The 141,737-nt window shown below is 34.3% G+C and overlaps 15 protein-coding genes across 29 annotated transcripts in view; 6 read left to right on the top strand and 9 right to left on the bottom strand.

Moving 5' to 3' along the window:
- LOC104904714 (hypothetical protein) overlaps positions 1-2,189 on the bottom strand; it is a 3,359-nt gene extending 1,170 nt beyond the window's left edge. The window contains exons 1-5 of one of the 4 annotated variants that reach the window (XM_048636493.1): positions 1,966-2,189; positions 1,669-1,782; positions 371-602; positions 155-238; positions 1-49 (exon numbers count right to left, since the gene is read on the bottom strand). The exon at positions 1-49 is cut by the window's left edge and continues 374 nt beyond it. In XM_048636493.1, coding sequence (XP_048492450.1) covers positions 24-49; positions 155-238; positions 371-602; positions 1,669-1,782; positions 1,966-2,013 — 504 coding nt within the window. In that variant the 5' untranslated portion in view covers positions 2,014-2,189 and the 3' untranslated portion in view covers positions 1-23. Of the gene's footprint in view, positions 50-154; positions 272-370; positions 603-1,668; positions 1,783-1,965 lie in introns of all 4 variants that reach the window. The other 3 variants (XM_048636492.2, XM_048636491.2, XM_010693073.4) reach the window with 3 other exon arrangements.
- A 2,497-nt stretch (positions 2,190-4,686) lies between these two features.
- LOC104904713 (transcription factor bHLH68) lies at positions 4,687-12,875 on the bottom strand. 4 transcript variants are annotated; one of them, XM_010693072.4, is made up of 9 exons: positions 12,129-12,872; positions 11,567-11,981; positions 11,390-11,464; positions 11,019-11,084; positions 10,394-10,459; positions 10,092-10,154; positions 8,525-8,569; positions 8,157-8,204; positions 4,687-5,034 (listed from the first exon to the last, which is right to left on the bottom strand). In XM_010693072.4, exons 1-9 carry the CDS (start codon positions 12,407-12,409, stop codon positions 4,906-4,908), a joined length of 1,188 nt encoding a protein of 395 aa, XP_010691374.2. In that variant the 5' UTR covers positions 12,410-12,872; the 3' UTR covers positions 4,687-4,905. The 4 variants fall into 4 exon arrangements, with proteins under 4 accessions (XP_010691374.2, XP_048492158.1, XP_048492156.1 ...); XM_048636201.2 differs by having other exon boundaries at positions 12,125-12,316; XM_048636199.2 differs by lacking the exon at positions 10,092-10,154 and having other exon boundaries at positions 12,129-12,874.
- A 7,710-nt stretch (positions 12,876-20,585) lies between these two features.
- Positions 20,586-33,077, bottom strand: LOC104904712 (peroxisome biogenesis protein 2). Its single transcript, XM_010693071.4, has 8 exons — positions 32,830-33,077; positions 32,510-32,620; positions 32,261-32,414; positions 29,714-29,850; positions 29,496-29,596; positions 29,088-29,205; positions 26,975-27,141; positions 20,586-21,165 (listed from the first exon to the last, which is right to left on the bottom strand). Exons 1-8 carry the CDS (start codon positions 32,950-32,952, stop codon positions 21,036-21,038), a joined length of 1,041 nt encoding a protein of 346 aa, XP_010691373.1. The 5' UTR covers positions 32,953-33,077; the 3' UTR covers positions 20,586-21,035.
- Positions 33,078-47,930: 14,853 nt separating this feature from the next.
- On the top strand, positions 47,931-51,245 carry LOC104904711 (auxin-responsive protein IAA27). Its single transcript, XM_010693070.4, has 5 exons — positions 47,931-48,624; positions 49,244-49,473; positions 50,006-50,144; positions 50,806-50,867; positions 50,981-51,245. The coding sequence occupies exons 1-5, from the start codon at positions 48,149-48,151 to the stop codon at positions 51,016-51,018; spliced, it is 945 nt and encodes a 314-aa protein (XP_010691372.2). The 5' UTR covers positions 47,931-48,148; the 3' UTR covers positions 51,019-51,245.
- A 1,596-nt stretch (positions 51,246-52,841) lies between these two features.
- LOC104904710 (hypothetical protein) lies at positions 52,842-57,360 on the bottom strand. Its single transcript, XM_010693069.4, has 4 exons — positions 56,879-57,360; positions 54,347-54,791; positions 54,089-54,204; positions 52,842-53,545 (listed from the first exon to the last, which is right to left on the bottom strand). The coding sequence occupies exons 1-4, from the start codon at positions 57,225-57,227 to the stop codon at positions 53,124-53,126; spliced, it is 1,332 nt and encodes a 443-aa protein (XP_010691371.1). The 5' UTR covers positions 57,228-57,360; the 3' UTR covers positions 52,842-53,123.
- Positions 57,361-59,535: 2,175 nt separating this feature from the next.
- Positions 59,536-65,075, top strand: LOC104905048 (mechanosensitive ion channel protein 6). Its single transcript, XM_010693493.3, has 5 exons — positions 59,536-62,084; positions 62,291-62,414; positions 63,005-63,298; positions 63,598-63,800; positions 64,643-65,075. The coding sequence occupies exons 1-5, from the start codon at positions 59,887-59,889 to the stop codon at positions 64,965-64,967; spliced, it is 3,144 nt and encodes a 1,047-aa protein (XP_010691795.2). The 5' UTR covers positions 59,536-59,886; the 3' UTR covers positions 64,968-65,075.
- A 4,664-nt stretch (positions 65,076-69,739) lies between these two features.
- On the top strand, positions 69,740-84,669 carry LOC104904709 (uncharacterized). 6 transcript variants are annotated; one of them, XM_010693067.2, is made up of 14 exons: positions 69,740-69,797; positions 69,892-69,952; positions 71,287-71,431; positions 72,188-72,507; positions 73,740-73,777; positions 74,897-74,976; positions 77,053-77,120; positions 80,880-81,195; positions 81,862-81,974; positions 82,053-82,118; positions 82,375-82,465; positions 82,594-82,661; positions 83,679-83,722; positions 83,884-84,669. In XM_010693067.2, the coding sequence occupies exons 1-14, from the start codon at positions 69,763-69,765 to the stop codon at positions 84,086-84,088; spliced, it is 1,650 nt and encodes a 549-aa protein (XP_010691369.2). In that variant the 5' UTR covers positions 69,740-69,762; the 3' UTR covers positions 84,089-84,669. The 6 variants fall into 6 exon arrangements, with proteins under 6 accessions (XP_010691369.2, XP_048492840.2, XP_057248074.1 ...); XM_057392091.1 differs by having other exon boundaries at positions 69,765-69,797; positions 72,275-72,507; XM_048636883.2 differs by lacking the exon at positions 83,679-83,722 and having other exon boundaries at positions 69,763-69,797; positions 83,884-84,063.
- Positions 84,670-87,984: 3,315 nt separating this feature from the next.
- Positions 87,985-91,199, top strand: LOC104904708 (aquaporin TIP2-1). The gene is made up of 3 exons (XM_010693066.4): positions 87,985-88,199; positions 89,270-89,520; positions 90,651-91,199. Exons 1-3 carry the CDS (start codon positions 88,076-88,078, stop codon positions 91,017-91,019), a joined length of 744 nt encoding a protein of 247 aa, XP_010691368.1. The 5' UTR covers positions 87,985-88,075; the 3' UTR covers positions 91,020-91,199.
- A 1,226-nt stretch (positions 91,200-92,425) lies between these two features.
- On the bottom strand, positions 92,426-96,852 carry LOC104904707 (hypothetical protein). The gene is made up of 6 exons (XM_010693065.4): positions 96,491-96,852; positions 95,753-95,863; positions 95,588-95,644; positions 93,507-93,569; positions 92,759-92,821; positions 92,426-92,615 (listed from the first exon to the last, which is right to left on the bottom strand). Exons 1-6 carry the CDS (start codon positions 96,734-96,736, stop codon positions 92,538-92,540), a joined length of 618 nt encoding a protein of 205 aa, XP_010691367.1. The 5' UTR covers positions 96,737-96,852; the 3' UTR covers positions 92,426-92,537.
- Positions 96,853-99,862: 3,010 nt separating this feature from the next.
- On the top strand, positions 99,863-110,950 carry LOC104904706 (tRNase Z TRZ3, mitochondrial). The gene is made up of 12 exons (XM_010693064.4): positions 99,863-100,367; positions 100,740-100,829; positions 104,854-104,898; positions 105,149-105,203; positions 105,289-105,332; positions 105,414-105,836; positions 105,906-106,174; positions 106,328-106,475; positions 106,575-106,613; positions 107,069-107,469; positions 107,561-108,197; positions 110,380-110,950. The coding sequence occupies exons 1-12, from the start codon at positions 99,996-99,998 to the stop codon at positions 110,698-110,700; spliced, it is 2,844 nt and encodes a 947-aa protein (XP_010691366.2). The 5' UTR covers positions 99,863-99,995; the 3' UTR covers positions 110,701-110,950.
- A 387-nt stretch (positions 110,951-111,337) lies between these two features.
- LOC104904705 (hypothetical protein) lies at positions 111,338-112,508 on the bottom strand. The gene is made up of 2 exons (XM_010693063.4): positions 112,023-112,508; positions 111,338-111,523 (listed from the first exon to the last, which is right to left on the bottom strand). Exons 1-2 carry the CDS (start codon positions 112,284-112,286, stop codon positions 111,416-111,418), a joined length of 372 nt encoding a protein of 123 aa, XP_010691365.1. The 5' UTR covers positions 112,287-112,508; the 3' UTR covers positions 111,338-111,415.
- Positions 112,509-113,942: 1,434 nt separating this feature from the next.
- On the bottom strand, positions 113,943-120,383 carry LOC104904704 (uncharacterized). Of its 4 annotated transcripts, XR_008967636.1 has the most exons (8): positions 120,228-120,383; positions 119,424-119,505; positions 119,199-119,323; positions 118,996-119,092; positions 117,567-117,676; positions 115,843-115,917; positions 115,035-115,375; positions 113,943-114,375 (listed from the first exon to the last, which is right to left on the bottom strand). XR_008967636.1 is itself a non-coding variant. In XM_010693062.4 (7 exons), exons 2-7 carry the CDS (start codon positions 119,491-119,493, stop codon positions 114,325-114,327), a joined length of 528 nt encoding a protein of 175 aa, XP_010691364.2. In that variant the 5' UTR covers positions 119,494-119,505; positions 120,228-120,383; the 3' UTR covers positions 113,943-114,324. The 4 variants fall into 4 exon arrangements, 3 of the variants coding, with proteins under 3 accessions (XP_010691364.2, XP_048492430.1, XP_048492431.1); XM_010693062.4 differs by lacking the exon at positions 115,035-115,375; XM_048636473.2 differs by lacking the exon at positions 115,035-115,375 and having other exon boundaries at positions 119,424-119,508; positions 120,228-120,382.
- A 917-nt stretch (positions 120,384-121,300) lies between these two features.
- Positions 121,301-124,498, top strand: LOC104904703 (hypothetical protein). The gene is made up of 4 exons (XM_010693061.4): positions 121,301-121,466; positions 121,588-121,757; positions 123,431-123,938; positions 124,063-124,498. The coding sequence occupies exons 1-4, from the start codon at positions 121,438-121,440 to the stop codon at positions 124,229-124,231; spliced, it is 876 nt and encodes a 291-aa protein (XP_010691363.2). The 5' UTR covers positions 121,301-121,437; the 3' UTR covers positions 124,232-124,498.
- A 2,252-nt stretch (positions 124,499-126,750) lies between these two features.
- LOC104904702 (zinc transporter 1) lies at positions 126,751-130,004 on the bottom strand. The gene is made up of 3 exons (XM_010693060.4): positions 129,358-130,004; positions 128,252-128,401; positions 126,751-127,199 (listed from the first exon to the last, which is right to left on the bottom strand). Exons 1-3 carry the CDS (start codon positions 129,970-129,972, stop codon positions 126,894-126,896), a joined length of 1,071 nt encoding a protein of 356 aa, XP_010691362.2. The 5' UTR covers positions 129,973-130,004; the 3' UTR covers positions 126,751-126,893.
- Positions 130,005-133,979: 3,975 nt separating this feature from the next.
- Positions 133,980-140,828, bottom strand: LOC104904701 (zinc transporter 1). The gene is made up of 3 exons (XM_010693059.3): positions 140,021-140,828; positions 136,137-136,286; positions 133,980-134,676 (listed from the first exon to the last, which is right to left on the bottom strand). The coding sequence occupies exons 1-3, from the start codon at positions 140,645-140,647 to the stop codon at positions 134,371-134,373; spliced, it is 1,083 nt and encodes a 360-aa protein (XP_010691361.2). The 5' UTR covers positions 140,648-140,828; the 3' UTR covers positions 133,980-134,370.
- Positions 140,829-141,737: the final 909 nt, after the last annotated feature.

Here is a 141,737-nt window from a genome sequence, read left to right as displayed (position 1 = left end):
TCGCCTTCTCCATAACCACATTGTTAGCAATAATAGAGAATTGCCAGACCTAGAAGAAATTTCACACAAACAAATGGCACACAAACATACATGACACACAATATCAAGCTGCTCATGGTATTGAACAACAAAATTTGCAATTTAGTTCTCTTACCATCATGAACTTCTGGTGTTTTAGCTGCTGTGGCATCAACAATGACAGAGACTGAAGGGTAATTCAATGCTACTGCGTCAAAAACTGTTTGTCTGATGCAATTAGGAGTTTGAATTCCTGAATATGGAGATTGATGGTCAAAAGCTTCAAAACTTTATGTTCTACAAAGAAAATTTGTTTAAAATCTAAATTAGCTCATCAGGTTCATTCACTTACCAACAATGACCAAGCTATCAATTCCAGCACCTAACAGAGTTGAATGAAGGTGTGTAGCAAAGAATGCACTGAAGCGTGTCTTAACCAACTTATAATCCCCTTCATGTATCTCAAGTCCTTCAACAAGTTCAGCACCTTCATGCCCCTTTACAGTAGGTCCTCCCTTCTCGCTATACAAGTGCCTTCTGAAGAGTTCAACATCTCTCCCTAATTTGTCATGCTCCCGAACAACCTGCAAACAAATGGATTCTCGTGTCACATACCAAAATTTCTTAGTAGGGCACATTCAACTCAATCTTCGATAATGATAAAGCACTCAATCAAGGAGGGGTTGACACTTGACACTAGCATAATACTGCAATCCTTTATCACAAAGCGTAAAGGATGAAGAGCATTCATTGCCTTCAATTCTTCAAACTATAACTAATTGTGTCTGTCATGTCAATGAAAGGCTTATGCATGGGCAGCTGATCAATAAAAATGTTCTTCTATAGCTCTACAAAAACCAATAAAAACCACTCCATGCTTTATCATAATTTTATTAGGAGTTCTTTTTTCAATATACAATGGAACCTGTAATATAGAGGCATATCATATTATCATTCTAATCATCACAAGTCACAACTCATCAACAAACACCAACTCGTAGCTAACCCACATGACCTATGCGTGTAAATTAAATTAAAAAATAATGCTTATAGACTGTTCAGAGATACCCAATGCATCATAACAATCTTTCAACAAAAGCTTGACTGTCGCTGAATCAAACGAATAAAATACTAATCTATGGTGCTCCATCTGTTTTAGAACTTCAAAAGAAACCCAAATAAGGAGCTGTGCTCAGAATACCATATCAACCTCTAAACATCATTTGTTTTTTTTTCTCTTGGAATAACATTCAAAGCAGTAATCATCACTTCTTTGAAGATATACATATAGGATACGACTTACTCCCTAAGTTTCAAAATATTCTTCCTGTTTGGTACACAGTGAGTCAAATTCAACAAGATCTGACCTGAGTATGTTTATTCTAATACATTAATGAGAATTCAATGTCAAAGTTTTGGCTCAAAAATTAATAAATATAACATTCCAAACAGGATGAACACAAAGAAACATAATTCAATTAACAAAACCACCTCAATAACAATATCAAAATTCTCAAGTAAAATTTCATTTTCTTTACCCCTTAATTGCTACTTTCTCTAAGACTCTAACAATAGCAAATCATCTACAATTAGTAAACTCAGCAAAATTGTCAAAAAAATACAGTACAGAAACAAAAAGTTGATTAATACCCAAACTACAAGCATGCCTCGTTCTCTAGCAACTTCAACAGCTTTAATAACATTAGGGATAATAGCTGCACCACCATCTACCAGCAGCGGCCCATCAGGCAAGATGAAATCTTTCTGCAAATTAAATCAAACCCAAGTCATAAAATAAGCAAATTTTCGTTTTGGTATGAGAATTTAAAGCTGTTCATTCATTTAATATCAAAAATTCAATACCCATTTTTGCATATAAGAAAGAACTTAACTTGAATTTAATCAAAGAAGTAAAAAGATTGGAAATTGGTGGAAGAATTAACTTACTTGCATGTCTATGACAAAAAGAGCTGTCTTCTTCCACTTATCAGTCATTCTCGCAGCACAATGTTTCTGCTATTTTTTTTTCTTTCTCTCGAGCAATTTCACAAACAGATAGTGGGCAATAAGACAACAAAGTAGTTAGCAAAGACGAAATCGCATATGATTAACTGATTAGCTCACGAATAGTTGTTTACAAGGCCGTCACCGCATGAAAAATGCCAGTGTACTCGTGTCCCAACTCTATCCGCTATGTTTTTTCGACATATTTTTGCTTATCTGATTTTATTTGAACTTATTAATTTTATTAATCTTTATCAAATCTAATGTTAATTTATCTAAATTTATGAGACTTTATGTTATAAATGCCTTCAATCTTATTTTTGTTGACCTAAACTTACTAGATCTTCTTAGTACTTATTAGAACTTATCTTAATTACTTGACCTTAGTTTTTCTTACAAGTATTGAAGATAAGTTGAACGGATTAAGGCATTTTGGGTCTATAATGAACAATTATGCTATATTTTCTTTACCTGTAATAAGGTGATTCGTCTGAATTAGTCAATTTATTAAGATTTAGTCTGGTTTACTCCGAATCTTTTCGGTCTGGTTGATTGTGTGAACTTTTACTTAAATTTTAACTGTATTTTCAAGCTAATTTATAAGGTAGATTATATTCAAACAGGATTTTATAGGAATCGTATAATCTTGTATTTTTTACTTATAGTTTTTCATTATTAATATTTAATTTGCTTTTCAATGATCTCGTCAAATATTATTTGGTTTATTAATTAAGACTTTAGGGTCCGTTTGGTTGGAAATATTTTAGACTTGGAAACGGATTGAGGTAACACACTCCCTTATTTTATGTTTGGTTGGGTTATCCATTTTTTTCACTCCCTTACTAGCCCAATTTTGATTCCCCCATCTTGAAACCCTCCTCACACCATAGGAAACAAAAAGTAAGGGAGTCATTAGACCAATGATTCCATTCCTACATCAAAACAAACAAGTGTCTAAAGTAACACATTCCATTTCCATTCCATCCTTTTATCCTATTCCATTCCCTTTCCATTCCTTATTTTGAACCAAACGACCCCTTAGTATATATAAGCGTGAAACTATGGGATCAAATCTTATACAATGCATCTACTATTTTTTTCCGTATATGAATCAAGTTTAGTATGACCTAAGGGAGAGGGCCACGCACGTGGGCACTGTTCCTTAGTTAAGAACACTTTTTAATATATCGTTATAGATTTTTATAATTTTCCTAATACAAAATTGAAGATATTTGATATTCAATAAATGAAAATAAGAAGGTTTATTATAAACTAGTCTAATTTAATTTGATTTTTGAGAAGCATTACAATAAGTTCATGGAATAAGGTTGATAAAACCAGCCTAAGGAAAAAGTATTTCAAATAAACGTCAATGTGCCATTGTTATTTTTACACTCTCCGATCCCTTTATAGAGAATATTTATAGTACACCTGGGTGTACCATGCTCATGGTACACCCAAGACTATTTTCTCCAAATGAGCAAAATGAGCGAATGAACAAATGAGCAAAATGAACAAATGAGCAAATGACCAAACATTTCTACTCTTTTGAGAAAATGAGCAAACACTTATATTACAAAATGAACAAAATAAGCAAATGAGTAAATGAGCAAAATGCCCATATGAGCAAATTTGGTGTCAAATGAGCACCTGAAGTTCTAATTTATTACAAAAATACCCCTGGGTGTACCATGCTCATGGTACACCCGGGTGTACCATGAGTGAACTCCCCTTTATACTCTTCTACTTCTCCTTTAGGTTTCTAAAAACTACTTGTCAACATAACTATTTGTACGCTCTCCTTTTATTAGTATCTCGATTTTATCAAACGAACCATTAGGGTAATTTGTAACTTTTGGCTACTAGAAAAAAAATAAATACTCGAATTTTATGCCTAAGGTCACCCTCTTCAATTATAAAATACAGATATATATATGCGCGTGATATATGCATAAGAAATTAACTAAATAAAACATATAAAAAAACTAAGACTACTTCTAGTCTTCTATAACATTTCATAAATTACGTAATGTAAAATATTGTTTTATGTATCTTTTTTCAGTGAGGTATATCAGTTACTTAGCCAAAATATCATGTTATTGTACTATTTCCAATCAATTATATTTTCTATTTTCAGTATGTGTTAAGACTTTACCAACTAAGTTAGATGACATCCACATTAACTATTTCTTGTAACACTAAATATAGATTTACCATCTCTTCTAGTTATAGCACATCTAGAAACTAGTAGAGAATGTGGGAATACTAATCTAAGATAAGTTCGATCGTAATGGACTCACTATCAAGGCCACTAAATGAATTGTGCACATAAAATATCGAGAGATAGTGATGTGAAAAGCTTTATATGCTAGGTTTTATGGAATCTTAAGACCATATACATAGGCAAAAATTATTAAAAGAGACGGTTTAATTTTAATATAAAAGTAGACTTAGTTACTAAATGAGCTAAACTAGTTATCGAAAGAAATTAAACTAGTTACTATTGGGCTAATACTCTTTTTAATATTGGGCTTACCATTACTTAATTTTAATTTAAAAGTAGGCGGTCTCTTACAAGATCAGACAAACTCATAAGTTAAGGAGAAGATTAATATATAAAACATTTCATAATTAACTAGTCATGGTATTTTATATTTTATATAAATATAATATGGACTATATGGTACAAGTACAACCATGCACTTTTCTAAGGCTGGAATGCATAGCATCAAGAGCAATCAACCTTCCAATTAGATTTAAGCAGAGTGAGTGCTCATGATGATATATCATTCCACAAATTAAAATGCTATACATAATTTAAAGCATATAGTTTTGATATTACTTTATATAAGTAATAACTAATTACGTAGAATTTATAAGTGGTTAAAATCCTCCAAGTGATTGTGCCCAATAATCTGCTCCATTGTCACTTCCAACAAGCTGTGTGCAAGATATGGGAACCAAGCATAACCCTCTACTTTTCAAGTCCTTTAATGCGCCTTTTATGTTATCCTAATGACATATCAAACAATTAAAACAATCATATTAGGAATAATAATATAAGATAATATATCAACTTATCTTCACTACTAGAAAAAGTTCAAAGTTAAGAGCGATAATATATCAACTTTATTCTGAGTTGTAATGAATTGTACATATTAGGATTATGAGATTATATTTTATAGTCCGTGTTCAAGTAATAAGGCCCCATTCTTTTGAGCGGAAAGAATCTGAAGTGAAGTGAATTGAATTGAATTAAACTCTAGAGAGAAAATGAAGAAACTGAAATGAACTAAATCGAAATGAAAATAAGTCCAAAAAAACAGGACCTACAAGTATAACATTTGTACCAAAAACGCGGAGCGTAATCTATACAAATATATTAAAAGGTGTGCATAAACAAGAAACTGTGCCACATGGCGCTCTCCCTAGAGAGTTTTAGTTCATGTAATTCATGTACGTATAAAAAAATTTAGAAATTGCTTAGTATAGGGTTTGATCTCAAGACCTCAAGTACATATACTAAAGTCTTGACTACTAGACTAAGTTGTATTTAGTGTTATTATCATAAAGTATTACATTAATAAATGAAATTTTTTCTTACCCGGGACATAGCTCGGACATAATAACTAATACTATATTATATTGTGTAGCTCTCAATTAGTATTAGGTATCATTTGATTTTTATATGTGTAAATTTGTGACTCTACGTAAATTAAAGATGTGATATTATCTCGTTATTTATTTCAACATTGGTGTAATAGTATATTTATAAGACTATAAGGCAATTGTGTACAAAAGCTGATTTTTTATTTACTGTATCTGATTTGGGTGATGTGGGGTGACTAAACCCTATAATATAATAAGAGGTTATTGTATAAAAGTATTTGTGAAAAAATTGACACAAAATCTTTACACTTATATAGTGCTCCACTACGGAAACAGACTATATATGTGTTAACTGCTCCACCTCTAACTGATGCTGAAAATACACTAATGTTTGTACACCCAAAGTTGGAATGTGGAACTAGAAAGTGATAAAATTGTAACGACAAGGATAGCCATTTCATGTATGTATGTAAGCTACCCCCTATACTATAAGATAATAATTGTATCTTCTAAGGTATATGAAAGAAGGCATAGGAGTATCAATCCAAGATTAACAAGCCAACTAAACCAACCAGAGGTCAAACGCCAACAATCGAATGCCAAATAATTCTATATTTTTTGTGTATGGACAAATAATATGATAAAATAATTTGGGTACTGTATATAGTTATACGTGTCACTTCGCAAAATATCACAAAAAGCTACCCAACATTCAAATGTTAAATTGTTTGTGATTCACTCCCGAGTTTCTTTTGGATAAAAAGGGTAGAATAAAATTAGTTGCAACATTTATTTATTTTTATGGTCAAAATTCATTAATTTGCATTGAACCTTAATTTTTCAATAATATATAACAAAGGGTTATTAAGTGGAGTCTTGTCATTGTTTGTTATAATGTATACTTTTATAAAAAATATATCTTACAAAGAATTTAGGACTACAAAGATAAAGAAAATTACCTTAATAACAGTGAAAAAGCAAATATTGTAATAACTGAACCGGGACCGGTAGGATTATTTTATGACTAGTCTTTTGTGCACGCGATGCGTGCGATGATATTTTTAGGCCTAACTATTATTAAGTAGTAAACAAACTGAAAATGCAAGTTAATATTTAAGTTCACCTCCATTCTATGAATAAGGTTCTTTGAAAAACATTCGAAATAGTATTTAAAAACACTTTAATAGATAAGTATAAGTAATGAAATTGCATTTCTTACTATCAAAATCTTATGTTTTTCTCATATTTGTGTTTATAGGTAATTTCTGTAAGTATGTAATTGTGAATGGTTATTGAGAACAATGATTTGTAAGTGAATTTTGTGAATGTTTTTGTATGTATTGACGTCCTAGTATATGTTCTAGTTTGTAAGTTAATTTTTAGTTTTTGTAAAGTTTCCTGATCATTTGAGTGATTTTTACAAGGTGATTTTCTCAATTCTATGAGTGATTTGTAAAGTTTCCTCATATAAGTGATTTCTGAGTGATTGTTGAAAATTAATTTCAAGTGGCTTTGTTTGAACCCCCATTTTGGTATTGATATTCCTTTTGTAATATAGAAAAGGAAGGAGGGCAAAATAGTCAGTTCAAAAAAGGACACCATAGCTCCCCCCTTCCCTTATGTAATAGAGATTATGCATCATACCTTAGAGTTATGCAATGGCCTAATGAATCACATTTTTCGCAAATGCTACACATACACTGAGTGTATGGGACCACACATATACTAGGTGTGTATTACTATTAAAATTTATATCTTGTGTATGTGTTATTACTAAAATATTACTAAAAATATTACAAACTTAAAATGTTTCGACAGATTATTTTGTTTTAATGATTTATTCTTTATCTTTGTTTAGAAAATATGTTTTATGAAAATTTCTTTGTTTAGATTTGTATGAATCCTCTGTTTAAAATTAAAAAAAAGAATTTTAATTTTTTGTTCCAGATTATTCATATATTAGTTTCATCTTATTCATCTTCACCATTTTTCTACTATTGATTTCTACTAAATTTTCCTATCGTTTTCAAGTATTTAATTTATCTAAAATAATAATGTTATATTTTCATCCCTGTCATATAATAAAATTCAATTTGAAATATAATATTACAATCGTTCAGTTCAATAGTAACACATATATTCGGTATATGTGTGACTCACATACACCGAGTGTATGTGTATCATGTCTCCACATTTTTTAAGCATTACAAGTATTTGGGATTAGGAACAATAATGAGTAGAAAGATGGGTAGAATGTCGGAAAGTAAAGTCAATACAATTTATATAAAAATCAAAGGTGAAATGATCATGATGTTGAAGAAGCAAAAGTATGAGTGCTCAAGTGGGTAAATTACTTCAATAATGATGATGATGGCGACCAAGACATTAATGATAATATCAATGATTATATGTTAGTAATGAATGAACCATCATCATACATTCAAACCACAAGAAAAAAGCAACTTAACAGTGATATTATAAGAAGAAAAAGATAAAGAAATTTCATTTACATCAAAATATAGTACCTCTAGGTTTGCAGCTCCTCTTCTTTTTAGACAAGAATCATTTAAAAGCTACAAAAGAGTGAAGAAAAACAAATTTTAGTATTAATATTAAAATAATAAATTTCAACTCCCCTTTTTTTTATATTCCAAAATTAGGCAAAAGATGTCTGTTTTATTTTTATTTTTATTTTTGTAATTCAAAAGGTAACCCTAAAAGCTGAGGACATTGTTCTTTAAGTACATCCCTTTTGTAAATAGAATAGTTCCTTTCAGATGCCTTTCAAAAACTAAATATTATCAACAATATATTTTATGTAATGAATAATTTAATAATGTTTATACCATATGATTATACATACTGGCACAATGAAACATAATATAATTAATACCTGTCCTGGATCATCAGGAAATAGACAATTCCTTTCTCCATGAACCTTTTCATAATATTGGAAAAGAAAAATATTTAGTCCTCTTACTTGGATAATTAAAAAATGTATGTGCTTTGATACATTTATTTATAGAACAAAAAAAAAACATTGTTCATGTAATGTTGTAGTAACAACTAGTATATGTGCATATATGCAAACTCAAAACTGATCTTAATACATATATGTAGTACTTCCTGAATAAATAATGGAAGAGTTAGTCTTGCATGGACCTAGTCCACAATAATATTATTGTAGACCAAAGCCACTTATTTAACCTAATGATCCTTTTTCTTGGTATAGTAACCTTCTCAAAATTTTAAGTTATATTATACGGTGAATATCTACCATAGTGACTGTTTTTTTTTTAAATATAGTCATTCTTTTTTACATTAGTTTATCATGATAAAATTTTCACTTTGTAACATAGTAACCTTTTCTTTCACATAGTCAACCTTTACAATCTATATCTACTCATCTTTTATATTTATTTTGTTTATAAAGTGAACTTTTCTTTCATAAATCACATAAATTAACATTAGGTCCACACTAATTTAGTGTAGACCAAGTCCATATAAGTTTTTTACCTAATGTAAAGAATCACATTCTTTGTACCTACTCAAAAAAGCAAATGTAAAGAATAAAAATCATCATGCCCTAGTAATTAGGAGTATCATAACCTAAAGATGAACAAAGAGATTATTTAAGGTTCGATCTTTACCTGAGTTTTTTTTTTTCCTCTTTTCATCCATTTAGTGATTTTACAACAGTATACTATTTGCTGATCAATTAGACAATTATGTTATGTCACTTATGAGCTGATATACAAGTGAATCTTATTTAAGTGCTGCGTATTTCCATTAGGGTAATTTAACTAGGATCTTTGACAGACCGTGAGGGATAGCTCATCAGTTGGTTAGAGCTCCCTCCTGGTTCCAGGAAATCCTGGGATCGATTCTCATCCCCGCCCTTATGGGTCTCTAAACACCAAAAAAAAAAACTAGGATCTTTAACATTCCTTTGTGTCTAAGTTAAAAGCATACAAGTCCTTCTCATATGCAACTGTTCATAATCCATTGAAGATCAAATTGGTTTACTGCTAGAAGAATGATCAAAAAAATTTATTGCTAGAAGAATGACAAAAAAGATTTACTGCTAGACAATGCCATTTTACATAATTAACAGTTTTGTTGAAACCCCATGTATGTTGTGTACATGTAAGTTGTCCCACATTGGAAAAAGATGAGAGAGAAAGTACTACAATATAAGCTAGATGAGCTACTCCTACTATTGCCAATTGGTTTTATTATGGAGCGAGCCTCCTTTAAGCTTCTCCTCCTCCGAACTGGGTTGTCCAGTCCCATTTTCAATCATATCAAATTTATCAAGTTTCGTACAAGACATAGATATCATTAGCTAGACTTTCAACAATATATTTTGTTTTCCATTTCGAAATCCGAATATGCTACAAGCCTATAACAATACATATGAATGCACAGTTTAAAAAGTTTTTAGGAGAAACATTGCTTACAAAATGTTGGTTGTTGTTCTTAGCTGATGTATTATTATTTCCCAAGTAAGGAGAACTAAGGGCCTGCAAGAATAAAACATGAAAATGAAATAAAAGAAGTTTTGAATAAAAAGAATGTTTAGAAAGCAAGACTACAGCTCAATGTGGGTCTTTAAAAAGTACTGCTTGCAATTGCATGCTTCACTCATATTTTAGTTCTTTAAAGGCAGAAATATATTCATGCACACATGTATACAAAAAAAATGTAGGTGTTTTTGTGAGTTTGTGCAAAAGATAGTACGATATAAAGAATTAAACATCACCTCAATTTGACCTTGAAGGAATCTGATATACCCAATTGCTTCTAGCAACACTGAGGCTGTGTCAGTCTGCAAAAAGAGATTAAACCACACACCACAAAAGACCCATTATTTCTCTTTTTCAGTTCCTCTTTTTTTGTACAGAATAATTGTAATGTAAGTGAAAGAAAACTCAAAGAAAGGTAGTGATCATATGTCTGCAGATTGCATAGTACTTAGTTATATGTATAACATAGAGTAATAAAGTTTTTATAACTAAATGTGCTCAGTTTATGGGCTTAATTATAATTATGGCAAGAAGTAAACAAAGCTATTCACTCCGTTGGTTTCAAATTGCAACATTTTGTCTACCAACGCACAACTTTAAGTATAAATCCGTACATATTTATCTCTTAGTGAAATTGTGAAAATAAATATTGAGAGAAATTCAAGAGTACGTCACATACTAAACATTGTTTTAATATATATATCGATCTAAAAGACGGTGTACATATAAATAATGTAAAAGTCAAAGTGCTGGAATTAAAAAAAAAACTAATGAATGTGTTTTATGATTATATAACTCAAGTTTACTCTTATGAACTAAGATTATACTATATGCTAGGTAGAATGAGTGAGGTGGTCTTACCTTTCCAAATGGAGAAACCAGCTGGTGTAGGGATGTTATTCTATCTCCTAATTTCTCCTTCCTCACCTATATTACCATCATAATAGAAGATCAATAATGCTTTAATTAATTACTTTTTATGAAAGGTGAAAACAAGGATATATATAATATAAAATCAACTCACACCCAAAGAAGAAATTAACAATAATAATAATAAAAAATAATCATAATAATAATAATAATTATTATTTAGTGTTTACAATACAGACCTATGATTAGTAAAAGTCCATTCTATCCTTTACATATAATGTTACTCTAATAATAATCTTATGTGTGAAAATGAAAAAGTGATGAGAGAGTTCAGTTTAGAAGGGTGTGAAATTGTTATTTACCTTGAGAGGTGGAGTGGAGGAAGATTGGAGCCTAGGCTTCTTAGGTGGTACACCTCCAGTAGCTGTGCTATTACACTGGAAACAACAACATCATCATCATCATCAAAAGTTGACACAATTTTCAAAAATAACATCAAAAAAAAAAAAGTAGCTAGAACAGCATATATATGTATATACCTCAGAATTAGTAGTATGGTCTGCATGTTGATGACTTTGATCAGCTAATAGTGACCTTTTATTGGTGGAAAAGTCCAACATATTATTATTATTATTGTTATTATTACTACTTAAGCTGGTAATACAAGATTTAGGGGATAATGAAGCTGGCATGATCTGATGAGTCCAAGCTGCTGATGATGTTGCTACTCCTCTACTACTAATTCCTACTGATACATCTTGTTGATCTTCATGAAACTGATGATTTCCATATAATTGCAAATTGATGTTGTTGTTGTTGTTGTTGTTGTTATTGTTACTTTGATTACTCAATTCTTGCTTTACATCAACTTGCACACCACCATTCATGCCTCTTGTTGCTTCATATTGATCACTTGGACTAAACCTATCCTCTTGTTCACTACCCAATCCTCCCCTACACATACAAAAAAAGGTATGAAATTAAAGTGATTAAGCCTTAAAAATCAACAATTTACTAATACACACATATATGCAATAGAAATGGTACTATGATACTAATGAGTAATGATGAATAATTAGCACTAGTGATTAGCTTACTTACAAAAGGAGTTGGCTCCATGAATGAGGAAAGTCTTGAGCATGCGGTTCGGCCGAATTTATGAAAGGAAGTAATGAAGAAGAAGATGAAGAAGAAGAAGATCCACCATGTAGAAATTGAAGAGGCAATAGGGAATTAGAAGGGTGTGTTTGGGACATGAGAAAATTATTAGTAGGAACAACTTCTCCTTCATGTTGTTGTTGTTGATGCTGATCATTTGTTGAAGTTGGTGACCTCAAATTACTATGCATGCTCCACCAATTATTAGGGTTTCCCTCCATCATAGTTTAATTTATTCCACCTTAACTTCTCTAAACAAAAACACAACAACAATTCAATTCTTCATATATATATCCCTAGCTCAAAAACCAACAATTATTATTACAAGAAGAAAAATTCCCTTTTTTCTTTCTTTCTTTGGATATACTCTCTAATTATATTCTCTCTTCCTAATTAATCTCCTAATTACTTTAGTTAGCTATCTAGGTTTCCTTGTTTTGAAGGTGTTTTGTAGAGGTAGTAGTAGTTTTGTTTCAAAATGTAGTTGAAGAATTCCATATTGTCATCTTAGGAGTAATACTATTAACTTATTAGAAAGAATAATTATTATTTTTCTTGGTGAGAAGGTTGGTTATTTGTGTTTGTGTGGGGCTAATGAGAGAAAGTTTTTGTATTCTTGCTTTCTCTCTCTATCTTTTTTTTAAGGGACTTTCTCACTCTATCTCCAACCTCTCCTTTTAATTAGTTTATCTATTTGCCTAAGTCTTTTTATTCTTACTTTTGCTTTATGGAAAAAAAAAAGTGGGGGCAAAATAAAGGTGGTGGTCTTTGCTTTAAGACAAAATACTAGTGGTGCTTTGGGACTACACTCTACTAATTTAATCTTGAGTTTGAGAATTGTGATTGATTAATTAATTGATTAACTATGCAAATTGTATTCATTTAGGTAATGATATATACTAGAATTAGGGTTACACAGTACACTTTGGGTAGAGAGCTTTCTCTTTCTATACCCTCAATAATTCAGTGAAAACGAACAAAAGTAGAGAATCCAAGTAATCCAACAACTTTGATGTTGATATATAAATCGTTTTTATGAAACATTTTTCCTAGGAATTATTCATGATACAGTCTTTGAGAAAGTTTTATAGTACTAGTGTGTGTGTGAAAGACAAAGTCACATAGTCGTTTATTACTCCTACTCTTCCATCAAAAGCCTATGTGTAGGCCAATAAAGATCTAAGAAGAGGTCCATAATTGAGATAAGTTTCTGCCATTTGATCAATTTGACGTACATATACTTCCTCCGTTCTTTTTTAATTACAACATTTTTCTTATCTGCAAGTTTCATATGAATTGCAATGTTTTTTTATTTGGTAATTTTTTTCTCTTTATCACATGACAAAGACTTTATATGTATCTCTTTATCCTCTTCACATAGGTTTCTTAAGATATGTGTCGAAGGGATACCCCCAATCGCCCCTTCCCCCCTTCTCCGATCCACCACAAACTAACCCACCGCCGCCCCAATGCAAGTAAATATTAATTCTCCGTTTGACATTGGTTCTAGTGATCATTCTGGTGATTTCATCACTCCTACGCACCTCAAACTTGACAATTATGATGATTGGGTCGCTGATATTCAGATGGCGCTAGAAGCTAGTCGAAAGTTTCGGATTTCTTGATGACACAATAACCGAGGCCCTATCTATCTTTACAGTTTATGTCCATCAATATAAAAGAGGAAACCTTTGGCTTTTGCAGTATAGTAATTTTGCCATCATTATTGTTCAAACTTCAAATTGCACTAGTTTAGTCAAGTGATCGATCAGAAACAGTATTCTCATCCTTCCTACGTGAGGATATGTGTTTTAAGAACACACCAACACCTAATAATAGGAAACTAAATTAAAAGAATATAATATGATAAGAAGCATAACTATACAAGTGCGACTTGGTGGCCATACAAATTTGAGAAATTATAAATTTTAAGCTAAGCTAGTTGCATTGCTCAATCTTTATGTTAATTAACTGTCAAAAAGATGAAAATACTAAGAGATTCATATATTTTGAGCCAACATGCTCTCGAATGGAGTTTGAATTGACGTCTCATAGTAAGATGTCAGGCATCTCACATAATTTTTGGTACCAAAATTAAGTCACAGTGGTATTAAAACTAAGTCAAAGTGGTATCAAAATAAAGTCAAACTTACATTTTGATACCAAGTAAGATTACTTTTTGGTACCAAATGACCCTATTTTAATATCACTTTGATTTAATTTAAAGATCATGATGCAAATTTGAGTTTGAATAGCTGTCCACCTATCATAGTTGGGCCGCTTTGACTTAATTTTGATAACAAAAATTTTGTAAGATTTCAAAATGAGTAACCAACACTATCTCAAATTAATGTCTACATTCATAATTCATTTGACTTTGAAGACAAGACTACATAGTTCAAGGGCCATCCTTAGCTTTATTCATATAATTAACTAAAAGAAAGTCATCTCAAATTAAACTTTTGAATTGATTATTGGATTTTGAAATAACATTGAAGCCATTGGTAGTTTGGTACTGTTGGCGGTATGATACATAATACTTTCGTCACACCATATATGTCTTGTTCAGAAAAAAGTACAAATTGGTTGAATGTGAATTGTTTGATAAGTGACAAAGTTCTAGTTAGTGGACTATCCATTATTACTCAATCGAGAATGGTGGTCTGTAGTAGTTTCTTATTATATACTCCTTTACATACTCATATGACCAACTGAGTCTACAATAACAGTCGACTACCCTTGTTAACTACAACTATGATAAAATCTAAAATCTCCGCTAAATGAACACTAGTATGAGATATTGTTCACTTTGGGTCTACTTCACACGGATTTGTTTTTGGACACCTCTTAAAAGATTGTATATAATAGTTATGTGAACGTGTATTTCTTTGGTCTTCCAATGTGGGCATACCAACAATACATGCTTGAAGTTATCTATCCATATAAGGGGTGTAAATAATGCAGGTCGAGTTCGAGTTTGGGCTAGCTCGACTCAACTCAACTCGTTAGCATTTTGTGTTGAGTCGAGCTCACTTGAATCGAGTTTTGACCAAGTCGAGATTTGACCATATAGATCCCTGAGGTAGAATACATGTCTAATTTAGATACTTTGATGTAGATAATTAGATATTCGAGCTTCTCACGAGTTTTTGAATCGATTATCGGGTTGCTCAACTCGACTCTCCAGCATCTTGAGTTGAGCTCGAGTTCGATGCAAGCTTCGACTGGATTTTGACCAAGTGGATCTCGAGTAATTCACGAGTTGTCTCGTCCTATTTATACCCCTAATCAACATAATAAAAACAGAAAAGACAACCACATACGGAATAACATGTACATTAAGTTTTAGGGGATCTAGATGAAAAGTGATAAAATAATAACTCATCTTCTTGACTTTCAATTATATATATATTGAAATTTTAAATTTGACAATATGCTTTGTATGTTAAAATCTAGTTGATCTTCAATATGCAATCATAGTTCAAAACCATGGGATCAATTAAATTAATTTAGAAATCAAACTATATTTATAATAGATTGCAACCTTTGGCCATTATACTTTCTTTTTCTTCAAAAACCACTTCGTCTCTTGACTTCTTTATCACATTCGCACTTTCGGCACTTTGTACTTTGATCCTCGACGCAACAATCACCGCAAAACTTGATTGCAAGATTAGCATGCAACTCATGAGTTCTAGTAGTTTCTAGAAGGTACATATGGTTCCTCTCAACTCTTTTATTTTGTTTTAGAATCCTAGATAAACTTTTTGGTTAACAATACCTTTTGGTATAAACAAAGTACTACACAAACCTTAAACTAACCATTAGTAGTTTAGTACTCCTAATGATCTTAATCTTGCTACGAAAGTAAGAACTTGTTTCTTAGTATGAAGCAACTCAGTCCATGTTGTTCATGTGTCATCATCAAAAAATATTTACGAAATAGTGAGCTACAAAATAACCAATTTGTTTATACAGTCCATGTTATTCGTGTGTGATCATCAAAAATATTTACAAAATAGTGAGTTACAAAATAACCAATTTGTTTATGCGGTTCATGTGGTTCATGTTGTTCGTGTGTGATCATCAAAAATATTTACAAAATAGTGAGCTATAAAATAACCAATTTATTTATGCGGTTCATGTTCGTGTGTGATCATCAAAAATATTTACAAAATAGTGAGCTACAAAATAACCAACTTGTTTATAAGTGCCCTAGGTGATCCATATGCACAAGATCAAAAGCATTCACAATAAGTGAATAAGAGATTAAGAACTATAAAAAAGGATATGTATATAACTTTGTGAAGGAAAAAAAAAATTCAATAGTATGGTATTATATATCCTTCATAATGATTCACAATACTGATAATATCCTTTATAAGATCGGAATCATATTGACGTAGTCAATGTTTGTACTAATTTATGAATTGATGTTCAAGTCTACCATGTAAAAAGTTAAATCGAGAATACGAGAAGCATATGTGAGGGACTCCCATGAATGTTCTCATTTATGGTAAGCTCTTTTTTCCTGTTACATTGTTTTTAATTTTTAGTTTATTTTCTTATTTTGTTTAATAAATTAGAGTATCTATTTATGAGAGTTTCTCAGGCCCTAGTATGGGGATTTTGTCCCTGTTATGAAGGTCTCCTTCCTCATATGGGACTTGTGAGTCTCATTTATTTGTTGGTAGGTGTGAGGAATTGTATGATTGGTTGAAATTCCAGGCTATCAACATGAAGGTATTGAAAACTCGAATGCCAACAACATTGTTAGATAAAAAAATGTTCTTCTCCAAATTATGCCAAAATGACATACGGTCCATTAATAGCTGCAAGATTCAGCAAATACAAGGGGCCTGCGCTACTTTGGTCGATCTGATTCATTATAGTTTCATTGAAGACGAATTTTCAATCCCCAATATATATGCCGTTTGACATTCAATTAATGAAATTTCTCTTTTAAAAAATGAGAATACGAGAAAGCTATTATAATATCTTATGTTGCTTTTGTAATGTTCCACAATCTCGTCCTATTTTTTCTCATTGCTAACTTATAAGTGACTCATTGCTCTCGTAGTAGACTCCAATTATATATCTATAAGCCTTCATTATGATCATAAGTGGACGATGATGATTCTTAATCATCATGGAGTAATCATTGCATTAAAATGATAATTATCTACTATGAGAAAGTAAGAAGTAGAGAGTGGTCCTTGTAGTACTTTCGATCCACCCAAAAAATAAACAATAGAAAAGAGATATAGTGCTTGTAGTATCCTTAAAAAGATGAATATAAGAAGAGAAATTAAAGAATGTCACCATCCAAAATTCAAGGAAAAAGGGTAATTAAACGGGACAACAAATAAAGACGCGAAACGTACGTGAAAACGCATAAAGTTGTGAATTCAAAGTTGCATAGGGATCATTAAACCTAAAAAAGACAGCATACCCACAAAATCCATCGTTAAGAAAGATCAAAAGGATTTCGAATGCAATGGTAAAACATTCATCAAGCTCATGCATGATTGTTTCCACTTGTTTTTGTGTTCTTTTTCTAGATTGTATTATACTAGTATCTCTGCACTCTCCCTCTTAGGGATGATGTATTAAAAAAAAAAAAAAAAACTCATTTCCTACATATTTATAAATAGATACATTAAACTTTAGTAATTATATAATTCTAAAGGCGATAAATATTTGATTTTACCTTTCTAACTTTGATTTAACCTTTAAACTTTTTAACCTGAACTGCAGAAGAAAGGGGAGAGGGAGAACGGAGAGATCTAGAGGAATAGGTAGAGGGAGAAAGGAGTTATGAAGAACGGAAGTATTTTGAGTTTTTTTAAAGAGTCGTGTTTAGTAAAGTAAGAGTAAAGTAAGGTTATGTTTAGCAAACATGCCCAAAAATCATAAACCGAAAAGAAAAAAGAACTCGTACGAACAATAAACAAATAACAATAGTAGAATCCTCACAAGAGTGAGAGTAAGACTCTCTCGTATAAAAGAGAAAATCATTACACTCCCTCAATTCCGAAAGATTTTTCCCTTTAGCACATACTTATTAAAGAGAATAAAATCAAGAACAAAGTTATTAAGCAAAGTAATAATCCTCCCTCTACTTCCAAATCATATGGGCCATATGCTTCTTTCATCTTCTCTTTGGTTCTTTAATTGCAAGTATCTAAAAACGGAGTATATGTTAGAAAATATTCTCATATCAGTTAAGGATAATTCTGATAATACTCTTTGTAGACTAAAGTCACCTTAGAGATGCGTGCATGAAACCACCTTCAGTTTTTTTCGGGGGAAAAAATCAATTACATCATATCAACTGTTCTTCATGTGATTGTACAAGAGTTTGTCATTTCATGTCTTTACTCAATTACTCTCTAGCACATACAGCATTATTGGAGTATGTAGGTTTTTCAAAACTAGTGAATCAATTTCCCTCCTCTTTTCTTATCCTTCGATCTCCTTTGAACTTTATAAGGACATGAATGGATGAAAAGGAACGAAATAATTAGCTTTATGTGAATTCACATGTGATTATGTATGACCTATTCCATATATATAAAAAAAAGGAACTTATGAAAGAATTACAACTTTACTATATGCCTAGTCTAATTATTTGACAAAACGTATATCCAAATTTATATACGATTTGAAACTATTAGGTCGAGAATTATAACCAATTTCAACAAAATCGAATCTATGCCAAAATCTCATAATTGGTTATAAGTTATAGCTTATTTCAACTTTTCATACTCAAACTCGTCTATATATCCAATAGCAAAGTTATTAAAATCGCAATTCAAATCTTAAAATATTATGATTTTACGATTCAAAATATGGTAGACGATTCGATTCACGATTCTAAATGATTCTGTACATTTCTATTAACTAGCGAAAACCTCGCAAATTTAAATCATGCTAACAAAGCAAATAATAAATATATATTGTTAGTAATGGGCACAACTATTTTTTCCAATTTTTAGGTCTTTTAAATTACATTTTTAGCATATTCAATGAAAATTGAGTGCAATATCTTGATTATACTTATTTGTAAAATCTTACAATTCTATGATTCGATTCTAAAGGTGATTTCCGATTCAAACTAGAATCTCGATTTTAACAACTTCGTCCAATAGTTGCAATTCTAATGCAGCAATCCAACATTGATATTAGACACAAGGAAAATCTACCCGTTTAGGGTAACTACTCTCTGTAAATAAACATTATTCATAGTAAATACCAACGTAACAACTAAAACATATTTTTTAAAATCACAATCAAGTAGATCACTCAACGGGTAGTATAGCATTATACAACTACCCATAACGCTCACCTCCCAAGTCCCAACCATCAACATGTTCCCACAATCCCACTTATCCAAGCCCAAAACCATATATTCTTCTCATGCACAAGAAATGGTTCATCCTTCGCACAGTAGCATACAGTCTCTGTTACAGTCCAATCATCGTTGTAATTATGTAGAACCGTTTCCGTTCAATACAATAACAAGCCTCCCTATTCAAATGTTCTTATCTAAAAGACTAAAAGGGTAAAAAAACACTCAAATCATAGTCCTTTATTAAAGAGACTTTTAGACAATACTTATTTTATTTGGTTAGGTAGTACTTGTATTTAAAGTGAACTGTGAACAGTTCTACTTAACTTACCACAGTAGAAACTAATTAACCAAAGCTCTTCCATAACATTTATTTCCTCCGTTTCATAATACTCGCTACATTTTTCATTGTGGGAAGTTTCACATTACTTGCTATGCTTCCTTTTTAGTGATAAATTCTCTATATCTCTCTCTACTCACATGGGTCCCTTTGCTTTTTACTTTCTACCTCTCTCTTCTACAAAAATTATCTAGGAGTCCGTAAATTGAAAAGTGTAGCGAGTAATGTGAAACGGAGGAAGTATCATCTTTAGATAATACTTATCTTTAAGTGAAAATCCTGAAAGGAGACTGCATGACTTTAGACCCAAAAAGAATTAAAAAAAAAAAACAAGGAAAAGACAGCTTTGGATAGTAACCTGACAACTTAATAGTACTCTAAATCAGCTAAGGATGAATTTCAACTTATTGACCTAGATAATCATCATTATGTACAGCGTAGCAATTAAGTAAAGAAAAACTATATCAAATCCTTGACCTAATCTCAATCAAGCATATTACCAAGTCAAAAATTCGTACAAAAAAATCAACAGCAGTCAAGAAGCATCATCATTTTGGTCTTATCTTAACGTGTAAAACGGCAGTTTGTGAAGACATGGAAAGACAACATACTAACTACAACTTTTGGCTTAATCCCCCACAGTGAGAACCTGTGGACAAAGGAGAACTTATTTTCACCTTTTTCAACCAGACAAAGATATCTGAAGACATTGTACAAAGGCAGAGATTATTTAAAACCACCAAATCACCTGAAATCAGATGTGAAATGATGTCAAAGAATGATAGTATAGAGTATAGAATCTAACCATCCGGAATCAATTGTCGCATTATCTCGATCCTTCGTTACTAAGAATATAACATCACCTAAAGGAAAGACATGGTATAATAGTTGGGTCATTTTCATTCTCCCACTATCACTTAATTTAAGTAGTGGTATATTGGGAAACCTAATACTATATTAGAAAGGTAACAATTTTTTCGGACATCCTAAAATAGTATATGTGACTACTAATTTCTGAACGAAGGGAGCAATTGACTGGATTTACAGAAAGACTTGCCTCCTTGTGTAGTTGTGTATCTATACGTATAGAGGTCATGGAGGCTAGTTTCAAGAATGCGATTTCATGATACGTTTGGTCAGATTCCTTGTAATGAACATGTTACGTTTTGGAAGACTTCTCCTCTACAGAGCCACCTAGCCGTTGCATGGCTGTAACTGGCTGGGTGCACCTCGCGCATCTGAAAGATGGTGCAGCAGAACACCGTGTTCGAAGACAGTAATAACAGTATCTGCAAGAACAAATGAGAGCATCAACATCAAATAGAGTGGCCAGATAAGCTCACTGGTACACGTTTGCTGTGTTCCTAAATCCGTTTCTAAACTAATTATGGCAGGATATTATTAATATAATGAGTCATTCTTATTAGGAAAAGTTGATATATACATAACATAACAAAGCCTGAATCGAGGAAGATATTTCTAGTTTTCTACCCTCTTCAACCGGTTCTAAATATAAAAAAATAAACTCTCTTTAATGCCAGTTACACTATGTTCTTCCCCCAAACAAAAAATATGCTCCTCTGTTTCTCTAGCCAAGTCCCACTACTCCAATAGTTAGTAAGAAAATATTTCACTGACAGATATTAGATAATTTTGCTGTCAACAACTTCCAATTGTTGGTATAGGGAGTTCAAATCATGGAAAACCAACACTTAAAACATTCTGCAGCCTCTCTACTCCAAATTGGTGAAATTTTCTGCTTCTCTTTCTACAACAACAAAATCTTACTCCCAAAAAGATTTGAGGTTGGCTAACATGAACCGATCATTTCCCTGGCCAATGAAACAATAAACTTAAAAGAATAATTCAAAGAGAGTAAACAAAGAAATATGGGAAAGTAAAAGTGAGGAAAGTAAGACGAGAAAACATAAGGAACAAAAAACCGAATGAGGTGCAGAGAGCAAACAAAATAATGAGGATATAGACATATAAATGAGAGAGTTCTACAAAAGAGGGTGTACAGAGATAAGCAAAACGCAAGGATAGATTTAAAATCTGAGAAAATATTATAGAAGAGGGGAAAGAGAGAAAAACAAAGGGAAAGGTATCAAACAACCTCAAAAGGAGAATAAATTAAAAACTTCAGGGAGAAAACTTTGCAAAGCACCAGGAGTAGAGTAAACAGAATCGAAAAGTATAAATATAATCAATTCGTGTCATCAATGTAGATTTTCTCCCTCCACACCGCCTAATTCAACGCCGTATTTTTCTCAATCCTAAGTAGGCTCATATCACTATCAATCACCCTCGTCAAGATTTTCTTAGGCCTTCCCCTACCCCTTACAATCCCAACAGTTTGTCACTCTTCAAGCCTCCTACCCGGTGCATCACTTGGTCTTCTTCCTAACTACTTACAATCCCATATTTTCTCCTTCTCACCTATTATTTCTGATTTCATGTTCTTTTGTGCAATAAAACAGGCCCACAAGCTGCAGCTTTAAGGGAGAAATGCACGAGCGCACAGGAGATCCTCATTCTCTTGTGTTCCTTCAGTCGTTTGCTGAATTAAAACGTTACCTATTTACTATGGCACTCCACTTTCGTAAAAAGTTTAGGAATGGACACATGGGAAAGACATGCATCTTTTTCTTTCACCACTGCCCGCCTAAAGAGAGAATTCCTGGATGTCACCAACTGCACAGCGCCACCCTACTGCAACCAATCAATATAAAAGAACCTTCCTGCCCAGTGCCCTTAACATGTCTATAGGGCTACTAAACCTCACTAGCATAGACTCAAAAGACCATAAGCTCCCGACACGTTAACTTCATTTGAATATCCACTGCTCCTGACAGCACTACTAAATACTTCTATAAAGAAAGATAAAGGGATGTTCTAGTTGTTAAATGTCATCTCAAACTAAGAGGGTCAAGTGTTTGATTCTTATATTTCAGGCAAAAGTGCCTCTCCCTTCAATCCGAAAAACCACAGATAACCCTACTTTTGACACAAGCAGCTGTTAGCTAATAAGAAACTTGTCTATTGTCTCCCAAGAGGAAACCAAACCCAGGATCAGAGTTTAACATACCATCAACACTAGACATGAACCCAGGATCAAGGTTATATGCATATAGCATTGCCCATTCATATAGAAGGAAAAGAAAAAGAAATAAAGTACTTCCTCAGTTCATCCCCTAATTATTTTCACACTAAATTTGGGCAGAAAAGTAAGGATAGTTGTTGATAAAAAAACACTTTAGTCACAATGGAAATTGGTTTCTAGATAATGTTATTAACATCATTCCTACCAGAGTTGTCCCATATTCAAATAATTCCTCTTCTCAAACTCTCTCCTCTTGAAGATGGGTTTAGATAGAAAGTTTCCAAAGACTTCTTCTTTTCAATTGCATCTACTTATCACCTTCCAACAACCATTAATACTAAATTTTATTTTCCCAGTGGACCTTCTGTGCCTTGGGCCAAAGTCTGGAAGATTATAACCCCCTTCACATACAAGATGCTAATGTGAATATACCAAAGTCTGTACTCTCTAACTGCCAAATTCATTAACAGTGACTGGGTCTGCACATGTACAACTACAAGTGAAAACTACCTCCACCTCTGTAGAGACTTCCCTTGCACCAGTTTATTCTGGAATTTGAGCTTTGTTTAAAATCAGTTCTCATCATATTGATTCAAGTGGCTTCTTCAATTGCACTTGGGATAATTAAATTCAAGACAAGACAAAACAAGGCTTTGTATTTAACAGTCAATCTTTGGCCCCTTTTAAATTTTAGAAATAAAAATACTTTTGAAGGATCCATAACCCATGCCAGCTTGCTCTTAAACAGATATATTGTTGATTTATACCGCCAGCAACGCTCTAAACTTGATCGCCTTAACAGCCCTCCCCCCCAAAAAAAAAATGGATATCTGAATTCGAAAAATGATGGATGCTGGAAAGGATGGTACTTGGTACATAAGATAATCACTGAAATTTAAAGCTGAGTCTCTCTGCTGCGGAGTTTCTTACGATCAGAGGTCTCTTATTGCAAGAATTAAATAGCTCGCACCTAGAGCCTGAGACTGATGAACGAGCTGATATGTTTCCCCGTCATAAATTGGTGCAATTATTCATGATGTGGCAAAGTAGCTGAAGGAGTGGATGCTCATCTTGCTTCATGCAAGAGGATATGCAGATGTTGCTCATAATTTGCAAAATTTGGGATCCAGATGGAAGAAGAAAGGAAACTTAACTCTCTAACTGCCTCTGTGTGTCAACTGTCAAGGACTAAAGGAGTATGCTTTGGAGCTAAATATTCCCTTACTTAAAAACTTCCTTTCTCACCTCTTTTTGTTTTTGTTTAGTTCTAGATTTGCTGGTTTATTTGCTTTGCTGGACCCTCATATCAGCTTTTTGTCAGGTTGTATGTCCTCTGGCTTTTAAGCAGATGAATTAACGAAATCTTGTTTGTTTTTATTTACAAGAAAAGCCAGTTGTCAAGGACTAAAGGAATACGGGTTGGAACTAAATATCCTTTATTCAGAGCTGAGTTCATGAACATCCAGCTCTCAATCAGTACAAATATGATGCTTTTGTCACTTCTCCACTTGTATAAGAAATCATTTAATAAACGGCTTAATAGATTAATACACCATGTTTAGTACTTTTCCAACTCCAAAGGCATATACTTCTTTGTTAAAATTATAATCCAAAGTCAGTTCGAACTTAGGCTCTAAACTTTTCTATAAAAAAAAGCTTACGGTAGCACATACATATACCCTTTCCTTCCCTGAGGTAACACGAACGAGAGAGTGGTGGTATCAATAAAATTTATAAATCATCAAGTATTTAAAGACATTGGAAAAACAGAGCTGAAACGTTCAAGATGTAGTTACTCAGATTGAAGCAGGAAAGGCAGTGATCGATAAGCATAAATTGCTATATTTTTTCTTCTTCAAGAAACTGAGAGTGGTAGTAAGAACTAAGAAATGAAGTAAACAGACATATGAACACTCAGACGGGTGGACTCCATCTACACGACATCTATTAGCTGACCTTTTTTCTAGAACAGCAACTAGCTATGACATCATCTACAGGTAAAAAAGGCCAAAACAAGAAATGAAAGCAACGCATACTCAAATCAGCGGAAGCTTCTAACTTTTCATTAGTGCAGGGACCATACTACGTTCACAGGAAACATTGGAACCTTACTCCTGGCAAGATTACATTAAAAGAATGGAAATCCTCACTTCTTGACACAGTGCTTCAGAAAACAACAGTCCAGTAGCCATACACATGCAAAAGTATCCCAAGAAAGATCTGCTAGAGACTGGATCAGATTGTTTAATGTAAGAGATGAGGAGGAATTCTGATTGGAAGAAGAAAGCCCGCAGATAGAACAAGAGGTCAGAAAGTATAAGGTGGTTTAATTGATTGGCAGGCAAGTGTCTCCAATTACAAAAGGCATGCTCATACATATATCTGAAGTCCTTTCTCTCTCTATCCTTCCCTATTTATTACAGTTCAATGGAAAAGCGAGCTACTAGTAAGATTCCCTTTTGTTTTAGGACCTAGTCTTCCTAGTCAAGCAAGGAGCCTAACTGACTTCCCATTTCCCAAAGATACTGACAGCTAAGATTGCCCTTCCTTCTAGCATATAGGTAAGATGCACAGGTGGAAATAAGTGGATGCAGAGAAACATCTTCCTCATACAAAAACTTAACACGGTATAATGTAACAACCCCACCTCCCCTCCTATGCTGAGGACCTACCACAGACGTGGCAAAAGGAGCGCACATGAGGGGAACGTTGGGTAACGGTCACCTGGGAGAAAAGCGGAGAATGTCAGGGAATTTTCTGCCATCACAGATTTATATGAGCTGTAGAGTGAGGTGTCCTGACAGGTGTCAGGAGAATGAAAGCTGTAGCAGCTATAAATAGAAGAGAGAAGGACAGGTTAAGGAATTCAGAAATTGAGTGATTATCTAGAGTAATTGGGAGAGATCTGGGCCTCTCGAAAGCCTTGACTTATCTTGTAATTTGCTTATTTTTCATTAATCATAACACCTACAGCTTCCTGTGATTCCATTTCTGTTTTGCCTTAAACATATTTTCTACCATTGTTGTTGAGTTTGTGAGTGTAGGTACCAATCTGTTACATATAAGCAGTACAACTTATAACTTATAAGTGCAAAGAAGTCCTCTTCAGTCAATTAAGCAGCAAACACCTATATATCACCAGTAATTTCACAACTCATCCACACGAAGTTTCTAACCTGTTTCCAATATACCAGATACAAAGTTGGACAATCCACGCAAGCGTATCTAGTCACCAAACATTCTAGTGACAATCATGATTTTGAAAAGGGTCCATCATCTTTGATGCCTTCCGAATGAAGCCAGAGAAACCCATGTATACTAACCTTGATCGTTTTTCCTTCTAATATGCAAAAATAAATGACAGTATGTGTGATGGATTAATGCAGATATATGTTTTCAGAATATCAACTTTACATAATGTTTACAAATAGATGACATGTTGATGGTCAAATTGTGAGTTGGAAAACGTAAAAGTCGAACTGTTGCAAATAAAAAGAAACAGAGGAAGTAAGATAAAATTCCCCCCCCCCCCAAAATAAAAAAGAGCACTTGTTAATCTTCTAATTCTCAACTCAATGAGAGAGAAATTGCAGTTCTGCAGCGCTAAAATTAGTAATAATAAATTCAGAAGTTACTCATTCCCATCAAAGCAAACTCTCAGAAATCTTAATCTGCTTTCAACAATTAACTTCATCAATTATCACCAAAGTCCGATACCACCTCTGTGACCGAACCCCTAATGCAGCTGTATTCTCTCTTTACTTTTCTCTTGGAGAAGCCAAAGATATACTGTTGAAGGATCACATATAGTATATATGTATTTGGCATATGAATTAAGATTATAGAGCAGTCTAGACTCAGTACAATGAATTGTATTTAGTAAGTCTACCATCTGTTCTCTCCTGTATAATACCTTGAGCCAGTATTCTAGTACAATAAACCAAAAAACCAAAAGCGTAAAAGAAAATGATAGGAAAAAAAGAGTAGCCACGCACCTGTGTCTACAAGGTAATGCAATAAATGGAATGCTTGGGCTACCTTGACAAACGGGGCAAGAAGTTTCCTCAGCGGTAGAATCTGAAGATTTGTCCTTGGAGAATGGACGAAATAAGCTTTTTAATGATGAAGAATTCAAAAGTGGGAGAAGCAACAACAGCATTTCCTGCATGAACAAAAAACACATCTTAATAACACATAAAAGGAGAGAATTCAATACAAAATTTTGGAAAAAGAAAGTTTGACTAAAATAAAAAGTCACAATACTCCTTGACCCAAAAGAGGCATTCTTTACTAAGAATTCAGATATTGCTAAAGACTTTGTTCAGCTTTCAACCATAGGTTTCAGACACTATCTAGCCTAACTGTCGCAATTGTACTTTGCTTAATCAACACTTTCTCAAACCAATGGTGAAGCACAGATAGACCACTAAATCTGCCAACACTCCCCGAAACCAATAACAATCATGCAGTTAAAGCATGGAAAAGACCAAATTATCAACCCCCCCTCTCCAAGTAAACACAATAAAGCAGCAGAATTGGAAATAAAAACCAAAATGATTGGATAAAAAAAAGAGGAATTAGGAAACTGGCAAAATACAATTGTAATGTACAAATAGTTGAACATATACAATACAATTATTGATGCTCCAACAAATGAAAAAGCAACTCATGAAATATACAAATATAATACCAACTAAAATAGATTAGGAAAGAATATAAGATCTCTAGTAGAATCTCAAGCCATAGTAAATGAAGTCCTCTAAATTCATGTTTTTACTCACAGACTCATAGTAGTATAAGCTAGCCTAAGATTCCACCACAACTCATTTAATACTTTTTTACATTTCAGTAGTTGATTTTCTTTTTCTTTTCCTTAATAATGTTTTTTTTTTTTTGATTAAGAAATTAAGTCAGCCCAAGAGCTAACCCCTACAAGGCTACTAGCCTGTAGGAAACACCAACGCATTGGTTGGTAAGGCATGCACAGCATGCTAGGGAAATACCCCAGCATAATGCTGGACCCCTGACCTCAGAGGCTAAGGGGGAGCGCTCTACCCACTTGAGCTAACTCCTATCCTTTTTTCCTTAATAATATGAAAAAATGGAATTCTAAATACTTCATTTACTATTAATTTTTAATTAATAGTGCTCTAGTTTCATTAATAAACAAAACTAAACTACCATATTTTTAATGAAAAAGATGGACAAATAATGATATACCCCTAAGGCTAATATCTCTTTTTAACCCCTCCACCCCTGTTTGCAATTCGTTGAAAGCATCTGCTGTCTGCTCCAAGTCTCCACCACACTTTTATTGCCAGTCTCTCTTATCTCCTCTTTCTGCAATTAATCTCCATCCCCCCTTTCCATAACAATCGCCTCTCAATCATAATCAAAATACCTAAATTTCCACTCCTTGTCAACCAATACCTCATTTTTCGGATCCAGGGTTTTTTTGGATTAGCCTTAAATCTGAATAAATACACTGAAGGCAGTTTTATTAAGAGATATGAGGTTCAACAGCTAGTCAATCAAAAAGCTTAAGGTTCATTTCCACTTCTTTCTTTCTTCTCTTTTCAAGGGCCCCAAAATATTGTGGTGGACATCTCACTCAGACTTTGTGAGTGGCTGAAACATATGTCATCCTATAATAAGCACCTTAAATATGTTCAGTATGCTGCTTTCTTTTGGCATTTTCGAATAATATGAAATGCAACATCTTGTTATTTTGCTGCTTCATGGTTATCGCCACCATCAGCCCATCCCACGCTTCAATCACAGAGAAAAGGGAAAAGAAAACGGAAGACGGATGATGTGGTGGATAAAGAGATGAAAACTCTAGTTCTTGATATCAATATAGAATGTGATGTGTCAATATGCCACCTGATGCAAGCAATATAAAACAGTATTTGCCTCCAAGAGTTCAGTATGAAGAATTCAACTCAGGTCAATTTTCCTTCAGTAATGAACAAAACAATAAAATATGTGCAGTAAAAATGACCATCTTTCCAACAGTATTACTGCCAAGACAGACCGTCTAATTTCCAGTTAAACATGAATTATCAAATCAACAAAGCCTCGGGAAAGAAAAGCACCACAAATAATTACCGAAAACTCATTCCACACTAACTGGCGATTCATGTACTCAAAGCTAACAGAACGATTCATGTTCGGGCTTCCATACACAAGCCTAGCTCTGATAGCTCTCTCAATCAGATTCCTATACCTGCATCATGACACGTAAACAATAAACTGAGTGTAACCTCATCCAAAGATACAACAGTAATGCAACTTTTAAAGTAAACACAACGGCAGTTGGACAGATCAATCTATAATTAGTCTTCTATTATATATCTCTCCCGTGATCCCATTTACTATTTGTGTAGATCACAAAATTCAACTATCTCAACCTTCTCGCAGACGATTGAATAAATAATTATCTAAAATGTTGTCTTAATCAGAGCATATATGAGAGTAACTACAAAGTGGAGATGGAGACTGAAGCTCAAAACTTACTTTCCAGTAAAGAGAAATATAAGCAAGTTGCTTAATGATGCAACCTTATAGAAGCCTTCTACATGCTGCAACAAAACCCATGCCCGTTGTCCCAACGTCCTCTGGCAAGAAAGAATGAAAGGAGAAAATCAATCAATTATCCAAAAAGGACTTATCTCAGACTATAGTAAAGATAAAAACAATAAACAAATGAATATGTGGCAGAAAAGAACGAATACTTGCTCAGAGTCTCCCCATCTACGAAAAGCAGAAAAAGATTGCAAACGTGTCCAGATGTACTGACCCCCTACTGTAGCAATACAGTACCATATCTTTTGAGCTGCAGTAAGCCCAGGACCCTCCAAGCCATTTCTCACTGCAGTAGCACATACATTAGAGAGTATGACAGAGGACTTTGATAACTTGTAGAGAATGTTACTAAAACCGTGGCTACTTGAGAGGGGCATAAATCAAGGAACAAAATGGTGTCCCTACTTAACCATATCTCGAACAAAGAATAATGTCAACAAAAATGTTTTTCTTGATAGTTGATACAAGATTGATGTTGATAAATCCACCCACGCAAGTATGCAATATACATAATGCATAAACAAGCAGGCTAATATGACTGATAATTTCTTTTAAGATCCTCGGTTGTATAAAACACATATATTCATTTTTTTTCAAAGTTTAAAGATTTGAAGCTCTCCTTTATTCCTAAAAGATTCCACAGCTTCACATTTCCATCTAAAAAAGTGGTAAAAACAGAGGCAAAATAGTGAAAATTCATAAAAACCAATTAGCATAGCATTAATATCTCAAATTTGAGCTCTATTTTATCAGTTCTACAAAGTTTTACATATCAAAATAAGAAAATCAATGGCACACCTACTTCCTCCACCATCAATCCACCCCCAAGATGTAATGGCAAGGACAATAAAACTTCTTAGAGAATCTGCGATCAGCAACTTGCTTTTCCATTTTTTTCTGGGTAAATATTGCATTCACATTATATTCTAACCTGTTAAAGCCAATCCTATGCAAGCCAATAAAACTTTATACAAGTCTAAGAAAGTAAGATAAAATGCTTTCTTCAAGGACAAAGCTTTCTTTATTTGAGGAAAAATAGCCGGCAACAAAAGGCAGAATTTAAAGCCATTAATGAACCCTTCATTAAGCCCTCAAATGAAGTTAAAAAAGCTCACAAGATTTTCAGTAACAAAGCCACAGTGGAATTCTGGGAAGAGCATGCATACAGCTCCTGGTACTAAGCATTTTCGGGAATCAGGTACAAATCTAGTGTAACTGTGTAAGAGTATTAACTGCCTCTAGAAGCATTCACCATGGTAGATGCCACAGATATAATAGAAACACGTCATTCATATTTGAGCTCAAAGAGCTTATCAATAAGATAGGAGATGACGTTGATTCATCTCAAATACCTCCATTCAATAACTCATAGATAAAAGTAGAGACTGGAAAAAGTCATTTGATAAGGACCTAGAAACTGAATTAAAGGTATCCGAGTCCAGCAGCAAGATGTAAAGATCTCGATGTCTGTCAAGTTTATAAAAAGACCATGAACCCATACACTCCACTTTAGAGTACTCATCAACACTTCATATCTAATCACATCATGAGATCACCAGTCATATGTATCAATCCTCAATGTGTTTGACTATATTCTGCTCCGCAAACCTGATCAGCACTCAAACAGGCTGCATAACAAAGCTACACCTGAACAAAATAGAAGCTTACTAACATAAAGGTATAAGCTTTACTGACATATAGGTATAACCTAGTTTCCCCTTTTCTTGTCAATGATAACCTATTCGGATGTGTGCACCTCTGCCTTGCACCTTGCACTTAGGCTCCAAGAACCCTTAGCACCTCGGTGCGCTCATTTCATACTAGAACCCCTATTTCATATGTAATACATTGCCGGCAGCACATACAGAAAGCATATGTCATGTTATAAATCAATTTTCAATAGTCCAACTTACATGAAAGATTGAGGGAAATGTAGACCACAAAATAATTAGTTAACAAAGGAAGAATAGAAAAGATCCCAGATTCCCAACTCAATCCACACGAGTGAACAAAGAAAATTTCTTGACATTCTATTTTTCAATGTTTTTGACTTGATCCTACACAAAGATTAAAAATCAGCCACTCAAAACCATAGACCAACAAATGATCCATGGGGTAGCTTCTAGCTGAAATTTCATACAGCTAATAAATTGACCCACACCATCCATTATTCTCCCAAAGCCTAAAAAAACTAAAAGACGAAACGATATACACATGAAACTATGGTGGAAGGCAATTAACTGTTAAAGATAGGGAGGCAGGGGAATCCCACCTCACAACCCTTCTATGTAAGATGGATCTCAACCTTTGTTTGTCGCATTGGCAAACTTTGATTAAAAAGGATTAAGTTCAGTAATACCCTAAAAGAAAGAAGGCGGCTACAAGAACGATGAGACAAGCCAGCATTGGCAATGCTAGACTGCCAGTGCTATATAATTAACAAGCTTTCAGATGCTTTCCCTTCTTTTCTCACTCTTGATTACGTGCATTACCTCAATTCTTTCCACAAAACTTTAAATTGCATATACATTATCCACTACGCTATGTACACAAACCGTGCAATTATTAACATAGATACATCAGCTATTCAACTAAGAAGGAAGCTTCAATATCATTTCTCATTGTTTCTAATAGCAAAATAGTAAAAATCAAGGCAACTAATAAAACAAACTTCAAACCACAATAATAACAATTACCTTTTCCCCTCACTTCCATAACACGTTCATCCCTATATCTCAAGTTCATAAGACCAATTCCTGGAGTTGGCTTATCCACCCAAATCGAAAATCGCCAGATAAGAAATTCAAGGAACGCATCAAGTTCTGGTTCATATTGAAATAAAATCCCTGGCTAATTCCAAAAAGTGCAAAAATTCAACAAACACACACTTCCAAATACTACTTCCAAAAGCTCACAATAATACTCCTACAACCATATGTACATACCTTCATCAACGAAAATACTTTCACCAGCTGTTCTTTCAACATAGCTGACATTTCAACATCCAGTCTTCCCGCATCAAATTGATTTACTCGCGATATTGTTATCGGAATCATCTACCACAATAATTTTAATTGCAATGAAAAAATCGCAAAATTAAACCTAAAGTATTCTAAATTCGGAAAATTATTCAAAAATTGAACCTAAAATATTCTAAATTCGGAAAATTATTGAAAAATTAAACCTAAAGTATTCTAAATTCGGAAAATTATTGAAAAATTAGGGTATGTAGATTAATGGAGGGAAAGATAATTCGAAAAAATACCTGGTGAGAGAGAGGGGAGGAATTCCATTGAGGGAGCAATCTTTGGTAAGTAGTAATCCAAGCGTTTGGCGGAGGAACTTGAGCAGATGAAGATGAAGATGAAGCTAGGGTTTCTGTGTCCATTAATTTTTATGGCATGAAAAATTGGGGGGAAACTGAAGTTTATTGATTAGGATAGAACTAGAAGACGATGGAAATTTATGTTCGAATATTTGCGGTTCAACTGGTAGGAGAGTAAGACTATAGTCTATAGGCCTATAGGAGTGAAGACAAAGTGTGAATAAATGAAGGCCACCGCGACTTAAATTTTTTTATCTTTTTAGGCGGAGTTTATTTTTCATAAGCTTTATAAAATGAACACGAAAGCAGTGATTTCATTAAATAATAGTCATTTTGTTATGGAGTTTTAGAAGATTTAAATTGATATAGGTATTAAACATTCTTTGTATTAATGGGATCGCTTTGGATTTGGCTTGTTCTGAATGGAACATTGTTGAATCGTTGATATATACTTCTAATTGTTAAAGTGATAAGAGTTGGCTAGATGTTTAGATCGACAAATTTGTATAATTAGTCGTTCAAATCTACAACACAATACCAACAAACTTTCAGTTTCTATAATCTAAATCCTTTTATTGTGACTTAATTAGCAGTGGCGGATCTACACGTGGTCCTAGGTGGTCACGTGACCAACTAATATTTTTGAAAAAAAAAAAATCAAAAGCAACGCTCAAATTTTCGGAAAAAAAAAAAATCAAAAGCCGCCTCATTCTCTCACGCGGAGAAACCCTAATTCTTTCCCTTTCTCTTTCTCTCTTTCTCCTTCTCGAATCCCACGACCCAGACCCAGTAGAAGAAGCATTCACTTCCTTCGACGTCGGCGATCGCCGGTCCGGTCGTTCTCCAGACTCCAATCCTTCGTCGTCGGGGTTTGAGTCGTTCAGCCACTCTTGAGTTCAGATCTTTGTCGAATCGTCGTGACTCCTCGAGTCCTCGTCGTGCTTTGTAGTTCAGATCTTGGTGACCTTCAAGGCTTCAATCTTCAATTTCTCTGTTCGCGGTTGCCGAAGAAGTCGAACTCTAAGTCTTCATCAATTCGCAAGCTTTCATTGTTGCCCTCCACCTCGAGTATTATTCTTCCTGAATCTTGATGAGTTCTTTTATTTTTAGGTTTTTGTTCATCTTTTGTCAATTGCCATTTGCAATTTTCAATTTATTTATTGCTGAATTATAAAATCATGCTTTAATTCTGTCAATTGAACTTGTCTGCTTAAGATGTTCAAAGTTTTGTGGATTGTTGCTTTATTGGAAGTGAATTAGGAATTGAATCCTTGACTTGTTGTGTAGTTTTGTTCAATTGAATAAATCAAAAGTGTAACAACCGACTTAATTAGGAAATATTAGTCTAGTAGAACTTAAAATTTGAATGATTAAGTGTAACTTCTGTGATATGGTAGAAGAGATGTATTGGGAATGATATAAAATCTTGTGGTTTTGAGTAGTTCGTGTGGTCTAAATGGGTATTTCTAGTTTCATGTTCAAATATGGTCAACCGTTATCGGTGGTGCCTTGCCGATGCGTTGTCGGTTCTCAGTAACGCAGTCAGTCAGTCACTTATCTATGTCGTACCCATTTTTTAAGTTTAGTTAAATCGTTTTTTGTTTTACCCGAATCTATGTTGTACCCATTTTTTTTGAAATTTTGATTTGAGCGTTTCTTATCCCCGTAACCGTCTCCATATCCGTTTCCGAGCTACATATTGTGTGACCAACTATTTTTAGAATCCTGGATCCGCCACTGTTAATTAGTGTCTTCTTTCTCATAGCTTTCAAGGTACATACTACCTTTCCTGAGTTGAGATCATCATAAAAAAATGAAACATCGACATTTTGTCCAAGGATCTTGCCTAAGCATACTTCCAATGAATGTCAATGTCCTACTTAGTATATGTCCATACCGTTGTTTGTAGTATTGTTGTTACAATTGTCAACTACTCGACCTAAATTAAACCAAGGTCGAAAATTTGTTATGTTAAAAGCATATTTGAATATTATTGTTGGGGTCGTGAATTTACATGGATGTTTTCATCAGTTCCCAACATATAAAAAACGGATATTCATTGCCAAAAATCGGCTTTATGTTAAATTGTACATTAATATTTTATGCTCGTGGCCCAATAAATGTCAGTTCTATCCTTCTTTTCTATGATGGTTATATTTCTATTATATAAGCCAAGGGGGAGTTATGGTGTCTCCTCTCAAAAAGACTTGTATACCCTTAATCTCACAACAAATAATAAAGAAAATATTTTCTTAATTCTTTCCTTGCTTACAAATATGGGTAATAAGAAAAAATATACATTACCGGAGATTAATACATAAAAATGTGCAAAAAGAGAGAACTCATAATTGAAATTATAAACTGGTGACTAAATCACATTTCAAACAATTACGAAAGCAAAGATTTACAGAGATTCTTGCTATATAAACTTTCAGTTGCAATAACAATTTTCAAATGACATGCATAAACAAACCATAAAATAATTAAGAAATTTCGAGAATGTTCTTTTTTTTTTTTTGAGCTCACGATCAGTTGAGATAATAAATAATTAAAGAGATAAACATACATCATTAAATAATATCAATATATAATTTTTTTTTATTGAAGCACTGTTCACCATAGTATGCCCAAAAATCTCAATTACCCAATGAATTTAGATTGAACTACTAATCATACAATACGCCTATAAATATATGTATTTTAAAATAATAAAAAAATAACCTAAATCATTGTAAGGAGAGTTGTTGAATTATTACCAAATACAAGATAAAACATCATATCTCGGTATAGTCCTTTATGGAAAACATTACTCTTTACACTAGAGCAGTGCAAATAAAATAATAATATATGACGCTCATCAATATTCGTCACAAATATTACACTCTTAAGTTAGCTTTTTAACACTTTTGATGTTAATATTAATTTTAATATACTGTCGCATGCATCGCGTGCATGTAATACTAGTCAGACCATATTGGAATTAGACCACATAGGCTAAAATTAAACCAGATAAGACATTTTGATTTCGATATACTCGTTATTTTTAGTATCTCGAAATTTTGTGTTGCATAGCATATAAATTTTGATATTTTGAAAACATACGTTGAAAGTCGAAAATAATTTTAACATAATACGCATTGTAACATTTATCCTCTTTCATATATTAGTAAAAATGTGATTAAATTAAAGTTCCACGTGGGTATAGGGTTGTTTAAAAGAAATACTATAAAATTTAATAGATTGATTCTAATTCCAAATTCAGACTAAAAACTAGCGAGTTAGTTGAGGTGCATCGGAAAAAGAGTTTACGAAAACATCTTACCAGGGTTGCTCCTGACATTTTGTAATACTCCATCCGTCCCAAAATATAGTTTCCATTTTCATTTTGGGTGTCCCAAAATATAGTTTCCATTTCCATATTTAGTTCCACATTTTTCCGTAATTTATCTAGAAAAACCGTGTCCCATCATTTATTTGCTTCTTAAATTTTGTTTTTTCCTTTATTTATTCAACCAAAATGTTACAATTAATGCTCTTTTACCAATTATTCTCCACTCTCTCCCCTAAAATTATCTTTTCCCATACAACATTTATTTAAATAAACAAAAAAATCTTTATTATCCCTCTTATATTCTACTTGCATAAATGATCGTGAAAAGAAAAATGGGAACTATATTTTGAGACGGGGAGTATATTTTAACGGAAATGAAAAAAAATTGTATATCAAGTTCGGAAATACAATACCAATTCGGAGCAATGCCCAAATCCAAATACTAGTTTAGAATAAAAATATAACAACTATTTCAACTGACCCTTTTAGATGGTAAGATCGTCATGACGTTCTTTTTTATAGTCCTCTTTTCGTGTTTCTTTTGCTGGACTGTCTATTTACTTGAGTTGGAGTCAACAAAAAGTCACCGATCGTGTTCCCCAATCCCCAACGACCATACACAAAGATGTGACTTGCATCTAAACCGTCAGATTAATTTAACATCATATCTGGATCGTTGGATCTAAATAGCACGCCCAATCAGCTTTAGTGCTGCAGCATAATTACCGTAGATACGGGCGTGGGTTACATGGGATTCAACCTGTCCACCGCAGACAGTGGTGCTGGTGCATGAGATATTCAAGCACGGTAAAAAAAAAAAAGTACAATCAGTGTTTTTATTACTGTAAAAAGTCACAATTTAGTACTGTGTAACTTTAATTTGTTGTTTAAACATTAAGGCTATGTTTAGTTCACCTGAAATTTCCTGATCTGATCTGAATTTATTTTTTCTGATCTGATCTGAACTTATTTTTTCTGATTACAAGATCTTATCTTTTAGATTTTTCTCAATATATAAGAAAAAATATAGTCATGTGGGGTCTTGTTTGATTCGTCTCGATGAGTATTTTATTAATATTCAATTATTATAATTTTTACTAATATGTAATGAAAGATATAATAATTTTTAAATATAAGCATGATCTGAACTGATCTGATCTGAACTTATTTTTTCTGATATGATCTGATCTGATTAGATCTGAAATAAGCAAAAATAAGGTGAACTGAACATAGCCTAAATCAAACAAAATAATTCTTGTTTGCGTTTTATAACGAAATCAGGCATGATGATGGTTTGGAATTTGACTTTTTGTTTACCTGATGTTTGAGCAGCTCGATACTTGAGTTTATGACTTTTTGCAACGATTAGTTATTAAGCCCGTGCGGTGCTATGTTCCGGGTAAGAAAAAATTTCATTTATTAATATAATACATTATGATAATAGCACTATATACAACTTAGTATAGTGGTTTAAGATTTTAGTATATGTATTGAGATCTCAGGATCAAATCCTATACTACTCAATTTACAAATTTTTTTACTGTACATGTATTACATGAACTAAAACCCCATAGGGAGAACGCCACGTGGCACAGTTTATTATTTATGCACGCCTTTTAATATATTTATATTGATATTGATAGATATATATGATTGCAGAGTAGATAATGAAACAAAGATTAAAAGTTAAATTACAAAAACCTGAAGCTAGTGTTGTTGTAATTATTAAGGACCTAAAGTTTCAAAATTTATCATTAAGGACCTTAAATTAGATATTTCCTCCGTTCTTTATTTATTCTTCTTATTTAGAATCTTTTTGAGAAAAAGGTCAAAGTATGATGAACAAATAGGAGCTGAAGGAGTATTAGTTATAATGATGGTAATAAAGTAACTTTAGGTCCTTAATGATAAAAAAAATCATAAATTTCAATTTTTTCTTAATATACATATATATATTTTTTTTTCTCGAGGAGTTAGGACAATGTATCAAACATGATTCAATTTATGCATTAGGTATCATATCCAAGACTTCACCAAGTACATTAGCTAGCATCCAAAATATATTTCTGTAATTTTAACGCCAAATAGTAACATAATCTTATAGAGAACTAGAGATTGTATGTAATGGTTCAAATAAAGATCTTAATGCATCAAGGTACAATATTAGGATTATGTACATTAAGTAATTAAATGAGAATGAATATGAGCTAATGAATTACTAGTATCAATTTGAAGGGTCGTCGATTAAATTTGTATTAAACTGTTCATTCTTTTTAGCTATTCATTATTTACAATTGATCGGAATACACTCCTCAAACATTTTTTTCCATTATTATTCAAAGCGTGGATTATGGACTAGATTGTGCACCCAAAAAGAACATACCATTAATATAAAAGAACACGAACTTTTTTCAACAACTTTTATACTTTAAAAAAGAACACACAGCTTAAAATTAAAGAACGTGTAAGTCTATATTTATAAAAGAATAAATGTTATAATGAAAAGAATAGAGGTGATCATTTTGGCCCGGCCCGCTAGCCCGGCCAGGCCCGTTTTTGGGCCGGGTTTTGGGCAGAATTTTTCGGCCCGCGGGCCGGGCCCGGCCCGACCCGGTCATTTTTTTTTGTTTTTGGGCAGGCTTTGGGCAAGCTAAAAACGACTTTTTAGTCTATTTTTTGGCCCGGCCCGTTTTGGCCCGCAAAAGCCCGGCCCGAAATAGCGGGCTTTGGACACAAAAATTCGACCCGAATTTAGACCCGGCCCGACCAATGGGCAATTTTTTTTGGCCACGGCCCGACCCGAACCCGGCCCGGCCCGGCCCATGATCACCTCTAGAAAAGAACATATAGTAAATGAACATCTACACTTAAGATAAAAGAACATATACCTTTTAAATTTAAATTTGAAAAAAGAATCTTTACTTATAAAATTTAAGGAAACAAATAACAATAATTTTTTAAAATTATAGTACCTAAAAATGATAAAACGACGTAGTTTAGAAAAGGGTGCACCATGCTCTACATGCACTTGGGTGTATGTACTTATTTGCGTTATTATTAACATTAGCTTTTGGGTTATAAAAAATTGAAGAACAAAAGAAAAAGAAAAAGAAAAAAGAAAAAAGAAAAAAGAAAAGAGAACTGTTCTTTTTTATAATTGAGGGCCTAATGTTTATAAACTTTTAATATCATTTTTTTATTAACACCGTTATGACTCCTGTGAAAAAAAAAAAAAAAAAAAAACACCGCTATAACCACATCCATTTGGAGGTCCTTGACAGTTTGAAATTTTAGCTCCATAACCAATTAAAAAAAAACCCAAACTTTAGGTCCTTATTCATGTGTAAATTATATACTTAATTTCATGCTAATAAATTGAAATTAAGCATCACCTTTTGCTATTATGTGAAGGAAATCAGTCATCTGCCTTATTCTTTGACATTCACGGGGCTAGCTCATCATTCCTAGCTTACACCTTCTAACTAGGAAACTAGTATTTTTGATCGGGCGATAACCGGTCAGTTTTAATTATCAAATATATTATTATTCATAAATTTTATAATTGATTATATTATCTTTTCACATTATTTACTTGTCTAGTGCGAAATTAAAAAACGAACGTTATTTATGACATGATAAGTTTTTTTTAAAAAAATTCTAAGGAGCTGGGGTTAAAAATAACAATTTAGAATTTGGATAAGAAAATGTTATCACTTAAACAAAGACTTAAAGATCAAAAAGTTTGTCTATATGTTTTTATGATTACATATAATTATAAGACTTTATTATGTTTTACTTTGAAACATTAAGCATTGAAATTGTAATGAAATAGTGGTTAAACTATCACATTTAATTTCAAAGGTCATGTGTATTTTTTTATTGAGATCCTAAATGTGTATTAGAAACTTGAGTACAGTGCCACGTGGCACCGTTCCTTTGATAATAGGAACCCTTGATAAAAGGTATAAGAAACTCTTGTTCAAGGTGACAATTGTAAACGAAATTATAAAATATAAATCAATTTCATAATTTCTCGCATGGTCTCTCTTTTACCTTTGAATTAACTCATCCAAGCCCTTTTCATCACCCAAAGCGTTGTTAAAATCCCGATCCGAATCTTACGATTCTACGATTTTACGATCCTGGAGGACCTCACCGATCCCGATCCTACGTAGGATCTTAATTTTGTAGGATCTTTCGATCCTGCTCAACCACAAAAAATCACATGGTAGGATCTTAACACGATTCTACGATCCTACGACTCTACGATCCGATCCTACCATATAAAAATCATAAAGTAATTTCACATATTATATTTCTCCTATTAGATTTTGATCGCATGTTACTTCAATCTTATTGTATTGAAAAACTATCATCATTTTCTAACTAAGAAAATCATTACTAATATGTGTAAACTTTTAACATGAGGTTCTCACCATATTTTAGTATAATTATCTCTATTTCACCGAATTGCAGGATCTTACGATCCTACGATCCGATCCCACCGATTCGATTCTACCAGCCCCTACGATCCAAAGTAGGATCCCGATCCTGATAACATTCGGCATTACAACAATATGTAACTATCAATAATTTGAACTATATATCAAGAATTATTAAATGATGAAAGATATATGTAATTACTAATCAAATAACAACTATATACAACAAAGTAAACCTTCATTATTTAAGGATCAACCAATATATTGTCATTAGATGTTTTTTTTATATTAATAAATTCTTAGGTATTTAAATCATTTTCAAACAATCATGTTCTTTACTTAAAAAACAAAACAAAACAAAACCAATTTTCTGCTCCAAATAATCGTGTTATATTTTCAGCTTCTATGATACGTACCTTGTAGTGGAATCTTTGTTTTTCTCCAGTTCATTCAAACACCAAAATCAATACAACTTTATATATAGTAGTAAATAAATTTAGGCCCGTTTGGTAGGGCGTAAAATATTTTCAGTGTAAAATGATTTTCATGGAAAACAATTTACAATGGAAAACACAATTCCAAAATTAGTTTTCCGTTGTTTGGTTCGATGTAAGAAAAATGATGAAATGAAAGGAAAATGAAAGGGAAAGTAAGAGATAGTGAGAGGAGTGTACAAGAGAGATAAGGAAAATAGTTTTCCTTCATTTTGTAAGGAAAATGGTTTTCCATCATTGGGAGAGTAATTTTACCCCAAGGGAAAATGGTTTTACACTCTTTTGCCAACCAAACAATGTAAAACTGAAAATAGAGGAAAACAGTTTTCCGAGAAAACGTTTTACACCCTACCAAACGGAGCCTTAACAATACTACAGTTAAATCAACTGTAAATTTTCCCACTAAAATCTCTCCTATACACCAGAAATGCCTGAATCAATTTTACACAATCAGATTCAATTAAGATTCAGAGAGAAAGACAACAAAACGACAGTGTTCTTGAATCAAGAAAAAAACCTGAACCCATAAAATATTAAAAAAGCAGAAAATCTGGCGTTTTTTACGCTGATTGTTTATAATTTCTAGAACTTTGGAACTATATTGTCTCTTTTAGTAAAACCCTTCACTACTTTCTCCTTGTAATTTCGTAATCTTTACTATAAATATTCATGAATATAATTTTGTCATGGTATTGCTATTTTTTGCAAAACTCTATAAAGTCCTTTGTAAGCGTGTGTTTTTGCTGTCAAATTGCGACGTGTGTTTGGATTGTAGGAAAAATGTTTTAATGAGTAAAATCTTTAAGATCTTTTTTTGGTACTACAAGTATAACTTAGTACTGTAAAAGTTTGTATTATTAGTTGTTTGTTTATTTAAATTTGAGAGTAAAAAACAAATTGTGGTAATATTAGTAGTAGTACTAGTATTTCAGAGCTTCATGTTTGTTATGTCACTCTCTCACACGAGTTGTTACTTTCTTTGTGTGTTGATTAGTACTCCAAACATGTCGTAATGGCCATGCATGCAGGATGCATGCATGATTATGATACTAGATAGACTAGTTTATTTATTAGCAGATTGCAAGTTTATATATATTTGGAAAATTTTCGAATATTCATGGATGAACGACTCTCGATTAATTGGTAGTAACCGATTGATATTTTGTTTAACTTATTTCTACTTATTTCCAAATAAATTAAGAAAATTGTATTCTTAAAAAGTTTACATAAGTTTAAAAAAAATTTGAAAAGTTGATAAAAGTTCATTAAAGCGAAGATTAGATAAGAAAACTATTTTGCTATGGATACTCCTCGATGGTTTTAGTAGACATGAATTATTGAATAACACTATGATTGTATAGTTAATTATGTAGGAATTAAAGTGTCTAATTGTATTGCAATAATCATTAGGAATTAGGATGACACTCTAGCGTTCAAAGCTTATCCATTGATGTTGATATGAGGTGGGTAAACGAAAGGAAGACAAAACTTGTCTACATATAGATTTGATTGTTGGCGTAATTGCGTAAATCTATATAAACTGGCTTGTCTCTGTTGGAAGGTTGTGTCAAACAACAATATGATACAAGGGTTTGCCGTTTGCATAAGTGCAAAATTGAATCTTATCAGCAATCGTGGTTTTTCCATAGTAAAATTATATTTTGATCTAATCTAATATGTATTTGTTTTTTTTGAGTTCTACATATTTTACTTCCCTATATACAAATATTACATTGGAAAAGGTATTTTTAGTGCTTACTTGCCCACGTTACACTCTTAGAATTTGCATTGTTTTATTCAAGTTATGGAAGCGAATGAACTATAAATGAATGGATGATTGGAGTGGAATGGTAACGAAATTTGTTTCTTTTATTGAATGTTTGGTTCAAGTCTTGGGATGAAAGAGAATGATTATCATTATCACACCAATAAATGAATATTGTTACTTGATGAGGAAGAAAAAGTAACAAATTAGGAGAATCTATTACCACCACGTAGTGGACTAGATTGAGAAAGGGTTGAACCTAACAGAAGAAATGGAGTATACGTAGGTATTTGATTCCGTTTATTTGAATCTAAAAATGTTAGCATGCTCATAGAATCTAACTCTCAAAGCTTATCATCTCCAAGTGACTATAATATTCCATTGGCTCGTTAAAAGTTAAATTGATATAGTAAGATTCAAATATGCAATTTATGAATGAAAACAGTTTGCGTTCGATAATGATTATTTATGAACTCAACATTGTGATATAAGCATTCAATGTTGAGTTCATAAATAATGTGGTTTATATGCGTCTTTTTTTATGGCGTGACATGTAAAAATAAGACATTGACTCACCCATAACCCTAATACTATATTAATTATAAAGGTTTACACCATACTATATATTACTACTAGCCTTCATATGCACGCGATGCGTGCGTTAATTTCAAAAGTTGTTATTCTATTAGATACTCCATTCATACTTTATTTATGATTAAACTTAAATGTGAAAAATTCAACAGTTAGATGAATTTGGATATATTAATTCGCTAATGTAAAAAAATAAAAAGGTTGTGAGTGATTGTTAACATTGATTTTTTGTGAATGAATATTGAATAGAAAGAACAAAAATAATGAGTTGGTTTAACTAAATTAAAGAGTATCAAAGGTAGTGAATGTTCAGACTTTTCATATGCACGTTATGTATGCCATATCTTTTTTTATAAGGTATAAATATTTTGTCCATTTAATTTTTGATTGAAGTATTTGATGCATATACCATTTTAAACTTGTTTTAAATGGCAAGTTGGAATGAGAATTTTTAAATGATTTGCTTTCGTAATTTTTTTTCATTCCACTAATTAGATCATTAAGGGTATTTTAGTCACTTCAAAGGAGGACACCACACCTCCTCCCTTGGCTTATATAATAGAGATTAAGTAATTATGATTACGCCTCCTCAATTTATACAAGGAAAATCACATGCAAATTGAATATTAAAATCTCAAAACACAATCCATATATACCAACTTTCTTGCAATATGTAAATGAAAATCTTATTTTATCATATTATAAATATAGCACTAGGGCTCCACTATTATGACCCTCACAACAATGACCTAACACTTGAAAAAAAACCATATAGATATGAGTGTCACTTTTCAATAATTATGTGTCATTTTATAGGTGTATGTCGTTATTTAAGAAATTGTATCATTTACAATTTTCGACGTCTAACTCAATATATGAAATAAAAATAAATTTTAAAGTCACATAAAAAAAAAAAAGTTAGAAATTGCGTAGTACTCCCTCCGTTTCCTAAAGATCTTCCCACTTACTGTTCCTACAGATACCAAGGAAAATCAAGTTGTGTGAGGCATGGTGTGAGTAAAGTAGGAGAGAGAAAGGGGTTAAGATAAATAACAAATAAAAAGGGGTTAAAGTAGGAGAGAGAAAGGGAGTAAATTGAATTAATAATGTAATGGTGGACCATATGATAGTGACATGAGAGGGTAAATAGAGAAATTTGTTTTGCCAAATAAGAAATAAAGCAAAAGAGGGAAGATCTTTTGGAAACACCCTTAAACGGAAAGAGGGAAGATCTTTAGGAAACGGAGGGAGTATAAGGTTTGATCCTGAGACCTCAAGTATATATACGATACTAAAATTTTAACCACCAAGCTAAGTTGTATTTTGTATTATTATTATAAAGTATTATATTAATAAATGAAATTTTTTCTTACTTGAAGCATAGCTCGGACCTAATAACTAATTTATATTTAAAAGTCATTTTTCAAGTATCTGTGTCCTTTTCATAACATATCAATGTTTATTTCAAAACTCCAATGTCATGTGCCAAAAGTTAGTCATACAATGTGATCATGTCAATTTTCAGTCATTTTGTGTCATTTTAAAAAGATGTTTGTCCTATTTGTTGGGTTACACCCAAAGTTTGGATCATGCAAGTATTTACAATAAAACTATTAATGACACAAAATGATTCATAACCATTAGATTTCTGATCCATTGATCCATAATGCTCCTCAGCCTATCTATAATTGAGGAAGATGATAGTAGTTATGGAAATAATACTAATGATACAAAAATGATCATCACATTTAGACTTGAGCGATCCAACAACAGAAAGTGGTTTACGCACTAAAAAAATGCTGAAAAAGGATGTTCTATTGTGAGAAATAAATAAGAGGTACTATAAACTATATATTTTTTCGTGAAATATATACAATACATTATCCGACTAGAAACCCAAAGCGACATGATTCAAAATCGAAAATCAAAATTTTGTTGGATCAATATGATTCTAATAATTAGCTTGAATGGTTAAACTCTAATATTGAGTTGACTAAATTTAAACACCATTAATCCAAAATATAATCTAAAATCAAAAAATTCGACCCCGAACTAAAAGAACATACCCAATATAACCCCAACTATAGTTCTATACAACAAAATATATGTTGTTACTTTGTTATTAAGTGTTGTTATTCTTACACTTTATGAATTAATAATACCTCATGTGGTCTTCTTTAGTGCAAAGGGTCAAACTAGACTTGAACATGTATCCGGCCTATTAACGGGCTTGTCTCGTGGGCTTTGGGCACCGTCGGGTCGTGACGGACCTCAATTTCTCAGATTTTGTCCACGGCCCGGCCTAAGCCCACGGATCGGCAGTCTCGTGTCTCTCGCGAGCTTGACCCATGTTTTGTTTTGTTTTGTTTTGTTTTGTTTTTGGCAATTTTAGACTAAAAATAAAGAAAAGGAGCATTTGGCTTGTGGGCCATATAGGCAGGCTCGTGCGGGAATGGACCAAAATAAAATTTCTTGATCGTGATAGGCCCACGTCCCACATAATGGACAACTAGCCGGGCCTTGAGCGGGCTCGTGCCGACTCGGCCCATGCCCACCTCTAGGACAAACCATCATATAGTTAATACTAGTTAATACATTAACCTATACTCTTGGGAAATGTGATTACATAGCGAGAATAGTGATTTGCAAGTTAAGATGTAGAAAAAAACAAGCAAAGTTTAAGATTAGAAGAATACTTAAGATCATAAAACCAAGAACCACATACGGATAAAAAGGTTTTTATGCCGGAAATTCTGCAGTAAGTTGTCGGTGCTAATTGTCTGCTAAATACTCCTCAAATGGTAAGACAAAGAATATAAAAAAAAAGACACTGGTCCAATCTCCCAACAATTAATAAACAAATGAAAAAAAGAATATGCTAAAGGTTTTATATGATGATGAAGGAACAACACCTGCTGCTCAGACTACTCCTTTTTTTTCTTTACATTTTTCATTTCTTTTATCATTTTTCTTTCCCTTAAACCTTTTTCCAGTTGTTCCCCCCTTTTTTTGCAAAGAATTCCCACTTTATTTTATTTATTTCATTTCATTCTCTATCCATCATTACAACAACAACACCTTTACACTATTTTATGGGTTTATTTAAACTGAATTGAACTAAAATTGATAAACATAATTAGCTAAATTGAAGTGAATTGAACTGAAATTGTTAGTTCTTGAGCACAGTTTTATTTCAGTTCAGTTCAACTATTTCATCTCACAGTTTCAGTTAAGTTCAACTCAGCTACTTTCCTCGGTTTATTTCAGCTCGGCCCAAAATGACAGAATCTTAGTCTTAATATATATTGAACTAAACTGGTTATGAGCACAGTTTCATTTCAGTTCAGTTTAACTACTTTTAATCTTACACTTTTAGTTAAATCCAACTACTTTGCTCTATTTATTTCAATTCAGTTCAGCTCAAAATAACATAACCTTAGGACATGTTCTCCCCAGCTTATTTTCAGTTCAGTTCAATTCAGTTTAGCTCAGTTCAGTTCAGTTCAGTTCAGTTCAACTCAATTCAGTTCAGTTCAGCTTAGCTCCATTCTTTTATAACCATTTTGTTAAATATTATTATTATGTTGGTCTAATTTATTTTAATAAATTAATATAAATAATATAAAATAATTATTATTAATTATCATTATTATCATTAATTATCATTATTATTATTAATAATTTATGATCATTAATATTATTTTATTTATAACTATTATTTAAAAATATCCAAAAATACTATTATTATTATTCATCATTATTACTTATCATTATAGTAATTATTTAATATTCATATTGTTATTGTTTAAATATTAATTATATATTTATTACATTCAATCTAATTCAATTCAGTTTAATTCAGTTCAATTCAGTTAAGTTAAGTTAAGTTCAGCTCAGTTCAGTCCAACTATTTTATACCGAAAAGAGTTAGGGCATGTTCTCCTCAACTTATTTTCAGTTCAGTTCAGTTCAAATCAGTTCACTTTAGTTCAGCTCTTGACAATAGTTTTACTATCACATATCATTATTCATTTCAGTTCAGTTCAGTACAATTCAGTTCAGTTCAGATCAATTCAGATAAGTTGTTTTATGCCGAAGGGAACATGCCCTTAGTCTTAATATACTTCCTCCGTTTTTTATTAGATGTTACACTTTTCAAATCACGGACTCCTAGGTAATTTTTGGAGAGGAGAGAGATAGAGAGCATGAAAAAAAAGGATCCCATGTGAGCATGTGGTAGGAGAGAGATAGAGAGAATTTATTACCCAAAATAAAAATGTAACATCTAATTCAAAACTTCCTAAAATAGAAAGTGTAACATCTAAAAAAAACGGAGGAAGTAATTTAAAGTCGGCTGATATAAATCGTCATAAGAAATCATTTCACGACTACTTAACTTAATTCATCATTAAAAGAAATAAAAATTTGGAGGGGGCAAAGAGCTACAGAAAGGCCAAAGAAGGTTCTTTTCTGCATCAAATCCAGTTTTTAATAAGTGCATATCTTGTGCTCTTTCTCTCTCTTACTACCCAGTTTTTACATTATATTCTCTCTCATCTTCTTTTTCTACATTCACTTGTTACAAGGTTTTCTTTACTGGGTTTTCTGTAATTCAAAGTGCTGAACTTTAAGTTTAATGTCTAGGCCATTAGAACATGATTACATAGGTTTATCAGAGGTTTCTTCCATGGAAAACTCTGTTAAACTTCTCTCTCCAAAACCATCTTCTTTCTCTTCAAAACGCAGTGCTTTGAAGACTGAGTTGAGTCTTGGGTTACCAGGTTGTGAGTCACCTGAAAGGAAACCTCTTTCTGGGGTTACTATTTTTGGTAAGGATTTTGAAGGAAATACCCAAAATGGGTACTCAATTGGGTCACCTAAGGGTTTTGCTTCAGGGGCAAAAAGGGGTTTTTCTGATGCAATTGATGGTTGTGAAAAATGGGTTTTTTCTATTAATGGAAAATCTGACACTAATTTGAGTAAAGATGGTAAGAATTTTAGTGGTGTTGAGAATAACAATGCCCAGAAATTGGTTTCTTCATCTCCTAATTCTGTTCAGGAAAAGCAGCCTCAAGTTTCTGCTAATGAAAATGGTAGTGCTCCTGCTGCAAAGTGAGTTGTCAACTTTTTATTTATTTTTCATTGTTTGTGATTTTATATATGGTCATATTTATGCTTGATTTGATACAACTTATTTGTGCTGGTGAATTTATAATCATAGGGATGTTTTTTTTTCTATGTTTATAACATTTTTCTGATTGTATATTGGACAACAAATGTTGTATATGGACTTATGGAGTCATAGATGTTATGTATGGAATGATAGGAATCACATAGTATCTTGTTAGTATATGAAAATCAAGGTATAATCATCCTGTCACTTGTCAGCTATATTTGTATATATCTTTTGGGATGCCTATGTAAGTAGAAGGATCTCTGTTGCTTTCGACGAAACGAAGTTGTTTTAAACCCTTTAATCTAAGGGAAATATAGGTGTTTTGAGGTGAAGTGAGGAGTTCATGTAATATTAAATGAGGGAACAAGTGTAATGGAAAGTTGAGAAAAGGTAGGAGAAGTGAAGAGTGTTACAGTTTTGATAACTCAATGAACAATATATATGACCATGTATTATCATACAGCTATCCTGCCTAATGTAATTCAATTCTGATGCTCCCACTTCCATAAATTTCCTTTTGTGTATGTGGAGTATTGAGACATTGTTTTTCAACAGAGCACAGGTTGTGGGGTGGCCACCAATTCGATCTTTCCGCAAGAATACTCTAGCTTCTACTTCTGTGAAGAACAACGAGCAGACGGAGGAGAAAACAGCGGCTGCTTGCAACTATGTCAAGGTTAGCATGGATGGTGCTCCATACTTGAGGAAGGTTGATCTTCAAACCTATAGAAACTATATGGAACTCTCTTCTGCTCTAGAGAAAATGTTTAACTGCTTTATATCAGGTATATGTTCTTTCTTCATCTTAAATTTGTTTTGTTCTTTCTTTCAGTAGTCTAGTTATTAATGATCATTTCATCAGGGAACATGAATATTGCTATTTCCACCTTCATTTAAAACAAGATAGATATCCATGTGGAATTCCTTTGTAAAAACAATTGAGTAATAGATGAAACTGTAATGAAAAGTCTTGGTTCTGAGGGGTAAGTACTTGATTGTTCAGAACTTCAGATCCATCAGACTCTTACCTCGATACGTATTCAAACGAATGAATATGAATCCATCACTCTCCTCTTCCATTATCTTCTATCTGCTTATCCAAACATGTTGTTAGTGTCTGTCAAGCACATACATGCGTGGCAGCATTAGACCCGTACTGTTTTCTCGGGTTATGTGTGGATCTGGAAGCATTAATATCTCAGGTGGACTTGATGATGATATGATATAGTATAGTGAGTTTCCATACCATACATGATCCTTTTGACATTATCTCAGATAAGTAGAAGTTGACCTTATTTATTAATGGTTATGGTCCAGGTCAGTATGGTTCAAATGGGAATGGAAAGAAGGATGGGATGGGTGAGAGCCATTCAACAGATCTCCAAAATGCTGAATATGTGCTGACATACGAAGACAAGGATGGTGATTGGATGTTAGTTGGTGATGTCCCATGGAGGTGAGTGCTGTTCATTCTAAATCTCTTTTCATAATAAACTTCATTTTGCTTTGAAATAAGTGCCTTTTGGCGAGGCCTGTTGGCCGCATATGTCTCTTCGCTAAATTTTCTAGTTGTCAAATACATAAACATCAAAGTTATGTAAATAATGTTGACATAATGATTGATTTCGTGATAGGATCTGTACCACTTAGAAAATTACCTGGTTTAAGATGATAGGAGTATGATCACGAGCATTGTGATAACCTGGACCGATTTGTTTTGCTATTAGTCTAATTGCTTCCTATTTCCTGATTCTGAATGAACTAGTCGTATATGGCACAACCCTATGGGGCCCGATAAGGGGATCCGACCCAAACAGAAACCTTCGTCAATTAGACTGATAACTGAGAGTGTTATCCATAAGGAATCATCACAATCCCCATTGAGCTCCCACTTGATTTTCATTACTGTACTAATTGTGATTCAATCTTCTCTAGGTGTGTAAATTTGTGTGATACTACTTACTAGTGCTGCCACAATTTGATGTGCATAACATCATTTTTTGACATGACATACTTATCTATTATAGATATATGGCTAATCATAGTTATTGGGTACATTCGGATGATTTTTCACAATGTTCTGATGGTAGTTCTGATTAAGTGTTTCCCTATAACAGGATGTTCACAGAGAACTGCAGGAAACTCCGGATCATGAAAGGGTCAGAAGCTATTGGACTAGGTATGTCATGTACTCATGTCAAATAGTGATTAAAGGCTTACTTGTTTGAGAATTGAGGTTTGATGTCGCTCAAAGATACGTGTTCTTCACGTTCGACAAACTGTTGTTTGCAGCTCCAAATGCAGCTGAAAAGTGTAAGACTGAAGCCTGAGAATAGTTGCAGGCAGCACCTAAGGAACTAAACAAGGAGGCACTAGTGGAACACAGGGAGCCTTCAAGAGGTTTTGAAAAGTAGGGAGTGTTGTGAGTTAACTAGATTTTTATGGTTGTGAAAAATTATTGTGTACTAGATAACATACATTATTGTAGACTATTTAAGCTCTTATATTGACCTACTGAATTTGGGTGTGCATAAATCAATCCCTCTCTTTTATGGTAGATTTTGAATCCGTTACATTAAAAGTGGGAGAAACCTCAATAGAAAAATTGGCAATATAAAAAAAGAGAGGACAAATTGGAATATGACTGCATGACTAATCTCACATTGAGTTTACTCCTTTCCAAACACTTCAAATTCCACTTATTTATTGATTCAAATTTGTTCATCCATCACCTTATACATGACATGAATTGATACAATTTAGTTTATCCATCAACTTGTACTTGACTTGTTCCTTAATATATAATTGAATCGAATCCATGACCTCTTAACAAAAATTAAGATACATTTATCATTTCATCTAATATGTTTTATTGATTCTCATGTCCGCAAAACCTCTTGTATGTCTTAGTAGTGGCCGTCATCCTCTTCCTCCAGCCATGACGTTGGAGTATTATTTTCATTATTGCAATTGACATATACTACCTTTTTATTTTTTTAGTTGCACCATTGTTTTTTGACATTTGTTGAGATGTTTATTTGAACTTTAATATCTGTTATTGGATGTAAGTAAAAATTAATATATATGGAATCTTCGCATTGAGACAAATCTAACAAGATCCCACTCGACTTTGTTTTTTCTTATATAATTATGCGAGATAGTTTGACAAAGTTGGTTGATGAATAGTGCCACAAAAGCAAATGATCAATACGGAGGTAGTATCTACTATCCCAAAAGTAAAAAAATAACGCTAAAATTCGATCATGATTAGTTGTTTTATATCATTATTTACAAAATACATGGTATTACAAATGAAACAAAATATACAATACAATTTGCATAAACAATAGAAACAAAAATTCAACTATGCAAAAATTAAAACAATAACACTCGGAGCAATACTCGGACCACACACTAGTTTAGTATTGAAAAATAAAAATATGAAAACAAGCACATATGACTTCTAAAAATAATTAGTATACCTTAATTAATTTTAAGTTTATCATACGACTTACATTATGACGTCTAAAATCTGAGAACCAATAAATATAATTCGAATTATTAGATTATATCAGTTGGGATTATATTCTACATACCACTCATACTTGATATTATTTATTGCCAAATTCTCCATACTAGATAAGGTATTAAAACCTGATGCACTGTATTTCAGAGTCAAAACTTACTCAACTTCTACATGTAATCAATCTAATTAAAATAAACCTGATGCACATATTATGAATCTTAACTTTGTAATTCAAACAAACCTTGTACAATATTCAATATGAAAACAAGAAACTAGCTAATATTATCTGCAAATCTTCTCCAGCTCATATTGACATGTCCAAGTTATTCCAGCTCAAAGTTACACTTGAAAATGGGGTCAGTATTCATGTAATGACAATACGTGAGAGGTGAGATGGTTAAAGTATAAGATGCTCTTCTTTTGTTATATCGTACTTAATCTGTAAGGTCATTGTATAACCACTAAAAATCTTGGAAAAACTTCTTTTTTGATGCAGAAAAATCTCGAAAAATCGCTAAAAAGCTGAGAAAGATTAAAGGAAGAAGATCATTCAAATTAAACAAGTTGATATTCAGAGAATCAGAAGATATAGTATCTAGCAAATCTTGCCTAACCAAAGAAGTCAAAAAAGCAAAAGGAAAAACTACTTGTATATAACATCTCTGAGCCAAAGAAATCAATTACAGACTAACTCAATAATTTTGTAGGTTAGAGTGATATTTAAAACTATGATTACAAAACTAGAACAGTGAAAGGTGAAAGAAGAAAGAAGAGTATATCATTGCTGTAGAAATGACCAAACTGAGCTGCACGCCTGCAGCTGCAAGTATGCATAATTTTGAAAAACAACTCAAAGGTCTCATGAAGCGAAAATCATAATATATCATCACTAACTATTTTCGACAAACCTTAAGATTCGGGTTCAGAAATCTGAACATATACCATTTGAGTGTACCCATTAAATACAGCAGTTTCAAGTCTGCCGAGACCAAGCCTTTGGAACAGGCCATAGCGACCATCTTCAACAATAGGAGGAACAGAGCGAGCGGGATCATATCTTGTTTGGTGAGTTAGAGATGGACCAGCTGCTGGTGGAACCTCCCAATAGATATCTAAAATTGATTCCACAAATCTGCTATTTTGGAAGTGCTCTGAGTAAGAGATTAACTTGTTGCTATGATTGAAGTCATCACGCATATACCCTCTTACACCCCACCATGATTCACTCGGCCCACATAGTTCATCAATATCCATTGCTTTCTCCCAAAATGGTTTTCGTCTTGCTCTTGTTCTAGCTTCATCGCTGTCTTTAAAGCAACTGTGGCCGCCACCTAATTCAAATTCAATTGGAAACTATTTTTCATGAGAAAGCCAAAAATCAAAGAAATTCCTAGTTCATGGTTGTTATGAACACTTTTTTTGTGTGTATAACATTATTTTGATTGTAATATTCAACAACTAACGGTGCATATTGAATCACGAGTGTTGTACATGAAAACTGAAGTATACAAAAAACATTTGTGATTCGATATTCAATATATAATGCTAGTGATTAAGGTTTAACTTTTTTTAAAAAAAAATCAACAAATTTCTGAAACCAAGAACCTTTTTTTTTTTATGGGACTAGGCAACTTTGAGCAATAGAGGTGGAAGCCTTTAAGATAAAAAGATATGACCAGACCAGAATCAGCACTTCAGTCATCATATATTCGTGTTTGCAGTGGTGCTAAGAGGAGGGGAAGGTTGAGGAAAACATTAAAAACCAAATTGAATTCTAGAAGGCAAGGTGGCAAGCGGTGCATTGTTCAATGCAAAACACAGGAAACAGAAGCTAAGACAAATGAAAACTAGGGCAACAGCAGAAAGAACGGTACCTCTTATATACGTTTGATCACAAATTTGTCTCAAGGAGTAATGATCTCCAGTCCCTGTGTCGTAATTATCTTCAAAGACAATATGTCGAAAACCAGCTTTCAGCGCCTGCTTCAATCTGTCAAGCACCATCAGAAGGCAAGAAAGTAACCTCTGTTAGTAACTTGGATCATTGCAAAGGATAACACAATATAGAAACAAACACTACTAGGTGCACACATGGATAAAGTGATCACCATTTGCTGGTCAGGCAATGATACCTTTTTAATTCACTCTGATGGTCATCAAAGAAGACAAGAACTCGACTTAGATCAGTAACCCCATGTTTCTTCATCACACTTCTCCAATCAACATTTCCAAAATCTACAAAGTCTTTTCCTGCGAAGTAAGTGCAATTTGGATCAACATAAGCTGGACCCTTCTTTAGATACTTCTCAGGATGACGGGGAGTAACTGATATTATCCTCGTGTCTGGCATAGCTTGTCGCAGTACCCAGGTGGAATGCCCTTTGAAAGCACCACTCTCTATCATGAGATCTGGCTTCAGCCACCGTGCAATAAACCATAGCCCAAAGCTATGATCAAATCCCATGCCAAACATGTTGTTTCTGATTGGCCGAGTTTCATATATAGGTACAAACTCTTCCAACCCACTGATTAGATCTTTGGATGTCCATTCCACTGTTTTCCCATGTTTCGATCTGCCTTTTGCCAACAAGAACAATTAGATTCAAGCAAATAGCAAGGAACAGGCCAATTTCAGGTCTGCCTGCATCTTTTGAACCCTAAACAATAAACTATTGGTAAGAAAAAAGGGTCATTGAGCTGAATAGCTGATCAATGAATTACAAATATGATTACAAAAAGACAGGACAAAAGGTAAGCTCCTTCTTTCACAACCGACCGAGAAAACTTGAAATAGCAAAGCTATAAGAAGTCAAGCTCCTAAAAGAGTGTCATAGCCAAGAGCCATAATTCTTCAGCACAAATATACATTGTCAGTGTGAGATGATCACACATACAGATCAAATCACAAAAGGATCAATACTGTTTCAAGTACATATAGGCACTCATGCAGACAAGGTCAGAACTTATGTGCTTGACTAAGCAGCCAGGAGATCTACTATATGAGAAGTTTCCTTATCTTCAATATGTTTGAAATAAGCTAGTCAAACAAAAGAGTCAGCTTCAATCAGATAGTATTAAAGAAAGTTTGGGAAGTTAGGTCCGTACCTAGGCTAGAGCCTACAGCTGCAGTCGGCACTACCAAGAACATAAATGACTAGTAATATTGCACTCTTTTCCATTAGGCATCAAAATCTGGAATCCGAAGTCAGGAAACAAGGATCTATCTGCCTTTAATGCAACGACACAACTAAATTGTAGGAGACCAAAATTCAGTCCTTCAATGTTTGAAAAAACAGTTGTCCATCCTTATTCCATTATCAATCCAGGAAAAGTTTTTGACTTGTTTTCAGGTGCTGTTTCAATAACACTAGAAGAATTTTTGCTATGGGCAGTGATAAGAAAGCTAAAACTGGTGATGTGAAGGCAAAACCTGGTGAAGCGAATGTTAAACTGGTGAGTATGTGTTTTTTTATGCTTAAAGGTTTTGTTCTAGCTTATTCGAGTAGTGATGTAGTTGTTGATAAATTGGAGTTTTGACCGATTTTTAAGTGGTAAGAAAATGGAGATGAAGAAAGAGACTGGTCTAGAATTAACTTATAAGAAGGCTGACAATTTTGGGGAGTAAATAATAAGGCATCTGATTTAAGGTTTAATGTTAGATCAATATAGACCTTGTTCTAGATGTCGTGGATTACTATGTTGAAACATTATGCCTCAATGATGCAGGTTACTGACAATGCTTAGATGATGGAGTATTGGGACATCTCTGGGTGTTACATTATGAGGCCAATGGACTATGTCCATTTGGGAGGCTATGCAAGTAGGAAACTGTTACTCTTTTTCATTACAATTCAGAAGGTTCTTAAGATATAAACTGAGCACAAAGAGTTCACTCAATGGCACTGTATGTTGGGTTTGTATACTATGTGCTAATTTTTTTCGCTTCAAAAATGGAGGAGTCCATAAATCAGAAAGTTGCATTGTTTTGAAGGGCTACATATTTCCCATTAAGTGTATCAAAGACACATACTAGTAGAATTATTCAACATTGTCTCAACTAATCAAAAGGTAACTTGTATATTAGGTAAAAAAGCCTCCAACCTCCCAAAATCAGCAGGTTTATTCAAATCCAACCTTCCAAAAGTTATTATGCAGAATAAAACCTATAACATCTAATATCTAAATTTCCAACAATCATACAAGTAAAATAAACACATCCCATTTTCATTCAATTCACACCGACGAAACAAATAAGTATATCATAAAAACCAAGATACATTGTCCAGCAAACTTACCCAAAATAGCAGATACCCAGATTCAATTAGACAAAACCCAGATGAAAACCACTATAAACATACAACAATCTTCAACAAGATTATCCAAATTAAGAAAAACCCATTTTCATATAGACAAAACCCAGATAGAAATCAATAAAAACATATAAGAATCTTCAACAGGATGATTATCAAGAAAAACCCCATTTCCATATAGACAAAACCCAGATAAAAATCACTAAAAACAGATGAACATCTTCAACATAACTAAGTCAAATTAAGAAAAACCCACATTCAAATAGACAAAACCCAGATAAAATTCACTAAAATTTCCAGATCCAACTTCATAAAAAAAAAAAAGAAATTTAACAGTGAGATTGAAGAGCTTACACCAAGGAACACCAAGAGATCCAAAATCAGATTCAAGTCCATCAAACCCAAAAAAAGCGAAGCGAGAATGTGATTGGAAGTAAGTAGCTGATGAAGAAGAAACACAAACAAGAGAACGAGTGTAGAAAACGACAGAAGAAGTGAATAAAACGACAATGAAGGTGAGTGCAAGACAAGGCCAAAGAAGAGCGTGAGATTGACGACTAATAAAATTGATAAAACGAGCTGAGATTGCGATGTTTTTCTTCGTCTTTGATTCGTCGTCAGATTCATCGTTTTCGTTATCATCGCCGGAAATTGGTGTTCGTCGAGATGAATGCATCCTTTCTTGCACTCCTTCTCTCTCCATTTCCTTGGATTGTTACTGCTAGTAGTGTCAGTTTGTGAGAGTGTGATGAGTGTCCAACTCAAAAACACCTGGGTTTACTAATTTATCCTACATCAATGAATCAGCAACTAAGGACAGTAGTGTAGATGCGATTATCGATTTAGTAATATGATACAACAATTACCATTTTTAGGGGGTGTGCACAAACCGGTCTGGATCGGAGATTTCGATCCGATCCTCGGTTCACAAAAATTTTCAATTTTGAGTTTTTTGTCCTGTCCAAATTTGGAAAATTTCTGTCCGAATGAGTTGGATTGGAATTTCCATTATTTTAATTGAAAAAAATTTATATGTTAAAAAAAAAAGTTATAAATTTAAAAACCTACTATTTATTACTTGAGGATTGCTGTTATTAAAAATATTAATTCTTAATATATCTAATTTTTGAATATATTTAAATAAAATAAATAAGATTTTTTTTTTTAAAAAAAAGATTCTGGTCCAACCGGTCTTGTTCCCGATCCAAGAAAAAGGTTGATTCCGGTCCACCGGTCCAATCGCACCCCTAATTACTACATTGTTAGTTAAAAAAAAACTGTTCAAAAAAATGTAAAGAAGTTTTCCCTCATTCTTTGATTTCGAACGCATAGTGTCCATATAAGGCTAGTTGATATCTATAATCTATATAAAGTCATAGGTAATGAATGAATAGAATGGAATCTACATATAGTTTTTATGATTAAGATAGGAGGGTAGAGCAGCTGGCTAACTTTCAACTGCTAGACAGAAGGCTAGGAGTCAAATTTCACCAAGCACATTGTAGAAAAGAGTATATATAATAGTTTCTATGATTGTGTACGAAAGTTGAAACAATTTAATTATAAGTTTGCCGCTTAATATGCTAAATTGCTAATGTTGTTAATTATGGAGATGATCGGTTTTACATAGTGCAGTTTATTTGTTTGTTATGTTTACGCTTGAAATTATTTGAGAAGTTTAGAGTTTAGAGAGTATCGTGATAAGGTAGGAGATAATAATTAAAAACCTTTTATTCAACTTTATAATAATTTTAGATCATGTGGGTATTGTGGATAATTTTTCTAATTGGTGAAGATTCAATAACTATTGCGTAGATTTTATTATATTAATTCACATAAAGGATTAATATATATGTTGGTTTGGATCATGTTTGAATCATATTGTTTCTTTTGGATTATTTAATTACTTTACGAGGATCGAGTGCCTTATTTGGTAAGTGGATTATTATGCCTAAAACGACAGAGTCTGTGTAATAGCATACGTATAAAAGGTTGGTTGGTTGTTGACTCGGTTCAACAAATAAAGGAATGTTATGGATTAAAGTTAGAATTAATCTTAGGTTGTTAAGTTGATGATCACCTTATTTAATCCTAAGATTAAAAATGAAAGTTTACGATTCTTTATTGATTGTATTATTTGTCTTACTTGTGAGTCATAACAAGTGAATAAATTATTAAGCACGTAAAGTGAAACGTGTATAGCAATAGCTTTAGACTTGTGCACGTCTGAAGTGTTGAACAAGTATGAGTTATGTTGGAGTACACGGTGGTAGCTCATGACTTTTCTTGGGATCAGATTGATCTTTGTGTCCTGTTTATATTTTAAAGGTTCCACGATACCGTAGGTCACGGGAATACGGAGTCGCCCCCGTATTTCGTCTTCTAAATTGAAGACTGATTTTGGTTTAGGCAACTCGTTCCATTGACTATTCCATCATCTAAATTTATTAATCTATTAGTTGTGAAGTCTAGTTTAGTAAAAGTAGTCTGTAATATTATTTTATTACTATTTATCACTACTTGTTATTTATTAGTATCATGTTAGGATTGTTTTATTTATTATGCAGTTTTCAACTTTTCTGATTACGTGCTTTATATATATAAGTTGATCATGACTATTCCTTATTGATCATGTAATGACCTATTTGGCGAGCAGTCTTTAGGGATCAATAATGCATGTTATTTACAGGTTTGAAGATGATGCATCATGGGTTCGGGATTGGAGAGCTTGTGTTGAATATTTATTATATTTTGACTTTACTCTTTGCGTAGTTGACTTTGACTATTGTCGTTGGCTTTGACTTTTATCAATTTGACTTTTAGAGTTGACTTTTTGGTCGATTAAGTTTAATTTCTAAAGCTTATTTATTATTTTTTTTGCTGTAAAATTTTGAATAAGCTGATACGTTAGCACATGAGCGATAATACTTTGATAATTCTCTAAGTTGTATATAAAAATGGTATTTTGGAAAAATAGAGAATTATCAGGGTGTTATAATATGTGACAAATGTGCAAAAAAAATTTTAATATAAATTTATGATAGGTTAGAGTTTAGACACATAAAAATAACAAAAAAATTTCAAATTGTCTTGAAAACTTCTTGTTGTACCTCTAATCATTCCACACATGTCCACAAAAATTTCCACACAAAAGACCCATAAAACCGTAAACTTGTTAGTTAGTCCATTAAATTAGCAAAAATAAACTATTTTGTCTTCTTATTGTTCTAACTAACAACTACTTTTCCCACTTATCTCTCTCACCCACTTTTAGTAAACATTTTTAGTAATTTATTATAGTAATTTAGTACTAGAAGTAGAGAAATGATCATGAAGAAGAAACAAATTAGATAATTCTATTAATGGATTATTCTTTACGAAGGACATCCTTCAATAATAAATCATCCCATGGTTCATCATCTTCTTTCAAAAATCGTCATCACAACATCTCTATCTCTGCTTCCCACGACTCTAATAACCTTTCCAATTATAGTACTGATGAGGATGAATCAGCTATTCTTGCAAAAAAACTTGCACAAAATTTCCCACATCACCATGAAAATGATGTTGGTGCGAGTTTTTCCACCAGTTACCCCATGAACATGAACTCCTCTATCGATGGTGAAGTAATTGTTAAAATTGAGCCATCCATGATGGAGATGCAAGATGAAAGTATAAGAAGAAATAACAATATTGGTCTAAGGACTAATAATAATACTACATTGTGTAAGGAATTCTCATTCCCTAGGCCTATTGATGATAAAGAAGGAGGAGGAAAAGAAGAAGGAGAAGAAGATGGACGACGATTTAACAATGTTAAATCTGTTAGGTCCCAAAAACAGGGTCATTGTGGTACAGGTACAGATCCAACATCAAAATTGATAGGAAAATTCTTAGAACAAGAGAAGGAAAAAGAAAAAATGACATTGGATATGGATATGGAGATGGATGAGCTACAACCACGTCAATTGCAATCAGGACATGGACAATGTGGTCTACCACCATTGCCCCCAGATCATTCGAGTTGGAGTCGAAATCAGAGTGAGATTCAAAGCCCTGATCGTACAAGTAGTCATCAATATAAAATCATTACTCCTAATAATAGTACTCATAATCATAATAATGATCCATGTAAGGAACCTCGTGTTTCCTTCCATGAATCATTAACATCGGAGTTGGTTAGAAGACCTTCTTCCATGTACAGTAATATACAGGATGATTCTTCATCCTGTACATCATCTATGTCAGGGGATGAGGATCATAATAATAATAACATGGAACATAACCATAGTGCTGAAATGTTAAGGTGTCCTTCAAATAGGACACCTAATAATAATACTTCATATCGTAGAATGCCAAGTATATGTTTGTCTAAGACGAAATCTAGGCTTATAGACCCTGCTCCGGCAACACCAGTTGAACAAAGATCAGGTGTGATGCGTAAGTCTGGTCAATTGAACACCAGGTCGGGTTTACTTGGGAAGTCATCAATGCTTGATGATGATGAGGATGATCCATTTTTGGAGGATGATTTTCCAGATGAGTTCAGAAGTGTTAAAACTAGTACATTGATGATTCTTGAATGGGTTAGTCTTATTATAATAATGGGTGCATTGATTTGTAGTCTTGTAATTCCTATATTAAGGAAAAAAACACTTTGGAAAATGAAGTTGTGGAAATGGGAAGTTTTGATACTTGTACTAATTTGTGGAAGATTAGTATCTGATTGGGGGATTAGGATACTTGTGTTCTTCATTGAGAGGAATTTCTTGCTTCGAAAACGAGTTTTGTATTTTGTTTATGGTTTGAAGAAGGCAGTACAAAATGTAATTTGGTTAGGACTTGTTCTCCTAACATGGTATTTTTTGTTTGATAAGAAGGTTTTATTAGAATCTAGGAGTGAACCACTTAGAATTGTGACAAAATTGTTAATCATAGGTGAAGTAGGAGCAATTTTATGGTTGTTGAAGACATTATTGGTTAAGGTGTTGGCATCAAATTTTCATGTAAAGGCCTTCTTTGATCGAATACAAGAATCTTTGTTCAATCAATTTGTTATAGAGACACTCTCAGCACCACCATTATTCGAATTTCAGCAAGCACAAGAAGAAGAAGAGAGAACAATGGCGGAAGTACAATCGCTTCAGAATGCAGGAGTTAGTGTGCCTTTAGACCTTAGAGCTGCTGTTTTTGCACCTACCAAAAGTGGAAGAACGACGCCCCATCATCATCATCATAATGGAAATGGAAACGGAAATGGAAAGAATTATAAGAGTCCGATAGGACAGAGTACTAGGTACTCTGAACCACCATCTAAGAAGCATGATGAGGGAATAACTATTGATAGATTGCATAAACTAAATCAAAAGAATGTTTCTGCTTGGAATATGAAGAGATTGATGAGAATTATTCGTCATGGAGCCTTAACTACCTTGGATGAACAAATTGTCGATTCAACAACTCATATAGAAGATGAAACTGGTACACATATTAGAAGTGAGGTTGAGGCTAAGGCTGCAGCAAGGAAAATTTTTCGCAATGTTGCTAAACCTCATTCTAGGTAATTAGTTCAAGCCTTTTCAGTTTTCATCATCAACTGCTAACTGCTAAGCTAACATATACTTCTTCCGTTTCATAATAAGTGAAACACTTTTCTTATCTGGAATAATCACAATAAGTGAAATGAAGCTCCAAATGGTAAAAAAAAGTTCACTCTTATTACATATATATTTTAACTTAATAGTTTGATATATATGCAAATGTTAGGTACATATATTTGGAGGACATTATGCGTTTTATGCGAGAAGATGAAGCCATTAAGACAATGGGTCTCTTCGAAGGAGCTATTGAAAATGAGAGAATTAACAAAAAATCATTGAAGAATTGGGTGGTAAGTATATCTTTTTTTTTGATGCAGTAGTGAATTCCCCAACATATTGTTGGGATGAGAATTCAAACCTTGTGGAATTCCGGGTGGTTTCTACTGAGCTACCACATCTCCCTCAAATAACTACAAGATCGATATATAGTTCATAAAACATACTCCCTCTGTCTCAAAATATAGTTCCCATTTCCCTTTTTTACGGTAATTTATGCAAGTAGAATCTAAGAGGGATAATAAAAATTTTGTGTTTATTTAAATAAATGTTGTATGAGAAAAGATGATTTTAGGAGAGGGAATATAAAATAATTGGTGAAAAAACATTAATTGTAACATTTTGGTTGAATAAACAAAGGAAAAAACAAGATTCAAGAAGCAAATAAATGATGGAACATAGTTTTTCTAGACAAATTACGGAAAATTTTGGAACTAAATATGGAAATGAAAACTATATTTTGAGACACTCAAAGTAGAAATGAAAAGTATATTTTAGGATGAGGGGAGTAGTAAAGTAAAGTCACATAATGTTATTCCTTCTGATCAGATTATTCTGTCACATTTGATATGAATATTCATATACATAATAATAATGATTTCAGGTTAATGCATTTCGAGAACGAAGAGCCCTAGCATTGACTCTTAGTGACACAAAAACAGCCGTTAACAAGCTTCACAAGATGGTGAATGTTTTAGTGAGCATCATCATAGTCCTTATCGGATTTATCTATCTTAAAATAATAACCTCACAAAATCTATTATTCTTTAGCTCTCAAATAGTTGTTGTGGCCTTTGTTTTCGGAAACACTTGCAAGAACATATTTGAGTCCATCATTTTCTTGTTTGTGATCCACCCATATGATGTTGGTGATCGTTGTGAGATTGATTCAGTTCAGGTATGCATGTCAACTTAAAAAGTATAATATGTCTTCTAAGTTGTATACTCCCTTCGTTTCATAATACTCGCTACATTTTTCATTGTGGTAAGTTTTACATTACTTACTACACTTACTTTTTAGGCAACAAACTCTCTTTAAATCTGTCCTCTCACATGAATCCTTTTTTTTTTTTTTAACTCTCTACTGCTTTCTTCTCCAAAAATTGCCTAGGAGTCAGTAAATTGAAAAGTGTAGTGAATAATATGAAACGAAGAGTATGATAATACATTTTCTAACTCGACTTTTCTTGCATTCAGATGGTGGTGGAGGAGATTAACATACTAACCACAGTATTTTTAAGATATGATAATCAAAAGATAGTTTTCCCAAACTACATTCTTCTAACAAAGCCTATCCATAACTATTATCGTAGCCCTGATATGGGAGATGGAATTGAATTGTGTTTCCACATAGCAACTCCTGCTGAAAAAATTGCAGTTATAAGGCAGAGAATTACGAGGTAAACAACTTTAACATATAACACCTCCATCACATATTAATTTTTTTATTGTTGTCTACTATGAGGAGTTTCCTATCGCCTTTGGCGAGTGGACTAATCTCCTATGAAAATTTGCATGGTTATCTTAAAAGGCAGCATCTCTCCCAGCTGAGATTTTTTTCCATACCCAAGGCTCGAACCCGAGACCTTGGTTAAGGAGCGAGAGGCCCTTAACCATTCACGCTAACCCCAGTTGATTCCATCACATATTAATTGCAACTAGGGGTCATAATGAGTCTGACAAGCTCGCGAGCAACTCGGGCTCAGCTCGGTCAAAGCTCGGCTCAAGACTTAAACGAGCCGAGCGGAGCTAGGCAAAGCTCGGCTCGTAAAGCCTAGCTCGGCTCGTAAAGCCTAGCTCGGCTCGTAAAGCTCGTGAACAACTCGATTATTATTTTATATTAAAAAATATTTTATATTGAAAAATTATTTATATATTAAAAAATTATTTATATATATTTAAAATTATATTAAGTATTTATTTTAAGATATTAACCAAGGTATATAATAGAAGAAAGATAAAAAGTAACGCCTCACGAGCCGAACCTAAACGAGCTCACGACCCGAACCTAAACGAGCTCACGACCCGAGCTCGAGCAGCAAATTCCAATCACGAGCTGGCCGAACTCGGCTGTCCCAAGCTCGACAAGCTCAAGACCGAGCCGAGCCCATGAAAAGTTAAACGAGCTCGAGCCAAGCCTAGTACTATTCAGACTCGACTCGCTCGATAAGCATCTCTAATTGTAACAATATGACTTTCACCTTATTAACGAGTTCTAATATATGCTTTTTGCGACATGCAGTTATATAGATAATAAGAAGGAGCACTGGTATCCAAGTCCAATGATTATTCTAAAGGACACAGATGGTTTACATATGTTGAGATTAGCAGTTTGGTTACAACATAGGATGAACCACCAAGACATGGGAGAAAGATGGACAAGGAGGGCACTATTGATAGAAGAATGTATTAAGATTTTCAGAGAGATGGACATTGAGTATCGTGTATATCCAATGAATGTTAATGTTACATCCATACCACCTCTCCATTATGCTCACCATGCTCCTCCACCACCATGGAATGCTCCTCCTTCGTATGAACATGGAAAAGAGGTTGCTCACACTTAATAATCAAAGTTATGCATACATACATTAGCTTAATTTAGCTTATGATGTGATAAATTGATGAATTACTTATAAAGAAGGCCAAGATTGATTTATTTTTTTCCAATCTTTTTGTTACGATTTACATTTCTCTCTTATCATATTATGCATCGATGTACAAAATTTTATACTTTCTCCGTTCTGTTTTAAATGAAATATTGGGTGAAATTACACTCATTGATCAATTTTGACTCCAATTATCGCCATTATATAAATAAAAACATAGTCATCAAGTAGGATTTTATTAGATTCGTCTCAATGCATACTATCAAATTATATATTTTTTTTGCGTTTACACAACTAAAGATATTAATGATTAAATAAGCGCATTGGGTTGCGTGAAAAAACAAACGTTTCATTTAAAACAAAACGGAGGAAATATATGTTCTTATCTCTTTCTCTAGCTATTTCGTGATGTATCTAGATCGGTAAATAATTCTTTTTTATATTGGTTGATTTTTGAGATATGTTTATTAGTTGATACTTGATACTCTATCATGTATTTATTTTATCAGATTTCCTACTTTATAAATCATTTCACACGGGTGCACAATGAATAATTGTGAGACGTGTGCAAAATAAGTTATTAAGAAGCGGGGTAACTTTTTTCGCTGAATGGGTCATCTACATAGAAGATATCCTTTTAAGATGAAAATTTATCCATCACACGAATAACTTTATGCCTTGAATAGGTCGCTGTCACATATCACATTGAAGGTAAAAAGTTATATTTGTTTGAAAGTGATCCTTTTTTACTTAAAGATATCCTATATATTTTGGCTAAAAGTCAACAGGTCTCGCGATATATATTTATTGTGCAACCGGTGCACGCAATACTTATTGTTCTTTTTGTCTTGCTTATTTGGTATCTCGCACACAAAATTAAGAAAATAAGGGAAAAGTGATACATTCTTTGCACACAGGTTGATAGTGGGACATATTAATTAATATAATTTTTGAATAAAGAATGAGAGGAATGAAAACACGAGTCTTAGAGCATGAACAATGGTTGGGTTGGTCTTTGTTGGTCTTTGTGTTTTTTTTTCTCTTTCCTTTCCTCCTTACACCTCATATCCCACTAAAACTTCCACCAATTCATCTTTTTTTCTCACAATGGTTTGGTTGGTCTTACTTGGTTTTTATATTTCTCTCTCCTACTTTTACCAAACCCCATAATATACTCTCTCTCCAACTTTTACCAAATCCCACCATATACAAATGTAAAAAAATATTGGGCCCAACTTTTTTTTGCCACTTGTCGTATTCTCTCTCAGCGGGGATGGGTCTAGGTTTGGCGGGGATGGGCGGGGATGGGGATTAAAAATGTACCCGCAATGGGTGGTGGAGCGGGTGTGGATTTTATGTTATACCCGCCCCATCCCCGCCCGCCCCGCCCCACCCCCGCCTGCTCCACCTCCACCCCGCATATTTATTATTAAAATTCTATTTATATACATATATTACTAACATATTTGAAGACACTTTTGAAATTTAATAAAACATTTGCCTTTGTTAATATATTTTAACTTTCCTTTTACTATGTTATATTGTGATTTTATGAAGTAGACAACTATAATGGGCTTATGGCAGATTTTTTGGTGAATTTTTTGCGGGGATGAAGTGGGTATGACGCAGGTGCGGGGGTGGGGCAGGGATGAGTCTAGAATTTCCCCCCCGCAATGGGTGGTAGGGCGGGGATGAGGATGGAAACTTTCCCCGCAATTAGGGGTGTGCAAAAATATCCGATCTGAAAATCCGCCGATCCGGTCCGAAATTTCGGATATCCGATCCGATTTTAAGATTTCGGATATTTCGGATCGGGTATCCGGAAAAAAATTCGGGTTTTCCGATCGGATACGGATCGGGATTTTTCAAAAATTTCAACGGACCCGATCCGAAAACCCGGTGATCCGATCCGAAAATTTTGGATCGGATTCGGATCGGAATTTCCCCGATCCAAAACTTTCGGATATTCGAATTTTCGGATCGGATCCGATCCGATATCCGACAATGAACACCCCTATCCGCAATGGGTGGTGGGGCAGGGATGGGGATGAGAATTTAATACGGGTGCGGGTGTGGGGGTACCATCCTCCGCACCCGCCCCGCCCAATTGCCATCCCTAGCTATTGGTCTGGAATTCTAGACCAACCAGCTCCAAGGACCAAATTCTCCAATGGTTAAACCAATTAAAACTAGTTTTACTATTTGTTAGACCAATTAAAACTAGACCGTTGTAGATGCTCAAGGATTGTATTTTGTTATAAACATTGAGAAGAGAGAAATTGAATCCCAACTAATTTGTTCTTATTATAAACAATGTGAGAAGAGACTAATAAGAGAGTAGTGGAGTGAGCCAATATATGCAATACAACGAGGGTTATTTAGGAAAATAATAGGAAGATTTAAAGTGAAGATAGAAAATACATTCCAAACAAGGAAAGCGAGAGATAAGGTTTGACTAAATTAATATAGGTTGGCATGATCAAGTGTTTTCCGGCATTGTATCTAGCAATGTTGACCAAGTATTTTTTGGCACTAACTTAATCAGATAATAAACAATACTCCCCACACAATCAAATGAGATAATAAATAATAAAACGGTTATTTCACCAAATACCCCCGACAAATCAAAAAATTCACAATATACCCTCAATGTTTCAGAAATGCACCGTATACCCTTGAGTTTTCGAAAACGTGCACCAGATACCCTTTTCCTAACTTCCGTTAGCCCACCGTTAGCATTATTTACCATTTTGCCATCATTAAACCCTAAACCTAATCTAACCTAACCCTAACCCAAATCTAACCCTAACCCTTCCTCTAATCCTACCCCTAACCCTTCCCCTTACCCTAATCCTAACTCTTTGGCAGCCCCCACCCTTACCCCTCCCCCGCCCCCACCACCGACCTCCCCCCACCCAGCCCCTACCCCTACCCCTCCCCCACCACCGACCTCCCCCCAACCCTGTGCATCCCACCGTCGGCCTCCCCTCACCTCTTCCCCGCTGATTTCCCCGCCCCTACCCCTCACCGCCTGCGCGTGCCGACATCCACCCCCGTGCGTCCGTTCACCGCCCGACCTCCCCTCACCCCTTCCTCGTCGATTTTCCAGCCCAACCTTTCAAATTCCCCACCCATCACTCCCCTCCCCTCGAACGCTAAACCCCCACCCATCCCCTTCGAACACCGGCGACCATGAAGCTCGAGAATAATGGCTGCGAAAATCGACGAGAATTAATGGTTGGGGAAATCGACGGGAATTAATGGCTAGGGAAATCGACGGGAAATCAAAGGGTGGCTGGGGAAATCGGCGGGAAATTCGAAGGGTTGTCAGGGGGGCTGGGGAAATTGACGGGGAGAGGGTAGGGGAACGACAGTTGAGGGGAGGGGTGGGGGAGCAGCGGTGGAGGGGAGGGGAGGGGTAGGGGAGCGACAGTGAAGGGGAGGGGTGGGGCAGCGACAATGAAGGGGAGGGGAGGGAGTGGGGGGTGACAGTGGAGGGGAGGGAGGGGAGGGGAGGGGTGGGGGCCTGGGCTGGGGTGGAGGGGAAGGGGAGGGGGTGGGGGCTGCCATGGTGTTAGGGTTAGGGGTGGGTTAGGGTTAGAGTTAGTGTTAGGGTTTATGCTTAGGGTTAGATTAGAATTAGGGTTAGATTAGAATTAGGGTTTATGGTTAATAATGGCAAAATGGTAAATAATGCTAACGGTGGGCTAACGGTGGGCTAACGGAAGTTAGGAAAAGGGTATCTGGTGCACGTTTTCGAAAACTCAAGGGTATACGGTGCATTTCTGAAACATTGAGGGTATATTGTAAATTTTTTGATTTGTCGGGGGTATTTGGTGAAATAACCGATAATAAAAATATGTTTCAAAACTCGAACCCATGACCTCCTATTTAAAATACTACTCCCTCCGTCCCATAATATAGTGTCTAATTTATTTTTGGTGGGTCAAACTTCAAAATCTTTGACCAAATATTCTCATTTGTATATATATATAAATAAACCTATTCATGTGGGATCTTGTTAGATTCGTCTCAATGTGTAGTTTCATAATATCAACTTTTTATATTTTTTATTAATACAAAATTGAATATATTAAAGGTCAAAGTTATGTCTTGGAGACCGTTTTAAAAAAAAAAACAAACACTATATTATGGGACAGAGGGAGTAATTCACTAACCAACAATACTCATGTTGATCTTTGTGGTAGAAAAAATCATTTAAAGATATAATAATATTTCTATTATTGAGGACTTCAAATGCACGTTGGTAAGTAATTCAGGACGTATTTCTCAAGACAAGAACTAATTATGCTTGAAGTTACAAAAAAATCACTCGAGAAAATTTATCCCGTGTCGTGTGGTTAGAAAGCTCGTGTTGGAATGATGGACGAGAAATGCTATATAATAAAACACAAGAGGTACAAAAAAAAGTTATGTGCCCTACACATATTTGGAGGTCGTTTGGTTGAAAATGGGAAATATAGCTTCTCTTGAATTTGCATTCTTTATGAAATTTCATTTTCTATAAAGTCATTTTTTTGTTTGGTTGAACATGGGAAATTCTATTTCTGATGAGAATTTCCACTTATTTAGGGACTAGGGGGGTCTAGATAAGTTATTTCCTCCATTTTGTAGGAAATAGAACTTCTTAGAAAGTTCTACTTCAGCAACACATATATCTACTTCTTAGGAATTCTAATTTCTCATGTATTTGAAGGTTACACACTGGTTGAATGTAAGAAGAAATACTCAAATGAATTTTTCCAGTTCCAGAGCTCTCTTCCTCAGGTCTAACCCTATCAATCACCGAAATTAACGTCTAAATCTTCAACTTTTCGGCGCTAAAACCCCTCAATTTATGGTTTATTCTCTCTATTTGCAGAATTCCGACTTTGCGATTCACAAATTCGTATGTTCTACTTAATTCAGGGGCTCAATTTCAGGTATGTCGCTCTTAATTTACTACCTTGATTGATTGTTGTTATTATGTCTATACTTATGAATGAGAAGTTGTTTTTCTTTATATCAATTACCATAAATTGGAATTGTGTTGTGTGTTAAATTTGTGCAAAGTGATCATATTTTGCTACTAGGGGAATTTCATTTTATATATGGTACTCTCTCCGTTTTTAAACAGTAATTTCCACTTTTACGCGTATTAAGAATTTAGTTTACAATAATTTGCATTGGTTATAAGAAGTGAAGTTAAATATTGTATTGATAGTATGAAGTAATCTATAATCTTAACTTGATGGAATATTGCATTGGTATTGTAGAATGCCTTGTACTCGTAAACATGTATTTGCACCTAACATGCCTTATAATTAGTAATGGAGGGGGTATCGTTTAAAGCGATATTGCTCATACTTGTGTTGTAGTGTAGTTTCATCAAATTATGGAGTTTTTGGGGGTCTAATGGCCTATATCCGCCATTAACCGATGAGCTTGAAAGCGGCCACCGGCCCACATTGGCTAGAATATTTCTAGTATTACTGCAATGGCGCAATGCATTATCATGTGTGTTATTACATAGTGGTAGAAGTGATTTTGGAGTCTCCGACTAAAAACAAGATGTTACATGAAAATTTAACTAGTTGTTAATTTGGTCACATTATATAAGATAGCATTACTCTAATAATCTTTTTGCTGGCTAGAAAATTTCTAGTATCACAACAATGGCTCGATGCATCATCATGTGTTTTATTACATAGTGGTAGAAGTAATCTTGGAGTCTCCGACTAAAAACAAGATGTACAAGAAAATTTAACTAGTCGTCAATTTGGGCGCATTATATAAGGTAGCATTACTCTAGTAATCTTTTTGTAATACAATGAGGTTTTGGGTTGCACATTGTGAGGAGCTCTGCGTAATTGATAAATAGAGTCAAAGGTTGATTTTGTTGATTCAGCAAAATTATATAATATATTTGTCATCTGGAAAAACCAGGATTGTACATGATTCACTCCTTATGTAGGATTTGTGTTTGACCTGAGTTCTTCCTCATTTAATGGTTGGGACCCGAGCTTCTCTTGTTCTGTAGTCCCTATCTGAAACCCTAGGTTTTCTCATGCTAATGAAACCCGGAAAGGGTTGGGAGTTGGGACTTGCGGTTCTTTGTGTATGCAACATTCTCATATCTGAAACATCGGTCATTTCCATGCTACATATATGGCTAGTGACGACTGACTACTGAATAAAGCTATCTATCTTCTGCTTCACTGCTTGCCTTTTTTTTTGATGCTTGTTCTTGACTTAACTTTGGGCGTTATTGTTTCAGGGATACCGTTATTACCATGGCTTAAGCTATAGTAGCAGACAAAGCTTGTCAAAGGGTATTTGTTGTTCTATGGGTTGGAACAAAAAGTTGAAAACAGTCAATCCTGTCTGGAGGCCAATCGCGACTCAATCCACTTCTAATCAGGGTGGGTCCTTGAGGGTCAAGTATACTCTGAAAATCTCTCTTTATTTTTTTTTTTAATATATAAATCCTGTCAATTTAGTGTGTTACTAGGTTTATTATTGTTTACTTTGGCAGATTCAAAATGGACATAAATGTTCGGTCTGAAATTAGATTGATGCTTTGTACTCTCCAATACTAGGATAGTTTGTCTGAGTTTATCGTATGTAGGGCTTGAGCACACTGGGAGGTTTGTTTGGCTCCTGCCATTAAACAATACCACTTTCCCTATATCCCAAGAATTTGTAAAAAAGAATCTGGAATATCTGATATTCTGATCAAAGACTGTTATGGCTCTCCCTACATACATTATTGAGTTAACATCCGGGTAACTCTAGCCTCATTTATAACAATTATAAGTTCTGTTGTTGAATAGTAGGCGGCATAATGCTGAAGCTTCTAGTGACACAATCACAAAATAGATTGAATGTTAGAATTTTTTTTCTCTGCACTTGCACTTGAGAGAAATACAAGGCAATTACATTGTAAATCAAAATTTCAACTTCTAATTTCTAAATGCTATTGAAAAGTTCTTTTAGACAAAAAAGTAGGAGCAACCACGGCAACAACAACCATCTAGCATGTGTCTTGCTGTTGATAGAAAGGTCAACATGTACCTAGGCTTTACTCCTATCTAGTTGAAATTAGTAGAGCTTAATACTCTAAGAAGTTATATATCTTTTTCTAAATCGTAAACAACCAAGATCTTTATGAAACTCAGATTGCTCAGTGGAGAATACCATGGCTGAGCCTGAAAATATTGGCAGCATTGGAAGAGGTGACCGTGAAAAGTGTATTGTGTCTGTAGTGAGGGAAATCGCTGATTCAACAATCTCTTCTTCATCTCGGCAAGCTGAAAATGAAGTTGATGAAGCTCCGGGGGTCGAGGTTAACCCTAGTATCAGTGGTGAAATTGGACTAAAGGATGCCGAAGGCATAATACGAGATTGCACGAGTTCTGGCTTGCAGAGTAGTATTGGAGTTACAGATGCAGAAAAAGTATCAGTAGTATACAAGGAGAAACATGCTGTTTCTTTTGAGGTAACATTCTGCTTCCAGACTTCTTTTGTGTTTACTGCATTGTTAAAGTTTGATTGAACCTCTTCACAGAAGACGAGCATCTCATATTATGCAACGATATACAACTGATGATGGCATGCAGCTTGAAGCAGTCTTATTCTTTAAATGGTCATGCTTGTGTTAGTCTTAACTTTTAAAGACCATGCTTCTCTTGGTCTTACTGCAAAGTGCCACATCCTTAGCATATTGATCTGAAAACATGCTAAGAGAATATCAGCTTGGGAAGATTACTATGTAGAGCTGGACATGAATGAGAGGTCGTCCTGCAGCTGTGTCTTGTAGCAGGGTGCATATGCTCCTTTCTATTTCTTATTTTTATTGTTGTACGTATGATCTGCAGATTGAAAATGATTCTATGTCTGTAGTCATAATGCTTATCCTAACCATTTTGATTTAAGAGCAAGCTATCCAAAGTCTATGCTCTGGGGAATCCCCATGCATTATTTATTTATTTTCTGACATGGATTAGAGATTATCCTGCAGCAGATTGAAATTGATACTGACTATGTCCATTACAAATGTAGCATTCTACTACGTCATATGTATGTTGAACTTGACATTTTCTTGTAAAAATGGTTGATGTTACTAGTCTCTTCCTTTGAACTGGGTACTGGTTTATAGTTAGTTAGCAAACTTATTGAGCTTTCTATGTGTCAGATAAATTTATAGCATATTGGGATTGTTGTGGTTTTATTAGAGTAAATGCTTATAGGTTTTTATAAATTAAAAGAAATTGCTAATAGGCTGCCACTGACACAGGAAAAAAGGTAAATTTTATTCCTTTTTCATTTGTGGATTTTCTAGAGTTCTCCTGATCAAGCTACTTGTTATACATTGTTTGTGAAGGAATGGAACTTTTTTCTTAACTATCTACCTGGAGCTGAGTCCTTGAAATTGTAAAAAGCAGACATGTCTATAACTCCATAAATGATACATCTGGTTCTAAAATTCTGATTTTGGATAGTTCTGAAAAAAGAAAGGATGAAATATAACAAAGAATAATTCTCCCCGGTCTCCCGGACCGCGGTATTGCATATAATGATATCAGGTTTTGAGAAAAGAAAATTTTTTAGAGTTTGCTTTATGTGCAATCCTAAATGATATAATGACAAAATTGCTTTTCCTTGAACATGCAATTATATTGTTGATGTTGTTTGTCTTGGTTCTTAATGATTTGTTTAATACTATTACAGGTAGGTGCTTCTGTCATGCGTTTCATCATAGGAAAAGGGTATGATATCAGCAATTTTTTTTCTTTGCAAGTTGCTATTAGATATGCAGTTATTAGGCTTAATTGGCAGATGGAAGTTCTAAAATAGACCCTTTAACCCTTTTATCGTATGGGTATAATTTGTTTTTTTATAGTGAATTTGGGTCTTATAAATATCATCCGGTTTTACTAAGGGTATTTTAAGAGATTCTAGCTGATGTAGAGTATCTTGTAAAGCTCTAGTAACTGTAGGAGCGTGTTCTTTCAACTTTCTTAATATAACTGACCTTTTCCATATGTCCATGGTGCACTTGAATTACCAAACTATTTATCGAAAAATGAGGTGCAAAATGGAACAAAGGGATTAAAGGAATATAAGAAAATTTCGCAATCATATGTCACACGTCCGGAAACTGGAGTCGTCAAACCTCAACAAAGTTTGATAAAATACCTATGTGCAGGCGTAATTTTTTTAGAACCCATATGGTATGTTTGATCAATTCTAACTATCCATATGTCGTTTATTTTCTGAATACTCATATAGTGAAAGGGGTACTTTTTATCAAATACCCATTTTTCAATTGGGCCGGAGTTTATTAAATGAATTATAAGCAAGCTACAAGCTAGATGTTCTAAATTCTATGTGCTCAGTCTACGGAATTAAAACTCTCCCGTTCCGTTACAGAACGGCCGTTCTGTAACGGATTTTGGATTTGCCGTTCCGCGAAATCCTGTTACGGAACGCCATAATAAAATTCACATACTTCTCGCCGCGTTGTCCGTTCTGTGACGCGAACTCGCCGCGTTAGAACGTTTTTATCCCTTACATCCGTTTTTTTCAAACATTGGCCAAATTCTTTCTATGATTTAATTATATAGTTGATGAAACATGATATTCTACTAGATTTGCTTATATTATGTTGTAATAATGCTTCATAAACTAAAAAATGCAAATAAAGTTGAAACATATTTATGTGAATTTTTTTTAAAAATTCACGCCGCGTTGGCCGCGAAACGTTCTATTTGCCCGTTACAAGCCGTTCCCGCGAAAACGCGACCGTTCCCGCAACCGCGACCGCGACCGCGTTTTTTTTCCCTGGCTCAGTCCTAACGTTGCTGCCTTTTGGATTCCTATTGTAGGAAATCTGTGCAGAAGGGCATTGAGGAGGAAATGGGAGTCAAATTAATATTTCCATCATCGAGAAGGGATGATTCTGTTGGTATATTGCTTGCACGTTAATTACTGGTGTTGCATGCTATCTGATACTCAACATTCATTTTTTTTGTCATGCTTATATTTAAGGATGTATACCTTTATCTGCCTGCATCTTTCTGCATCTTTCGGCTTTCCTTATCAATTTCTTGCTCATCTCGGTTAGAGTTAAGGTTGTCTACTTTGAGTTCCCAATACTCAGACCTTTTGTTGGATCCATATTCAGGTAGTTGTTTACTTCTTGAATTTGAAGTTTAGAATCCACTTAAGCTGTTTGAAGTGAAGCCATGCTGTTACTTGTTATTCCTCTCAACCCACTATATATAAGAATGTAATTAATGATACATCTGTCTCATGTCATTGAAATTTTACCCCTCCTCCTTAATTACTCTATAGTCAAATGCCCCATTATTGTATTTCAGCAAGCATGCTTATTCCCTGCACTTTCACTTTGTTTTTCGTGGTTTTTATCAAAACCAAGGATATGAGGGCAAAGTTGGCAAGAGAAATGGAACAGGTGTGGTGAGGTCTAAGGAGAGACAAACATTTGTAGAGCAAGGAGATGTTATCATGTGAGTATCAATGTGATAAAGTGATGGTGGGCCTCATGTCCCAAAAATAGAATAAGTGAAGTGAGTAAATCTATGTGAAACATCCCAAAACGCGAGCGAATATTCGTGAAACGGAGGGAGTAGCATATTGTTAGTCATGTTAGCATTGCGTATGCAGAGTAATAATAAACACTTAGTATAGTAAATATGAAACACAGTAAATTAGAAGTTAGAGCAGTCAAAGTGAAGACGGAGTATGAGTTTGGATCCTACTTATTTTCTGAACTGGCAGTGGCATGTAGAAGTTTTTGTGGGAATGTGCCTACTCGCTAAACAAGTCAGAATATTGCCCTGGTATTTTGCCTGTCATGACATTTGTAGGAAGTTTGATAATTCTAGTCATTTGAGTGAAAGAATATCCTTTTTTCTTTCTAAACAAATCCCGGTCTTGTTGAAAAGGTAGCTGCTTAGAAAAGTGTTCCAGCAGCATTCTAATGCTATTTAAGTAGGACAACATAATGAATGTAAAGTGAAACTATAAGAACATGACGATGCTAAAAGTGTAGAAGAAAGAAGAAAGCTAATGCAATACTTCCTAACTAATTACATTTGCTCTCTTCAAAAATAAGCTCCTGCATCTTTAAAGCAGTTATGGAAGAAAATCGCGCAGCAATCTTGCCGTATAGCTGTGCTCCTTAGGATTTTTACCTGATATCTTTGAGTTCAAAGTCCAAACTAAACTTCCAGATTTTTTTCGTATGGAGCTGAAATAATTAGATTATCATTCCCACAAGCGTCATAATGACGATTAGTTCTCAAATATTAAACAATCTTACATTGGGCAAACAGTACTCAGATTCCCACTGGCTCTTATACAGAAGCAAGTGGTCTATCCTTTTATCTATGCTTGTATGCCAAGACGGCAAGTCAGCGTTTAAGGCTTTAAGCCTTCAAATTTGTAGTGGACGCCGCCTAATCCAATAAATGGTAATTCTTGGAGTTTTAGGTTCCTGCAAATTAAACCTTGCTCCTCATCGCATTCTCTTCAGCATACCTTAAAACTGTAAATCATTCTGATAAAGCTTTCAACGCTAGTGAGGTGGACTGGAGGTAAGTTGTTTTAATTATATGAAAGAGATATGGACTATGTCAAAGCATATTTAGGATTCTAGAAACCTAAATTTTCTCTTGGATTGTACACAAAAAGTACTCCCTCCCGTCCTCAAATACTACCTATTTCTTATGGTGACAAGGTTATAGGAAGAATAATATATATTGAGGGGAGAGAAAAAATAGATGTGGTTGGAGCTAATAGTTACTAGATGTGGATGGAGATAATGGTCTCAAGTCTCAACCCCGAAAAGAAAAGCGGTAGAGTAATCCAGACATCTGAAAATGGAATAATGGGTAAAGAGTATTTGGGGATGGAGGGTGTACCTGCTGTCTTCTTTTCCTCGAAAGCATCCATTGTCTACAAATATTCTTCTTTTAGTTATATTCTTTTCGTGAACTAATGATAACCCTTGTTTCAGTAATTGAAGGTGAGTCCATGGACGTAATTACCAAAACTTCAGAAAAAATCCAAGCTATAGTTGATGAGGTTAGTTATTCATCACCAAATATTTTCTGCCTGGAAACTGCTTTCTTGAATTTACTTGAGTTTAAACTAGATGCTGGTAGACTTTACTTTCTTGATTTCTAGATCGAGAGTTCAAGTCTACAAATAAATTTCTTCCCTTCTGTCACCTCTTGCTTAATTGATTATACGTGTGTGAAAACCAATCTTCCTTCTAATTGAAGTTCTTGGTATGGTTAGAGGATATTTCTGATTGGTTCAAGAGAATATCCGCTGTGTCCTGTGTCTCCTGCATGTCTTGATATGGTTAGAGGATATTTCTGATTGGTTCAAGATGATATCTGCTGTGTCCTGTGTCCTGTGTCCCCTGCATGGACAGTTTCATTTTGTATTTCAACTTTGTATATCTACAAACCACATGCTAGGTCGAAAATTTCATGTTATAATAGTAATCATTGAAGTTGCAAACTTGAGGACATCAAATTCTTATTTGTATTCCCGCCACACCATTAAACAACCTTCGTAAAAGAAAAGTCTATTCTCCAAAATCTCTTCACATCTCTGGCAGAGATTTAGGATCGTCAACAAGAATGGAGTTACTCCATTTGCCTTAATCATGATTCCCCTACCTTCTCTTGGGACTTGGATTACCCAAAACTCTGGTTTTGGGTCCACATCATCCCTGTCGCCTACGACCGTCAAACCCAAAGTAGTTGGTCTTATGAAGCATTTAGGACATCCACTCCTCCCTTCCTGGGCCTTGAATCTTGATAGAGAAATGGCCCATTAACCACTCTGCTTCTCTCCTCACCGGAAGTAGCACCAGTGTAATCCTCCTCTCGTGTCATTGGGGTAAGGTTGACTTTTGATGAAGAAAGGCTTGATATATACTCTTTTTCTGGGCCACAGTTATATCATCGAGGTCTAGCATGAAAGCGATGAGCAAATTACATTGCAATCTTTTGGTTCATATTAGAAGATCTGTAGACAATATATCTACCAGCTCTTTTAGCCAATATTTGCCTTATGAAATATTGTGTTAGAATATTAGGGAGAAAGAATTGAGGAGAAAGTTACTTTTTTTTTATTAAGAAAGAAAATGTGTGTACCATATCTCAACCATCTGGGAGACAGCGACAAAATGGTATTTCTGAATGGAAAATTATTACAGTGATGGAGATGACTAGATCTATCCTAGAGGAGAAAAGAGTTCTAACGAAGTTTTGGGAAAAAGCATGTTAACAGAAGCTGAGGTCTTAAAAGTGATGCCACCTCTTGAATCGTGGTTTCATACCAGCCATCCATTAAGCACCTTCTCATGTTTGATAATATATGCTATCCCTTTAGCTGGTTGCCTGGTTCTACATGTAATATGCAAGGTGATGGTTGTTTGATGTATCTGTTTATTTAGTGATCCTAATTAATATGCAATCATTGAACCAATCTTGATTGCTTTGTTCTCGTCACGCTACCAAAGCCATGCAGCCCACCAAAATATTCCTCTTTCTTCACCTTAAGAACCCCAATATTATCATATTGCATCCTCTAAAATACCTGCTTAGTGGTAGACAACTCCAAAGATGAGTTTCTTTGTTATCCATTTTCTCGTATGAGATAGTAAAGAGCTTGGGAAGAATCTAACTCGGACTGAGTTAAACTTTGTAATAGACTAGCCTAGGAAGGCAAGGGTATTTTAGTAATATACTCTAGTTAATATGTTAGCTTAGGGAATAAGTAGACTACAAATATAGGAGATTAGGGAGAGAAGAAGGTATGAAGAATATATTTGAGGGTTTATTTTAGTGGTTAGTTTTGGGAGTATGTCAAGTCACTCGACAACTTGATAAACTATCTTTATTTTCTGTTATTTCCATTGTTATCAATCAAAAATCATCATCTTCTTCCTTTATTTTTCTGCTCAAATTATCAGTTCATTACAAATGGTATCAGAGCCAAACCTCGGAGTGGTGGCCTGGAACCAGCCAGCCGTGACCAACATGGCCGTGACCAACGAGGACGTTGGTCCTTATGGGGGGACGAATGTTTTGGACTGATCCTAGGAAAAGGATCCCACATCGACCGTTTGGGAGGTTGGTGTGTGGTTTATATAGGACAATGGGCTCTCCTCCTCTTGAGCTAGCTTTTGGGAAGTGCATTTCTATTGTCCTATAACAAACTTGCATTTGAAAGAGCTTGAGTAACAAAAATTATTGCTGCTGGACAATAATAAAGAAAGTAGCAAAGACTCCGTTTTCGAATATGCTGGAATGTTAGTGCAAGTCGTGAGTTGGTTTTAGAGATGTAGATACAGAACAAAGGATTGCCATGGACAAGACCAGAGAGTACCAGCAGAGTGCAGGACACGGGAGAGAAAGGAGAGTGGCACAATAGAAGTGGAGGTGGGGGAACTATATTGGAGGGGAGACTCTGCTTGGGGGGTAAAAAGGATAAAAATATAACATGTGCTGCACATGTGATGGGTCCTATAACATGCGCTGCACATGTGATGGGTCAATGTCGTAAATTAGAGTCAAAACATCCGATTCAAGCAAGTGGGCATTGTGGTGAAATCAAATTGGAGTTATATTTGGCAAGTCCCCCACAAATTATTATTTTTTAAATAAAAGGTAGATTCTCATTTTCTCTTGAAAAGTCACCTACAAAAGGTATTATCTGACTTAATCACCTTGTGGAAAGGATTACACTGACATCATGGAATTTGTCATCTACATAATTCTCGTGATTTCAATGAACAATCACTTAAACTTGGAAATTTCTAATGTTCAATGTAGTACTGTAGGAGGAATATTTCATTACGAAGACATCCCCTAAAAAATTGACAAGTATTTGTGGATGGAGGGAGTGCCTTTTAAGATGGTCAAAAGTGTTTATTCGTTGTACTTATCCTGGAAGAACTATCTCTACCTTTTTGTATCTATTGAAGAATGAGATCAGGTGCAATTAATTGTGCTATCTGTTAAACTATGCCTTGAATTATTTATCAGGCGCTAGGAATAACCTAGCACGAGGGTCTCGATGCCCGATCAGCGAAGTCGGGGTCGAGGGGTGAAACGCCCTGGTGCGGGTTACTTTTCGGTATATGCTATTTGATATATCGGGTCTGTTTTAGTTTCGGGTTTAGGCACATCTGCTTAGATTAATTAGTATGGTACTATATAAACCCTATTATTACCAAAGGGGAACTCCAGGTGAAGACCTTATTAAGCACTCCAATTGGGCTAACCTCAGCCTCCATATTATTCTGTAATAAGTACTCTCTCCTAAACCTAATAAAACTGTTTCTCCGGACGTAGCTAACACATTGTAAGCGAACCATGTTAATTCTTGTGTTAATTGTTCATTGTTCTTGTTTCGTTAGTTGCATCTGTCACAACACTATCATATGCCTGGACTTCATGCAGCAGCATGGGACATTGCTTATGTTTACCCGTCAAGATATATGTCCTGTCTCTTGTATTGGGTTATGTGAACAAAGGAAGCGATTTCCAGTTATATATCTAGTCAATCTGTTTCCTGCTTATGGACTTTTTCTAACAGGTCTCCAGTCTCCTATAATGATTTTAGTACTCCCTCTCTAACTAAAGATTTCACCTAGGCATTTGCTACTACGATATTGCAGTAACAATATTTTGGGACATTTTAAGCATGCTGAGTTACTGCTATGAGCACTTGCTGATTGTTAGAAAAATAGCTTTTTTCTAGATTCCTCCAACTTAATTGTGAACATGTAATTTGCATCATTCTATGTGTTTTCTCTGACAGGCTGTTAACAGCTCAGCTCTTAACTACTCTCATTTCATCTCACTTCCATTAGCCATACACTATGAACTGGTTGATAAGCTCACTAGATTTCAATCCACTATACTGGGAGATGGTGATTTGAAAGATGCAGATGGGACTATGGATGTTGGTTTAAGTGATGGGACTTCTGAAGATGAAGAAGTAAAAGATAAACCCGAAGAAGTACCAGAGGTTTCTATCAAACTTAAAGTTGATGACTCAAATAATGTTAAAGTGAATATGGGCATACCTCTTGTAAGCTATGCACCTAAAACGTCAAAGCCTCCTACTTCGTCTGGTATGAGATTCGTATTTTATCTCCCAAGCTTCTGTTTATTGTGTTTGATTGATTTGCTTGTACATCAACCAAACTTCTTTATTAGATTTACCAGTTAACTCTTTAACTAATGGTATGTTTAAGTAATTCATGTTTGTATTTACTCTGCTATCCTCCTGTGCGTCGTTATCGTGTTACTTTTTCCAAGTACGGAGTGCTCTTATGCCAGGAATCTATAGGTTTATTCTAGCTGTCTTCACAAAAGCTACATGGAGTGGAAAGCCCGTGGGCGATCGATGCAACCCAACACACAGATGTAGTTTCAAACTTCTATGATCAAGGATCAATAACTCACTATTCTTTGACTTTTTTTTTTTGAGGAAAATATACTTTGACTTTTGGATATGATAGACAAATAAAAACGTCATATGTTTTCTGTTCTTGTGTATCAAAGGATCACAATTAGCCTCTTTGTCATCATAGAGTAAAGTGACATACTTCCGAGTTCGACTCCCTACCTAGCCTAGGGTGATAGCCTGTTCTGAAGAAATACGACAACGTCGACTGTGAATTTGAAACTCTCGATCTTATCTGTTGATGTCATAGACATGTATGAACTTATACCAACTTATCTGTGTACTTTTTCTAGACTACTGTTTTGATATCTCTGTAGTATTTCGTTGGCAGACTTGGGAATCGATAAATCTATATTTATTAAACCAAAGACATTTCACTTGACTGTACTGATGCTGAAGTTATGGAATAAGGAACGCATAAATGCAGCTAAAGAGGTTTTGCAGGTATTATCTGCTGAACTGATAACGTTTCTTTTCTCATGGAGACTCTACTGTAACACATTGTTTTTTGAACTTATGTAGAGTGTCTCCTCGGAGCTTATTGAGGTCTTGGACAATCGACCTTTGTTTGTCAGACTCAAAGGGCTGGTATGACTCTTTCTGCTTGGACTGTAGCCTGTAGTTTGGTATTTGATGAATTTTGTAGTCTGTTCTGCAAGAGCTTTAGTGGCGTTGAAAGTGATATATCTCTATCTGATGATGCTTCATCACCCTGGGCTCAACGTGGGTTGGGTTTCCCTACTGTCTTCTTTCCTTCCCAGCACTATATTATTTAGTTTGTTTACTGTGGTTACTTGAGCTCTTTTGCCAGATAAATAACCCTATATCCCTAATCTTATTCCAGGAGTGCTTGAGAGGATCCCGGGCCAAAGCTCAAGTTCTTTATGCTCCTGTTGAAGAAATAGGCAATGAAGGGAGACTTCCACGTGCATGTCGTATCCAATACTACTTGGTTTCTTTTTGTCTAATTAAATATCTATGTGAGAATAGTGTTGCTGATCTTGACGTAGTAACTTCTGATTTCTCCCTAAATGGGCCTTTAGTATTTCCTCAGCTTTTATAGAAATTATTACTGATGCCTTTGTCAAAGCTGGCCTAGTTCTTGAGAAAGATGTAGGGCAAAAATTGAAGGTAATTATCTTGTCCCCTGGTTTCCTGCTTGATTATTGCTCACTATCACCTTTTTGTTTCTGGTATCAAAAATCCAGTGTAGCTTTCTTTCTATTCTATTTTCTTGTGATTGATTGTTTGAACATCTAAAGTTTTTTTCAATATTCTACCCTCAACAGTATGCTTTTTTTAAAATATTTAAAGTATGAGACCACTGTTCAACTGTAATATAAAGTAGCATGTTAATATCTCTCAAAAGTAGAATGCTAATGCTTCTCAGAGTTGAAGACCTGATTTTGAAGTATACTCAAACGGCAGAAACATGAACATTCAGTTGACGTGAAAGAAAGCTTTAGGTTTGACTATTACTTTCAAAAATTTGGGTCTTCTTTTTCATCTCCGATTACTCGATAATTTCCACAAGCACAAATTCCACTTTTTATAGGCCCGAAAATTCTTTCACAAAATAATCCATCTTTTTCTGGTTTATTGGTTTTGTAATGAAAAGTACAAGGTTTTGTCGAGTTTTGCCTTCTTGCTTATTCATTATATAGCTAGACAACCTGGATTTCCATGCTTTGTGAATGGCGAGCATGCTCCTGCAAATATTCACTGAAGAAAGACTATGAATACGGACACCTGAAATTGAAAGGTAAACCTGTAAGCATTTTAAGCAGGGGTAATATTTGATTTTGGACCTAGAATGGTCCTCAATGGCTTTGGGAGGCTTAGGGACATTAGGTGCTTTGAGGGGGTTGGGGGGGGGGGGGGGTTGGGAAGTGGTAGGATCATCCCTTCACTGCCTTCTCCAAAACTTGCCTGGAATTGGTGCCTCACCAGCTGAATACAGTCCGATGTTCAAGTCAAATTGATGCTGGAAAAATCTCTGAATTATGCCCTATATAAAGATGTTTAATTTCTGATCCATTTTTACCCCTCACCCCCAACACACCGATGTTTAAACTTGCTTTGCATTATAGATGATTTAACTGTCAAATTTGACACTGATACTAGTTACCTTGCTCCCTTAATGTACAGATGCATGCTACTGTAATGAATACTACACATAGAAGAGACAGGAGGTTCGGGCTCTATATTGATCATTCATGATTTTGAGTCTATTAAGATTTCTTGAATTTACTTTTTTAAGTCATTAATATGTTTGCATATTTTGCTGTTCTAACGTCTACATTTTCTATACAAGTGATGGCTAATTTGTGATCTCAATCTGGATGTTTTTTAGGAGAATGAGAAAAAGAGATACCTTTGATGCCCGAGGCATTTTGGAGCAATTTGGGTCTGAATTTTGGGGTGATTATCACATTCGTGAAGCTCATCTTTCACAAAGATTTTTTTACGATGAAAATGGCTACTACCACTGCTGCGTTTCCATACCCTTCCCTGAGATCTCTGAAGTTCCTGTTACTAGTGCTACTCAGGTTGAGTGAGTAAAACCGTAGAAGTGTCAAATGCAGAGAGTGTGCAACCCTATGTGAAGCTCAACCTTCTTGTATCTGACCCCATTTGGGGGCTTTTCGTGAGCCGAAGGCCTGAGAGGACAGAGAACAACCAAATTCAACTTCCACGCGTTACATTTAATCCCTTCTAGCTTAGATACATTCTGTTTATTAACAAATTTCTCTCTTTAGTCTTTACACATGGTTTTCCATTGTATCTATGTTTCTTTGCATCATAATTTTTCTGATGCAAAGAATGGTATTTAGTGTTTTGCTACCTTTTAGTGTAGCATCAGTAACCTTTGAGGCTTTGACATTATGGTATCTTAGAGTTTATCTGCAGGGTCGTTAGTCAAGTTGCGTTTAGCTTCACCGACCTATTTTCATTTTGTTATGAATTTGATACAATTCCATTTGATGTCATGTAGTTTTACTAATTTCATGAGGGTTGATATTTTTTAAACTATTTTTTTTTTTTTTTTTTTGGCTTTGGTGCCATATGACATAGTGATTTTATTTTGATGTTCTAAGGTTTATATTAATTCACACTTTGGTTTCTTGTAGTTTAGTAATTCTATTGTGGTGCCTTTAATTTTACAATAATGATTATGTTTTTTTCTAAAAATATGGAGAGAGAGAGAGAGAAAAGTCTAATTATAATTTTTATTTATTAATATTATAATTTAAGATGATAACACTAATTATTATTTGGTCTAGTGGTTAAGACTTTAGTGTATGTTCTTGAGGTTTTGGGATCAAACTTACATTATGCAATTTCTAATTTTTTTATTGTTGTGGATTACATGGAGTAAAACTCCCTTAGGGAGAGCGCCATGTGGCACCGTTTCTGGCTTAGGCACACATTTTAATATATTAGTATAGATAATGTAGTAAATTTATGTAAAGCCCGTTCTTTTCACTCTATATTATCATATACCCTAAGTTCAATTAAATTGGACTAAATTAAATTAATTGAAATATATAATTGAAATTAATTAGTATGTACTAAAGAGCTTATTGTAACTCATTGTAACTTATTTGAATTAGTTACCATTTTTTTTACTAACCAATCAAAACCTCAATCAATATTATGGATTATTTATTTGAATTCTCAGACCGCTTTTTGCGATTTTTAGAAATTGTGTTTCTTGTAGTGCAATTTCTCTAATTATTTGCTTGTGAGCAGAAAATAACTTTATCTACTCAGTGAGTAATCCACCCACTAAAAATAGACGTAATAGTTAGTGGAGTTCAAATCTAACATATCTCATAATTTTTAATAGCCCATTTCTAATGAGTTAATTATCGAGTGGGTATATAAAAAATGTTCTCTATTCAATTTTGTTCTATTTAAACATTATTTACCTAGGGAAAAACAAAAAGTTCTAGTTATCTGATGTCGAAATAGAACAAAAAACTTGCTTGATTGACATTGTAGCTAGTAAACAGTTCTACAAGTTGTACAACAACATACAATATGTATAGTTTATTTGGAGGATATGTTCTTAACCAAATGCTATTAAAGTAAGTTATCTCTTAAATTGAATACTTGTGAACTACTAATTGCACTATTAAACTAAATGCACTACTACCATCATGATCCAGAAAGACAAATAGTGCACAATCACCCCACCTTTTATGGAAAGAACATGCACTTATGTTTAATAATTAGCAGTTTATCATCTATCTCTATCCGATGACAAAATTTCTATACAATCGTTATACTCCTTCTAGACTTTATTAGTTTACTCCTTTCTTTGGAGCACATTTGCCGAGACACTAATTTGAACTTTAATATCTCTAATTTTCGATAAGCAAAAATTACAAAAAGTTGATATTTGGATAATACACATTGAGACGAATCCAACAAGATCTCACATGACTATATTTTTTTCTTAAATACAAATTACAAGAGATATAGTGTCAAAGTCAAAACGGATAAACTAATAAAGACCGGAGGGAATATAATATAAAAATGCAATCTTTTTACAACTTTGAAACATAAGAAGAATTTGAAAAATTAATCAAATAAAAAAAAGAAATCTATACTTATCTAAATGTTCGATAAATAATTTAACATAATAACCCGAATACACGATAATTATATAACATCTTTCGTTAAACTCTTACGAAAAACAACACCAACAAACAAACTAATGGGGCCAAAAGAAAAAGAGATCATCAAGATTCCTCCTTTATCTAATCCCCTACAATCTTCATGCACCCCATTAACATTTTATGTTAATTGATTAGATCTCAACAACAAGAATAATCCCTAATTATAAACATATGTAACCTCCAAATGAATAAGAACCATTCATTTTCCCTTACTTTGAAGGATATACAACCCCATCTATATTTTTTATGATTATGGACGGTGCATTATGTGGCCTTAAACGTATGTGATAATGAAATCATGCACTCCATGGTAATAACTACTTTACCATAATGTCTTTAATTCAAATTATAAGCCGGGCCGGGCCTAAAAATTTTCTTATTGGCCGGCAGACCAAGAATTTTCCCAAAGCCCGTTATTCGGGCTAAAATGAACGGGTTTTTCGAAACAAAATCGGGACTGGTCCAAAAAATATACTAAAAAACTATTTTTGACTTGTCCAAAGCAAAAAAAATCAGGTCGAATCCAACCACGGGCCAAAAAATTCTATCCAAAACCCGTCCAAAAATCGAACCAAACTGAATTGATCAGCTCTAATCTACACAAATATTATTTTTCAAAAAAATGATCAGATCATATATATAGATTATGTAGGGTAGCACCACAGCCCTTTTGAAATTTACCTTACTTTAGGGTCACTGTCCCTCAGAAGACGGTTTGTCACATGCTGCTAGAAAATATCATCCATGATCAAATTGCGATAAGCTTCGAGACATTTCCACCAGAGCATTTGGTGGACAGGTTGGAATGCCAGGAAAAGTTGTGATTGGTTGTTTCATGCAATTAGATGTATTGCATCCTTCATTCAAATATTCTTCTATAGTCTTTATCTGTACACCACATACACATATATGGACCATACATGCATGTGAGGGTCATGCATAAGGACATTCTGCATCACTATGTCCATAAGGACCATATGCATGTGATTATATGTATAATGCTTGTTATCAGGTCATTTTAGGAGCTTAAACTATAAACAATGCAAGCTAACTAAGTTCGTTTTAGAAATAACTTAATAACATATACTCCTAACAAAAATTAATCTCATGCATTGTAACTTGTAAAAGTAGTTGGTTGGTTTTAAGTGATCTATCTGGTCTCATCTAACTTATGATTGAAAAGCGCAATAAATTCTAAACAATATAACAAGTGAATGAAGTGATCACCATTCTTATAAGGCTGGTTGCATTGACAAACTAAAATATCAGGACGAGACTAACATCATGTAAATACATTTGCATAACATTTTTTGTTGGACCTCCTTTAGTCAAGAATTGAACCTTGGTTTCTCGGGTGTGAAATAAAAAGACATACCATTATGTCCAAATCCAAATATTCGCATAACATGTAAAGAGCATAAAACATACACAATTTTGAATTTGTGTAATGATCATAATATAGTCAAAAGTGACCAATAGTTATCATTATCTTCTACATTTTTCTTCTATACATGCACTAATAATAGAAAGGTAATAATCAATAAATATGCTCATGAAGAGTCAAGAAATCTAAAGGTACTTGTTCTAGGACTTTCTATATTACATAGGAGGAGTCTTTTCTACATGATGAACATAAATTGGTCTTAAATATGCCCAAAAAGTGAGGGAAATAATATATTATCACTTCCAAATAAAAAAATAAAACTATATACTAAACTATTGGAGTATAATTCATATGGTTTGTTTCTATATAAAGGAGTGATGTGGAAAGGCTTTTCAAGTATCTGAAAGCCAAAGTGTTTTCTCTCTCATCTTCTCTATTAAATTTTCTCTCTCTAGATTTTAAGCAAAAGATTAGTGATGGCAATTGCTTTTGGCAGATTTGATGATTCTTTCAGTTGGGCCTCAATTAAGGCTTACATTGCTGAGTTTATCTCTACTTTGCTCTTTGTATTTGCTGGAGTTGGCTCTTGCATTGCTTTCAGTTAGTACTCTAATTATTATCTACACATATAACTTTTTTGTTTATATAGCTTTAATTCTTGTTTTCAGCTCTTTTATTTACTTGTTGAACTTCACGTACCACATTTTTATACCACATTATGGCCATTCCATTACTAATTTCTGTTATTGGTTTGAATCTATATATCCTGATATTATTTTTTCCAAGATCATCCGTAAGGATGCTTTAGAGTGGCCTATTAATTAGGATCCTCCCTAATTTCTTTCTTTCTGGCTAAAAAAAAAAAAAATTTCATCTTTCATAACTTTATAGTAATCCATCAATGGGAACTAAATAGTACAGTAATAATTATGTGACAATTTATATGAAGGTATTATATAGTGGAGTTACACTACTAAATATGTTCATATAATTGTTGCATTTCTATTCAATACTAAATGGTTTTCTAACATCTAACTAGTGTGTCTTATGTTGGAAATTTCCATTTCCTATTAAATGAGAACAATAAATTGAGCTACATAGAATAGCGTAATTAATAATGTTCCCAGAGAAAAGGAATAAGAATAGCATGTACGTCTTTGTTACTAATCATTAGATACTAAATGAAGCTTCATTAGTCATTATCTTGATATAAATGTCCTTTGGATCGACTTCATATTATCAAAATTTTGAGTTAATTTGTCCTAATAAATTAATAATTAAAGCTAGATCTCCGACACAATATAGAGTATCTGGTTTATATTAGTGTCTTGTGTGGCTCTCTATAGATGACAGTCGAAAAAAATATAACAAATTCTCATATTATCATATTTTAAGTGTCGCATTCTTTTTGGAGCCGAGGTATTAATGTTAGTCCTTACATATGTTCTCATATTATCAGTCGAAAAAAATATATAACGAATCTCATATTATCATACTTTAAGTGTCGCATTCTGTTTGGAGCGGAGGTATTAATGTAATGCTAGCTCTTGCATATATTCTCATATTACTAGTCGGAAAAAATTATGTAACAAATTCTCATATTATCATACTTTAAGTGTCGCATTCTTTTTGAAGCGGAGGTATTAATGTTAGCCCTTGTATATGTTCAGGTAAGTTGACAGCAGGTGCAGCACTAAGCCCTAGTGGGATAGTAGCAGTAGCAGTATGCCATGCATTTGCCCTATTTGTTGCAGTAGCAGTGGGTGCTAACATCTCTGGTGGTCACGTAAACCCAGCTGTCACCTTCGGATTGGCCCTCGGCGGCCAGATCACTATCCTAACTGGCATTTTCTACTGGATTGCCCAGCTTGCTGGTTCTGTTGTTGCTTGTTTCCTTCTCAAGGCTTCCACTGGTGGCTTGGTTAGTATTTTCCTTATTTCATACATCATCTCTTTCTCAATTTATTATGTTCCCTGATTTTTTTCTGAGCTACAAAGAATCTAATCATAATGTAATGTATAATACAGAATAATAATATACTATAGATGAAGAACAATAGTAAGTACTACACCTAGCATTATGTATTTCTCTTCTATCATCTGTAAGGATTTTCGCGTTAGACTGGATCTAGATGACTACATCTGATCTATATGATCCATACGAAGGATCCAACCTAAATTTCTCTTTTCTAAGTGAAAATTTACTAGAAAATTACATAATGTAACGTTTGTTAACCCTGTCCTTTAAGTTTCTTTTTGAAATGGTCGTCACTTATAGTGGCGCATTGTCTAAAATAACCTTAAATTCTAGAAGATACTTTAGAAATTTAGCTATGATAAACCTATAGAGATTTTCTTGCTGTAAAATAGGGTCCTTTGAAAAACTATGTAAAGAATAGGATTAACATTGATAATTTTTCAACATTCATTAGTGGACCTAACAAAATTCGCCTTAGCACAAAAATAACTCAAAAATCGACCCAAAAAAAAGATATACAGTTTTATAAATATAATGCTCCCTTCATCTCTAAATAATAGGCTAAAATTGGCTACATGTCACTAAATTCATAAGAAATTGAGTTACAATATCACAACGATCTATCATTATCCACCATACAGATGTAGTCCTCCTGTCTTTTTTCAGTGAATAAGAAAAATTCATTAAACATTATAGGAGTAGTCCTCCTATTGACATCCTTGCTAAAGGTATCACCAAAAACAATACAAATTAATTTAGACTTTAACTTTAGCTTACTAAATTTAGAAAGTGATCTATTTTTATAATGCCAGCAAACCAAAATCATACTATACTATGACTATATCAAATAAAATTCGACTATATCATATGATACCTAATCATTCATAGTAAATTATTGTGCACCGAATCCATTCAACTTGTTTTAATATATACTCTTTTTCGATTTAATAACGTTGTGGGTCTGAGTCGAGGCCCTACTACCAAAATGATTCCCTTGTCCGAAATTCGACTATATAAAATGTCGTTTCTCTTATACTTTACCTAATCAAAAATTGTTACATATATATATGCAGACAACTCCAATCCACAGTGTGCCAGAAGGATTAGGAGTAATGGAAGCAGTAGTAATGGAGATAATGATAACTTTTGCATTGGTATACACTGTTTACGCAACTGCAGTTGACCCAAAGAAGGGCTCAATTGGTACAATTGCTCCTATTGCTATTGGATTCATTGTTGGGGCCAATATTCTTGCTGCAGGCCCATTCTCTGGTGGGTCCATGAACCCAGCCCGTTCATTTGGGCCCGCTGTTGCTAGTGGTGATTTCCAGGACCACTGGGTCTACTGGGTTGGGCCCCTTGTTGGTGGTGGTTTGGCAGGCCTTATTTATGGAAATGTCTTCATGCAACAAGACCATGCTCCTCTCTCCAATGAATACTAAATTTGAGTTTTCATTTTTCTTTTTCCCTAAAACATTCTTAATTTATTTGTGTGCTTTTTTTTTTCCTTTCAATCTTGGTTTGAATTTTTTTTCTTTTAGTTTATTCTTGTAAATCCATGGTCTAGCCAATGTAACTTTGTTGCATTTTGCGGAAATAAATATTCTTTTTTTTCCCTTAAATTTTCGTATTGCGAAACGATAAATTTAATCAAGTATACGAGTAAAAAGGTGTTTTCTATTATTAGAAAGGAAATACTAGATCCGTTTAATAATATTGCAACGATTAAATACTTTTTACTGACACTTTATGTTAAATCGTTACAAATAATATAAAATGGATGTAGTATAAAAAAATGGATGTAGTGATACTTCGATAGTATATTAATTCAGTCTTTTCCATTATTAATTATAATTATGATAGAGATAGGAACATGAAAGGTAGATAAGAGAATGACAAAAATACCAAAGACAAAAAAACAAAACAAGGTACCAATGTTGCCACTATTTTCATTTTGAGCTACTTTAGTCTTTATGTGTAGGTCACCTTTCATATTTGATTGATTAAGGTGAAAGTGTGGGGTTCCCTTATGAACATAATTCAATTTCTTTTGTACACTAGTTCATTGTTCAACATTATATATTGATTGGTTGTACAGTATGAAGTTATGTATGATGAGACACCTCAATATATAGGACTATAGGTTGAGATTCCCATTTTGAAAAAGAATAAGAAGAACGTCAAACACATAAGATTAATAAGCGAGTAATTTGCTATTGTGAACTGGTTTTAGGATGGAATATTATTAGGATTTTATCATTTTATGTAGTCAAATTTTCCTTCTATTTGAAGATAATATATTTTTTTTGTCCTACTACTACGAGTGTAATAAAGTAATCCTAAGGGTGTTTATGTAAATAGGTGCAAACCCTATATTACTAATATAAATATAGTGCTAAGGCTCCCATGAAGGGTGACCCGTATTATTCACTTTACAGAGTGGACGACTAATCTCCTGCAAGAGTTTGCATAAGTACCTCAAAGGGCAACATCCCTCCAGTTAGGATTTTTTCCATACTCAAGCCTCGATCCCTATGTGCAACTTTACATATTATAACACTATCATGGGCGAAGCATATAAGGGACCTAAGAGGCCATGGTCTCTGCTAGCCCAACCACACCTATAATTTATAAGAGGCCCAAATGAAAAAAAAAAATAGAAATTCTTTTTTTGAGGGGAGAAATTCAGAAATTCTAGTAAAATATCCCTTCACAATGTAATAATAAAAAAGAGGAGTATACTTAACCCTCCTCATTAACCAAGTCTGACTTCGCCCTTAAACACTATTGGCTACTATTCCGTGATAAATTTTCAAAATGATCAAAACTCACAACTCACAAGCTACTATTGTTAAAATAATCATTCCATTAAAATTTGAATGCCAAAAAATTGTTTGAATTTCAATTATTCATTTATATGCTTCGATAATTTACAAAGTTATATACTTGAAGGTATGTAACTACTCAGATACATAAGGGACATCTTTTTCATACTTCCATTCATGCGCTTTCCATTCTGGTAATTGCTGAATAACAACCTGCATCAGTCATTACATGAAAAATTGTAAAGAAAAAAGAAAATTATAGCTTACATAATTAAGATTATAATTTTATTATCAAAATGAATGTTGCATCTTAAATAAATTAAAGAGAGCTTAATTAACAAATGAAGTTTACATACCATTCCTCTAGATTCTGGTGTGCCAACTGTGATTTGACAAGCAAGTCTCCAGTTCTTGGGCTTCTGCTCAAATTTTCCCATGTAATGTTCTCATATTAAGCTCATATAGATAATACAATATAATATAAGAATTTTCATAAATCTTATAACTTTAAGATACTTCGACACTTTGATCGTTAACATTGCGTATGATATGTAGATAAAAAAATTATAATTTGATTCGTCTTAAAAGGAAATTTCATAAATCTTATAGCTTCCATCATTATATATTAGAAAGTATGGTATTTGAGATAGTCAGTGTTGTCCCGAACAATATAGAGGCCCTATGTTAATACTGAAAAAATAGACCAAGAATTCACTAAAATATGCAAGCAAACGAAATAACAAATATGCATCAAACAAGAACTTTCTCTTCAAAATCTTTCGATACATTCCAAGAAGAGTTGAATTCAATAAATTAACTTGCAGACATTTTGACTATAAACATAAAGTATTTTAATTATGGTTAAAGAATTTTTTTTCAATTTGGAGGCGCATTTGAAAGTAAAGTCTTGTTCCATGTCCCACTTTGAATATGCTAAGAACCGGGTCTGGAGATAATTTGACACTTTAACTATTGATATCACGTATAACATCTAGATACAATATTTCTAATTTGATTCCTCTTGAAAAGGGTTAATAATTTTTATGACTTCGAACATTATATAATAAGAGTAATTGATAGTCAAAGTCTATCCTCGAAAACTACCTTCTTTAAATGTTCTTTCTCTGTTTCAGTCCTGGGATTCAGAAGCTCCTTGCCTTCAATCACCTAACAAAGTGAACAGATTAAACAATCTATGCTATGTTAAGTTCATAACCCCGTTTATTAAAAATGTACAGTTATAAAGTTACAAACGATAATAGACAACATTACAAGATAAAAATAAAATAGATGTCATACTTGATCAGTTGATTGTATCCGTTTCATGGTAACTCTCACTCCAATTGAAAAGAAATTAAAAATAAAACGAGCACGGGCGTTGCTAATCACATACAAAAATAACATAATACTAAAAAGATAATTAAGGAAAGACATATAGATGGTTTATTAAACATCGCCCAAAATCTACTTAAAATCGCTCAAAAAAAATTGAAATTACATCCCTAACCTTTTTTTTCTTTTCCCCTAAACCACCACCACCCTTCACATCCTGCCACCACCACCACCCTTCACCTCCTGGCACCACCACCCTTCACATCTGCCACCACCACCACCCTTCATCTCCATTAGAATTACCCCTCTCTCTCCTTCAGCGTACCACCACCCACCCACCCACCTCACTCCACCACTCTCACCTCCACTTCCTTCGTCGCACTCAGCCTCCCCAACCAGTACCACCACCAACACCTTCACTTCCTTTTCGTCCACATGCTTCGTCGCCCAAAAAAGTTCCTTAGAAAAAGATAACCGATTGTTTAAAAAAAAACTACCCTGCTCTAGAGTCTAGAATGTAGATGGCGATGCAATCAACCAACACGAAACGTTCTCGTGCTAGACGAATCCCCGTTTATTCTGAGTAACGAGCTTACTTATTTTCTTGAGCTTTTCAACCCCACTTTCGATCGAAGGTGAATTTTTTTTAGAAAGGACGAACGTCCGGCCAGGACGATCGCCCCATGGCACGAACATCCGACCAGGATTATCCGGCCATGGGGCGATCGTCCGGCCAGGACGTTCCACCCATGGCCGGAACGTCCTGGCCGGACTTTCGCCCTTTCTAAAAAAAATTCACCTCTTTAACTGTTGGTGGGGGGGTGACGCGAGGGGCTGGTGGTGGGGTGACGCGAAGGTGGTGGTATTGGAGAGGTAGGGGATGGCAGGAGTGGCCGGGATGGCAGGGGTTAGTTGGGGGTTGCAGGTGGTGGTGGGTATGGTGGGTGGTGTGAAAAACAAAAGAATGGTAAAATTGACTAAGAAAATAATTTTTGGGCAATTTTAAGTAGTTTTGGGGCGATAAATAGAAGTTCAGTTATAAATCACTTGTCTATTCGAGAAAAATCAAGTTAATGAAGCTAGCCAATCAGAGAAAGAACTTGAACCAAATTTGCATTTTCGAGTGTAAGCACATCTCAAATTTTCTAAAGGTAGGGGTAGGGATGCAAGGGATTGGATTGGACTGGATTGAACTTTGCTAAATTCAAATCTAGTCTAAAGTATTTTGAACTCAAGAAATTGAATCCAAGTTCGATCCAAATGTTTTTCTAGTCCAGTCCAGTGTGATAATTTTTTCTTGAGTCTGAATCTAGTCTAGTCCGATTGTTTTTTTTTTTTCCCTAATTTGGATTCAATGATTTACAACGTTTTCTCATAATTGAATTTAAAAATTAAGCTCATTATATCCATTTCATAAAATAAGTCATATAAAAAATATTTGGACTCGAAAATTTAAGTCCAAGTCTCATCCAAAAAAATTTCAGTCCAATCCAATAAGTTTGAACTGGACTAGAATGGACATTGAACTTTTCACAGTCCGCTACGCTCCTAGGGAGAGGGACTTTAGCTAGGCAGGGCCAATAGCCCAATACCTATATAGGTGGCCCAACCAATGCCCAATAATGTGGCTTACTTGAAACAAAGAAAAACCTTTGTAGATTTTTAAAAGTATAGTGTATATTCTAAATAGCTAGGTAAGAAGAAATCCTCTAAACTACGCTTGCACATGTTCCTACCCAGAAGTATATGTTAATCATTTTAACAACTACTAGCCAGAAGATAGTGTATATATCCACAATGACCACAAGTATATAAAGAGCAAAGATGGTGTGTTTGTGTGTGTGTAGGATTACCTCCACCATGCATGATCCACAAGTTCCTCCACCGGCGCAGTTTAATAGCGGCCTTGCCTGAGAAAATTACAATAATTTCAACAAAAAAATGCAATGTTAAATTCATATCAACATTGTATTCAATAAATCATATTAACATATGAAAAGCTTAATATAAAAACTTACATAAGGTCCATAGAGTTCAATATCATTATCCAACATTATATCCCTAAGCTTTTGTCCACCCGTTGCTGACCGCAAATGCATATCAGGTGTTCCATCAGGGAGTAACACTGACTGGAAATAAATAAATAGCTAAAAGTAAGGAGAAATACACATGACAATCAATCTATACAAAGAATACTAGACCCCGTTCTTTTGGACGGGTGAAATTTGATGTGAATTGAACTGAACTAGGAGAAACTGAATCACAAGAGAATTTGAATTGAAATAAACTCAAAATAAGTCCAAAAGAACATGACTCTATTTATTCTCCAAGATTAATCCAGCAAAACATTGCTCAAATTTCTAATTGTATATTCAATATCGTCTATGACGGCATATTAAATTATTAAATACCTACAATAGGAAATATAGCGCTACTTTATAAACTGCATATCAATCATTTCAACTGCGATTTATTATTATTATTATTATTATTAAAAAATGTCATTTGATTTTTCTATATAGTTATTTTTGAGATTAATCGGAAATTATTGCTCACTCTATATATACTTCATATCGCACCATATCTATTATAATAACTTTAAAAAAATTAGAGTAGGGCAAGGGTGGAGGTAAAAGTTGTACATCGAGGTACTTAATTGTACCTTATAGGCCGTGGAACGAGTATGGATTTGAAATTCTACGTGTCCAAAATGTTTATTTTTTAAGATAAAGAAAGAAAATTGAAGATGTGCTTACACTGACAAATGCAAATCCAACATAAGGTGGTTCAAGTTCTTCCTCTGATTGGCTTGCTTCATTAGCTTGATCTCTCTCAGGAACAGTTCCAATGGCTCTGATTTTCCTATAATTATTGAAGTTAATTACATTTCTACTGCTGGTTGTTCTAATAATATGTTTTGTTATGTAGTTTTTGAAGTTGTTAGAAGTTGAGAAATTTGAAGATAAACTGTAAGGAGGGTTCATATGAAGAGCAATGCTCATTTTTTTTTTTGTAATTAAGTTTTGATATAATATGATATTTCATAAAGTGGGATAATTGTTCTTGGTTTTAGCTTTTGTGGGTCAAGTGAAATGGTGAATATATTATCTGCATATACGGCTATATTTGGGTTGGATGTGTGGTTCATATATACCTTATCTTTGGTGCATGTGAAGGGTCTCATATGTGATTGATGAAATTTTAGACTTGCTTGTTGTTTCTCCCAGGAGATGTAGGAAGGTTTGAACTTTATTCTTTCGTGTATATCGTTGTGGTGACTGCTCTATGGTAATGATGTAAATAAGATCTGATTTACGGTCTATCGCATTCACGATTTTAAGTTTAATGCACATACGCGGATTATAAATTAAGCACCAGGCTGATAAGCAATAAAAGTAAAAAGTTTAGTACGAAATATTTAATATGGTAAAGGAAGTTTCATGTAATACTATGACTTGAGGTTGTAAATATTATCACGGATTGCTAACTTGACTTGAACCTGACACGAAACTAGTTCATTTTGGATAAGGTTTTCAGCTCATTAAAGTAAGTTTCTTGTAATTGTTAGAGTTTAACTATTAAACCATAAGCTAATACAATACTATTTAACTAGGAGACAATGATGAATATTATCAGAGACTATTTTAATGGTTTGAAAATTTTCTTTCATATGTAAGATTTGTTAGTTGGTTGTTCTATGTATTTGGTTCATTTAGGCATGAAATTCATACCAGCTTTGTATTTTTTTAGTTCCACCATTTGCTTTTTCACATTTACCAAGACGGTTATCTGAACGTTGATATCTCTTATTGGGTGTAAGTAAAATATAAAAATTTGATACTTGGAATACTCGCATTGAGACGAATCTAACAAAATCCCGATTGACTATGTTTTTTCTTATATAATAATACAAGATATTTTAACAAAGTTGGTTGATTAATACTGGCACAAAGCCAAATGCTGCAACTAAAAATACGGAGGTAGTATATCGATAACGTAACACGTTAAGAAATATATCGAATTGATTTGTTTGATTTATTCACATAGCGTGCTTGATAAACAAGTTGATAAACAGGTCGGGTGACTCGTTTTAGGGTTGAGGGTTGTTGACTCATTTAATGAACGAGCTAGATTAGAGTTTTAGCCTTTTGGAACTCAATCAGTTTACTCGTGAACTCGACACAAACTTGGCACCACCAACCTTTTGCCGACTCTACTTATATAAGCCACTCCTTTGTAAATGCTTGAAGCAACCTTAAGGGCACATTAAGGATAACAAAATTAGGATAATATATTTATTAAAATTACTCGATCTATTTTGAGAGTTAGTGGAAAGTGGGTCATTTGATTAGATAATCTCTAATAGAGAGAAATTTATTTAGATATATGAACATAATTGAATATACCTAGTGGTACCATATGGTGGAGACAAGAGAATAAAAGAGGAAAAAAGGTCTACCAATTTTTGTAAAAAATTAATACAACAGATTAAATCGAAAAGATGGATCATCTTTGTGCAACGAAGGGAATAGGGAGTGTAATTTGGATACCTTATATCCCCTCTTCCCTACTCCCTGCCTATCTCAATCTTTTCTTTTTTTTTTAAAGGTAAGATGAAGTCCTTTGCAAGGAAGGGGGAAAATTGGGAATTCCTCCTTGCAAGGGGTGAGACTCGATCCCTTGACCTCTGGGATCGGAGATGATGCCAACACCACTAGACTATCACCTGCTGCTCATGTTTTGTTTCTTTCTTAGGATTATCACCACCTTTCTCTTTATTTTTTTATATACAACTATGATATATTATACGCGGTGCAAACTTTTTTAAAAAGATTTGTAAGGAGAAGTGCTCTATTGGACCAAAACCTCACCCAGGTTAATCCGACACAGCTACATAGGCAAGATCCTTTCAGAGTGGGGGATGGTAAGGGAATACCTACCCCCAAAGTGCCTCTAGTAGGATTTAATCTTAAAATCCTGAAGTTGTGAAATACAAACCTTACTAGAGTATCACTAGAGCAAATACTGCTTGACGTAATTAGAAATTTACCCTAAGACTCAATTATACAATGACTATTGCTACATCCTCTTTTTATCCAAAACTAGAATTTTTTGCACGCGATGCGTGCTTGAATTTTTTTCGAAACAGAAACTCGATTTTCTTCGGCATAAGAGTCAAAATTTGAACATTAGACATACAAAGTATAATTGTTTTTAGTTGTAAAATTTGATTGGTTTAGTTTCTGTCACTTAAGTCTCTCACCATTCTTTTTTTTTTTTTTTTACTTTTTAAAGTTAAATTCTATGAATAAAATAGAAATTTTATTAAATTTATTTATGATTTCTAATATTATAATTTTTTTAGTTGATTTTCGAATTAAGTACAATACTTCATAAATTGTAAAGAAAGTGGGCACTTTGATTTCAAGTCAATTTTTTTATAGGTTGTAGTTTGTAAGTGAATTTTTAAGTTTTTATAAAGTTTTCTCATTTTAGTGATTTGTATAACGTAAATTATGCAATTTTATAATTTTAGTTGACTTGTGAGTGATTGTTATAAATTAGATTTTTGGTATTTTTGTTTGAAGCCCCCTTTGATTTGTAAGTGAATTTGTAACTTAGAATGAAAAGGGGGGCAAAATAGGCATTTCAAAAGAGGACACCATTGCTCCCCCCTTCCCTTATATAATAGAGATTAATACATACACACGTCCGTATGATGAAAACCATACGCACGATGAACATCAAGTACTATATTATGAACATAAAGACCAATATCAATGAACATGTATTAATATAGATGTATATATGTTTATTTGACTTGTTATACATGTACATTTAGGTTTTTTTTAAGTTAAGATGAAGTCTTTTGCAAGGAAGAGGGGAAATTGGGGATCCCTCCTTGCAAGGGGTGAGACTCAATCCCTTAACCTCCGGGATCGGAGGTGATGCCAATACCACTAGACTATCACCTGCTGCTCCTACATATATACATTTAGCTTGTTAGCCATGTACATGTGTGCACCATACTCTATATACAAGCATATGCATCATGTAGGCGTTGTCCTTTTATACAAAAGAAACACATAAAGTTTACAAACAAATACCCCAAAATCCAAATGTATAAATCATTGGCGACCTAACCAATTAGTACAATGGAGAACACCTCCCTTCAAAAGAAGACCAGAATCTTTGGGGTTTAAGCTTTCAACTCCTAAATCTTAAACCCCTCGAAACTTTCAAATAAAATAGCACAAAACAATGTCCCAAATGACAAACCTCAGTATCCGACTCCTAATTAATCATTCTCCTCCAATTTTCTCACCTCTTTTCTTCAAACCCAGAAATTTTCAACCTTTTAAGCGTTTCTCTCTCTTCACAGTCTCCTCATCTCTACCTAATAAGCAAATAAAGTTTTCCCCATCTTCTGCAAAACCCCTCAAATACAGAAATAGGGGTAAAAGTTCTTTATCAGAGAAGAATAAATCTGAAGAAGGTGCAAAAATGGTGGAAACTGACTCTACTGGGTTTAATAAGAGAAGAGCTGAGGGAAAAGATAAGGAAATTAAGCCTAAAAATCTTCAACTTAAAGCTAGAAAACTTAATCCTGTTAATACTATTTGTTATGTTCAGGTATGCAATAATATGGGTTGTTGTACTTTCTGGGTTTTTATTATTTGTTATTGGAATATACTATTTTTCATCATATGGGTGTTTTGGAATTTTTGAGATTTTGTGTTTTTAGTTGTAAAAATTGAATCTTGGTATAGGGTTTTGTGAAGAGTTTTTGATTTTTATATAATTGGCTGATGGATGAAAGATTAGTTGGTTCATTGGTTGTGAATGCACATTTGGGTGAAAGAAGGTTTTTGTGTTATTAATTTTGGAAAAATTTATGTGCATGATGAAATGTTACATTTACTATGTTATTTTAAAGTTTGTTTTGAATGTGTAATGTCAATGGTTTAAGAGATTTTTTAAATGCTGGGTTTTGTTGAATTACAGATTTTGGGAACTGGAATGGATACTCAAGATACATCTCCTTCTGTTTTGCTTTTCTTTGACAAGCAAAGGTTCATATTTAATGCTGGAGAGGTAATGTATAACAAGTGTATGTAAGATATGTACTTTTATATTTATTAGGTGCATATGATTCTTTTGAAGTGTTGTGCACTGTCCACAGTAAGGCCATTGCACTCACCTTTTCTTGTCCTACAAATCACTGGTCTTTCGATTTAATTCAAATAGATCAATCTGCATTCTTTTGTGATGAGAGTGGTAAAATAGCTTGATGATACATAGCAAGGTTTTTTTTTTTTTTTTTCAATCTTTATTATGTTCATTGGATGCATCCATATCTTGTCTTCATTATTCATACATTATCAATGTCATGCTAGTGATATTAATCGTCAAAATATGTTTGGATACTTCAACATGCCAATTCTTCTTATGGATCAAAATTTTCCTTAAAAGATTTGAATGGTTCAATTTGTAGTTTGATATGTTAATTACATATGAGATGCAATTATATTAGTATCTATGAGCCGCCGAAGAGCTTTGGTTCTGGTGGCATTTGCTCCCATCTTCCGGGAAAAGGTTCGATACGAAACGGGGAAGCAGGATGTCGAGGGGAGGGGGGGGGGGAGCTTAACTGGTTGGGCCTTTACCTAGGATAGGTAGCCTGCCAGGCCCACATGAACTATGCAGATCATTGTTTGTTAGGATACGGGATCACAATTGTATTTTGAAGTTCAAACATTTGTGACAAAATAACGTGAACCATCCCAATGTTGACCGTTCTTCTCTGAATAATCTTAATTTTTGATTCAATATAAATTATCCAAGTTTTAGGAGATCTGTTTAAAATAATTACAAAAGTTTTTTTTTCCATAAAGGACTAGAATGCACAAAATGCAATGCAAATGCTCCAATCCTACATGGAAGGCACCCTAATATGCAACTAAATGATATCAGAATACACACTTAAAGTTATGTTTGTAAGTTTTAGACATGACATTCTTGGTCAATCCTGCCTCAAAGAAATTATGCTGAAATAGTTTTCTATTGTTTTGGGCTTTTGGCAGAGAATATTCCAGAGCCTATAGGTATTTAAAAGGAAAAGTGCGTCTATTGTGATTGGTTGTCTTGCCTTCCCACAGGTTGAACCGTTGATAATTTCATTCCGCTTGTAAGCCGGAAAAAGGCAAGGTACTTCCTCGTAGATTTAATAATCCTAAGATACAATTATATGTCTCTATATTTTCAAGCAAACATAGATTGGTAGTAGGCCATGGCCCCAAAATTCAAACAGAGGCAAAATCCTCTACAAACTCTGATTGGAGTAGCCAATAGTATTGCCTTCTAATATCTAATTCAAAGATTATCTTATAAATTGTAAAACCTTCAACCAACTCAGTTACTGTCAGTGAGGCGGTGAGTACAAACTCACTTCCAATTTAAGCCCAAATTTAGAGGAACACAGAGGTAGGTGACAGCCAGCGTAAAATTTAGTCACGTTTAGGAGCATAAGTTAATATAATTTGGCAAGAAGAATGGATAGGTGGAGTGATAAGTATGCAAGAATTGCTCACGCAGGTGAGAGTGTGATGACAAATCAGCAAGGGATTCTAGTTTAGGGTTCTAGGCTCTATGGAAGAGATATAGGGAATGACATTGGGATTAAATTGCATATATGATCTTGGCATGCATGTTACATTTTATCTCTTGAAGATAAGTACTGTAACTATTTACAACTTCAAGAAACCAAGTGAATACGAGAAATATTTGGAAATATCAAGCCTTGGGGTATACGTTGTGGTATCCATACTAAGATAAGAGTAGATATAGAGTTATTAATTTCTATGATAGGCTACTGAATGATATAGCTTAGATATATAGGAAGGGCAAATTGGTTATGAGAGAAAAGATATATGAGAGATGATCTTGAAAATTGTTAGTGCTTATTGCACCATTGCGGCATGCGCTTCAGGTTGGCGTAGATAAATCTCTTAAACATTAATTTTGGGAGGATTTATGAGGTATTTCTCATACAAGTAAGTTATCGAACAGGGGAGATCTAGATGGTATGTAGGGTTAAGTTGCAATGGTTTTTAAAGTGTTCACGGAGGTTTTGAATATGGAAGGAGTGATGAAGGGGAGAGAGTTTTGGATTTTGCACAATCATATGACTTGATCCTAGCTACACATGGTTTAAGAACACGCGTCTATATTTGAAGTAGAGTGAATGAAACACAAATAGACTTCCTCTTATCAAGGAGTATGGAGAGGATTGGTTGTCAAAAATGTATGGTTATCTAAATTTTTACAGTTATCTCTAGAAAGATGTTCACATAAAGGCAAAATTTAGAAGGAATATATATATGTCTAGGCGAGCTAGTAATTAAATTGTGGCGTTTACTGGCGTTTAGTAGCCAAGAAGGTCTTTGGAGAATCAAATTGAAAATCAAGGGTGCTCTGGGACACAACATAGTGGAATGATGAAATGCAAACAATGGTAAAGAATTAAAGAGAATTATATTTAGTTGTTTTATAAAATAAAAGGTATATTAGGAGGTATACATAACTAGACTCGAAGGATGGTGAAAAAAGCTCTATAAGATAGCTAAAAGAATGCTAAAGGGTCTCCTTGTGGTGAAGTGTGTAAATGATAAAAATCTAAGAATCTTGGTGCACGATAGAGATTAAGCATCTGATTGAGGGGATACTTTGATGAGTTGTTTAATGAAAGTCGCATGTTTATGTTCTTCTTAAAGGCTAAACAAAGATTTGTTCATCATCTAAAGTTCAAAACATTCCTATGCCTTTCTTGTTTCTTCCTTTACTATTTTTCTTTTCATTTCATTTTTTTCTCTTCTCCTTAGAATTAGGTTTTTCTCTCCCTCCCCTAATTTTAGCTTCTCTCCCACATAAGGCAGTTATACCTTAATAATTTAGCACTAATCCCTTACAATCCTGGTTCTGCCATTGTTTTCAAAAAGTTGGTTCCTGGATTTGTTTAGAGTGGCAAATGAGGTTCATATTATAACATGTGAGTCAAAAGAACCAATTAGAAGATATGAAAGATCAGAAGGGTTGTTCACATCAATGCAGTTTCCGTAGTTCTTGACTGAGCTGTTGCCTTGTATACAATGTATTTAGTTTTCTTCTTCCAGTAGGTAGCAGCATGCTTTCTCTTATTGACAAAGTGCAGAGAACATGGCTCTTTAAGGCAAACAGAAATCCAAACGTGTAGCGATTTCTTGTGATATTCTATTGTATCAACGCCCTTTGAGGTTCCAATGGGATCAGCTTACCTTTGGATTTGTACAGAATGTAGGAAATGAAGGGTTATGTTGTTGCTAGTTTTCTGAGTGAAGCTTACTGGCTGATTGCATCAAGTGTCTTGTAGAATTTCTTAGAGCTTTAGTACTTGCAACTTATGGATGGGATTTCAAGCTTTTACTGAAAGGCTAGTTTTATGATTTTGTGAGTTGTGACCCAATTCAAATGATAGGAGTTGCTGGCTTAGGTTGCCACTCTGCTATGCGCTATTCGTGGTTGTACCATAGAATTTTGTTTATTTGAAGATAGGCCGTAAGTTGTGGAGCATAATGTTTCCATGGTTGTTATTAGCATAATGATTTCCTGAAATGGAGATTGCTGTAATTGTCATGTGAAAGAATGTTGTAAAAAATCACGGGTCTTGCTTGATGCTTGCTACTGAGTGTTTAAAAGCAGAAACAGCTTGCCTTTTCTTCTCTTTTCCCCTTTTTAATATTATTGTTGGGGGAGGGGGGCGAGGAGGATATGTGGAGGTACAGTCCAGGTCTTGGCTATCATCTCGACAAAAACTAGTCTTTCAATTTACATTATGTTCTAAATCATTGGGGGTTTACACTCTGGTTTGGCTGCATTATGTCTGACAACATGAAAATTATATGCCCCCTCCATTTATTCTAAGCATGCTGATTGAAGATTAATTAAGAATCCCCCTTGCTCTAAGAAGTTATTTGGCTACCGTACTTTAGTGTCTTCGTCTTAATATGCAAGCAAGGTCAGTTACCTACTTCTAAAGTGGGATGAATGAATTAGATTTTATTGATTTAATGCATTGTCTCAGGGTTTGCAGCGCTATTGCACAGAGCACAAGATTAAGTTGTCAAAGGTACAAACATCTACCAACTCATGTCTATTCATTGGCTCACTATGAGCACAGAAGCTCATGGTCAGTATTTTGTTACTGATTTTTCAAACAAGCTATCACCTTTTCCATAGTAGTAAAAATATCAACTCCTAAATAAGTGCTTGATTCTTAAAAGTGACAGTTGTTTCAGAAAGTAGGATGCCCGTACATTGATACTCCCTATGCTAATATTGTAAAAGACCTTTGCTCTAACCGGTGCATATTTTCCCAGATAGATCACATATTTCTTTCTCGGGTCTGCTCAGAAACTGCCGGGGGGCTTCCAGGTTTCCATTTTTCCTCCTAAGTTCGAGAATGTTTTATGGAGTATAATTGAGGGACTCATAATATAAGATTTTGTATTGCGTGCAGGTCTGTTGTTGACTTTGGCTGGAATTGGAGAAGAAGGACTGTGTGTAAGTATCATCTTCTGCGTGTAGTTTTTTCTGTAAAGACAGTTTGCAAATCTTATCGTTACCTTTGTTATTGACGTGAAGGTCAACATGTGGGGTCCCTCTGATCTCAAGTATTTGGTTGCGGCAATGAAGGCTTTCATTCCAAATGCTGCCATGGTCCACACTCGTAGCTTTGGGCCCTCGCAGCACCCAGATGAAATAGCTACTTTTGATTTGACAAAATTTTCAGAACCCATTGACCTAATCAACGATGAAGTTGTTAAAATATCAGCCATTCTCTTGCGACCAAATGAAAATACTGAGCCAACATCTTGTGGTGCTAATAGAGAATCAGCAACACTTGCAAAATTTGGAGATCTTTCTGTTATCTATGTCTGCGAGTTACCTGAAATTCAGGGGAAGTTTGATCCTGAAAAAGCCAAGGCTCTTGGACTGAGAGCTGGCCCTAAGTATCGAGAACTGCAGAATGGAAAATCAGTGCAATCAGATCATCTTAAAATTATGGTATATTTTAATAACATGGTATTTCCCTTTACATGCTTTATGTATATCTCTTGACATATTCTTTCTCAGGTACATCCTAGTGACGTGATGGATCCTCCTATTCCTGGACCTATAGTACTTCTGGTTGATTGTCCAACAGCATCTCATTTACAAAACCTATTGTCTGTGGATTCTCTCAATATATACTACAAGGATATCTCTGGCAATCCGTCAGAAAAGAACAGGGTAGTGAATTGCGTAATACATTTAAGTCCATCATCTGTTACAAGTAGTCCCACTTACCAAATATGGATGAAGAGATTTGGTGATACCCAGCACATCATGGCTGGACATGAATTGTGAGTTGATTTTATCTCTTCATTTTCCCTTCAAATTCCTCTTTGGGCCTGTCTCTATATGCTCTACAGCCTATTGTACTCCAAGGTTTTGCTGACTAAGCTGATTGGAAGGAAGATTCCAAGTAGATAATATTATCACTTGCATTTTTTCAGGAAAAATATAGAAATTCCAGTTCTAAAATCAAGTGCTAGGATTGCTGCAAGACTGAATTATCTTTGTCCTCGGTTCTTCCCTGCTCCTGGGTTTTGGTCTCTTGGTAGCATAGACAATGTAGCATCAAGCTCAAATTCTTCATCTGAGGTTTATGTTGCCTTATCTATGACTATGAACTCTTAAAACTCTTTATCTCAACATGATAGAGAAGTAATGACTCATTGATTTTTTTTTAATTTGTCACAGGGGCCTCAAGCCACCATCTCCGCTGAGAATCTTCTGAAGGTATGGTCTTGAATATTGACAACTCAGTGGGTAATCAAGCTTGTGTATGACTTCTAGTTTTGATGTTTTCCCTTGTCCTTTAGATTCTTACTGATATCACCACTTGATGTTCAGCCACCAAGGCAGTTGTGTGTTGATTAATAAATGCCTAATAGTAATATAATTAATCAAACATGGAAGCTTGAACTTTTGCTAATGAAATTGAGGTCGAGATTAGATATAATTCAAAACTTAATCTGATTTTGAGTGATGTGTACCCTTTCTCTTGATTTGCTTCTTTATGTTTCCCTCCTTTCCTGGCACAAACTTGACTTAACCTCATATATATCACGTGTTTGGTGTTGGGGCTTGACCTGAAGGGAGCTCTTGTGTCATGGTTTTCATATTGCGCATACTGCTCTTGTGTAATGGTATTTCTTGCCGTTCTAATAATATTTTTATGCATCATGGTACAGTTCAATTTGCGCCCATATGCAAACCTCGGTTTGGACAGATCTTGTATCCCAGCTTCTACTGGTCCTGCTCAAATTATAGATGAGTTACGTGCTGAAATTCCAGAAGTTGATGATGCTGTGCAGCAAGTTAGGCAGTTGTTGGATTGTCCTATGGAAGTTGATGGAGAAATGTCTTTACAGAATAACAAATCTGTTATGGAAGAGCCATGGTTTGATGACCTTGGTCCACCTAGGTGTTTGCATAATATAACTCGAGAAGATCTAGAAATTGTCCTCTTGGGTACTGGATCATCCCAGCCCTCTAAGTATCGCAACGTGACCTCTATCTACATCAATCTTTTCTCGAAAGGAGGCTTGCTTTTTGATTGTGGTGAAGGCACATTGGGTCAGCTGAAGAGAAGGTGTGACCTACTTTCATTCCTCATCTTTGCTGAAATTTAGAACATTTTGATTTTCTTGTCTGACACATTCCCTCCTTCCCCTCTGGAGCAGATTTGGTATAGAAGGTGCTGATAATGCTGTGAGAAGTTTGAGGTGTATATGGATTTCTCATATTCACGCTGACCATCATACAGGTCTAGCCAGAATTCTTGCTCTACGTCGTGATTTATTGAAAGGGACTCCTCATGAACCTTTGTTAGTAGTGGGTCCGGGGCAACTCATGCGGTTTCTGAATGCATACCAAAGACTTGAGGAGCTAGATATGCAGTATTTAGATTGCAGGCATACGACTCAAGCCTCTTGGGATTCTTTTGAAGGCTCTCTTGACTCTAATATGGAGTCATCATCTCTTACCAGTTCGGGAAGTAATGTTGATACTACACTCTTTGCTAAGGGAAGTCCTATGCAGAGCTACTGGAAAAGACCCAGTAGCCCAGCTGGAAACGCTGCTTCTTTGGAAAGACTAATCCTCTTGAAGAAAGTTCTGCAAGATGCTGGGTTAGATACTTTGATTAGTTTTCCTGTTGTGCACTGCCCACAAGCTTTTGGCATAGCCGTAAAGGCAGGTGATAGAATCAACAGTGAGGGTGAAGCAATACCGGGGTGGAAGATAGTGTACTCTGGGGACACAAGGCCTTGTCAAGAGTTGATAGAAGCATCTCGCGGCGCTACTGTGCTAATACATGAGGTAAATTATCAACTGCAGTTCTTCTGTCATTTTGACTTGGATCTTGTTTATCTGCTTCATGACCTGTTTTCATTCAATCCATTACAGCCACAAGGCAAAGCATCGTGAATTGTATGACTTACATGGTTCCTATATTGGAATGGACAGTATTTTGAGTTTTATACCTCATTTACAGACACCTTGTTGATCCAATTACTAGAGTAACGACGTTATTTCAGAATATTAAATAAAATTTTAATTGTATCAGTTCACAAGAATACTAGTAATAATACCTGTTGGGGTTAGAATATGGACTAGGTCCAACAAGGGATTGAGCTATATGTTCACTCCTCATTCTCCAAGTTCACCCAAGAGGAAGCACACACTAGTGGGCTCATCAGAACCCAGCCCCATAAAAAGGCAAATCCATAGGAGATGACCTAATCCCATGCTTGGTTGTTCCTCCTTGCTGTATATACCTCCATGCCATGCGCATGCAAGGTACATTCAGAAATTGCAAGCTTAAATACTCACAAAAGAGCCACCAACACACATTTGCTTGAAATCATCAACTGACTTAAGCATTAGAGTGGGTTCCGCCGGAAATTCCTGCTAGGCTAGTTTTTTCATTCGTTCTTGCTGGTCATTGCCCATCAAAGGAGATTCAATACATTAGTATCCAGCTCACTAGCACTTCATCATCATCATCCCCCCATTCTCTCAACAGTTTTAGACAGAATCAATACTTAATATCTGAAGTGGGATTCTTCTAGTAATAGACCGTTTATTCCACTTTGCTCTCTAATTCCATGAAGTAGTAGGAGTAGAGACAATCATAAATAATTGTGAATTATCATTGAGCTTGGTGTTGACTAGTTTGGCATTTGAAATCCGTGTGGTGGCTATATTTGCTAGAAGTTGGTTGAGAAAAGGTAGCCGAATGCTGGAAAGATGGTTGAAAGTTGAAAAACTGCTAGGTTGGAGCTGCAATTGTAATTGATATTTAAAGGACATGATAGTCTTTTTTGGATGATAAAAATATTGGAAAAAATTGACCGCTTGGTACAATATTAGGGAAGGGGACAAAATTAGGAAAAAAAAAGAAAAGAGAGCTAATTCCTCCTATAAGTTGGTTAGAGAGGGGAAAAGATTTCGGTTGGTCTTCGAATGTTTGGCACACAAACTTGTAAAGTCCCCCCCCCCCCCAACCATTTTCTCTCTTCCTCACACCAATGGCCCCTTATCTTCTTTCTATCACCACAGTCATCCAAGTCTTGGGCGCCTCTCCTGCTTTGCCAGTTGCGACTACTTTAAGCCACTGTTGCCTAGGTATCTGTCAAGCTCACCACTGCCTTCAAGCCCAGGTCACATCCTGTATGCAACCAACAATCGCATAATGCTGTCGTCTCCACCACTCTCAAGCACTACCGCTGCACCTTCCTAGAATCAACCACCATTCGAGTCATGTAAGTTGTAGGTATAAGCGGAATTTGATATCTGGCACTCGGACTAGGGCATCAAGGAATAATACCACCACCACATATTTTTCTGCCTGAAAAATCATTTGACCACCTTTTTTTTTTTAACCACCCTCCCCCAACCCCCTCTTAGTGATGGTTGTTTTGGAGGATAGGAATTTGATAATTTGTTTTTGTTTTGGGAATGGAATTCGGATGTTTGGGGTGTGTGTTGTATCTTGTATGGTAATTCGGTTCATCGGAGGGGGCAGACCAGGATTGTGGGGAACCAGAAAATGAGAAACGGGTAAAGAGATTTGGGGGGGAGGGGGGAAGAGGGGAGAACTGAACACTATAAGATGGAAACAAGGGAATTCTTTGTCTTTCCTTTTCTAAAAACATGTTACCCGTATACTACTCGACCCTAAAAACATGCTAGTTGGCTAAAAATTTATACCAAGTCGGTGGATATAAGCTAATTAAAAGTTCTAGCTAGCTACTCATTTAAGGTGATTGAAATATTTTTCAAACAAATTTGATATGTGTGATAGTACAAGCCACGAGGAGAAGAATGATAGCTGAATCACTTCGAAAAAATAATAATAACTGATAAAAGGAAGAATGACCACTTAGGCACTTGTATCTAATATGTTCTGAAATTTGAGAGATTTTAGTGTTAAATGTCGAATAAAAAACAAAGGGAGGCGTATGAAAAATCAAGAAATTTACAAGTATGATTTTTGCAGGCAACCTTCGAGGATGCCATGGTGGATGAGGCTGTGGCTAGAAACCATAGCACAACAAAAGAAGCCATAGAAGTGGGTGAAGCAGCTGGTGTATATCGCATAGTTCTTACGCACTTCAGCCAACGATACCCAAAGATTCCCGTGTTTGAAGATGTACACATGCATAATACATGTATAGGGTTCGACATGATGAGCATTAACATGGCAGATTTGTCTGTTCTTCCTAAAGTTCTTCCTCACCTCAAACTACTCTTCAGAAGTGAAATCGGTATTGATGAATCAGATGATCTTCTTCCTGAGGCAGTAAGTGCAGCTTCTTAGTCGTATTCTTTTTTCTGACAATTTTCTTGCTGACTGATTGGAGGGATATCTTGGGGAAGAGAACATAAACCTTTTTTAGTTTGCTAATTTTACAATGTCTGTTAGCTTGTAAATTTTTCCATTAACTGTACAGTTTATATTCGTTGTCAAGACTAGTATATGCAGATATGCTGTCATTTCTCTGCTGGATTTTATATTCCTCCTTCATTGATAGGCAGTGAAATTATAAAATCAAATACAAATTGATTGATATACTGCATCATGTATTTTCCAATCTTCTTTTGGTTTCAGTTTTGTTGAAAATAGTATATCTTTTCGGACAGTGCGGACTTCTGTCAGGAAATTTCAATACAATGGATGAAAAAACCCTCAGCCTCCCGTATTAAGGGGGGCCCTTATTGAGATATGAAAGGTTTTAGTGTGTCATTTCATAGTACCTACTCTATCTGTTGGCCTGATTGAGTAGTCGGAAAATATCCCTTTGCTATGCATAGTAATGCAAGAGAGAGAGGGGTGGGAGACCTCGGAGTGGGACTCATGAGAGTCGAATGACTAATATGTTTAACTTATTTAGATTTTTTCTTCACTATTAGTCCATTACAGTGTACATATTTGAAAATGGAAACAACGCACGTAATGACTCAAAGTGGAAGCGTACGTAGCTGAACTATCCAGATACAAATAATATCACGACTGACACTAGTTTCTTCTGAAACTAGCAAAGGATATTTTCCTTGGTAGTAGTAGAACCCCGCAAGACCAGCAATGGATTTGAATCTTCAGATAAAGCTTGTACTAGACCTAGATTCCGATGCCTTGTCTCCTGTGGAAGTAATCAAATGGATAGTAGTTAGTTCATTCATGTTTCAAAGAGCTGGCATATGATTCTGGCGCTATACATAGGTTAGAGCTTAGAGGGGGCTGTTGGGTTGTCGGTATGTCGAAGACTGTAACCGGCCTATGAAGTTACCAAGTTGGGTCTGGCCTTAAGTGGCCCAGTCCAAGCAAGCCACTTTTGTCAACTTTTTCAGTTTCAAAATGTTTCATGAGCTGAGTTTTTGTAATCTTGACCCACAACCTCCATGGCTCCACCCATCAGATGGAGATCCTGGGGTAGGATGAGTAAGCTCAGGCTAACTCATGGCCATCTCTATTTGAATTGTGAAGCAAGCTCGTCTTTAAAATCTGCCCTCAACCCCAACCCACTAGATGGACCTATCCTACGCTACGGCGAGTAAGCTCAGGCTACCTGGTTTCACTAGCCACCTCTATATCGACCGTGAAGCATTGAGATTTGAGGATCAGGAATGGAGTTTAATTACCTGACAAAAACTGAGGTGAGGTCTGGTTATGGCACCCTTACAATTTGTGCATAAAGTCTGAAACAGCTGCAAAATCTCACTTATTAACTCTCTCCTTTCATCCATGCAAACAACCAACACTTTCCTCATCTTTTCAGATTCTTGCTCAAGTACTTGCAACCTGTTGTTCAATATTTTGATGTTATTCTTGTTGCTGTCGGCGCTGCTGTTACTACTACTACTGCTATTACTACTATGATAATTTGCTTCAGATTTTTCTTCCATATTAAGTATTTAGTCTTAGAGATATACCTTTGAAGATATTGGTTCTTGTGCTGTCGAATTTGAATGAAGTCCGGAAAACATGATGTATGAACTACTAAGGAAGAGTTCAGAGTTGTTAGCGGTGGCTTAAGGCATAAGTTAGTAAAGCTCTGCAGTGCATATGAATTGATCAGAGTAAATTTGTCATTACTTGTTATGTTAGTTTGAAAGTTGCAAACTTTTGCGGCTCTGTTTGGCAACTTCACTTCACTTAGGAAAGCGCACAGTTTGGCTGCATTTCAGCAGATGTTTTGGCTTTATCTTAGGTACTACTCCTTCCGTTTCAAAACATAAGGCATGTACAATGTTCAAGATCGAACTTTGACTGTTAATTACTCTCAGTTTATGTCTATAGAAAATTTTAAAAAATAATGTTATTATAGTATTTTTTTTAAAGACGAATCCAACGGTATAATTTTTATAATTATTATTTGTCGTATTTGAGATATATTTGTGGTTAAAGCAAATTTTCGTAAAACGTGAATGCCTTATATTTTAAAACAGGAGTATTTTCTCCGTTTCTTTTTACTCGCTATACTTCTCATTTCACGGACTCCTAGGCAATTTTTGGAAAAGAGAGAGGTAGAGAGTAAAAAGAAAAGGGACCCATGTGGGAGGAGAGAGATAGAGAGAGTTTATTGCCCAAAAAAGAGGTGTAGCAAGTAATGTGAAACTTCCCATAATGTGAAAAGTGTAGCGAGTAAAAAGAAACGGAGGAAGTATATCTAATCTACAGACATGTATAGATATTTTCACCTCCTTTAATCACACAACATTATAGTTATCGATTAATCGTTCACAATTTATGATAGACATGGTAAAAAAAAACAGTCGCTATAGTAACTGCTACTAGTTGTAGTTTTTCGTTTCTATAATTCATTGTTAAACGTTAACTATATAAACAAAGAATTGTTTAAAAAAATGCCGTAAATTAGTAGTTGGATTACTTGTGTAGGCAAGAAGTAAATTGTTTTCTACATTGTTTTTTTACTATTCCGGAACACCAATTTCACCTCTTAAAGCTCATCTTTTCTTCTCTTTTCTTTTTACCATGGGTCTCAAAACTTTGGTAAGGGTGCATTCTTTCACCTTTGAAAAAAAGTTACAGAGTTCTAATCAGTTTAGGTGTATTCGTTAAGTTTCAATAAGTTATAAAATTAAGTTTCAATAAGTTAAAAAAAGTTCCATAAGTGCATATTCCCTCAATCATTTGTTCTCATAGTCGCCTAAATTTCAATTGTAACATACTTCGTTTGTTTCATATTACTCGCTACACTTTTCAATTCACGGACTCCTAGGCAATTTTTAGAGAAGAGAGAGATAGAGAGTAAAAAGAAAAGGAACCCATGTGAGAGGAAAGAGATAGAGAAAGTTTATCGCCAAAAAAAGAAGTGTAGCAAGTAATGTGAGACTTCCCACAATGAAAAATGTAACGAGTATTATGAAACGGAGGAAGTATTATCTTTGGAAAGACCTAAAATAAAGATGCTTATAAATGAACAGGGTAGAAAATATAAGAGCTGCTACTTGAAAGTTATGAGCCTTCAAATCAGGCTTAATTTAAACAGACGTATTTTAAAGCTTAGATTATTTCAATTAGGGGAGAGGGAGAGAAGATAGTACAACTTTACATGTTCAAACGGATACAGTAAAAAAGATAATGTACAAGACTGACACCGTTAGTTATGATTCCTCACTCACTGTATGCCATGAAATTACTACCTGAGCAAAGACACTCAGCTAAAATTGCAATCATGCCTTACACACTTAACAGACGACAGAGATTGATAGCTTCTTAAAGCATGAATAAAACAAAGAAGAAATTTCTTTTACTGAAACCACTCATAAAATACGAAGATTGGCGCATGCGTGTCCTTTGCAGTTGCGTGACAAAGTCTATCCATATCAGTCTGCAGGCACGGTTGCTCCACCAAACACATTCCAGCAACAGCTGTTTCTGATAAATAATAAGTGTTTCCTCTCATTTCCTAGGGTTTACTTAATCAACAGGAACCTCTACCTCCATCTTCAAGTCGGAATTAGCAAAAATCTGTGGAGGGTCAGAAATTACTCAGATCATGTACAGAACAGTAAGGTAGTATTCAGTTCAATCAGAATACTTTAAGATATGTTTAGCTAGATCTCAATAAGTTTAATTCACAATAACAATAAGTTCTAATGAGTTTAAATAGGTCAAATACACTTAAAGGAACACACCCTAAGAGAGAGCAGTGGCAAAAACCACCCAAAATTCAGTAGAATAATTGGCAGAAGTGCTTTTTTGTATAAACTTTGCCAGAATTTGGAGCTATACCAAATAGGTATCATTGCTTATTTACCAAAATCAGCATGCCTGAGTAAATCACAGGAGCCTTAGCTTAATAGGTGAATCTGAATGGACTATCTCCTCGACCAATACGACTACGTGATGCAAGGCAGTTTTACAGAAAACAGACTTGATAAACACTCCATCTAATACTGATATATGAAAAAAAAAAATCCAGGAAATAAAATAAAACAAAGGTTTCCCAGTTCTCAGTCTCACTCTCTAAGAGATGACTGAACAGTTCTTTAGCTTTCTAAAAATAAATGCAAGTAAACACAGACAAGTTTATTGCTGAACCTTCTGCATAAGGGTCATTTACTCAAATAATAAAATTTATATAAAATGCTAATGTAATCAAGTATGTACAAACACAGGCTGAATACCATTGCAATGGAAGACATCAACTTTGCATTCTCCTGTGTTTGGTATGTTGAAGACTCTGAGACAACTACTTCATTAAATGGAAGTTCAGCTTCCCAGTTCATTCAACAGAGGATTTATATACAAACTGCTCCTTGTCAACTTCAGAAAATATCCAATAAAGGACATCACTAGAAAAGAAGCTTCCTACTAACAATTAAAATTGCATTAAAAGAACTGATGTCAAGGATGCTAGAAGGGCAGCATAGCACAACTGCACAGGACAGCAGGGGGCGACATTAACTTCAGAAAATATCCAATAAAGGACATCACTAGAAAAGAAGCTTCCTACTAACAATTAAAACTGCATTAAAAGAACTGATGTCAAGGATGCTAGAAGGACAGCATAGCACAACTGCACAGGACAGCAGGGGGAGACATTGGGGTATATATATAATAAACACAATCATTATACTAACCAGCATTAAACTCTGATGCATAAATAACAATTTTAGTTTTGTTTTCTCTCTTTTTTTGGCAATCTTTCAAGGAAATAGATGATACTAGTGATTATGGAGGGTGGGGCATATAAGAACTCTCAAGATTCAATGTAACATATATCTGACAATATTAACAATTGATCAGGAACTTGCTAAAATTTTATCCTTATCCTAAGCACACAGGAGTTAAGAAGTCAAAATTATGAGTTACTATAATCACATATGGATCCATGACATATAAAATCTAGGCAACTTCCTAGATGAGAAATGGCAATGGTTTCCGAATTCTTAATAACTCTCTCTGATATAGTAAGATATGTGCAGATAATACCTTAACGAAGTCATCCAGAAGCAGATAAGATTCCCTTGTGTAGCCAGCTTCCTCCAACAACTGTGTCAAGACCGCCTATGGCACAGAAAACAAGACATCAGGAACCAAATGAAGCTTGCCCTTTATATACACAAGCATAACATAGCAATATACACGAGGCCTATTCAAAGGAGCAAAAAACCACCCTAGAGATTATTAGCCATATAGAAGTGCTCGTTACAAGATAAGAGTGACAATCGATGCAGCAAATAGTAGAGTTGATGCTCCTTCCAAAACATCATTGTAATTGGGGGAACTTAAGGCTTTAAATTTTTGAAAGAATAGCCAACTTTTGAATTGCATTAATGATTCCATATAGATACAATACTTTATTAAAGAGTGAACAGCGATATGTAGCCAGCTGCATGTAGAGGAGTTCAAAATATTTATGACTACTGAAAAATGACAGCTGCCTTAGCACGTACCAGATGGACCTAATAGTGGCACTAAAAGCCATATAGTTCATTTCAAATTGACTATATCAAGGATGGCTCAATTGGAAGTATGATTCTACAAAATGAGGTAAACAATAGGGACATCACAGGCAGGACTGATGCCTATGTCAAAGGAAGCAGCTTTTTTTTCGTTTTTCTTTTTGCTGTGTTATAGATCATGGAGGAGAAGAGCTAAAGGATGGTATTTCAGTACCTTGATATTAGAGAGTTGTAAGGGAAGACATTAGGGACTTAGGGTAGAAGGAAAAGGAAAAGGCCAGTGCAGAAAGATTGTATATATTATGTGGCCAGTTGGGCACTAAACTCAACAAAGCCACGCAAAAGAAAACAATTCCAAAGAAAGTTTCAAAGAGAACAACTTCAGAATTCATCAAATCTCATGGATGATCCAAAAAATTAATAAGCACTATGAGTTTCAGAAACCAATGACCACAGTATAAGAGAACCCACCAGTGATGTCAACAAAATTTGTTCTTACAGGATCAATGACATCTCTCTTGTCTGTTTTCAAGAAAATCAAATGCCACAATAAAGTATGTGCCACTATATTAGTTGTAAAGAAGCAAAGAGACAACGCCTTTCTGTTTCCTATAAAAGGCCTTAGTAAAGCCCTTCTGCTGTAATAGAAATGAAGGCAGTACTATAAGTTAATTGTATTTAAACGTTAGTCAATTGCCCTGGAGGACTTGGAGTGTACGACGATCCCTAACCAGTATGGCAATCATATACAGTCAAATAGACAAAGAGAAAAAAGCTTGGTAGGGGTAAAGCAATCTCTGCCCCAGTTTTTCACCTGGGTGAGGGTGGCTTTGCTTCTAATCTCTTGCTCTCCCACCTTCCATCAAACAGATCATTTCACCATACTGTAAAGATTTCGCTACGAACTATGCCCTCTGTCCCACAAACACTATCTGTCCTGGGTTGTACTGGTTTAATTCCCTTAATACCCAATACCGTAGGTGCATTTATTACTCAGCTCAACTAATGGCAATCATCAATGATTTTTGTTAATTTAACTATTCTTAGAATGCGTCTTTTGACTACAATGGTCATTGTGAGATGAAAGAAGCAACTAATACAGAATAAAGCAGAAAGGAGTTCCTTTAATTATCTACGTATTTTAACCATAATGGAAAAATTAAAACAAGAGTCTTTGAATTAGTTGCCAAATGATCTCGCTATATAAATGTAAACATCGAATCAAGTGGTATTTGGTAAAACTGTAAATACCTCTCTTTGCTCCTTAGACATAAATGAACCAGTCATGTCCTCTAGCACTTCTAAGATGTCATTGAAAGTCACCTTTCCATTACCATCTGAGTCATAAACCTTGAAAATAACTGCAAAGGAGACAAGAGGTAGTTTGTTACAGACATACATTGGACCTTGGAGCTTCAGCAGGTGTAAAAAAATATATTTCTGTTCTAATCCAAGTTTTAGAGAACATCCATACAAGTGATATAACAGCACACAAAACAAATTTTGCAATTTAATGATTTCTAATTTCTCTCTCCTCTCTCCTCCTTCCCAGATTCTCACTCCTCTCTGCAACTTTCTACCGTCTAATCCCTTTAATTTTATAACAGAGATGGTAAAATCCAGCCCAAATCTCTCCCAAAAATAACAAACAAGTTTACACTGGTAATTTTCTCCAGTACCAATTAAACATAGCGTCATATGATAAAATCAATTATACAGTAGAACATCACTAGCACCTAAAGTTGAATTTGCTCCCCACTCCGCTCTTTCAGAAGTCCAAATCATCGCAAATCAACTATCCACAAGCCAGAACAATATGACAATTTAGAGAAGAAAGGTCACCACAAAAAATAAACCCCAGAGGTCACTACATACCCTTGTATATTCTTGGCCTCACAGAGGCAGAGTAAACAAAAGCTGGTAGCCTAAGCAACTTTCCGAATTGCCTATAATGTTATTGATCATAGACTTCTTGACTTTAATAACTCTGTATGTAGGGATATCTATATTCGTTTTATATGACAGCCTACAACAATGCAACTAATGGTGCACTTCCAATTGCAAAACCAGATTTGCACTGGCAAATACAAGTAATGAGACCAATAAAGGCCGATAGAATATATTCATGTTAGATTCAAAGTGATAGTCGACGTTTCTTGAATTTGAAGATAACTACTACTTGGTACTTTGAGGACATGCTATTTTCACCTTGGCATCTTTCTAAAGTATGTCTTTATAACCATACTTCTCATAAATAGATGATATCCCTTGGCGTCTTTCTAAATTATGTCTTTATAACCTAAACAACAAACTCAGTAGTCAGCTATATCCCTATAATATAGTTGGCTGCTGGACCAGAAACTATACAAACCCTCTTCTAGGATAAGAATATATCAACCTACATATGATCCAAAAGTCAGATAAGAATGAACAGCCAAACAGGCAGGAAAAAGAAGACCAGGTGTATACTGAAGCTGTTCGAAACTAATTCAACTAAACAGTATACGGTTGTTTAGTTGGCCATCATTCAAAGACCAGACTTCAAATCATATACTACAGAGACAAGGCTACTTCTCAAGCAAAAGCACGATCAAGATCATCAGATAGCACTCACTCTAACATTTTCATGACCAATCTCCACCATCACTGTAGGTAGACAGGGGCAGACATAGATACTTACGTGCAGCTTTGTGCTCAATGCTTGCTTTGGCACTGAATGCAGATAAGAATGCAACAAAATCCTTAAAGTTTAATCCATCCACCATCTTCAGCAACCTCTGCAAAGAAAGATACCACAAACGCATGCCATCGGTTCAGTGAGTAATTCTAATCAACACATGACTGGGAACGCGAGTATGATATCAAAATCAACATATTCAATACCTGAGCTAAAGGGTTCATTGCAAACTCCGGCACAGACATAAATTCATCAGCCGATACAAAACCTTTGTCACTCCGATCAAGTTGACAAAATCTTTGATACAAAGAGACTATATCTTGCTGATTGACTGATTTGAAAACATATAGCACATGTCAAATTTCAACTTGTATCCCAACAAAACATTGCATTCTATAAAAAGTTGCCAAAACGAAAAAAAAACCACCCACATAGTTTATCGCAGTGCTCTTGAACTTCTTCAATATCATATTGGGTAAGCGTCGATGGTGCATTACCCATTTGCTTCCTTTCCTACTGTCACATAACAATTTGGTCAAAACTTAACCATTGCCCAATAAATATCTTAAGAAAATCAGAACAAATTACTCAACTTGGAAGAAAAATACAACCCACCCAGTTCCTCCACAACAATAATTTCCCACACATACTCCTCCTCCAGTGGCATATCCAGGATTTGACACGAATGGGTACGGAGAATATCAAATTAACAATTGAATAACACAAAATCCAATGCCAAAATTAAACTATCAATTCGAATCAGGCCCGTCCCTGAGCCAGGGCAGGAGGGGTGGCCGCCCTGGCCCGGGGATGACAGGTCATTCATCCCTGATTTCCAGCCACAACACTTGAAAAATTGATCTGATGAAATTAAACAGGAACAAGTGAACACAAATATGCGCATCTACAAATTGTAACATAAATTTTGTTATCATTTAGTTCCATGAGACAAAAAAACATGAATTAACAAGTTATACCAGAAATTCATTGGAATCATAAGTTTATAGCATGTAAATTATCCATCCCTAATAACATGAAATAACATATATGAGATAAAGAAAAAATTAGTTGAATTCATGAAACAAACAATAACAACCGCAACTTTCAAAAAAACAATAACAACCGCATAAAAGCAATCACATGAATAATCACATGAAGTAGATCTTAAAAATCGCAATTCCACACCAAAATCCGCAACAAAACAAGAAGATTCATCTAAGGAACAAAACAAGAACCTGCAATTCGAGCTTTGGAATTTGCGTATGAGTGACGAATTTGCGTATGAGAGATTCTACAGGTTCCAAAGGAATTTGCTTATGACTTGGGCCAGTCACCGTGACTCCGTGAGGGTGTTGTAATTGTATAATTACCAATATTTTTTGCACGCGATATGTAAGTTATTCATGTGAATTGTGTTTTCCATTGTAAATTGTTTTCCATGAAAATCATTTTACACTGAAAATATTTTACGCCCTACCAAACGGAACCTAGATGAAAACGAAATAATATTGTATATTCTTACTAGTGTATATAAAATATAGTTTCCATTTTTATTTTGGGAGTCGATATTCTTACTAGTGTATATAAAGAAACATATTCATGAGGGGTCTTGTTAGATTCGTCTCAATGTATAAATTTGTAATATCAACTTTTTATATTTTTTTACTAATAAGAAATAGAAGATATCGTAGGTCAAAGGTATGTTTTGGAGATTGTGCAAAATGAAATGAAAACTATATTTTGGGATGGAGCCTGGAGGGAGTATATTAAGAAGATCATGATGGTATCATGAACAAGTTAAATTAATATAAAACTAACCTCTATTAATAATCAAAAATACTATTTAAGATAAAAAATATTTTCATCAATCATGACCACAGGTTGGGCGCCTAATTTAGGCGCCTGACCACATGTTCGAGCACCTAATTTAGGTGTCTGGGTACTTTTTTTAAAGTCAATATAGTCCGATTTTGTGTATTAAAAAACTTATAAAATTTCATTAATATCAATAATGCAATAATGTGGTCGGAAAATTAGCCGGAAAAGTCGTTAGAGTTGTTTTCGTCGGAAAAATTGCCGGAGTTCTTGATGGAAGATCCTTGTTGATAAAAGAGATGTAGTGAGAGAGTGAAGAGACTAGAGAGTGAAGAGAGTGAGGGAGAGTGAGAGAGAGTGGGATATATAGTGAGTGTTAAAGTATAAATACATGTATATGTATTTATACAGGACATTAATAGGAAATTTCAAGGCGACATTTAGCAAATCAGCGAATAAATCTTGCACAGTTGCACCTACATGGCTACATAGAACAAAAGTTTCTTGGCCCGGTTTTTCTCCCGGCTACATTTAGCTCCAAACAATGAACACATAAACACTATTCAATTATTCACAGAGAAGAAATTATAAACCATAATTCCAACTTCAAATCAAATACCAAAAATCAAGATGAGTAGAACTTCATCTCAACGACTAATGTAAGTGTTCTTACTTACTAACATTACATTATTCTTTCCAAAATATTAATTTAACCCACATCCTAATTTTTCTTCATTATTTAAATCTTTGATTATTTGTACTTTGATTAATGGGGTGCAGCAATAATGACGAGGAATTTAATTACAAAGAAGAGGAAGACGAAGAAAATAATGGGTTCTTGAAATTACGCAAAAGAATTCATAACTCCATCGATGAAACTGAAGTTGATGACTTGAATACTACAGTTCGTTGCATTACCCTTTATTCTCATCGACGTCGTTCTCATAAAAGTACCCTTCTTATTACATTTCTTTCTCTCAAATTTTTTCAAAGTTTTGTTCTTTATTATAATTTTTCCCTTGATTCTTGGTTGGTTGAAGAAATTTGCAAATTAATACTGTTGTTAATTTGGTTTTGATTTTAGTGTTTTATTGAAGTTTCTTTGTTTATTTTATAGTAATCCCAGTTTCTTGCTTTTGTGGATTGAGACTATTAAATTAAAGTATTGCTGGTAGATGATATTAAATCGTTGTTTAAATCTTTGTATTGCTTATTGGAAGTTTAATTCCCAGAAATGAAGTTAGTAGTAGCAGAATTAAGTTTATTTGATATCTAAAGTTATTAGAGTTGCTAATGGATAGACTTGATTACTGCTGCATAATTGTAGAATGGATCCAATTGGGTTCTTTATGAAGATTCATATTCATATGTACTCTCTCCGTTTCCTAAAGATCTTCCCTCTTTCCGTTTAAAGGTGTTTCCAAAAGATCTCCCCTCTTTTGCTTTATTCCTTATTTGGGAAAACAAATTTCCCTATTTACCCTCTCATGTCACTATCATATGGTCCACCATTACATCATTAATTCAATTTTACTCCCTTTCTCTCTCCTATTTTAATCCCTTTTTATTTGTTTATATATCTTAACCCTTTCTCTCTCCTACTTTACTCACACCATGCCCCACACAACTTGATTTTCCTTGGTATCTGTAGGAACAGTAAGTGGGAAGATCTTTAGGAAACGGAGGGAGTATGTGTTAATAAAAGTGTGTTCTTTTCGTCGAAAATTATGGGTGATGGTCCATTGAGCAGATATATATATGTAGTGCAGTTTCTTGACAGTAAAATCTTCTGTTGCCTTTTATTGCATGGATGATTTTGATTATGCAAATGCTCTTCAGGGTGCTGTAAATCTGTTATTCTGTTGTGTCCAGTGTCCCTGATTGATCACTTATAATTCTACGCCTCTGGTTTGAACTAAAGTTCGCACTGCATGTTCATTGAATCATTGTCACACTCGCTGGATTTGCTTCATGGCTCGTTTGGAGAACAGGATCTGGTTGTAAGCAATTTGACTGAGTAGTGAAACTTCAGTGTAGTTTGACATGAAGTGTCTTATGTGGATGTCTTAGATAATATATCCCTCAAGAAATATGTGGTTTCCTTGTTATATTTCATTTCAGCTCATAGCCACATCACAAAATTCATGGTGATAATAAGTGGTATTGAAAATTTATGTAGTAAAGCACGTCTTTGCTATCAAATTACACGCAAATTACTTCATTGGTATATCTACGGACTACAGTCCCTGATGGTTATGGCTCCCCAACTTCCCAATCTGTGTTCCAAATAAATAAATATGTTCTCCTATTTCAATCTAGCTATCTAGGTTTTGGTTCTTTATGCTTAATAAAATGCCTCATATATAGTTATACAGTGTAACATTCTTCAGCAAGTGCTTATGAAAAAAAAACAAGGATGCTGTTTCATAGCAGGGACTTGCAGTGTTCATAAAAGTTAGTTATTGATGATTTTGTCTCAGTTAAAGTCTCATTAATGAACCACAAAATTGATGAAGTTTTTCCTGTCAGTACATGTCCCTTGTTATCTAAGCTGATCTTTATGATCGATCTGCCAGCAAGGATGTAGAATTATGCTTGCTGATGAATAAGATGTGATTATCAGGCAAACACAAGGGGAGGCAAGAACAGAAGAATAGTGGAGCAGCAACTATAAGGAAGCAGCCGAATGCGAAATGGACTTTAGAGGATATAATTGATAAACAATTTAAGTGTTATAGCCAAGCCATGATCCCCAACAAACTCGAGGATGTTGCTCAACTGCTTGCACCCCAATGGGCCGCACCTCTCGAAATGTCTGCTGTTGGCTGGCTAGGGGATTGGAGACCGTCTGCCATCCTCGAACTGCTTAGATCCTTGGCACATTCCTCCTATCTCTCTTCCTTGGCTGACTCAGCTGAGACTGATCAGATCCTCTTACAGCTCATTCGTGAAATCCGTATTGAAGAGGCTATAATCGATGAAGAGATGGGTGAGGTTCAAGCCACGTGTATTCTTCACCTTCCTTTCAGGCCAAATAATCAGACCACTTCCTCATTCATGGTTCCATTGCACTCTGTTCAGTCTCAGCTCAAGAAGATAAAGCAAGTGATAACTAAGGCCCAACAACTTAGGTTCACTCTTAGTCCCTTTTCCTTAACCTGCTTGTTTTTGTTTCCATGAGTAGAATAATCAACTGTAATTGTAGCTTTAGTACGACATCCTTAGTTCCTTACAATATTTTGTGAAATTTAACAGGATAAAAGTATTGGAACTTATCTCGAATAAGGTACTAAACGAGGTTGATGCAGCAGAGTTCTTAGTTGCTTTCTCTGGGATTCAAGATGTTATTCATCAGTTTGCTGTTCGGAAAAAGTTGCAAAAGGGCCCCGTCCATGTCTCAGCCAAAGCCCTGGCAAGTGTTTGAGATACAGCTGATGTAATTTGTGAAGAACTATCATGCAGAATACCAATCTTATGATGTGAATAAGACTAACTAGTAGGTATTGAGCTATAGATAGATGTACATGTACTTAGCAAATTCTTTTACCCCCATTATCGTTAATTGGTTGCGACAGTAATATGTAAACAGTTACAGAAAGATATTATCCTTGTAACCTTGTACAGATATTGCCTTGTAAAGTGGACGAAGATTATGAAATTCTAAGTTCAGTGCTGAGAAGCATTTTAGTAATTCGGAGGAGACTCACGTGTCACGTCGAAACAGCTACTTGTTTGGACTTCTGATGGTTAAGATTATGAGATCCTAAGTTCAGTGCTAAGAAGATTTTTGGTTTGTCAATAATTATTGCTAACAGGGTTTACGTAGGAGGAAATGGTGGGTGAAATGGCTTTTGTCATAAGGCTTACAATTTGATCTCAGGTGTTCATGAAAGAGTTCATCGGAGAAAATTGATGTGCAACAGTACAGTAAGCGCAGCAAGCAAATATATGCGAGGTAAGCAAATATATGAGAAAATTGATGTGTCTATGTCATTTGCGTCTTGGATCATCCCTAAACTATTTCCATTGCCTCTCCATTCATAACTTACAGCTATAAGTGGTTATAAATTGACTTTTAAAGCGAAAATTTGCATAAACTAAATAATTACTAAATATATATTTCATCCGTTTAGAAATAGTTGCACCATTTGTATATTGTTTACTATTCACATCTTGAACTTTGATTGTCTTTGGTGATTTATATTTTAGAAAAAACATAGTCATACAAGATCTTGTTAAATTCGTCTCAATGTATATTATTTTAATATCACCTTTTTAAATTTTTTACTTACTGATAATTACATATATTAATATTTGAAATAGTGCATTGGCAAACGTGAAAATATGAAACGGTGCAACTATTTCTAAACGGAGGAAGTATTAAGAAACATATGGGTTTGACCAAATGATTATGATATTGCTAAATTATAAAAGCTTAATTTTTTTAAGGTAAGATGAAGTCTCTTGCAAGAGGGGAGGAGGGGAGAGAATTGGAGATCTCTCCTTATAAGGGGTGACACTCGATCTCGGAATTTTTGGGATCGAAGATGATGCCAATACCACTCGACTATCACCTGATGTTCATATAAAAGTTTAAATAAGACCTATAATATGAGATAAAAAAACTAATATGAACCCGGTGCACACTAATTAGTGTGCACCCGATCCATATCACGTGAGTTTAGGATAGTTATTGTTACACTTTTTAGTTTTTGGTGTCTTCAGTTTTTATCTTTCCTCAGATTTTCTTTCTCCTCATATTTGTTCAGATATTCTCTCGCTTGATTTTCTCTCTCCTCATGACTTTTTCCCACTACTTCGTTTGTGGTAACTTCTGCATTTTTTCTCTCAATTAAAACTTCTTTGCCCTAAGTTTTTCATTTTCTCTCTTCAAGTTCAGTTTTGTGTAATCTTCTCTGCCATTACTTCTTCATTTTGAGTTCTGGTTAATATTCTCGGTTGAATTTTCAATTTAGCAATGGGAAAGAAGACGATCGGTAACCGAAATGTTCCAAAACGTAGAGGTTTACGTTCATCTCTTGGTAATCGTCCAAAGGATCCGGAGGTTACTGAAACTTCTCATACTGATGGTAATTACGTTTTTGATTTTTGTTTTTACTATAATTTCTTATAATTTCTGGAGTTTTGATGTTTTTTTAGTTCAATACGTCTTTTATTTTTAGTTTGAATTACTCTTCGTTCATTCTTTGTGCGTTTTTTATTGTTTGCGTGATAAATTTATGTTGATTTTTGTTCGATTTTTGGAGTTCTGCTTTTTTTTAGGTTTATTTTTAAATTAATATTTTGTAATTTGTGTGATTGCTGTGATGATATAGTATATTTTAACCTACACTATCGTGTATGTTAAAATGATATATTGTGTTTTTGGATAGTGTATATTGATATGATATAGTGTGTTTTGACATTATATTGTATTTTCAGATGATATAGTGTATGTTAAAATGATATTATAGTGTATATTGATATGATATAGTGTATATTAAAATGATATAGTGTGTGTTAAAATAATATAGTGTGTGTTAAAATGATATAGTGTATGTTAAAATGAGGCCCTATCAATTGTTATTACACTGAAGAAATCCATTATAGACAGTAATACAATTCGATCCGCTTCGATCCGCTCTTCATAGACAAACTTGGGATTTGCGAGCCCAGGTAAGATTAGTTCAGGATCATGGGCTTTTTTTATCATATAAGAAAGATAGATTGTAGCAAATAATAATCCTTGCTAAAAGGGTTTATATAGGAGGAAATTGCGTGTAACAGTTAATCAGGGAGAGATAACTAATAAGTTGATAATGTTGATTTTAAAAGTTATGATATTATTATTTTATAGGGTTGGTGTCGCCTTTACAAGATAGGGATCTTACATTTTTCTCACCCATTATGGTACGATTGAGATTAAGTATTAGACAACGAAAGTTCAAAAGGTGATCTAAAGTATATTACTATATAAACACTTACTTACAAATGTAAAATGAAAAAGAATAGAAAATGGAAGAATAAAACAAACTAATCTATAACTATAACCACAGCACGAAAGTGCTTACTCAAGACCAAAAAAATCAAGCCCATATAGCCAAAACAGCCATACAACCAGCACCAAGTAACAAGGTAATATTAGCCCCAAAGAAAAGCTTAGTGTTGGTTTGCACCTTAGGGCTCATAAAATCTTGAGCTAAAAGATCAACAAGTGCCATGTAAATCAAGATCCCTCCAGCGATTGCATTTAACAGCCCTTGAACGATTAATGCAGTTGGGCTACTGTCATCGTAGCTGTTGCTTATTCCGATGCCGACGGCGACTCCCACCGGTGTAGTAAGGGAGAAGAACAATGCCATGCACAACGTAGATGCTGACTTGAAAGCTGCCTGCATAAAATTAGTGACCAAGGATACGTAGGAGGTAAACATCACAATATCAATTCAAATTATCCACATAAAAAGATGTTTTAAGTTAAGATCCATGTAATATAAAAAATATTATGAAGTATATAATATATAATATATAATATATAATATATAATATATAATATATAATATATAATATATAATATATAATATATATAATATATATAATATATATAATATAATATATAATAGGTAATATATAATATATAATAGGTAATATATAATATATATAATGAAAGGTTTGGTCCCAATCAAGATGAGATTTTATATATGATTCAAAAGAGTTAAAAAATTTGACTTACACGGTTCCAATTAGACCTGAGTATGGACCAGACCTGTTTACGGGCTCGGCCCGCGGGTTTAGAAAAATGACAGGCCAAGCTCGCAAGTAGCGGATCAGGCTTGGAATTTCCAGATTTTGTCCGCGGCTGGGCTCGTGCCTCTTGCGGGCCTGACCCGTGTTTTATGTTGTTTTTTTGGATTTTTGGCAATTTTAGGCTAAAAAACAAAGGAAAGGATCGTTTGGCCCGCAAGCCGGCCCAAGGGCCATTTAAGTGGACTTGTGCCGGTGCGGGCCTGAAATAAAATCACTTGACCGTGACAGGCACGTAGCGGACAACGGGCCGGCCTAGCTCGCGTGTTGGCCCGATCCATGACCACCTCTAATTCCAACCGTTCAATTTTGACCATTAATATATATCTAAATACTAATCAAACAAAATTATAAAAATATTAATATTAGAAATATACATTAAAATAAATACAATAATATTTTACATACAAATTAGTTTATTATACGGTCAAATTAATGGGTGAATATTGTCAAAGTCAAATTATTGCCATTTGTATTAAAGAACGAAAAAGTACTATATGCCCATAACTCCAATGTGTGGGTGAGATGAAAAGATTGACTTTATTTCATTCTTGAAAATAGATAGGCTAGTAAAACAACTGTAATGTGAAAAGGATTCTTGAAAAAGTACTATATTAGTAGAGTGATAGTTGAAGCATACCTGTACGATGCATCCACCAAGACCAACACCCTCAAAAAATTGATGGAAACACAAAGCTACCATTAAAGGTTTGATAGTATCAAGGCTTTGAGAAGTTCCTAATGATAGTCCTATTATCACCGAATGAACCAGGATACCCATCTCCAACACCTATAAAGTAAAAATACAATATTTATTCAAAAACAGATATATCTAGAAGTGTTTATTTCGAGATAATATATACAAACAGATATATCTAGAAGTGTTTATTTTGAGATAATATATACTGATGACTGATGAGTACAATTTAGCACTAATTTTATGTCAAGCTTTGAAAGTCTTGGCCTTCAATATTTTGTTATACTCCATCCGTTTTTTATTAGAGTCTCATTTTTTTATTTATATTTGTCTCAAATAGATTTACCATTTCCTTATTGATCATATGTATCGACCAATTAAAAAAGTGTACACATAGTCCAAAAGAAGATCTTATAAATATGACCCCTCAAAAAAAAAAAAAAATCTTATAAATATGAGAAGATATTGTGCGAATAATAAAGGTTATGAAAAAAAGTACTACACTTATTTATTCTTAAAAAAGAAAAACTAGAGGATATTAATCTCCTAGACTCTACTGCCAAATTTTCCTTACCTTTTTGAAAACTACCGGATACCCAACAAATTTTACTAAATACCTACATCAAACATCTAGCAGTGAAGATAGAAAAAATAGAAAATCAGATTAAAAAACTATACTTTATTTACATTAAATAATCCGATGATGAAAATTAAATCTCAATCTCAACCATATTGCATGTGCAACCGAATAAAAACCTATAGGTTTCCGTCTAATTCTCTAACTACTCCACCTATTTCAATTTTCAATCGTTACATAAATAATTCCTTGTTTTTGTTTCCTATTAACTACTCCCTCCGTCTATTATTATATGTTGCCGTCTAGTACATTTTAACCTAGTGATTAAGATTGATGTGCGATGAATAATAGGTCAGGTTTGAATCCTTCCTTTTTCTTCTAAGTATTTTGTACTGTTTATACTGCTTTCGTGACTCATATGAATAAAAAAAAAAACAAAAACCAGCAAAACAAACGTAGAAAATTTAGTTACCTGTGATGTAATTTTATATCTGATTAAATCCAACTCTTTTAACCCTTCAGGAGTAGCACCAGGACCAGGACCATGAGCATGACCATGAGTACCGTGCGAGTGAAGATGAACATGTCCAGCATGCTCCGCACTCCTCTCCTCATCTACACTAGCCGATGAAGCAGGCTTTGCGTAATGAGCTCGTCGATAATAGCCAGTAGCAAAAGCATCAATCATCAAACTTCCTAGAGCTCCAACCATGGCGAAGAGCCCAGTGAAGGGAAAACTCCCCCAAGGGTCTTTAAGGCAAGGATTTGTAAGATCTTCGAACGCATCCGGTAGTATATGAATAAATCCAGTCGATAAAATTACTCCTGCGGCGAAAGATTTTACGAGGAAAAACAAATTGCTCTCCGGATGGAGAGCAGGGATGTTTTTTCCTAGTATAGGTAGAAAAACTCCTAGGGACCCTGCCGCCAGAATGGCGGCAATGGCCCCTAGTTTATATTTTAGGGTGGCACTTTTGGGATCAGTCGCTAGTAATCCTTCAGAATCACACGTACAATCACTTGCCACCAAAGTGACATAGAAAATAAGGACTAGAGAAAACAAAAGAATGCTCTTTTTTACCAACATGGTTTTTTTTTTTTGTTTGTGAAGGAAAAAATGATGATTATATATAGGACCTTTTGGTAAGTGTTTCTTTTAAGGAAGTTTGTATTTGGTAAAACTCTAGATATATATTTATAAGATAAACTTTTTTGAGTGTTGATCTAAGTTTTTTCTATCTTCTAATTGGTGCAATGATTCTTTCCAACTTTCTTATAGTGCTCTTTCTTCCTATCGTTTTTATGTAAATTTAAGATGGTGACAGTAGTAAACTCATCTCATTTTCCACGTAATGGGCTGAGAATGGCATGTATAACTGTGGAAAACTAGAAATAAGGAAGAGTAATGTAATTTAAGAACATGTTCACATAATGTCGTCATTTCATCGTGACTTTGATATGTATAACGTAGAATTCAGTTGTTTTCTGCACCAGTCAACTTATAATGTTGATATAATGTGGTAAGGGAAGACGTAATTGGTTTTTTTTATCCCTTTTATTAATTAAGATTAGAGAAAAAAATCCATATCTTTTCCTTTTGTGGGGGTAAAAAGTTTCATATCTTGTATTCTCATAAAAGAATCTCATCACATCGATTTCTATCTATTTTAGAAAATCATAGACTAATTTTGACTAATTATTTTGATTTTTTGTAAGTGAAAATATAGTCATGTGTAGTGTTGGTAGATTCGTCTCAATACGTAGATCCATAGTTACAAATTTTTTAAATTTTTATTATAAAAAAATGAAAGATATTAAAAGTTAAAAACTATCTTGAAAACTGTTCAAAAACTATGTACCAACTAAAAAACGGATGGAGTATTATTTAGCAAAAGCTATGGTCTTAGTATTGAGTGCTTTTTTACCCTTCTATTTTTATTGTATGGTATTCTTTAATTGTGGTTTAGTTACTCCAAATGTGGTCCAACCAAGTTAGAGGTCGGTTTTAGGAAAGTCTTGACTAATTTTAGGTCCGAATACTTATAATTTTTATTATTAATATTTAATATACTTTAAAAATATATCGATAAAAAGCTATGGTCTTAGTATTGAGTGCTTTTTTACCCTTCTATTTTTATTGTATGGTATTCTTTAATTGTGGTTTAGTTACTCCAAATGTGGTCCAACCAAGTTAGAGGTCGGTTTTAGGAAAGTCTTGACTAATTTTAGGTCCGAATACATAATTTTTATTATTAATATTTAATATACTTTAAAAATATATCGATAAAAAGCTATGGTCTTAGTATTGAGTGCTTTTTTACCCTTCTATTTTTATTGTATGGTATTCTTTAATTGTGGTTTAGTTACTCCAAATGTGGTCCAACCAAGTTAGAGGTCGGTTTTAGGAAAGTCTTGACTAATTTTAGGCCCGAGTTATGCTCCGAGTACTTATAATTTTTATTATTAATATATAATTAATATACTTTAAAAATATATCGATAAATATCATTTGGTTTAGTGATTAAACTTTAGTATATAAATTCGAAGTCATATATGGGTTCGAATCCTATATAATGCATTTCTACTTTTTTTTTTTTTTGTACATGGGAGGAAAAAGAGAGGTAATATAGAAATAAGAGGGAAATGTGACATTTCTTCTTTTACAAAGAAATTAAATTTTACGGTTATCTACCCTTGGAAAAATTATATTCTCTCATGTGAAAAAAGCATATCCGTTATCTTTTAATGAACAAAATAATGGTAAAACACTTATAAAAAATATTTAACTCCCAATCAAATACTCTCTTAATTGCTTTTTTTTCTTTTTCTTTCTATATTCCGCGTTTTCTAGCTTTTCCTCCCCTTCTTTTACTAAAACAATATCAAACAAACTGTAAGATTTCCCAACAAGCAATCAATGATTATTAGGCATTGGACCCAAAATTGTTTTTTGTATTGTTCTGTTTAGGCTCCGTTTGGTAGGGCGTAAAATATTTTCAGTGTAAAATAATTTTCATGGAAAACAATTTACAATGGAAAACACAATTCCAAAATTAGTTTTCCGTTGTTTGGTTCGATGTAAAAAAAATGATGAAATGAAAGGAAAATGAAAGAGAAAGTAAGGAGGTAGTGAGAGGAGTGTACAAGAGAGAGAAGGGAAATAGTTTTCCCTTCATTTTGAAAGGAAAATGGTTTTCCATCTTTGGAAGAGAAATTTTACCCCAAGGGAAAATGGTTTTACACTCTTTTGCCAACCAAACAATGTAAAACTGAAAATAGAGGAAAACAGTTTTCCAGGAAAACGTTTTACGCCCTACCAAACGGAGCCTTAGTGTGAAGCCTTGGACGATACAACCTCTACGTTGAAATATGACCAAGAACCAACAACTATTCTACTGTAATGTTAAAGATTGTAGTACTGTGTGTCTATGTCATTTGCGTAAACTAACTATTTCCCTTGCATCTCCATTCATAACTTACACCTATAAGTGGTTATAAATTGACTTTTAAAGCGAAAACTTGCATAAACTAATAATTAGAAAATATATATTACAAAAAATTCACATGAATAATCTCAACTTTCACTCGTCTTCTCAAAATAATCCCAACTTTAGATTATTCAAAAATAATCTCAACTTTTGAGAGGACCTTATCAAAATAAGCCAAAATTATCTTTTTCCTTACTCGCACTAATCCATTAGAGGTCTATAATACGTTGAAAATTAATAGTTTGGATTATTTTGAAAATGTACACCCTAAAGTTGGGATTATTCTAAAATAATTCAAAAATGAAATTCTTTTAAAAAGACTGATAAAAGTTTGAATTATTCAGGTTAATTTGTCCTATACATTAAGAAATATATTGGTTTGACCAAATGATTATGATATTGCTAAATTGTAAAAAAAGAAGTATTACCTTCACAAAATACGTATATTGATATTACGAGTATTTTGTAACTGGTAAGGAGGTGCCTAACTAATATTTGTGGGTCAAATACAAGGAGAGTAAGGGAACGGGTAAGGACTAAGGCCGATATCCCCACCTCCCAAAAAACACTCACTAGATAACATTTAAAGTTTTTTTTTTCTTGGTAGAATAAATAAAAGTTTTGTCAAATAAGTCAAGTTTGTATATCTGTGAAAAAGTCAATTGAGTAGTGGATCTTCTATAATAAAAAAAGTCATTATAATTATACTACCTCGGTTGATATGGATGTCAATACTGATATTGAGCTATAAAAATTTGTCTTACTTGATTCGTTAGGGTTGTTTCTTGAGAGAAGAGTGTCTTAACAAGTTAACATTACTCATGTACCAAAAAAAAATCCGTGGAAAAGCTAGCTCACATGGGAAAATCTCGCAGTAGAAAAATGTCATTACTGTTTTGGAAAAACTTTAAATTTGTATTTTGTAAACTCGTATCCTTTTTAGTAGCCTTGAAAATTTTAATAAGAAATGCAATTATAAATCTTATTAGATATAGTAAGCTGAAAAATGACATATAAAAGCTTAAATTTTTTTTAAGGTAAGATGAAGTTCCTTGTAAGGAGGGGGGTTTTGAATTGAGGATCTCTCATTATAAAGGGTGAGACTCGATCCCAGAATTTTTGGGATCGGAGATGATGCTAACACTACTAGGCTATCACTTGCTACTCTTATAAAAGCGTAAATAAGACCTATAATATGAGATAGAGGGCGTATGCCGTATAATAGAGTATCTATTAAGAAATTTACTAAGGTTATAGTTAGGTGGGATGTATCTTGGGAGTAGTGGTGTCATTTGAATCCAGTAAATATTGGGAATTTTGAAAATCCTTGTATTTTTTTAAGGAAAAACACGAGAAATCGTTGAATTGTATTAAATCAAAGTCCACCAAAGGTGTAATACTTTGGGGAAACGGTCCATACAAATACTTTCAAAATTAAAATTAACGTCTCACCTTGCCACTAGGTGAGCAATGGTATTTTCCGCCCTCCTAACGTCATACAATAAAAAAAACATAGAAACCTTCACTTAACAACGTTACATTTGAAAGCAATGAGAAAATAGGAGCATATCCCTTGAGGCCTTGACCTTGCTATGGAGTACTAGAGCCGAAGTAATAGTGAGTGCATCACCCTCCAACCATACTTTTCTGAACCCCAACCTTCTTAAATGAAACAAGTATATAATAAATTATTGTACGATAGAAGGCAACCTTTTGCTTTAAAAGGATCACTTCTTTCACTTATATAGAAGTGATAAAGTTAAACGTCAAACGGGAAAACACTTTTATATATTCTAAACAAGTAATTTTCACTTTTATAGAAGTGATTCACTTCATGTAAAATGCTACCCTTTGTTTAAAGGTGCACACAAATAATAATAATAATCAATTGTATATAGAAATAATACTTACAAACATATATTTCATCACCCTAAACAAAAAAAAATCAACACAAAATCACATCACAATAAAAGCTTAAAACTCAAAGCTAAGAAAAATCAAGCCCACATAGCTAAGACAGCCATGAAACCAACACCAAGACACAAGGTAATATTGGCTCCAAAGAAAATCCTGCCATTTTTCTGCAACTTAGCGTTCATAAAATCTTGAGCAAGAAGATCAACAAGTGCCATGTAAATCAAGATTCCTGCTGCAAATGAATCCATTACTCCTCGAACAATTAGGCCAGTTGGACTAGTACCATCATAAGTATTAGCTATTGCAATACCAATTGCGATTCCCACAGGAGTAGTGATGGAAAAAAACAGTGCCATAAATAATGTTGATACTGACTTGAAAGCTGCCTGCATTATTAATTACCAAAAGTAGTACATGAAGATCATCAAAATGATACAAGTTATATTTCACATTTTCTAGCTTATTATACCACTTCTGTTAGGTAATGGGGGATAATAGTATTAAGAGACAATGTAGTAGTTAGGGGTGTAAGTGGATTGGACTTTGCCAAATCCAAAATCTAGTTTAAAGTTTTTTGGACTCCAGAAATTGAGTCCAAAGTTCGATCTAAATATTTTTTAGTCCAGTTCGATGATTTTTTCTTGAGTCGGAATCCAGTCCAATTAAGTCCGATTGTTGTATTATTTTTTTTCTTCGATTTAGATTCAATGATTCACAACTTTTTCTCATAATTGAATTTGAAAAATTGAGCTCATTATATCCGTTCCATAAAATAAGTCATAACATCTTTAATATTATATATATATATACATTATATATATAAATACTAAATATATTTACATCACATATATAAATATATAATATATATTATATATATTATATATATTATATATATATTATATATATATTATATATAGATAAATATTTTTGGACTGGATTAGACTTATTAGACTCCAAAAGGATGAGTCCAAATCCAATCCGAAAATATTTGGACTCGGAAATTTGAGTCTGAGTCCAGTCCAACAAGTTTGGACGGGCTTGGATTGGACTTTAGATTTTTTGCAGTCCGCTTACACCCCTAGTAGTAGTTGATTCGCTAAAAAAGAGAAAAACTCGTAGATTACAACAATATACGAGTATACCCCTTTTTATTATATGTTTGTTTGGTGACATTCAGGGTAAATCCAGACTTGGTTAAAAAGGAGGGCTAAGTATATTTCCCCTTTTTTTATTATTACATCGTGAGGGGGGCATCTACTAAAATTCCTAATTTTCTTTTATTTCGATCTCTTATTCAATAGGTACAGTTGGACTTAGTAGGGGTCATGACTCTATTAGACCCCTTAATAGCCTCGCCTTTGGTGACATCATATATCTGACTTTAAATTCTTCACATGGTTGTTCATGGTAATAGTAACCAAAACGTAATGAAACATTGTGATTTTTAGTATTTGTTTCGCTGTCATAAAACGAAATGGAAAATGGAATTATTTGGAGTTGTTTCGTCGACAAATATACAAGAATTTATGCTTTCAACAAAAGCGTGAAATTTGCTAATAAGTAATATCCTATAAGCTCCAAGTCCCTAACTATTTGCTAATAAGTAATATCCAAGTCACTAGGTTTGATTCTGTGGAGTTGTTTGACACTATGATTTAATTTAATACATCCTTTATTTCACCAAAAAAAAATCCTATATACGAGAAATTTTTCTTTCCATGATCAAGATCAAGCTAAGTATCAACCAAACAAATATTTGCAAATGCTAATTAATTAGGAAAATGTAATTATAAGAAAAATATAACTTTCTATAATAACCAAACCACCACAATTTATTGAAACATACCTGTACAAGGCATCCACCAAGACCAACACCCTCAAAGAATTGATGAAAACACAAAGCTATCATGAGTGGCTTTATAACATCAAGGCTCTCAGCAGTACCAACTGTTATTCCTATAATTACTGAATGAACTGCAATACCCATCTCCAGTACCTGAATTTTTTTATCAACAACACTAACTTCATATCACAAAACACTATCCAACAAAGTAATTAATTTAAAATCATTTAATAATGATATTAATATTAAATAAAATCACCTCCCTTTTTATGGATGCAATATTTCCCAACTTTTTAAGAATAAGATGCCCTATCGGACCAAAACCTGACTCAAGTTAACCCGAACCAACTTTGCACGTAAGGTCCCTTGTGAGTAGGGAGAAATCCCCCACCCCCAAAGTGCATATAGTAAGGTTTATATATTCCTACACCCTCAAGGTTGTGAGATACTCCCTCCGTTTCATATTAATCTACACACTTACACTTTTCACGCATGCCAATGCAAAACTTTAAGGACATACATCTTTAGTTTTGTATTTGTAAAAATTATAAAAAGTACATATTAATAAAATACATGTTATGACGAATCTAACAAGATCTCACATGACTATATTCTCATCCACGTATATATCACAAATGATGGTCAAAGTGAAATATGTGAATAGTGTAAAATGTCAAAGTGTGTAGATTAAAATGAGACGGAGAGAGTAGCCTAGCTAACCTCTAAAGATTCTGTCTTCATTATATTTACGTTAGTCGTTCTTTTCGGAAAGCGTTATAAGAGAGCATTGGAGAATGCATTTATGAAATTAAGTCAGAAGTCAATACTACAAACACAAACAAAATTCAGTTCGTGACCTAACAAGTGGTCGTGATTGATGATCGAGATCGTTGGTCAAGAGTTATCTCAATTTAACCAAAATTCTTTAAGTTCTGAAAATATAATATCATTTTGAAAAAATAATACTACTCCAATCTATTTGTTGAAAGAACTATACCATCTTATTTAGGGTTCGTCTAAGTTCGAATCCAAAATTATAACTAGAACACATCAATGCGATACTATTTATTGAAAGAACTTCACCCTCGTATTAAGGGCTCGACAAGCTCAAATCTAAAAAGATAAAAATTTATTAGTATATTGACATTATATATATAGGGGGGTTGGATCCGCTTAAAACTGGAAACTGAAAATCGACATTTTTGCTCATTTTGCAGATTTTTGCTCAATTTATATAGGTTTTTTTTTGCTCATTTTAGCGAACTTTCAGTTAATTTACGAAATTTTTGTTCATTTTACAAACTTGTGTTCATTTTAGTTCAGTTCAGTTACAATCAGTTCAATCAATTCACTTCAATTCAGTTATTTTATATCGAAAAGAACAGACTAAAAAAACGGATGTAGTATGAGACTATGAATATCATTTTCATCACAAATATATCACTTGAACATTTTTTATAGTATATCATTGAGAATAGCCGGCAAATTCCACATCGAGACTGTTTCGGCTGGTTGAATTAAAAGAAGCATGAGATGTTTGCATAATGTCGTCAGTTTATTCAATAAACAAGCTGATTACACTGAATACTAAGTAGATTTGTGTTGTCTTTTGCACAAGTCAACAAAAGTATGTCGACATATCACATATGTTCGAATGTAACAGCGATTTTCTTTATTGCAGGCTGGAAGGGGGGATAGCAGTAATGTGGGCATGACATACAGATTTTTAACGAATAAGAAAGAAAAAGAAATGAAAAAAAGAAATATTTTTCGCCATCTCCTTAGTCCTTAGTCCTTACTCCTTAGCGACTTAATATCGTATAATAATATTAAAATTTTTGCTTCTACCAAAATTTGTATTTTGGTCTCTCGTCTTTATTATATAAGGGAAGGGAGGAGCAATGGTGTCCTCTTTTGAAATGCTTATTTTGCCCCCCTTCCCATTCTAAATTACAAATTCACTTACAAATCAAAGGGAGCTTCAAACAAAAATACCAAAAATATAATTATAACAATCACTCACAAGTCAACTAAAATCATAAAATTGCATAATTTACGTTATGCAAATCACTAAAATGAGGAAACTTTACAAAAACTTAAAAATTCACTTACAAACTAAAAGTTGACTATTTGACCAGACATATTGTTGCGGTTCTTGACAAAAACCGCATCAATATATTAAAATAATATTTTAATCTATTGTTGCGATTCCTACAAAAAACCGCAGCAACAGACTTTAAATCAGAGTTTGATAAAACGCGTCCGCCAAAGTGGCAGTTAGAGTTCCTTCTACTCATCTCACCCCCTCAGCCGTTTTTGCAAATCCTCTCCCTCCTCTCATCCTCTCACATCTCACCTCGTTGTCCGCTGTTCAAACCCTCACCTCTCATCTCGTCATTCGCTTTCTTCACCTCTCACCAACGTAGTCTCCTTCAATTCCTCTCATCACGTCGTCTTCTTTCCAACTTATTTTCGTCGTTCGCGGTCGTCGTTTGTCATTCGCGGCCGTCGTTCGTCGTTTGCGGTTGTCGGTCGTCGGTCGCGATTTCACCAACATCGGCGTTCACACCTCTCCCGCGACTCGTCGTTCAAGATCTGTTTCAAAATTACTTTGGTTTCAAGATCTGTTTCAAGATTACTTTGGTTTCAAGATCTTTTTTGTTGTTTTCACTTGTTTCTTTATTTTTTTTTTTCTTATTAATTTTGTACTTCTGTTTTGTTTTTTTTTTTTTTTTCACTGGGGTCGCGGGCATCAAATCTCGAGAGTGAACATGATTATTATTTTCACTCGATTAAAGACCTACACCTGCCTGAAATTTTCACTCGAATTAATGACAAATGCACTCGAATTAATGAATTTTGCACTCGAATTAATGAATTTTCACTCGAATTAATGACAAATGCACAAAAAAAATTATTTTTTGACCTACACCTGTACCTATTGCTGAGGTTTCTATTAAAAATCGCAACAATATGCTTATTATTTTTTATAAAGTAGAGTATATTGCTGCAGTTTTTCTGTAAAAATCACAGCAATATACTGAATTATTCTAATATAAAATGAATATATTGTTGTGGCTTTATTGCCGTGGTTAAAAACTATAGCAATATATTAATTACCTATACTGTTACGCCCTTAATTGATGCGCGGCCAAAACTGCCGCAATAGGCCACTTAATAATCGCGGCAATAAGCATTTATTTTACTAGTGTAATGACATTCTTTAATTCATTTAGTGACTAGTTTAATCCATTTAGTGACTAGTTTAATACGTTCGGTAAAACTACCAAGTTATTTTTTTGAATTTATCTGTTGTAGTTCGATAATCAAGAAAAAAAGGGAGGAGAATAGAAGGGATGAATAGTATAGTGTCAGATGAGAGTGAAACAGAATGGGCTTGTTTGAAAAATTCAGTCTTGGGTTCGTCTAATTTTATGTTAAAATTAGACCGCCTATTCTAATTACATTATTTAATACTTAACATGTGAACCTATAGATCATGAAGAAACAGAGGGAGTAAATATTTATGCAGTTTTGAGGTATACTATTAAAAGAGTCAAATTATACTTGTTACATATGCATGCATGGGGGGTTAAAATAAGGTTTGAGAAATCTGTAACAATTAGATGTATCTAACACAAGTTTCATGTAAAAAATATTATTTGTGTATATAACAAATATTAATTGTGTATGTAAAAATATTGTTTGTGTTTGGTATAACAAATAAGGAGAAAACAACACAAACAATATTTTTACACACATAAACAATGGAATATTTGTTAATACACAAACAATATTTGTTACATGAAAAGTTGTATCTAACACATCGATCTACCTGTTAGATATTTATCATTCCTGGGTTAAAATAGCTCAAAATATTATAATACCTGTGAAGTAACCCTATATCTGATAAGGTCCACCTTGTCTAGACCCTCAGGAACGTGGCTACCAGAACCATGAACATGGTGGTGAACATCCTTGGCCTCGTCGTCACCCTTACGAAAGTGGCGAGTTGCAAGAGAGTCCATCAACAAAGTTACAAGAGCTCCAAGCATAGCAAATAAGCCAGTGAAGGGAAAACTTCCAATAGTAGAATCTTCACCAAGACATGGGTTGGTTAAATTTTCAAAGGCCTCAGGTAAAATATGAATGAATGCAGTACATAAAATAACCCCCGCGGCAAACGCCTTAACAAGGAAGAACGCGCCGCGCTCGGGGCGGAGCGCGGCGACGTTCTTCCCTAGTATAGGGAGGAAAACTCCCGCTCCACCAGCGCCTAAGATAGCAAAAATTGCTCCAACTTTGTATTTTAATACGCGCTTATCAATGACTTCTTCTTCTTCTTCTTCATGTGCATGCCCCTCATGTTCATCTTTCTCTTCTCTTATGCATTTGCACTCCTTCGTCTCTTTGCCGTGGCTATGGCCACCACCGGCCGCGGCGAAGTCGAAGGTGGTGGAGAAGAGGAGGAGTGACACAATTATGATGGTTATATGTGATGGTTTTGCCACCATTTTTTTTTTTTTGTGTAGGAGAAGATTATTTTGTCAACTTTTTTTTTTTGCTAGTTCTTTGAGAGGAAGGAGATATTGATTGGTGTCCTAATCCTAATTTTTTTTATATGGGTTTTGAAGAGACATAACTTAGATCATGATAAACTGTTATTGTTTAATACATAGGATAATAATTATTGTGTTATTATGTGTTCAAACTTGTTAATGTTTGAGTTTCGGCCATGAATGACGACATTCAATGAAATGAAGATGTACAATACTGGGTACGATGTGTATATAATTGCATATATATCTATTTAGAGAAATATTAATTAATTAATCTCTTGTTTGCCTGCTAATTGTTGAAGATTTAGAGTATAAGTTAGTTTATTTCATGATATGTTGTTTCAAGTTACTTGGCTATGGTGGTGTTGCTTGAAACAATATATGTTGTATACTATGCTTTGTTATGTAATACGATGTTGTTACTTGGTTTGCTTGCAAGCTTTGGAAGTCAAGCATGTCGTAGCAAGTTCGCACAAGCAAGTAGCATGGCATGTAGCCTCGCACGTAGCCTCGCACGTCGCAGTCTATTACTCGCACAAGCAGGTACTGGACTGGAGAGATTGACTGGTCGCGACTCGCGACCTACGTCGCACTTCGCGAGGCTGGGCGTTTGCACGCAGAAGAAGACAGAAGGTGGTCGCGACTCGCGACCTGGGTCGCACCTCGCGACGGTGCCCAGTCGCGACTCGTGACGCTGTTCGCGGCTCGCGAATGTCTACTGCGGTTTTGCGGTTTTGCGTGGCTTTGAGTATAATGACGGTTTGTCATTGAATAGTTTCGGTTTTTCAGAAACTATTGAGCAATAGTATAAATATGAATCTCTCATATGATGAAGGATATAGAAAGAAGATATTTCTCTCAAAAAGCATTTTTCTCTCAAGTATTTTTATACATTTGATCATCAAACAAAATTACAAAAAACTTATTCTCATTTTGACAAGATTCATACGAGCGTGACTCTTGTTGTTCTTCTTTGTATCTCGAAATTGAATTCCGTGCAACCCGTGCTTCGTATAGGGTCGGAATATCACTTTTGGGAAAGTGT

This window comes from Beta vulgaris, chromosome 9 (assembly GCF_026745355.1).
Source record: "Beta vulgaris subsp. vulgaris cultivar EL10 chromosome 9, EL10.2, whole genome shotgun sequence".
Classification (NCBI taxonomy): Eukaryota; Viridiplantae; Streptophyta; class Magnoliopsida; order Caryophyllales; family Amaranthaceae; genus Beta; species Beta vulgaris.
This window is presented reverse-complemented; position numbering and strand designations above follow the sequence as displayed.

Excerpts from the sequence above, each read along its gene's own strand:
- LOC104904713 (XM_010693072.4), bottom strand. The coding sequence starts at position 12,409 with ATGATGGAGGGAAACCCTAATAATTGGTGGAGCATGCATAGTAATTTG. Across the intron at positions 11,465-11,566 it reads ACCATACTACTAATTCTGAG|TGTAATAGCACAGCTACTGG; the intron begins GTATATACATAT and ends TGTTGTTTCCAG. Across the intron at positions 10,155-10,393 it reads TCCTTCAAGGTCAAATTGAG|GCCCTTAGTTCTCCTTACTT; the intron begins GTGATGTTTAAT and ends TTATTCTTGCAG.
- LOC104904712 (XM_010693071.4), bottom strand. The coding sequence starts at position 32,952 with ATGGACACAGAAACCCTAGCTTCATCTTCATCTTCATCTGCTCAAGTT. Across the intron at positions 32,621-32,829 it reads CCTCCCCTCTCTCTCACCAG|ATGATTCCGATAACAATATC; the intron begins GTATTTTTTCGA and ends TTATTGTGGTAG. Across the intron at positions 29,206-29,495 it reads ATATTTCTCTTTACTGGAAA|GTATAGGAATCTGATTGAGA; the intron begins GTAAGTTTTGAG and ends GTCATGATGCAG.
- LOC104904711 (XM_010693070.4), top strand. The coding sequence starts at position 48,149 with ATGTCTAGGCCATTAGAACATGATTACATAGGTTTATCAGAGGTTTCT. Across the intron at positions 48,625-49,243 it reads GGTAGTGCTCCTGCTGCAAA|AGCACAGGTTGTGGGGTGGC; the intron begins GTGAGTTGTCAA and ends GTTTTTCAACAG. Across the intron at positions 49,474-50,005 it reads GTTTAACTGCTTTATATCAG|GTCAGTATGGTTCAAATGGG; the intron begins GTATATGTTCTT and ends GTTATGGTCCAG.
- LOC104904710 (XM_010693069.4), bottom strand. The coding sequence starts at position 57,227 with ATGGAGAGAGAAGGAGTGCAAGAAAGGATGCATTCATCTCGACGAACA. Across the intron at positions 54,792-56,878 it reads ATCTCTTGGTGTTCCTTGGT|GCAGATCGAAACATGGGAAA; the intron begins GTAAGCTCTTCA and ends TGTTGGCAAAAG. Across the intron at positions 54,205-54,346 it reads CATCAGAGTGAATTAAAAAG|ATTGAAGCAGGCGCTGAAAG; the intron begins GTATCATTGCCT and ends GGTGCTTGACAG.
- LOC104905048 (XM_010693493.3), top strand. The coding sequence starts at position 59,887 with ATGGATTATTCTTTACGAAGGACATCCTTCAATAATAAATCATCCCAT. Across the intron at positions 62,085-62,290 it reads GTTGCTAAACCTCATTCTAG|GTACATATATTTGGAGGACA; the intron begins GTAATTAGTTCA and ends TGCAAATGTTAG. Across the intron at positions 63,801-64,642 it reads ATAAGGCAGAGAATTACGAG|TTATATAGATAATAAGAAGG; the intron begins GTAAACAACTTT and ends TGCGACATGCAG.
- LOC104904709 (XM_010693067.2), top strand. The coding sequence starts at position 69,763 with ATGAATTTTTCCAGTTCCAGAGCTCTCTTCCTCAG. Across the intron at positions 82,662-83,678 it reads ATGTAGGGCAAAAATTGAAG|ATGCATGCTACTGTAATGAA; the intron begins GTAATTATCTTG and ends CTTAATGTACAG. Across the intron at positions 83,723-83,883 it reads ACACATAGAAGAGACAGGAG|GAGAATGAGAAAAAGAGATA; the intron begins GTTCGGGCTCTA and ends GATGTTTTTTAG.
- LOC104904708 (XM_010693066.4), top strand. The coding sequence starts at position 88,076 with ATGGCAATTGCTTTTGGCAGATTTGATGATTCTTTCAGTTGGGCCTCA. Across the intron at positions 88,200-89,269 it reads TGGCTCTTGCATTGCTTTCA|GTAAGTTGACAGCAGGTGCA; the intron begins GTTAGTACTCTA and ends GTATATGTTCAG. Across the intron at positions 89,521-90,650 it reads AGGCTTCCACTGGTGGCTTG|ACAACTCCAATCCACAGTGT; the intron begins GTTAGTATTTTC and ends ATATATATGCAG.
- LOC104904707 (XM_010693065.4), bottom strand. The coding sequence starts at position 96,736 with ATGAGCATTGCTCTTCATATGAACCCTCCTTACAGTTTATCTTCAAAT. Across the intron at positions 95,645-95,752 it reads TTGAACTCTATGGACCTTAT|GCAAGGCCGCTATTAAACTG; the intron begins GTAAGTTTTTAT and ends TAATTTTCTCAG. Across the intron at positions 92,822-93,506 it reads AGAAAGAACATTTAAAGAAG|AAGCCCAAGAACTGGAGACT; the intron begins GTAGTTTTCGAG and ends AAATTTGAGCAG.
- LOC104904706 (XM_010693064.4), top strand. The coding sequence starts at position 99,996 with ATGTCCCAAATGACAAACCTCAGTATCCGACTCCTAATTAATCATTCT. Across the intron at positions 100,368-100,739 it reads ATACTATTTGTTATGTTCAG|ATTTTGGGAACTGGAATGGA; the intron begins GTATGCAATAAT and ends GTTGAATTACAG. Across the intron at positions 106,175-106,327 it reads ATCATGGCTGGACATGAATT|GAAAAATATAGAAATTCCAG; the intron begins GTGAGTTGATTT and ends GCATTTTTTCAG.
- LOC104904705 (XM_010693063.4), bottom strand. The coding sequence starts at position 112,286 with ATGGAAGAAAAATCTGAAGCAAATTATCATAGTAGTAATAGCAGTAGT. Across the intron at positions 111,524-112,022 it reads CTCACCTCAGTTTTTGTCAG|GAGACAAGGCATCGGAATCT; the intron begins GTAATTAAACTC and ends TTACTTCCACAG.
- LOC104904704 (XM_010693062.4), bottom strand. The coding sequence starts at position 119,493 with ATGGGTAATGCACCATCGACGCTTACCCAATATGATATTGAAGAAGTT. Across the intron at positions 119,324-119,423 it reads AGAGCACTGCGATAAACTAT|TCAATCAGCAAGATATAGTC; the intron begins GTGGGTGGTTTT and ends TTTTCAAATCAG. Across the intron at positions 117,677-118,995 it reads CATTGAGCACAAAGCTGCAC|TTATTTTCAAGGTTTATGAC; the intron begins GTAAGTATCTAT and ends TCTCCTTTGCAG.
- LOC104904703 (XM_010693061.4), top strand. The coding sequence starts at position 121,438 with ATGAGTAGAACTTCATCTCAACGACTAAT. Across the intron at positions 121,467-121,587 it reads ACTTCATCTCAACGACTAAT|CAATAATGACGAGGAATTTA; the intron begins GTAAGTGTTCTT and ends AATGGGGTGCAG. Across the intron at positions 123,939-124,062 it reads ACTAAGGCCCAACAACTTAG|GATAAAAGTATTGGAACTTA; the intron begins GTTCACTCTTAG and ends GAAATTTAACAG.
- LOC104904702 (XM_010693060.4), bottom strand. The coding sequence starts at position 129,972 with ATGTTGGTAAAAAAGAGCATTCTTTTGTTTTCTCTAGTCCTTATTTTC. Across the intron at positions 128,402-129,357 it reads GATATAAAATTACATCACAG|GTGTTGGAGATGGGTATCCT; the intron begins GTAACTAAATTT and ends TTTACTTTATAG. Across the intron at positions 127,200-128,251 it reads TTGGTGGATGCATCGTACAG|GCAGCTTTCAAGTCAGCATC; the intron begins GTATGCTTCAAC and ends AATTTTATGCAG.
- LOC104904701 (XM_010693059.3), bottom strand. The coding sequence starts at position 140,647 with ATGGTGGCAAAACCATCACATATAACCATCATAATTGTGTCACTCCTC. Across the intron at positions 136,287-140,020 it reads GATATAGGGTTACTTCACAG|GTACTGGAGATGGGTATTGC; the intron begins GTATTATAATAT and ends AAAAAAATTCAG. Across the intron at positions 134,677-136,136 it reads TTGGTGGATGCCTTGTACAG|GCAGCTTTCAAGTCAGTATC; the intron begins GTATGTTTCAAT and ends TTAATAATGCAG.